The sequence below is a fragment of the Phycodurus eques genome, chromosome 7 (genome assembly GCF_024500275.1).
Source record: "Phycodurus eques isolate BA_2022a chromosome 7, UOR_Pequ_1.1, whole genome shotgun sequence".
Lineage (NCBI taxonomy): Eukaryota > Metazoa > Chordata > Actinopteri > Syngnathiformes > Syngnathidae > Phycodurus > Phycodurus eques.
In genome coordinates, this window is record NC_084531.1 from 23,308,208 (window position 1) to 23,452,386 (window position 144,179).

At 40.5% G+C, this 144,179-nt stretch overlaps 5 protein-coding genes and 1 non-coding gene across 15 annotated transcripts in view; 1 reads left to right on the forward strand and 5 right to left on the reverse strand.

Annotated features, from left to right (window-relative positions):
- Nucleotides 1–1,188: 1,188 nt before the first annotated feature.
- LOC133404895 (NACHT and WD repeat domain-containing protein 2-like) lies at nt 1,189–11,969 on the reverse strand. Of its 3 annotated transcripts, none has more exons than XM_061681383.1 (10): nt 11,658–11,768; nt 11,493–11,581; nt 11,083–11,190; nt 10,587–10,772; nt 10,394–10,499; nt 10,192–10,301; nt 6,713–7,072; nt 6,493–6,594; nt 5,270–5,984; nt 1,189–5,192 (listed from the first exon to the last, which is right to left on the reverse strand). In XM_061681383.1, the coding sequence occupies exons 1-10, from the start codon at nt 11,728–11,730 to the stop codon at nt 2,146–2,148; spliced, it is 4,896 nt and encodes a 1,631-aa protein (XP_061537367.1). In that variant the 5' UTR covers nt 11,731–11,768; the 3' UTR covers nt 1,189–2,145. The 3 variants fall into 3 exon arrangements, with proteins under 3 accessions (XP_061537367.1, XP_061537366.1, XP_061537368.1); XM_061681382.1 differs by having other exon boundaries at nt 10,394–10,502; XM_061681384.1 differs by lacking the exon at nt 11,083–11,190 and having other exon boundaries at nt 10,394–10,502; nt 11,658–11,969.
- A 4,095-nt stretch (nt 11,970–16,064) lies between these two features.
- LOC133404896 (F-BAR and double SH3 domains protein 2-like) lies at nt 16,065–65,968 on the reverse strand. Of its 6 annotated transcripts, none has more exons than XM_061681387.1 (22): nt 65,688–65,968; nt 60,651–60,748; nt 53,737–53,782; nt 47,151–47,230; nt 46,637–46,781; nt 44,311–44,444; nt 42,725–42,779; nt 42,424–42,552; nt 39,034–39,156; nt 37,161–37,256; nt 36,346–36,420; nt 34,042–34,158; nt 33,077–33,181; nt 27,389–27,478; nt 27,161–27,223; nt 22,205–22,339; nt 21,071–21,154; nt 20,760–20,937; nt 19,702–19,922; nt 17,643–17,835; nt 17,454–17,549; nt 16,065–16,402 (listed from the first exon to the last, which is right to left on the reverse strand). In XM_061681387.1, the coding sequence occupies exons 1-22, from the start codon at nt 65,706–65,708 to the stop codon at nt 16,074–16,076; spliced, it is 2,613 nt and encodes an 870-aa protein (XP_061537371.1). In that variant the 5' UTR covers nt 65,709–65,968; the 3' UTR covers nt 16,065–16,073. The 6 variants fall into 6 exon arrangements, with proteins under 6 accessions (XP_061537371.1, XP_061537369.1, XP_061537373.1 ...); XM_061681385.1 differs by having other exon boundaries at nt 34,027–34,158; XM_061681391.1 differs by having other exon boundaries at nt 16,227–16,402; nt 17,458–17,549.
- A 4,916-nt stretch (nt 65,969–70,884) lies between these two features.
- On the forward strand, nt 70,885–73,075 carry LOC133405352 (P2Y purinoceptor 2-like). Its single transcript, XM_061682223.1, has 4 exons — nt 70,885–71,206; nt 72,246–72,414; nt 72,499–72,826; nt 72,905–73,075. The coding sequence occupies exons 1-4, from the start codon at nt 70,885–70,887 to the stop codon at nt 73,073–73,075; spliced, it is 990 nt and encodes a 329-aa protein (XP_061538207.1).
- A 1,952-nt stretch (nt 73,076–75,027) lies between these two features.
- Nucleotides 75,028–87,397, reverse strand: relt (RELT TNF receptor). The gene is given in 11 exon segments (XM_061682224.1): nt 75,028–76,298; nt 76,473–76,601; nt 77,254–77,637; nt 79,049–79,127; nt 79,373–79,438; nt 86,508–86,762; nt 86,889–86,944; nt 87,145–87,179; nt 87,181–87,261; nt 87,263–87,334; nt 87,380–87,397. Coding segments are annotated over 11 exon segments (1,179 nt in total). The 3' UTR covers nt 75,028–76,294.
- Nucleotides 87,398–96,766: 9,369 nt separating this feature from the next.
- The window catches only part of LOC133404802 (rho guanine nucleotide exchange factor 17-like), a 60,533-nt gene continuing 13,120 nt past the window's right edge, over nt 96,767–144,179 (reverse strand). The window contains exons 2-25 of one of the 3 annotated variants that reach the window (XR_009768869.1): nt 117,775–117,852; nt 113,189–113,371; nt 111,104–111,220; nt 110,529–110,621; nt 110,270–110,446; nt 109,814–109,864; nt 109,525–109,634; nt 108,195–108,280; nt 107,944–108,062; nt 107,279–107,486; nt 107,106–107,179; nt 106,923–107,006; nt 106,704–106,807; nt 106,463–106,572; nt 105,876–105,995; nt 104,373–104,640; nt 104,201–104,287; nt 104,035–104,102; nt 103,302–103,450; nt 103,044–103,218; nt 100,965–101,060; nt 100,614–100,796; nt 99,427–99,943; nt 96,767–99,339 (exon numbers count right to left, since the gene is read on the reverse strand). Coding sequence is in view for 2 of the 3 variants with exons in the window: in XM_061681119.1 (XP_061537103.1) it covers nt 99,735–99,943; nt 100,614–100,796; nt 100,965–101,060; nt 103,044–103,218; nt 103,302–103,450; nt 104,035–104,102; nt 104,201–104,287; nt 104,373–104,640; nt 105,876–105,995; nt 106,463–106,572; nt 106,704–106,807; nt 106,923–107,006; nt 107,106–107,179; nt 107,279–107,486; nt 107,944–108,062; nt 108,195–108,280; nt 109,525–109,634; nt 109,814–109,864; nt 110,270–110,446; nt 110,529–110,621; nt 111,104–111,220; nt 113,189–113,371; nt 117,775–117,852 (2,949 nt within the window). In the remaining variant the exon portion in view is untranslated. Of the gene's footprint in view, nt 99,944–100,613; nt 100,797–100,964; nt 101,061–103,043; nt 103,219–103,301; nt 103,451–104,034; nt 104,103–104,200; nt 104,288–104,372; nt 104,641–105,875; nt 105,996–106,462; nt 106,573–106,703; nt 106,808–106,922; nt 107,007–107,105; nt 107,180–107,278; nt 107,487–107,943; nt 108,063–108,194; nt 108,281–109,524; nt 109,635–109,813; nt 109,865–110,269; nt 110,447–110,528; nt 110,622–111,103; nt 111,221–113,188; nt 113,372–117,774; nt 117,853–144,179 lie in introns of all 3 variants that reach the window. The other 2 variants (XM_061681120.1, XM_061681119.1) reach the window with 2 other exon arrangements.
- On the reverse strand, nt 111,537–111,609 carry trnam-cau (transfer RNA methionine (anticodon CAU)). The gene has a single exon. It is a non-coding gene; the product is annotated as a tRNA-Met (tRNA).

Consider the following 144,179-nt stretch of genomic DNA (forward strand, 5'->3'; position numbering starts at 1 on the left):
AAACAAAAGGTGATGTACCACAGTGGTAAACATGACCCTGTCCCAGCTTTTTGGGAACGTGTTGCAGCCATAAAATTCTAAGTTAATGATTATTTGCTAAAAACAATCAAGTTTATCAGTTTGAACATTAAACATCTTGTCTTTGAAATGTATTCAATTAAATATAGGTTGAACATGATTTGCAAATCATTGTATTCTGTATTTATTTATGTTTAACACAATGTCCCAACTTCATTGGAATTGGGGTTCTACTTTGTGCAACAGACTCCGTTTTTAAATGACAACAAAATGAAAAAGAACAAAAAAAAAAATTAAATAAAATAACAGCTACATTTTTGGACTGACTTGCATGAAGAAGCTCTTTGTCTTAGTTTTATTTCAATACTCATCGGGCTCCTTTCAGCTCTTAACAGTCGAACTTTGATTTTGATCTTGAACATATGTCAGAGTATTGCCACAGCATTAGGAGCACATTCACATCCATCAATTTTCTACGTCGCTTTGCACTGTTGGAGCCTAATAAATTAACGCGGCACGTTTTTCTTTTTCTTTGGCTTTTTGCAACTTCTGAAACAAGGTCCATTCTCATCAAGTGGTGTCAAGACAGAAACGAGAGAAGAGAACATACTTTATTTCCCCCCCACTGCTGCAACATAAACAAAATTATGTTCCTCTCTATTGTTTCCACTTTTTTCCCTCTCTTTTAGCTATTTAATTGATAATAAAAGCCCACCCTTGAACAATGATTTCCAGGGTCCCATTATTTTGCATTGGCTACACATAATTCACATTGATTTATGTTATGTATTAATGACAAGATTTTAGTCGGGTGTTTTGTGTGGCTTAGCAATAACATCCAATCATTGTTCATTCTACTGCCTCGTTCTTTTCAGTGCATTCTCCTGATTCAGAAACTGCTGCCCGCCACGTGTGGTTTGCATTTCCCCCCTTTTTCGTAACAACCCAACCTTGTCTGCACTTGTATGAGTGCCGTTCAAGTTCATCAATGTACAGTTGTGCCTTGAGATATGAGTTTAATTTATTCAGTGATCACAATTTTATCTCAAAACACTTGCATCCCAAATTAATGTTCAATATTTTCCCCCATTGAAGTGAATGGAAATGCAATTAATCTGTTCCAGCCCCCTCAAAAAAAAAAACACCAAAAAAAATAAAAAACACCCGAACTTTTTTAAAAGTAAAACTTTAAGTACAATTGCACTCAACATTATTGTACTGTATAGAAACACACAATTACGGCTTTAGGTCGTTTAAATTCTAAAAACGCTTAGGAAAGGTGCCTCAAAGCAACCTTTAAGCCACCTCGAGGAAAGGTTACTCCTGAACACTCTTTTCAAAAGCAAAGGAGATACACCGTATAACACACAATCCTTTATGGTAGCAATATTTTAAGCAACAGACCACCGAAGAAGTTCACAGACTACGCAAAGACACTCAAGAGTTCCATGCGAGAGACTTTAAAATTAATCATACAAAAATATATATTTTAATAAGAACAGAAAAGCAAATATAAATAAACATGCATCAAGAAGAGTCTTATAGAAAAGCAATGTGAACATAAAAAAATTGCTTAAAGAAAGTAAGACTAACCTTACAATCCATACAGAAAAAAACAGCTGTAAACACAAAATATCATAAAATACAGAAACGTGCGAGAGATAAATCTTTGAGCGAAAGAGAGAAAGGACAGAAAAAAGAAAATAAAGCAAGCTAGAAACTTTACATCATCAATACTCGCCGTCACGTGATGACAACGGTTAGGAAAAGTGGAGTTAAGTTCATTTGAAACAGAGCGGTCCTTTCCTACAATAACTTTTCATCTCTCCTTGAACCGATGACGTATTCCAACAAAGGTTAAGGAAATGTGGCATAAAGTTGAGGAGATTGAACTTGCCAAAGAGGCCCTGTACCTCCTGTATTGTCCTTCCTTGTTGTGCTTTTGGCAGTTGGAAAACCAGCTTTGCTGCCACCAACTGAAATTGTCCTTCCATTGCAAGGAAGCAAATGTGAATCGATGGTTGCTGGATATCGTGCAGTGCGTCTGCCGCCAAGCCCATCTGGTTCTGAAGCTCGCTCGTATCCTGAAAAACTCAAGGCGCACCTGTTCTATGTAACACATAGTCGCTAAGGCCATGTAATGTTGGGTGTTTTTAGGGGAAACCACCTCAGTGGTCCTGCATTCCAACAGCAGCCCCTTAACTGACCACCCAAGTTTTTGACGCATCTGCCTGCATCCTCCCCACCTATCAAGGGCCCTGAAATAGAATACACACCTACCGACCCATCTCGAAAACCCACAAACACACATTGCTGTCCATGTACAAGAAGCGTCAATGGATCCTTACACAGAAACACCCGGCCAATTTTCTCTCCATCAGAAAGTTGCACCACGGTGAGGGTGGGATGTGCATGCTGGGAACAGGTACATCTTTGGCGCTCCTGGCTTGTTCGCTGTGATATGTAAGCCATGTAACGTCCCGTTTCATCCAAGCAGGCTTTCATTACAGAACCCCCAGCTTTAAATGAACACAGTCTGACCCGAGATACATCCAAGAGGGTGATCGCTTCATTATCAATAGACAACAATGCAAAGCTTCCATTTGACGTCATCTGAAAGTTCTGCGGTTGACAATATAATGTCCCCGGCAGCTGAAAGTGCCTGCACACCGTCTCATCGGACATCTTCCAGGTGTAGATGCCTCCCGAGGCAACCATCACGACCACAAAATCGGTGTGCTGTGAAAGTGTGTGGAAAGCAACAACATCTTCGGAGCTTTTCGCCCTGGAGAAGCTTCTGCTGATAGTGCCCGACCACAAGCTGGCAGCCAGCAGGTCTCCGCCATGGAGGCCAATGAGAAAGGTGCTCTCAGGCGACACCTGTGCATCACAAAGGTACAGGTGAATACCACATACAACACCCCCGTGTGCCATTTTCCATACCCGAGACAGCCCTTGCTCACAAATGCTCACACCAAACTTACAATTGGGCGTAATAAGAACATCCGTAGCTCTGCTCCCACCTATACGTAAACTATTCTGCCCTGTTTCTGTTTGCCAAATGTAAATATCTTCACCGGAGAGTGTCACAAGGGTCAGGTCATCCTTACTAAGACGTATCTTCTTCACAGGATTATCATGCAGAAAGTTGGCATGTGGAAGACCTGTTTGGAAGCTCCAACTCCACACCGTGTCCGTCCCATCTGCTGTGTAGAACCACTGTCCTGTTTGTTCCACCGTCACATCTTTCACCCCGCATTCCATTTTTGGAGCTTCGCCAGCAATATAAACCATCTCGGCATCCCACGCAAGAAGGCAGCCATTGTCCGTGACACACACAATATGTGAGGTGGTTTTGAGGAGTGTATGAGGCAGGTTGTTGGCATTTAAAGAGAGGACACACTGTGCTGTGCTAAGCCTCCAAACCAACACCAGAGGCGAGTCCTCTAGTAAAGCCACTAAATGGTGTCCATCTTGGGAAAACACCACTTGAGCGAAGGCTTGACCCTGCGGAGCCCAGAAGTAGTCAGACTTCTCCCACTCACACGTATCCCACACTGTGACCTGCTTACAGTGACATACCAAAAAACTGCTGAATTCATACAAGTAATCAGTATTGAGCATGTCGTTAAACTCGCTTCCAGCAGAGGCTTCTTTAACAAATCTTGGTGTTTGTGTTTTGGCAGGAACTTTCCATAGTTTCAGAGCTCCCGACCTTGCAACGCACGCCATCTCCTCTTTATCCTTACAGAGGATTATCGACACAATTGCACAGCGGTTTGAGTTTGAACAGGAGCAAAGGAGGCTGCAGCTGTCTATGTCAAATATAGAAACGGTGCCTTCTTCCTGGCCACAATAAATGTGGGAGCCTAAAGAACTGAACGCCACACAGGTTACGTAGCTCGGACACTTCAAATTTGTCACACTTGTGTTGGAGGCATCGAACAGTCCCACAATGCTGTCCTGCTTCCACCATACACATAACTGTCGATCAAATGCCACAAAGCCCTCAAACATGTTCGGTGTGTGTGAGGCTTTGACCTCCACAAAGATTTCTGGAGCTGTAACATCGCACAAGAACAGTTTGTTGCATAAGGTGGCAAATAACATGAATCGGTGGCTGCTTTTCACTCCTGCAAACTTGATTTCTCCCTGCTCACAGTTCGGCGAAAGTCGCACCATACCAAAGTCCGAGCCGTTCCACAGCCACGCTGAGCCATCACGCATAATCTCTGTGATCGTCCCACAGCGTGTCCCTGCAGCGGTCACAGTGAGCTGAGTTGGTCCGCCGTCACGCTGGAGATGCCGAAGCAGGGGGACAGTGTCGGGAGACGGAGGAAGCAATACTGCCAGTCCGCAGCCTCTTATCCCTCTCTCCCATCTGATCTCGTCGACATAAAATCTGAGCGCAGGAAAGACCTCCAAATATGGGAGGAGGCTTGCCTCCATTAATGTGGGCAGCTCTATAGGGGAGCTCTGCAGGAAACACGACGAGGACGCCAATATGCTCGCCAGGAGTGAGCATTCCCTTAGATTGTCCCAAGATCCCTGCTCTTGCCTCAACATGGCCACAAGATCCCTTAGGAGGCCAGCCTTCACCAAAACATGATGGAACCTCCATGACGTCAACACCTTCCATCTTAACTCTAAACTGTTGCTTTCTTGTAAGTGATACATCAGCTCCACAGCTTTTCTCGCATTCACAGCATCTATGAGGGGCGGCCGCTCTTCCACGTATGCACTCGTTTGCGCGCTGCCTTCGTCTAGGCATGACGTTTCAAGGCATGCATTCCATCTACTAATGAAATAATCGGCCATCTCTGAATGAATTTTTCTCCTGGCCTCACGTGTGTCTAAATAGGTCTTTGCCACGACAAGTCGAAAATGTCGGCTGACCCAGGTAAAAACTTGACACCCTGTGACAGTCCTTCTGATGAGAAAGCCCTTCAGTTCGAGAAGCAGTCGCTCTACATCCACTTGCGTGATCTGATTGGCGTGGGCTCTGGACAGGAGATCTGCAAGTTCTGCCTCTGTGAGTCCTACACTGGATATGGCGAGGTAAGAGAGGGCATGAGCAACCACAGGGGAAGAATATTTGTGCTCCAAGTGATCCAGCAGGGCAGCAACGGATGAGTGGACCCCGTCAGGGAGATGTGACTCTGATACCTCTGAATCTAACAGGAGACAAAAATCAACAGTTTTGACTAGATGTGAGGAAAACACATCACAAGTCTGTGTTAGTGTAGTGTACCTGAGCACCAGAATGACGTGTGACAGTGAAGTAAGCGGACGTAGAGGGTGAAACAACAGGAAGTCAGCGCTTGGTTCAGCAGTGCCAGTTGTCCCGAAGTCACTCTTCTCCTGGAGTTGCTCAGCAGTGACATGAGCACCTTCAGACATTGCTTCCTGTCTGCAGAACCCAGCAGTACATGCACATAACCCAACTGCTTCTTAACTCCCTCTGAAACAAAGCCAGGTGCACTGCACTCTGGGTAATGTAGTTTGATGACCTGCATGAGATGCGTGTGTTTGGAGGAGATACCGAGAATGATTTTGACTCCGGGAGGAAGAGGGGAGGGCAGGCTTTCGATAATTTGCACGGCGAAATTACGCCCCATTTGATCCACCCCATCCAGGATCAGAACTAAAGGCTTTTTGGAAGACGGCAGCAAGGAGAGGAGGAAGCAAAGATATTCTTTCACTTCATACAGGCTGATGTCAGGTTTTTTGATGGCTCTAAACACAGTCCTTGGGTTAAGGTGAGCGACGCTAGATTCAGCGTTTCTCAGCTCAGTGACACCTCGGCGATGGCCAGCGTTGAGGTCTTGTGAAGACGAAGAGCGGTCGTAACTCCTGAGGATTTGATAACACAAGCTGGACAGCAGGCGCTCTGCGGAAGGGAGGTGCGGCAAGTCGGTAAAAAAGGTGATCACAGCAGGATCGGTGTCACGCAGCCAGGACCTCATCTACGGATAGAGAATTTAAAACGTTTTATTGCTGATGGTGTCATCACACATTCAACTCATTTCAACATGAACTCCAATACAGTATGAGGTTGAAATGATACAGTACACAGTCACACTAAAGTGGTTCCTATTGATTAGTCTATGGGTATCTTATACCATTATGTACATGCATAATGGCTAGTAGAAGCTCATAATGTAATAACAGACCATAAAATACTAAATTTGCCCTTTTTAAAATGTAATAGGCCCATAACATCATTTAATATTACTGCTGGCAACAGCAACCTGCTATTAAAGTATATTTCGGGTATATATATATATATATATATATATATATATATTAGGATGTGAATCCTACATTACCCAAGTAATCCTTCCCTCCATTTGTTGCCATCAGAAAGACACATGCGTAAGGGCACATGCCTTTCAAATTAGTACTGTAACAACACTGTTCACAGATATTAATTTGAATTTGTAGTGCTAATAGTACTAGAGCGTATTCATTTACCTGGTGAGCACAGTGAGCCAGCAGCACTCTTTTCCCTGCACAAGGACCTCCCGTCAGCACGAGTGGACGCCGCTGGTCGCTCTGCTGTACGTAGGCTCGGATCTACGGAGAGTGAACTTCTGTTAAGCCGATGTCATTTTCAGCTTCATTAGAATGTCCAGGTTGTGACATTAACACCAGATCCAATCTATAGAGATCGCTATTCAAAATGATGTCTGACCTCTTCCATTTCTGGCCTCGTGATGACGTAAAACCCTGACAGTATGGCGCACAGCTCCTCCTGTTGGACTTGCTCCCGTGCCAAAGCATCACTGAGGTAACCGCTTCCAATTTGTCCAGACTCTGCAATGTTGTCAGTCAACCTCACCAGGTCAGAATACACCTGATGGCAGAGCAAGTCTGCATACGCCCGCCTCCGCGCTGTGGTGTAACCACGGCGACGGTCACAATTTGTAGCGGTGGTGTAGGCTTCAAGCTGGGAGGAGTCGATGAGGCCTTTCAGGAAGTTGTCAATCAGATCTGAGAGTAAATCTGCCTCACTGGATGATGATCTTACTCGGGCAGAGTTTGGAACAGTGCCCTGGAAGTAAAGTGAGGATGTGACAGCACGTATCAAAAGCACAAACATAAGGGCACTGCAAGATGGTTTTAGCAAGAAATCTACACACAATTCGAGTTGATTTGTAACCATTTTTTCAGCCAAAACAACAGACAAAGCATTGACCACATTAGCTCAGTAGTGAGCCATCAGGGTCAGCAAGGCCTTCTCTGTAAAGACTATTAAAAAAAACAACACTGACCTACGTTTACATCCTAAATTCTAATATTTGTTTTATGAAATTGTATTGATTTATTCCCAATAGTCTATTCTCTTCATTCCGTACAGTTTCCGTTGGCTGCACTGCTTAAAGTACGTGTGTGGGGAGGATACATTATTATTATTATTATTATTTTTTTGTCCAATCAGGTTTAAGCCTCTATGTGCTGCCATGTCAATCAAATCTGCCCCGGCCGGAACTTCAGAATCAGTAGTGCTGGTCGATGTAATTTAAACTATATTAGCAATGGGACTGTGTCTTTAACCGACCAGATTTCAAATTCGTCCTCACTGGGCCAACGGGGGCGAGCCAGCTGGCCCTCGATGTCAACAATTTTGTCCTCTCTTTCATTGGTCAGAGCTTAACTTTCACTAGCAAACATGTCTGTAGCATTATGCACACATTTAATACATTAAATCATGAGCAATCTCTGGTGTTTTTGTTTTGATCTTGTTTTTAGATATTGATTTTAAACAGTTCCAGATGATGTACGTTGCACAGTTGTGTGATGTTGTATTGTGGTTTTGTATAGTATTGATGGTTCCTAAATGCGATAGTGATGGATTAAGTCGAATAAATCTCCACTGATGAACAACCCCAATTGTAAACAGAATACAATGATTTGCAAATCATGTTCAACCTATATTTAATTGAATACACTACAAAGACAAGACATTTAATGTTCAAACTGATAAACTTTATTGTTTTTAGCAAATAATCATTAACTTATAATTTTATTGCTGCAACACGTCCCAAAAAAGCTGTGACAGGGTCATGTTTAACACCTTGTTACATCACCTTTTCTTTTAACAACATTCATTAAACATTTGGGAACTGAGGACACTAATTGTTGAAGCTTTGTAGGTGGAATTATTTCCCATTCTGGCTTGATGTACAGCTTCAGCTGTTCAACAGTGCGGGTTCGTTGTTATTTTATGCTTCATAATGCGCCACACATTTTCAATGGGAGACAGGTCTGGACTGCAGGCAGGCCAGTCTAGTACCCGCACTCTTTTACTACGAAGCCACGCTGTTGTAACACGTGCAGAATGTGGTTTGAAAATTGGAGGTAACTCACTGACTAGTTTGTTAGTTTTGACCGTTGTTTGCGCATCTGCGGTTACCTTTTAGCAGCGTTGTTTGCGCATGTGCGTGACCTAAGTATCAGAAAAATTCAGATATCATCGATGATATATGTATATCAATCAAGCAACAGGATAGATGATAGGCTGATGTCTTTTTTTTTTATTTTTTTTTTTTATGTCACACGATGTCATGCGATCTACCAATACTACCTTCGCGGTCGACTGGTTGATCGCGATCGACCCATTGAGCACCCCTGCTTTACACGTTGATGTCGATTTTTGATGCAGTGCCTCCTGAGGGATCAAAGGTCACAGGCATTCAATGTTGGTTTTCGGCCTTGCCGCTTACATGCAGTGATTTCTCCAGATTCTCTGAACCTTTTGATAATATTATGGACCGTAGATGATGAAATCCCTAAATTCCTTGCAATTATACATTGAAGAACATTGTGCTTAAACTGTTCGACTATTTTCTCATACATTTGTTCACAAAGAGGTGAACCTCGCCCCATCTTTGCTTGCTTGACTGAGCAATTGAGGGAAGCCCCTTTTATTCCCAATCATGGCACCCACCTGTTCCCAATTAGACTGTTCACCTGTGGGATGGGCGGCACGGTGGATTGATTGGTTAGAGCGTCTGCCTCACAGTTCTGAGGACCGGGGTTCAATCCGCGGCTCCGCCTGTGTGGAGTTTGCATGTTCTCCCCATGCCTGCGTGGGTTTTCTCCGGGCACTCCGGTTTCCTCCCACATCCCAAAATCTTGCATGGTAGGTTAATTGAAGACTCTAAATTGCCCGTAGGTGTGAATGTGAGTGCGGATGGTTGTTTGTTTGTATGTGCCCTGCGATTGGCTGGCAACCAGTTCAGGGTGTACCCCGCCTCCTGCCCGATGATAGATGGGATAGGCTCCAGCATTCCCGCGACCCTTGTGAGGATAGGCGGCTCAGAAAATGGATAGATGGATGGACCTGTGGGATGTTTAGGTATAACAGGTATTTGATGAGCATTCCTCAACTTTCTCAGTCTTTTTTGCCACCTGACCCAGATTCTTTGGAACATGTTGCAGCAATAAAATTCGAAGTTAATGATTATTTGCTAAAAACAATCAAGTTCATCAGTTCGAACATTAAATATCTTGTCTTTGTAGTGTATTCAATTAAATATAGGTTGAACATGATGTGCAAATCATTTTATTCTGTTTTTATTTATGTTTAACACAAGGTCCTAACTTCATTGGAATTGGAGTTGCAATCTGCAGTGATGCAGAACTACACTGCATCATACTGAGACCTGTTTCTAATATTGTGGTTCCCGATTAAACTACATGAGAAGGGCACAATATTAAAAACACCTCTGAGAATGCTTCAGTACACGATAAAACACCACCACATAATACACATAGTGTATTATTAATTTAATGCATGCATATCGCAGATCTGTTTGTCTGTCCAAAGTGAGCATGATTAACTGCGTGAAGGTTAAAAACTAACAAACAAAAAAAAGGTTAGTCTTTTTTTTAACTTCTTTTTTCTTATTAGGATGTGAAGGTGTACCAAATGTTGTGGTTGTGGAATGTGCAGTGAAGCCCAAACTCATGCATTTCCTGGCCCAAATTGGTATCAAGAACGGGTATAAATCATTTTGGACATGGAATACCAATTACTTTTTAATATGATATCACTTTATGTACAGCCTTCCCAGTCTCTGTGTTTAACTGTTGGGTAGCAGAGCAGTAACTAGGAGTCACCTCTTCCTCCGTGTGAACGTTTAATTGAAAGGAGTTCATCCCTCTCACCTCTTGTTCCACCTTCAGATTGGTGACCTTGTGGACGTAAGCAAGGCAGCGTCTGACGGCGTCATGACGAGGACAGTTGTTCAGGCCAAACCGTAGATCGCCATCAAGGACTAGCCAGAAATAGCATTGAAAAACATATGATTAACGTTAAAATGCAAGCTTGATGTGCAGATTAGACCAGGCCTACACACGGCTAGTTCACCTGATCTGTTGAACGTGAGGCCTTTCGCTTCGGTCAGAAGGTTCTTGTGCACACACAGACTCACAGCAGCCTCAAACATCTTCACCAAATCCTCCATGTGATTCTCCTGCTGTGAACCAATTAAGTCAATTAACATTGTATTGTGAGGCAAAATTATAATAATGCCGATTAGGCCATTCTTTTTTGGGGCAACCTGAGGCAGGCACGAGGCTCTCAAGCAGAACGTCGGCGGAACGGTGTTCTCATCTCTGTGGTAAACTCTCTCCAGCTCTTTGGTGCTGAGGCCTGCTTGTTGGATCTGCTGCAGCAGCAAGTGGAAGTGGGACACCTCCACCTGGGCAGGAAGACTGGCCCTGCCGTATTCAGGTCCTATCAAAGCCTTGCAGCAGCAGCACCGTGTGGACACAGAGGGAAAAACATTCGGTTTTAACAAGGTCAGAAATACTGTAATTTAAAAAGGTGGAATAGACTAGAAGAGATTTGAATGGATTAGAAAGCCTTTGTAGTCATTGTATGGCGCAGACACAACGAAATTAGGACGAGCGGGCGGGCGGACGGACAGACAGACGGACACAGACAGACAGATAGACAGACAGATAGACAGATCGACCGACCGACCGTCCGACCGATCGATCGATCGATAGATAGATAGATGAAAAGTATGGCATGAACACTGCTGATTTATTTACCAGTAAAAAGGGCCCAGCAGAGCTCTCTCTGCAATTTTTTATCAGCTCGTTTCTGGTGTTTTCATCCGGCCAGCGGCTGGGATTAATGGACTCATGTGGGTCGATCACCTGTACATAGACACACACCCTTGCTGCTAAACCAACAGTGAGTTTGTACATGTGGTCACATTGTGCCTCCCAACAGTCTAATTACATCTACTGCTGAATCAGAGATTGACAATGCTGGTGGCACACAGACACACACATGCACACAGCTGTTTTATCGTGCAGGTATAAATGTGGCCCAGATGAATGAAATGACTTAATAATATAATAATATTATTAAGTCATTATAATGCCCAGTTTTGATCGACACTGTTAGACTGGTTCTGACTGAATGTTTTATCATTGAGTAAGAAGTGTGTATTCACCCTGAAGTCCACTCCCAGCTTGTGTCTGCAATGCTCTCTTAGTTTGGGGAACACAACCTCTCTCAGAGCTCTCCGCTCTACCACGCTGTCTGTAACATGGCATCATTACACATAAAAGTCACAAATGAATACAGCCAATGAAAACCAGAGACTTTCTGAACATACCTGTAGGGTTAGAGCACAGATAAAGTTTCACACATGTCGATCTGAGGCGGCAATTGGAAGCAGCTTGGTCCATATGTTGTTTTCAATTCAATGTCAACTAAGTAGGAACGATATTGTCTAATTGTTTCAGTTGTCTCACTGGGCTGGTCTTTCTCTTTTCCCTCCATCGGCACTCTGATTCAGGAAATTCCACCCTTGGTTATATAGAGAGACTCCGATCACACCCACTTCTTGCGCCTGGTACACAGCAGGCACACATTTGATAATTATACACAATTGTAGTGGACATTTCTACAACAGGTGCACACACACACAGACAAACACAAGAAGGCAAACATGGGTGGACAACAGTAGAGTGCAACAATGCGGTTTTTTTCCCCCAATATTCTTTTATTAATTAACATTTTTACACAATAAATACAAACTTTGCTTTTTGTACAGCCAGTAATCATATGCACAAAGACATCTGCACCTGTTCCCATTATTTGTCACCATGGCAACAGTCCGACTAGAGAGAAGGCCAGCAGTTCTACAACTTAGCTAATAATTAAAAGGAAGTGTGCAGCTGATCCAAACTTGCGGATTTAAAAAAAATAATAATAATTTAAATCTACAAAAATGTAATAATTAAACACTGCGGCAAAACAAAAGGGGGATTTTGTAGTGGAAACTGCAAATAAAATCATTTCACAAGAAACTAATTGAGACTTTATGAAAAGAGCTTCTGAGGGACGCTGCTGTAAACAATAAACTTCAAAACAAGTTTGAACATTATACAGGGTAATAAATTCAGATCTCAGAGAGATCAAGCAGAGGCTGCCATTCTTGTTTCCTTGACCACAGCATTTTTGTGATACAGATATCTTCTAACAGCAGGGGAGGCTAGGTTTTGGATCCAATGTTGTATAATTCCAATGTAATATAATTCCAATGTGTATAAAACCATTACTAATCATGATAGATGCTGCATAACATGTTATGTTAAAAAAAAGGTATTTAGCTATCCTATTTGTGATGGTAGCACATTTTACCAACATTTGTCCCCTCCCACTTCTTAACTGTATCAATACTATAGTTGTGTTCATTATAAAGACACAAACACTGACATTTCGATTAAATACTCACTGTTTGTCATATTTCTCCTAATGTCTCAGCACTGAAAAATTATGAATTTGTCGACAGTGTTCTTGCTAGCATTTTGAGATGTTTGTCAACAACACTCAAAAATAAAAAGAAACAGAAAATCTTCACACTGTGGTCATTTTGGTCATCATTTTTCTTTTGAAAAAAACCAAAAGTAAATTAGTTCCACGCAGGCATCAGGACTTTTTTGAAAGACTAAATTCACAAAAAAAATAAAATCTGTTAATTGTTATCATCAATTAATTAGTTGTTTAAGTGATTGTTAAGCCTGTCTCTAATTTCAACACAAATTAATATTAAGTGTTAGTTAAACACCCAAATATGAAATTAAATTCTCCAAATACAATTGTGTGGAACTGTTATACAAAACAAATATCAATTTAAGCCGATACTTGAATCCTTTGATTGTACAGAAGTAGTGAGACATTCTAACAGTGATTTCCTCTCTGTTAGAAACAATCACAATGGTGTAAAAAACAAACAAACACACACACACACAAATGAAAACACCCTCACTGGAAACATCCTTGCAGTATACATCCTCTCATTTTTATAAGTTAAGCAAAACACCAATTTACAATGTCCCTAATACCTCAGTCTCTTTAGAATACATTGAAATGAAAATAGCAGTCACACTGAAACAAAGGAGCCACTATAGATTCAGAGTGAAGAGAGTATCTGACACCAGCATCAGCTCTTCAGGTGGAGATGCTGCTACTTTGCAGTGGATGTAGAAATAAATAAAAAGTGCTACGCTGCCATTTGGCAAGGAGTTTAAAGGCTTGAAGGGTATTTAATTAAGGGGTCTGGAGTGAGGAAAACAAAACAATTGAACTTGGCGCCCTTTGAATGTCATTTGCATTTGTCCATTCAGTGTTTCTCTTCTATTTTAGCCAGCACTGATCGAAGACAGCAAGAAATTGTACCAAGAATGATGAATATGGTGCTTGATGCAAACACACAGATTGTCAGGTAAAGAACCAATGCAGTGTGAAAGGAGCCATGGGGCCAAATGTGATAGAATGAATCATCCTGATGAATCCGCTGATCCATAATCAAGCAGTCCCCACAACCCCCCAAAAACACAGTAAATCTCTATGCCAGAAACACTGTCTGTCCGTATAATTCCCATGACAAAAAATTCAACACCAATTATTTCTGTGCTTTTAACCTCAATTAACTTTCAACCAATTGGTGACGCTAAGAGAAGATACAGCGTGTGTATGTTTTTATTATGACATAACTGCATAGGGTATGCGTATGTGATTACAATGACAGCCACAGAGTCGCACTCACTGCCAACGAACAGTACAGACATTAGAGTAAAGTTAGATGGGAAGAAAGACGGAACAGACGGAGAAAGAGTTGGAGGGAAGAGCAGAAGGGAGGATCCAGCCTCTCCTTTTCTCTTTTTTCCCTTCCTCATCTCCTTTCTGGCCTCCTTCCAGGCCTTCTTTCCTACTTTATTTACAATGCGCTTTCAGAATAACATCGTCCGCTCATTTAGCCGAGTACTGTAATATGAAACGCTGCGCATAACATTCCTATAACAACAGTAATGTACTGTACTAAAACATGAAATACGTACTGGAGGATGATGAGAATATATAAATGGCAAACGGTGGATGTCCTTTGCTTATTCTCATTATGCTTACTTTTTGTGAAGCATCACTAAAAGTACTAAATGACTTGGGAGAATACTTTACATTTTCCACCAATCAACTGATGAAAGGAAATTTTACCTTGTTATGGGCTAAGAATTTCTCATTCCATATGCAATCATTTTTTAAAACTGTATTTTTTGTTTGTTTGTTTTTACAGCGGAACATTGGCATTTGAAGGTTATACATTTTTCAGGAAAAAAAGTTGCCTTTATGCTTGAATGTTGTTTTATTGTACAACCCCAATTCCAATGAAGTTGGGACGTTGTGTTAAACATAAATAAAAACAGAATACAATAATTTGCAAATCATGTTCAACCTATATTTAATTGAATATGATGAATGAAGACAAGATATTTAATGTTCAAACTGATAAACTTGATAAACTTGTTTTTAGCAAATAAAACACGACAACGGAGACCCCGGACTGTTGTACAGCTGAAGCTGTACATCAAGCAAGAATGGGAAAGAATTCCACCTACAAAGCTTCAACAATTAGTGTCCTCAATTCCCAAACGTTTATTGAATGTTGTTAAAAGAAAAGGTGATGTAACACAGTGGGAAACATGACCCTGTCCCAGCTTTTTTGGAACGTGTTGCAGTCATAAAATTCTAAGTTAATGATTATTTGCTAAAAACAATCAAGTTTATCACTTTGAACATTAAATATCTTGTCTTTGTAGTGTATTCAATTAAATATAGGTTGAACATGATTTGCAAATCATTGTATTATGTTTTTATTTATGTTTAACACAACGTCCCAACTTCATTAGAATTGGGGTTGTACTTAACATTATGCAAGACGTTTTCCTTGGCCTTTTGTGATGGCAAAGAGGAAATGTTATTTACTGCAATGTAGGAACACAACACACATGTCTCTGTCCTTGCTGCTCAATACAAGATGACCAAAGGCACAATAAGTCGGTGTCAATCATGAGAGAACCAAATATACGCTAGCTGTTTTATCATATTGTGAAGAGACTCATGTCCCTCTCCATGTTAAAACTTAGAAAAAAAAAAAGTGTTTTAACATACAGCGACTAACTTCCTTTTATGTGTGTATGATACGTGTGTGACTGCCTTCAGCAAGCCTCCCTCTGCTCTTCCATGTATGGCACGCTCCTCCACCCCACATTGATCGGTTACACGGGGACAGCGAGCCGGGGAAAAGCCAGCTTCTGTGGGCATTTGGAAAGCGGCCAGTGGCTCCATATGTGACACGGGCTGGAATAATGAACTCTGGCCAGGTTTGCAACCCAATAACCTAAACTGACTTGATCATGTTAATGAAATGTTGGAGCTCATACTTATTGCATTGAGAGATTGATGGTAATGTACAAATTATTTTCTATCAACTCTCCAAACACGATTATTTATGTGTCATAATAATACAGCAGTTTCGCAGCTAAAAAATAAAAATAAAATAAAAATAAAAATAGAAGCAAGCTTAACAAGGTCAGAAAAACACTTCTTTCCTCTGCAAACATTCTTCCGTGTCCTCCTCTTCAGTGTGCTCTGGGTCTCTGCCCAATGAGGTGAGGTTTTAAGGCAAGAATGGAAGGAGGTGAGAGGGCACACTGCACTTCATTAGGAAGCAAAATACCGAGAATATTTAAGTGGACACCCTGCCTCCAGCGCCCTCCTCTCTTCCCTCTTCCACAACTTGAGGATAACAGAGAATGAGGGATAGCTCGAGTGGGGGACAGGCTTGCTCGATGGGTTCGATGTGGTTTGGTTCCGTTTTCATCAGTTTATTTAAGCTCAGAGCCGTGCCAGTTGGATATAGGCTGCCATCAGTTAATCGTGTTATGGAGTGTGCGTCTAACCACGTTCCATCTTGTGTGTCGGTCACACCAGCGTGATCTCCACCTCCTCTGCCTTGTCGCTCTTCCCGTGTTGTCGGCGAGACTGCTGTTTGGGTGGTGGAGGAGCAGCACGCACCTAAAGGACAAACAGAGAATGTATGATTGAGCTTGTTAGCAGAACATTTCTTCTGAGGTCATACAATGTTGAGTTTCATCCGAATTTTCATCCGAATTTCATCCGAATTTTCTGGAAATATACGTTGGACATGAGGTCCTGTGAGACTTTCGCATTTCATCCCTCCATTAAAGAGAGAAAAATGAACAATAGTGCAGTTTTTATGACTCATATTACTAATATCAACACTTTTTTAATCACCCTTAACACCCAGTCATAAAACAAGAAGAATATACACATGCTGGCAAAATTGTTAGTATCCCTCCATTAAAGAGAGAAAAATACACAATAGTCACTGAAACTATTTGAATATGACAAAAAAGAAAATACTGAATATAAACCAACTATTTAACGCCACTGTAAAATGTCGAGGGGGCTAACTTATGTTATGGGGCTGCAGTGCTGTATCTGGGCCTGGGCATCTTGAATTTGTGCAGGGTACAATTAACTCTCTATCAAGGCATTCTGGAGTCAAATGTGCTGCTCAGTGTCAAAAAGCTTGGTCTCAAACATAGGTCTGGTATTTCAACAGGACAAAGGGCCAAAAGTTAAAAACACAAAAAATGGCTAAGAACACAACATTGGACAGTGGCCTTCTATGAGTCCCGTTCTAAATTCTGTGTGGAAGGAGTTGAAACATGCAGTTTGATGAACGCCTGAGACAGCTAGTTTACAGTTTGCTCACAAGGGAGTGGATCAAAAGACCATCATATTTTGTATTATTATTATTTTTAATAATTCAAAAATAATAATAAAAATTAATCAAAGGCTCAGTACACATTTTATAGTGAAGTTTTTATCACAAATATTATTAATATCAACACACACATTCACAGAGAACGAACGGATGGATGGACAGGTTTCTAAGAAAGCTACAGTTTGACAGTGGAACTGATTTTTTTCTGCCTTCATCATTTCCTTTGGAAAAAAAACTGTTTCAAAAGCATCACAGAACGTATTGTGGTCAACCTTGGAGTGTCCACTCTTAAGTTGTTTTTCCTACTGTGCATACTAACAGGTCGTAGTTTTCCTGGACCTCCTTCAGGGGGGAATCGAGACAGCTGTGTTTGAAACCCAGGTGACACTGGACTCCTGCCAGAATTTTGATCTATGGAGAAGACAAAAAAGGTTACATTAAAGGCCCATGATGAATGTTATGATATTACTTTACTGCAGGAAAAGTGTCGCTTGTGTTGCTTACTGGTGGTGGTTAATGGTGCCTTGTGTGACGAGGCGGGCAGTGGAAGCTTGTGATCCCCGTTGAGTGCAACAGAGGGTGAGCGTGGGAGAGACGGTGGGGTAGAGCTCTCCGGGCTGGTGAAAGGGCTTATGGGAGGTTGGTCATACAGCGGAAGAGGTGGAAGAGATGATGGCAGCTTCGCAGAGGGAGAAATCTATGGGAGGAAATCAGTATTGCTACAATAATGAATTACTACATATCACATTTGAATTGTTTACTATACAAGTTATATGGACTTTTTTCTGAACCTTTCGTCACTATGCTTACTATTGTATAACCACTAAATGGAAACAACATTCGGTACACATGTACTAATGAATGAGATCAAAGATGTTCATAAAAAAAAATGCCTCTACACTTAAAGCGTTAGTTTTTTTTATTATTGTAATTGTATATTTTCAATGCATAATAAGTTTTTTTTAAATATATTTTGCAGTGCCGTTCTACAGTCGTGCTCACCATTATTGGCACCCAAGGTGTTTAAGTACTAAATGTGGACTATCTCTTGAAGAAAAAGAATCAAATCCCATTTTTTCTATAGAGAACTTGTGTAGGATACAAAAGAGCAAATTATATTTTATGGACAGATGAAACAAAAATAGAGCTTTTTAGCAATGCACACAAACAGTATGTTTACAGACGGCACAATGAAGCCTTTAAGGAAAAGAACACCCAACCAACAGTCAAGCATGGTGGAGGATCCATAACGGTGTGGGGCTGCTTTCTAACATCTGGTACTGGAGGCCTTGACTGTATCACAGGTATCATGAAATGAGAAAATTATCAAGAGATTTTAGAGTGACATGTCTTACCCAGTGCAAGAACTTGGTTTGAGGCGAAGATCATGGGTCCTCCAGCAAGACAAAGACCCAAAGCACACATCCAAAAGCACACAGGAATAGATGTAAAGGAAAAAATTGACTGTTTTAAAATGGCCAGCAATGAGTCCTGATCTCAATTCAATTGAAAATCGTTGGGGGAGCTGAAATCTGCCATTGAGGAAAAGAACCCTGCAAATGCTCAAGAACCTGAACAAATTGCAAAGGAAGAGTGGGAGAAAATACCAGTTGAGAAGTGCAAAAAGCTTATAGATACAAGATACAAGAAACGCTTGGAGGCTGTCATCGCTGCCAAAGGGCGTGCAACCAAATATTAATGAGGGGTGCCAATATTGCTGCACATGCTGTTTTCTGTTATGTTTTTTTTCCTTTGAAATTACAATATCTCAATTTATTTTATTAATATATTAATATTACTTTGGACCGGCAACTAAAAGCTCATGATGATGTAAGGTTGGTATATTTCAATTTATTTCTGAAGATATTATACAGGTTATGTAAAAAATGAAGGGGTGGCAATAATGGTGAGCACGACTGTATGTATACTAACTACAGACGCTATCTGGTGTTTCAATCAAAAGTGATGATTACTGCCTTTGTGAAATCAAGGTTTTCTGTACCGTTCTTCTGTTGGATCCTATTAGAATGAGCGGGTATATAGTACGAATTTGGTGAGCATATACAAACACATTTCCATGACTTAAAAGGTCTTTAAACTTGTTGTGTGTTATGTCTACAGGCATGTGGGAGGGGAGAGGCTGTATCCTTCCTGTCGCTCTAATGGGGCAGTGCCACAGATAAGAGTTCCCAAGATGTGATTGCAGTGCCAGTTTTCTTTCCATCAGTGGACTGCAAGAGCATGGCTGCTCGAATACAGTGTTCGTGATTGTCTTGCTGACAGAAAGAACAAACATTTCTGATGAAAGCGGAGCAGCACAGTGGGATAAGCTGCTAAAAAGTGATAAACCACCTTCAGTGATGCAGAAATGAAGCAAGTGTGTGATGTTTTAAATGCACAATTACTGCATATGACATTCCGTATATGCCAACTTGACATGCTTTAGAATAAAATACGATGGAAAGCCTTATAGTTGTGATTGTCATGTACTGTACGTAAATAATGCAGAAAGCCTCAATAGCATAGCATTACAAACACAAACCATCTGCAGGCATTACTCTACCTGTATGTCATTGGTCCCTCCCACTCCGGTCTCTCCATTCTCTGTCAGGTCTTCCACCAAAACAGAGGGGAAGACGCCCACCCTTCCGTTAAGCTCCCCTTCCCAGAAACCATCATCTGTCTGAGTATCACGGCTTAAAAGGCGAATGACTGCTCCCTCCGAGAAGGAGAGTTCCTCCTCTGCCTGGCCTTCGTAATCATAAAGTGCTCGTACATACACCACTGTGGGGAGAATAATGGACATTAATTAGACACACATTAGGAAAAACTGTTCTTGTTACAGCATGTGCTGCTTCTTGCAACAATTATTCTTGATATGGTTTGTGTTTCCACTGTGGACTATGCAAGCAAGTTGTCTAAGGTTAGAAGGGTGCCTTCTTTTGACAGCATGTTTCAGATCCTTCCACAGATGTTCAATATAATTTAGATCAGGGCTCATAGAAGGCCACTACAGAATAGTCCATTGTATTGCTATTAGCTATTCTTTTTAGATGTGTGTTTTTGGTCATCATCCTGTAGGATCACAAATGACCTACGACTGAGACCAAGTTTTCTGGCATAAGGCACCAAATTTCTCTCCAGAATCCATTGAAAGGGTTGAGATTTCATTGTACCTGGCACAGATTCAAAATACCATTGTCACAAGAACATTGTCTCAAAAGAATTGTATCATGTTAATATGCATTTCAGAAAACTCTAGTCTCATCAGTTTCCAGTTATTTCAGTGGTGATTGTGTTCACTGGCATCCTGTCTCGCTGCTATGATGTCACGCAGCTATTGCCATATTACTTACACACCATGGTGGAAACACAGGCCTGGTCTGGCTATACTGATATAAACCACAGAGTACAAAACCTGAATACAGTTAACTCCCGTTTATTGCAAGGAATTAGTTCCAGACCCACCCGTAGTTTGTTGGTGGAAGTAGGTGAACTGTGACATAGATGGGGAACACTATATGCCTTATATGTCTTCTTTGTTGGTTGCATGAAATTAATGGTAATTCAGGAAAAACTCATCTTAAAGTAAACAAAAAACATTTCTTTATCAAGGCTTACTATGAGCATCCCCGTTGATACAGCCAGAGTGCAACTCTGGCTCGGTTGAATTGGAAGAAGTGTGTGATCGAGCGTCCAGTGTTGCCAGTGACTGAAGCATGCTCAGCAGACTGTTGGACGAGGGAAACTGGAGGTATTTCTCAGGAACGTAACCCACTTGACCTGTCTTATTGCGAGCCTGTAGTGGACAAATGAGAAATTCATACTCAGCAGGTCTGCACTACCCAAACACCTGAAGAGATAGCATCTTGTTTGTCGTTACTGCAAGCTTGACGCTCATCTGTGTGACCGTAGAATGTGTGCGCACACACCTTGACCCAGTCCTCCATGTCCCCATCCTCAATGACCTCCAACATCTCCTGTTCATCAATGGTTAACTCATCAGGCTGAGAAGCCTGGCAAAAAGGGAGAAATGAAAATCGTTTAGTACAGCAGGAGAGCTAATGTGGGATGCCAACAAAAAAAAGGGATGTAATCTACTAAACTATATGCGGAATGTCAGGTAACTAAACAACAGGTTAGCGGTGTTGAAGATGTGATGGTTTTAACACACACTTGCTAAAATGTCGTTTTCTTCATGGCTGGTGTCTTTGGACAAAAGTTAAATATATGTACAGTGTTTCCTTGCTATATCTCTGTTCACATGTTGTGGATGCATGTATTGCAGATTTTTTTTCATATTCATATTGTACATAATTTGCCATATTGCAGGATTTTGAGTGTACCCTGTAATATTTTTGGGGGGTAAAATAAAACCAAAACAATTAAAACTGTAAAAAACAAAATAAAACTTTGTTAAAAGACATTACAAGGAATAAAATGTACATAGTGCACAGTAGTACTGTTCAGTACTGTATGTTTGAGTTTAAAAGGTGTTTCAGAGTATAGAAAGTGTTTATAAAAGTATTGTAGAGGTTAATACGAGTGTGGGGAAGATGAGCCTGGGGAGTGTCAAACAACTAAAATATGTATTATTAGTAATAATAATAAAAATAAATAATAACGATAATATCGATAATAATAATAATAATAATAATAATAATAAAGAAAATGTGGTAGATTTCTTCTACTGCGGGAGTGGTCCAGAAACTAACCACCGCAATTAATGAGGAATTACTGTATAGCATTTATTTATACAAAGACGGTAGTATGTAAACACAAATGAAGCCTAAACATCGGTTAATCGTCTTTGCTAGCTCTTGAAGACATCTTGTGCAAAACAAAAGACACTTTAGACGTTTAAAGTTCCTACGGTTGCTTTGTTCCTGTCTCCTGTCATTGGGCGTTGGTTGTGCATAACCCCAATTTTAAAAACACTGTGATTGTGTTTTGAGCTACACAGAAATCAGCTTAGCAACATAGAATTTTTTGTTTTATCAACATGGTCACCGAAGGAAATGTTTGAGTTTTTGTAGCACTGTGTTTTTGCGTGTATTGTTTTATACCTTGTACGAGAAGAGGACTTTGCAGGTCAGTGGGTAATTGCGAAGGGTTCCTGAAGGGCTGGAGCTGCTGTCGTCGAAAACCTCCATATTCTCTTCACACTCGTCACCGTTTTCACGCTCAAGGTCAACTGTACCCTATTACGAACAAATATACACGTCCCAAAACAAGTCAAAAACCTTTAAGATGTCATTCTCTCTCTTTACCCTCAAAAATGTTTCTGCTGTTGCTTCCTGTGAGGTGGTATAATAACTTTCATACACAGGTGGAGACACGAGCTAGCCCCTCCTTTTTTGTTGCATAAACCTTTGACTGGCTTCTGTGAAGGTCGTGATCTTGCTGGCAGAAGGAGCCGCCACATAGCACGCTGACCTGTCCACAATAATGTTTGTGTGCATGTGCATAGTGCATTTACCTTTGTGTGTATGTACTGTGTGTGCGCGTGTACGTGCGTGTGTGTGTATGTTTCGCCATTCCTAAGCCATTGTGTTCAGTCATCAGATTTCTGTTGAAAAACGAAACATTACACCTTTATGTCTGCATTTAAATGCGGATAGAACACATTTAACTCGGACAAAACGAATATTTTGAGGTCTTTTTTTTCTTATATTAAAAAAAAAAATCCTTTAGCGTTAAAATTTAAAACATTGAATGTTTTATTATTTTCATTTAATGTTGCTATTATTATGTTTTTAGTAACTTGCAAACATTTCATATCCGCATGTTATGCTCATGGTATAGCAATAGGTTCCCCAATTAAAGATAAATGATGAATAAATCAATGATGTTCAGGAACAAATTTGCTCTTCTATTGTTAAACAGACCTATTTTGAACTAGTTCTTAACAGTTGTCTGTAATTTGTAAAAGTGGGTCCGATGCAATGCTTCCCATGACACCACTTGAATATTATCTCTGGACACAATAACAGGCTGCCTGTAACAATAGTTTACTCTTTTCCATTCTATTTGGTGAGGGAATACTTTTTTTGGTTTATACTACCACTAAAAAAAATTATATTGTGTATCTCCAGTGGATTAGAAAGTGAACACACCTCCATTAAAATGGAAGATTTTCTGATGTTAAAAAAATTAGACCACAATAAATCTGTTTGGGAAAAAAGTACAATAAGCCTGTTGTGTAAAAGTGCCACGTTAAAACTAATATTTAGTTGAAGCGCCATTAACTTTAATTACAGCATTCAATGTTTTGGTATAGGAAAATCTGTTTTGCAGATGTTGACCTGGTAATATTTGCCCATTCTTCCTTGCCCCATATCTGTCAGATTTATTTTCCTTCATTTTTGATGAGTTAGATGTATGCTTGGGGTCATTTTCAAGATGAAAGGCAAAGAGCTACTCAGCTCCAACTTTCTAGCAGTCTGTTGCCACACGGGCCAAGAGCAGTGACAATGCTCTAGTCAAGATGTTTGTTATTATCAGTGATACAGTGCAGTGAAAAAGTATTGGCTCCCTTTTAAAATGATTTTATTTTTTGCATAGTTTCTCCACTTTAATGTTTAAGATAATCAAACAAATGTCAATATCAGACAAGTTAACCCAAATGAATTTAAAACGCTGTTTTTAAATGGTGATTTCATTTATTAAAGAAAAAAAATATTTTAAGTTACCTGGCCGGTCCTGGCACTGTGTGAAAAAGTAAGTACCCCCCTGTTCAATTATGAATTAATTGTGTAAATAGTGCGCATTATACATAGGTATAGGAGAAAACGAAAAATACTTTCCCATTTTATAAATGTATGCCGCCATCTAGAGGTTATGAAAGACCTGTACACTTTCGTTCCAATATGCCACCGCCCCCTAGAGGTTATGAAAAAGGTGTAGCCTTCCCTTTCGTTCCGATATGACCGGAGTACATATGACTGCATATATGTACAATTGTGCTCATAGGTTTACATACCCAGGCAGAATTTGTGATATATATATATATATATATATATATATATATATATATATATATATATATATATATTTATATATATTTTTTTTAATACGACTGATGACTGAACAACAGCCATCATTAATTTATATATGGTTATATTTTGTTTAATGATAATGCTTTTCTGATATGCTTTAAGTATTATGTGGTCAAGTAAAGTACTTAACCAGAATAATACTTTGAAAAAACTAACAAAATACAGATAATACTTCATGTTTTGATTATATGGGTAGAAGCAAAATCATGCATTGTAAAAATACATACGTTGAAGGGTATTCCAGAATTATTAGGTCAATTTTGGGGGTGGGTATCATACATGGGTGCGCATTATAGAAATTAAAAAGAAATTACGATAAGCATCTTTTAAAGAGACACACTTTGTGTGTATGTGTGCACGTGACACACTGCCTTGATTCTATTGGCCCGTTGCACCACGCTCGTTATGAACAAGGAGACACCACAGCCCTCGCCTACGCTCAGTGCAAGTTTAGAGACACTGTATTTCTAAATAAGTCTGCAAAGCCTAATAAAAAGCTGCCTCGCTGAATGGCGTCATCAACAAGTCGAGAGAACGTCAGACAAATTAGCAATTGTGACACAATCAAAAGACTTAACTTGAAACACTTAACAAGTGTCAATGCTTTTGTGACAGGCAAGCTTGTGATCATAAATCAATAGCGTCATTTGTAGATGAGCGGAGTCAGGCACGTGACATATACCACCAACTCTGTAGCTGCATGGACGGTCATTATAGCCTCAAGACACAGGTTAAACTAATAAATAACGATGTAAATGTATTGTTTACCATGTGCTCAGAACAATCCCCCATGCTAATTATACGCCCTTCCACCGAATTGGTGCTATTTGCATCACCAAGACATAAAATGTAGAAATGCACCATGAAAATATTATCAAGCATCCTTCACACTGATCTGTAATTTGCTTAGTGTCAACATTCTATTAGCATAAATGTCATGAGGCTATATTTCAACCAGTTATTACCTTTAGGGGGGGGGCCATTACTTTTTCACAGAAGGCTAGGTAAATTTGAATTATTTTTTTTTTCCCTTAACAAAGAAAATCACTATTTCAATACACCATTTTATGTTCACTTGGGTTATATTTCTCTTTAAGCATCCAGGACATGCAGGAAATTAAATGTGAATCCTTGTTGATACAATTTGCACCTTATCCATCTAATTCCTTCCCTTCTCTCACCTTAACATCCAAATTTACCTTCTCATTATCACTGCACCTTTACTCCCTTGCCACTCTAATCCCTCCACACTTGCTCTCAGTCTCTTAGTACTGCAACTGTCATCAGCCATTCCAAGGTTTTCTCCCCATCCTTCCACTGAGAATCACTCTGGTGTTTGTGATATGTACTGCAGTGTCATGTGAGCAGAATGACAACATCTCCATTTCAATGTCTGAACACAAACAGACAGGCATTGTTCATTTTGTTCAATGACTGAAGGATAAATCGATAACTAAATAAATGTTCTTTACTTGCTGATTGTGAAGAGATTTTTATCTTGTGAAATTCGCTATGGAATTTCATTTTTCTGAGTTGCTTGAGGACTATTTGTTTTTGTTTTATAGGCTGGCTGGTCTGACTGATAATTAGCCTGCGTGGCAATTAATCAATTATTTTACGCTTTGCATCATTCAGAAGGTGATTTGTCAGGAGAGCTATTCTGGCTGGGTAATTTATAATGAAGTCATGAAAAATGAAAACCACTGGTTGCTCATCAGTGCCTTGAGAGTCTGCATTCTGAACATTTCAACACAAAGTGAAATGAAAGGTTTCTGCTGGTGCTACAGACATTAGGAACACCTAATGAACAGTCTTTCTACATTATTAGAACTATGGAAGGTCTTGATTAGAAGGTGTGTAACTCTTGCAGCATGTATAATGGAACCTCTGCAGTCAAATGCACGTTCTGAGAAGATTGATGACTGATTTGTTGGCATTTTTAAGCATGTTTTCTAATATTATTATATTGAAGTACATAACGAAAATAATCTATTCTACGGTTAAACTGCTGCAATAATAAAACTGTTATTAACATTGTTAAAGATAACTGACATAGAGTCACCAGACATGTTAACCACCATGAACACTAAAATGTAAAAAGAATAATACAGTCAGTTCTAAATTGATGACCAAGGCATTATGTGGCACATTGGCGATGTGACCGGTGATCTCACGTGTGTCATTTTTTACATTCTTACTTCTTACAGTATAGAAAAAGAAAGCAAACACTATAAGACATTAAAATGCCTTAATTTTAAATGTGAATTATTATTTGTCGATATGTGCCCTGCAGGCGGCACGGTGGACGACTGGTTAGAGCGTCAGCCTCACAGTTCTGAGGACTCGGGTTCAATCCCCAGCCCCACCTGTGTGGAGTTTGCATGTTCTCCCCGTGTCTGCGTGGGTTTTCTCCGGGCACTCCGGTTTCCTCCCACATCCCAAAAACATGCATTAATTGGAGACTCTAAATTGCCCGTAGGTGTGACTGTGAGTGCGAATGGTTGTTTGTTTGTATGTGCCCTGCGATTGTCTGGCAACCTAGTTCAGGGTGTACCCTGCCTCCTGCCCGATGACAGCTGGGATTGGCTCCAGTACGCCCGCGACCCTAGTGAGGAGAAGCGGCTCAGAAAATGGATGGATGTGCCCTGCAATTGGCTGGCGACCCAAAGTCAGCTGGGATAGGCCCCAACACATCCGTGACCGTAATGCAGAAAAGCGGTGTAGAAAATGAACGGATGGCCCTCAGCCGCTTCTCTATTTGCCATAATGATATAGACATACAGTTCTGTGGTGATGATGTTCAAAACTTTCCTGAAGGTTTGAGGTTTGTGCATGTACTTATTAGTCGTTTGTACACAATTTCTGCCTTTTAAAAACAAAAAAAACAAAAAATCAGCTTTAAAGACAAGTGAACATGCTATTTTGACAAATAGAGCAGCGACACAGAGTGAGGCGTTGTCTCACCGACAGTGAGGGATCGTGGGAAGTGTAGTTGGCCCAGCGCTCATTCTCCAGCTGCTCCATCACCTACATGCACAGAAAGAGTGAGACGCTTTACACTCAAACTAAAAACGCTCATCGGGGAAAATAGCATTCATGCAGGCATGCATTTCCGCACACCCACATCACACACACAGAATGAAAGAATCATGTATGCACATACAGTACATACAGTATCCTAACATCCAGTACCTGGTTCATGGCACTCTTCAGCCAGGTGTCCACAGGAACGCCCACTTGCCGCAGGAGGTCCAACCGAGCTTCTGCTTTTAACTTCATCATCTTTGAGGAAAGAAAGGTCAGGATTGTTACGCATCCAACATGTTACCAGAGGTGGGTAGGAACGTGCTACATTCACTCCGTTACATTTACTCACGAAACATTTTGGATAAATTGTACTTGTAATTGTACTCAGAATAGTTTTAGGGAAGCTTTTACTGGAGTATTTATGTTCAGAAGAAATGGTACTTTTACTCCATTACAATAATATACAGGGTGATTGAAAAGTAACTCCCTATTTTAAAATACTTAGAATTTATTCATATGTTGCAATATTTTTCTCAATTATTTTGTGTATGTTCCATGATGTACGGGAATTAAATCTATGTTCTTGTTTTCTTTTCAGATCGATTATTTTGTTTAAAATTCCAAACCAAATTTTCCAACCAAACCAAAAAACATTCCACCATCCTTGTGAATTCAGTTAATGCGGTTCCCAGACAGTTTGAGAAACTGGTGGCTAATGCTGGCGTCCATATAACATTTTAAATAAAACTCCATGTGTTAAATCAATTGTAGAAGTTATCATTTATTTGCTTATCTTGCATTAGTATTATGGACGATTTTGATGGTTGCTTGCTGACCGTGAGGCAGGAAGATGTCTAACCTTCAAGAAGATGACTCAGCAGGAATTATGAGAGAGAAGGGTGTCTTGACCAAGGACGTGGACGGGGACGTGGCAGGTGTTGGTCTCATGTCGTCACCTTGAAACCCTCCCCTTAGTGTGTTGTGTCTTGTAGCTTAGTATGTTATGTCTTGTAAAACCTCCCTATTTCAAATAAATACAGGAGCGACGGGAGAGATTGTTTAGAGCGTGATGAGAGGCTGTAATCTGAACAATCTCCCATACGCCCTCCTCATGAGCAAAAGAAACCAGCGTCACTTTCTTCTCATGTTCATTTCTTAGAAGAATTATCGTTCTGATACCATATCAATAATTGGACTTTCATTTGCTCCATTCCACTGTGATTACTGCAGTGATGTTTGTCTCGAGTTCACCAATCAAACAACACAAGAAAGTCAAATTTCTGCACACAAAGTGTTCTATTGGGCTTCGCAGGCCAATCATAGTGAATCGTGACAGCCGCGTGCGACTCATGGTTTGCATTACAGACTACGAAAAACAACCGCTTTAACATGCAGTGTTGTTTTGTCATTGCCCAAACGTAAATATTTCAACCTTGCGGATGTTTTTGCTGTTGTTTTATGGCTACAAGTAACTGTCAAACATGCATCTTCTGGGGTAGGTTCTGTTCTCTCTCTCTCTCTCTCTCTATCTCTCTCTCTCTCTCTCTCTCTCTCTCTCTCTCGCTCTCTCATATAAACATAGTGCTTCTATAAGGCCCTATGCATGTGTTGTTGTTTTTTCCACTTAAAAATTGAAATGGTGTTAGGTGTGTGGACTGCCATTGATCATGAATTTGAATATGATCTGTTACTTCTGAACACAGCCACAGGCAAGTTATAAGAGGGAGTGCAACCAGATTGATTTATTTTATTTAAACTTTTTTTAACCAGGTAAAAGACCAGTTAAAACCAAATATCTCTTTTGCAAAGGTAACCTGGCCAAGAAGGCTGCAAGTTAAACGTCAAGTTTAACTTGCAGCACATTCAGTCACATTCAAGATTATTTCAGTTGTTTATTGTCACCTCCCCTTTCAAGAAGATAAGATTCTAGGTCACATTAGTGGTGGAAAAAGTTTGAATATGATTTATCTTGGTCAAAATTCTTTACATCACAGAGACCTGGCATTTGAACAGGGCTGTGTATACTTTTTTTTATCCACTGCAGCCTTGTTCCTGTTTTTGTAATCTGCCTGGTGAGCCTATTGTTGTCATGGTCTGTGTTTTGGTTTGGGCTGTGTTTAGTTTTGTTCCATGTTTTCCTGTGTTCCATGTTTGTCATGTGCTCATTTGGTTGTTGTGTCCACCTGTTCTCGTCTATCTTGTGTCGACCAATCAGCTCTCTCCAGCAACTCGTGTCTTGTCCAGGTGTTCCCCGTTGTCTCTTCAATCTGTTTGCATTTAGTTTTCAGTTCTTGTCGGTTCATTGTTGTTGTCTTTGCATTATGTCATTGTCAGGTGTCCCTATCTGTACTACGTCCTACTCAGCAGTGATAGTTTGTTTCCAGTGTATTTAAGTGTTTCTTTGTTACTTTGGTTTGGTTGTGGGACTTTGTTCAGTTTTGCTTTATCCACGTTCCTTGTTGGCCGTTTTTGAAGATTAAATATTATTTTTTTGAGACTCCCGCACTCCTGCCTTGCCTCCCTGCTTCCCTGCACTTGGGTCCTCCATGTTCTTGCCTTGTGTTCCTCGCCTTCGCCCAAACCCCAAACGTGACAGTTGTGCTGTTTAAAAAGTAGAAACAATATAGTATAAGACCATTTCTTCCAACTGAATTTGCCTCAGGTTCTTATTTTACAAATATTTTACTTTATAAAAATTGTATTTTGTTATGTTTTAGATTAAGTGATATTGTTCAGGAATATTTCAATGTGCAGACTTATATTTTATTTAGTTATTTTTTTATTTGACATTCATGCTCTGACGTACAGAAAAGAATACAGAGATTACTCACAAGTTATTCAGTACTTGAACAGTTTATTCACTGAGTACTTTCTTACTCATACTCAAGTATTTATTTGGAGGACTACTTTTTACTTTTACTTGAGTCATAGTAACAGTACTGTAATATTTGGCTACTCTACCCATGTTACTGGTGATAAAAAGTGATCTGCTGAAACATACATTTTAGTTTCCGTTATAAAGTAGAAGTTATTAATTGATGACATGTAACGACAGAACATTGTATGCAAATTTGGGGAAAAACATGTTTTTTTATCTGCCACTGATCAACTACATACTGTATATTGATATACAGTATACAGTGTGAACTTTGGATATTGCAAATAAATGTTTGAAGAAGGGTCTGAAGGAGTTTGAGGATGATCAGTTGAACATTGTGCTGTGCATCTCTGTCATGGATGAGAAAGGTCTTATTGTAATGACAAAGGCAAATCTATTGTGTTGATTACACGCTAATGTTTGTTTTCTATAACTACAATATTATCTGCAAGGACTCTAAGTGATGGTCTTGGGAAAAAAAAGTTCAGAAACAAATGAAACAAATTACAGCTATGTGGGGTAGCTGTCTGAAATTAACAGACCTATTTATGTGTTATTAGTTTCGTTGTTGTTTGCTATTCAAAGTTCAGCTCTATCCAAAACTGTGAACTTGTAAACAGCCATAGTCAAACTCTCCATGGGGATAAAGCACTAAAACCAGACGGCTCACTTTTATTTCCATACTTACTTTTAATGAGGTGCCAGCTCTGTGAGGACTGGATATGTGCGCTCTTCTTTACTAATGAGACAACATGATGAAGCTACACAAAGTAGGAAATCCCTGTCTGCCTGCCTCTCTTGCTGAACTCTCTCTCTCATTCAACTCTCATCCTCTTGTCATCTACTCTGTATTTTTATTGCTGTCCTCTTTCATTACCTGCTCCTTCAGTTTGTCTCTCGTGCTGACACAGCACATTGATTGCTGATGGATCAGAGTGTGTCTGTCTGACCGCATACAAACACTGACAGCTCTTCAGCTCTGCTTAATAAACACAGTGGCCCCTCAAGTGCTCTTTGTCACTTTATGTAAGCAGAGATCAAATGCTACAGAAAAACATGTTCTTCATCTTACTTTTGGGCATTAAATATGATGCAAAATATGCAATATTGAAATACATTACAGGGACAAAAGTATTAAAACATACCTCTAAACCAATTTATTGACTATCAGTTAAGGGTCAATGTCTGCTTCTTTTTCTTGATATTTAATTCTTTAACATGAGGACTTTATCATGATTGTGCCCCAGTTCAAAAACCAAGTTCCATAATGGCATTGTTGTGGAAGTTTGGTGTGGAAGAACTGGCCTGGCCCACACATCTCCCTGAATAAAATATGTAAGTAAGTAACACATACATATTTTCCTACAGGTGCCCAACCATAAACGTAGACATGGCTGGCATTGCTTAAGTCTTACATTCACTTTACAATTGGTAATGATCTAATATGGACAATAACAGATATTAAATCTGTTATGACTGGAAAAAGAAAGAAATGCACTTATTTTAAACAGTAGCCTTGGATGTTTGTCATTTATTTCCTAAGATGTTAAAGAATTACTAGCCAAAACAAAACGTGGTGCATTTCAAAAGCATTACATTCCAAATGATAATGATGCCTGTTTTAGGTAGAAAAGTAGCATCTTAGCTTGCCCCATAATGTAGAGCATCAAGCATAATGTGTGAACGCTGCTTTCATTGTTCCTCTTCTCACATTTTCATATTCGTAGTTTTTACCACCCATCCTACAAAGGGGATTGGAATATTTAAAGGTGGGTCCAAAGAAATGTGCTATCAGTATGTGCATATTGCTATAGTCAAACCTGGATTCATGCATGTTGTACTGCTTTAATTTCCTTTATAATGCTCAGATAAGAGCTCTAAAATGCAGCCATTTCATTCAATATGCATAAGCTTGGTCAAGTTAGTGCTACCCTGGAAGAGCAAAGGATAGTGAAGAGACAATGTAAGCAAGAGACACTGTGAAAAGGGATGTGATTACACATCTTATTCTTGCACCACCGGTATTTGGCCCGTGCGTGTTGCATGTTATTAATAGTGAATTCGGGAAGTGGGAAATAGACGCATTTGCGTAAAACTGCCAGCAGAGGGTGTCAGACATGTGAAAGCTAGCCGGCAAGGAAAATACAGTCATGAGCTCAGCAAAGTGATAATGCATCAAGGGTAAAAGACAGTTGAGTTTAGCCTTTTCTAAAACGCATTATGCTGCTTTTTACAGGTCAAGGAACCGTATCTGGTAACTTCAACGTGATTAGTAATGGACTTCACATTCTTCACTAAAAGGCAATTGGAGCATTTTCTCCAAGCCAATCAACAAGGAAATCCATCCATCCATTTTCTGAGCCGCTTATCCTCACAAGGGTCACGGGAGTGCTGGAGCCAATCCCAGCTATCATCGGGCAGGAGGCGGGGTACACCCTGAACTGGTTGCCAGCCAATCGCAGGGCACATACAAACAAACAACCATTTGTACTCATATTCACACCTACGGGCAATGTAGAGTCTTCAATTAACCTACCATGCAGGTTTTTGGGATGTGGGAGGAAACCGGAGTGCCCGGAGAAAACCCACGCAGGCACAGACAACAACAACAAAAAAGTTAACGATAAGAAGTGTATATATTTTTTGGGTATATAATTTAAGAACATATGTATATGTTGTTGATTATTGAAATATTTGAGGGAAAATTATGAGTCTTGTCCAACAACATTGTTGTTTGAGTATATTCAAAAAGTAAACCACTTTCATAATTTAGCAGATGCGATCATTCATTATCCTTTTTTTGGTTTAAATTATGTTGTATCCAATTTCTGACTCCAGAACACCTTTGTTCTGCAGGTCCTTTCCCTCGATGTAACTACAACAGCTGTATAAATGTTGTAACATCATGTGGGGCTAATGTTGGTCTGAAGGGGTGGGGGGGGGGGGGGGGGGGGGGTGGAATAAAAGTCACAAACCTCAGCTTTGCGTATGTTTTCTTTGGATTCTTCTATCTTCATCTCCAGATCTGCTCTGCTCTGTTCAATGGGGGGCAGGCCGTGACTCTCACACTCCTCCAGTGACTGAACAAACACACACAAAAACACACACTGGAAGTCAATAGAGGAATTTCATGTTCATGTAATCATGTGTATTTCATGTACAGTTAAGCCAATAATTATTTATACCCTAGGGATAAAGTGAATTTGTATTTGTTGAAAGGGTATCCTTGGGTTGAAATTGACAAGAAAGTGGCCAAAGACTGCACTGTAAGTTGTATTAGGAATCAATGCGTCCACTGGTCCATCCATCCATTTTCTATACCACTTGTACAATATGGTTGCGGGTGCAGTGAAGCCTATCTCATCTGACTTTTGGTGGGAGCCGGGATACACCCTGGACTTTTTTTTTAACTCATTCACTGCCAGCATTCCCAGTTCACATGGATATTTGACATCTAAAGCCATCAATGGCAGTGAATGTGTCATGTTTTTTGTAATGTGGAAAGAAGCCAGAGTGCATGGAGGAAATCTTGACCCAAGACTCAAACACTGAACCTACAGTATGTGAGGCAGACGTGTTAACCTCTCATTCATCATGCTGTCCTGTATTACAAATATTTCTGAAAATATTGGGCGTTTTTATTTTTTTACATTATTCAAATCCCTGACAATTTTGAGTCAACAATATTTTGCACAATACTAAAAGACGATAACTTTTAGTGTAACTAGAACATTCAAATTAAAATAAAGATTATGAATAACTTGGGTGATGCAACATTTTATAAAATTTGGGTGATGCAACATTTTATTTAAAAAAATTCCACTTCTGTCATTTCAGACTAAAAACCAAAATACAATTCACACAAAGTAAACTGTAGATATACAGTATTACAACAATGTGTTTATAATTTATATGCACAAGGTACATTTTGGTGTCTCACTCTCTTGTAGTGTATGATATTCTTGTGTTCTCTGGCTACTCGTGTCGCCCATTTCCTGGCCTCCTTGTTCAGACTGTGCTCCTCTGTGGTCCCCATCTCTGACTCCAGCTGACGACTCTAATAAAACAAACACACACAAGCATGCAAGCATGAGTAAACACACAGGCAAACATACACAAATGCAGAACAGAACTGAAAGAAAAGAACGTTGAAACTGGATTTATAACAGGCAGATGCTGTTCATGTACTGTAGCTAAGGAGAGTAAGAAAGAAACTTTTCTTCTGTCTGCTCTAATAAATTGGGGATGTGCTGCAAAGCTGCTGGTTATTCTCTCGCTATCAAAACCACATGTGAACAACACAGTGTTTATGTGTGCATTTTTTGTGTGTACTACCACTTGAGAGGAACATGGTGTGTGGTGCACATCATTCTTCAGTAATGCAGGAAATCATCCAGTATGTTTGGAAAATACAGATTTCATTTGTCTGTAAGTATCAAAATACCACACCTTGATTCAGTATTGGGACTGCTAAAATAAAAAGCTATGTTTTATATGCTAATAATTAACATCCTCTTGTGCATCAAGGTAACTCCATGATAAAAATGGGGATCCTACTTCTTCTTCATCATCGTGTTATTTACATCTCTGGTAAATTACAAGCCTTAAACAACATGAATTACATGCGTCACCGACTAAGCAAATGCATAGCTTTCCAATGGTTAATTATGATAGTAATTCACATGTTTTAGCTGGAAACAAGTTATATAACCCCAAGTGATGCAGTATGTAGCAGCTTCTTTCACAACCACGTAAGAAAGTTTACCCCATCTTCATGGAATAGATGTTGCTTAATGAAACTGCTAAAATTGGCAACGCATGGCCAGAACCAGTAAAGCCTGGCTTGTTGTATCTGTGGCTGAAAATTACCCGAACATGTTTTTGGAAAGCAAACGCACACAGAGAAAATCCATCCATGGGGAGAACATGTGTGAAGTTTACACAGAAAGGCACCCAAGTAATAAGAGAGTTGGATGAGGTGGTACAGCTATAGTATCACACTAAGCACTTACTATAAAAGCCTCTTTGTGTTATCATCTGGACTTTGTTAAGTTAGTCAACAACAGTGCTGGGTTACATCAGCTGACCAGCTGAATATTCTAAAAAAGAAGGTTTTTCCACTAATAGATGTTATCTTCCTTAGTGGCACAGGCATATCTGAAGATGACAATTCCGGGATTTATGGGGTTCTGATTTAGAAGGGTTATTCAGGAAGCATGAGAAATCAGAGTTCAGATCTTAACTGCATTAAGAAATCCTTTGCATCTACATCAGCCATGAATTTTTTTTTACAATGCATTATTTAACTGATCAAAATAAGACCAAAACAACAGTGTACCGGAATAAAAAGGTCCAGTAAAATAATAACAGCAATTTTTATTTTTATTTTTTTTTGGTGGGAGTGCCCATGTAGTTTGTAAAATTTCACACATAAATGTGTCAACATAAGACATTTATTTTGACAAGGATGGGCGAGATGTTACACAACAACAACTCGCTGCTGATCCACAAATGTGAGACCAGAAGCATGCAAAAGACATACTGTAAGTGCATAATTACAGTTTACCATTTACCATTCATGTTTATTAATACTGGTCTGCTTAAGGTGTGAAACCAGGTGTATTACATCATAGGAAACTTAAGAGCTTAATCACACTGCAATAAGTAGAAAACTAGAGGTTTTAAAGCTAATTAGCATGGAGCAGTTTGGGTTGTGCAATACTTTATGAGGCATCCTAACAGCTTTTGCATGCGGGCAAGCCATTAAAACATTTTGGGGATTATTTGAAAATGTCATGCAGATCAGCATGGGGCAGGCCATACTACTCAGTAAAGCACTTTTTTTTTTTCTTAATAGTTAGTCATTACAATGGAATGGGGAGCCTTTAGGAATAATGATGACACTCAGAAAACATTCAAAATAGTATCTTAAATCCATGTGTCCATCCATATGTCCATGTATGTGTGTGTGTGTGTGTGTGTGTGTGTGTGTGTGTGTGTGCGTGTGTGTGTGTGTGTTTGTTTGTGTCTGCGTGTATATAAATATATGTATATAAATGCATTAGTGAATCCTGTAGTATGATTACAGGGAAGTACGGTACAATGATGTTCACATACACGTCATATGCATAAAATGCCACAATGATCAGTGATGGGATCATGGGAGCAGACACAAAGGGCTTAGAAATGATGATCCATGGGTTCTTGTTGCAATAAAGACAGGAATGCTAATAGTTATGGCTACCTGTGCCAGGGTCATTCTCATGGCACTGACGGGTGAAGGCTCAATGTCCACCAACTGCGGCACCGAGCTCAGAGTCTGGCACATGCAGCCAAGAGCAGCATCACAAACAGACAAACACAAGGAGTAGTTAGTGGGAAAATTGTTCAGGGAAAAGTGTTATCAGTGGTTAAGTAGTATCAGGAAGACAAAGGAAAGGAATAGCTCATTTTGTATAGAGAGCTAAGATGTTAGAATAAAGCTTTCGAGAAAAATGTCAAGAAAATACAAATTGAATGAAAGAAATATATAGAGTGGAAAAGCACATAACAGATTAAAAACATGTTAAGAAGGATAGCTAGCTACAATACTGTGAGTTCAGGTGTCAAGTTTCCACAGCAGCATTATTCTGACAACTTGGATCTATTGACAACAACATGAGTACAGTTAAATTACCAAGGCTTTATTTGCAAATATAAAAACAATTGTCACTACTAAGAGAATGTCAATTCATGAACAAGGTGTCACAAGAAAAGCAGATCTTTCCAAAGAATATGAGATCACCCTAAAAAAACATGTACCTACATTTTATTGATCCAACTGAGATTAAAATTAAATGACAAGTCGCATTGAATGCCGCATAAGATGTACAATGAAAGAAAACGGCACATGTGGTTAAATAACATATTTTCGACTTGGTGAAGGATGTGTACATGTGTGAATCTGTGTCAGTAAAATGGATTTGATGGAAGAAGAAAAAAAGTGGCTTGCTGTGTCAACATGATCATACTTTATAGTAGCGAGCAAATTAGGACAACGTTGCATTCACCAGCTCTCACCTTGTCACACTCGCTTGGCTGGAACTGGAAGTCGTGTGCTTTGTGGAAAACTGGGTTCTCTTGCATGAACAACTGCTGGTTGAACTCTTGTATTATCTGAGGAAGAGACACGTACACCTTGCTTTACACCACTTCACAGTGAGGATAGCCAAGATAGACTATGAAGGAGCACAATAAGCATTATCAACAACAGCAACTTATATTAAATATATTTTTTTAGGAAAGTTTAAGTGAAGCAAAAACTATTTACAGTATCTAATGAGCTTATAGTATCCCTAATGATAAAGACAGTAGAGGTCATCACCTTCCTTAGAGAAAGACATAGACAGACTTAAATCGAAATTATTTTCTGTTTTATCTGGTTAGGAGGTTTGTGTCACATGATGCAGGTGACAGACTTAAATATGTATTCATTGTGCAAGCAAGATGAGCTATGAGGATGAGCTGTGTGCACGTTTGGCTGCATGAGACATGAGCGTGGGACTTACAGTATGTGACGTGTGACAATCATATCAATGTTTTGACTGACGCAAAGTTGATATACTGTAAGTGAGAGTTCACTCAGATGACTTAGTGGTTCCCATACGCAGTTGTAATAACAACACCCATTATCAATATTTTGCATTATTTTGTAGAGGAAGACACGACAATGGAAATTGAATCACGCCCTTATTGGTACAAAATCATCGTCATTGGAGGCTCACCATTGCAAGAATGTATTCAGATTCAGATTACTTTATTAATCCCAGAAGGGCATGTAGTTGTAACTCGCAGTACCGTCAATTAATTCATCAATTCATCAACTCGTCAATTCAAGTGTGTGAGGCCGCAGAAGCTCAACTGTAAGGACTGCAGCGAGATGCATCTAAGAATCAATTACAGTACCGATATTATAAAGAGAGGAGAAAAACGTACGTGTTACAGGGGTGCTTGGGAGATGACGTTTTGAGCTGTCCATTCAAGGGTTGCTTGAGGTATGTTTACATACTTTTAATAAGATACGGCTCGCGAGCAGGCAACAAAACGTTATGTAGCCTAGTAAGTTAGTGCTAGCACTTATGTTAGGACCTAAACGTGCCGGTATTCTGTCGAATCATGATCGAAAGCTTCGGTAAACATTGGTTTGTGCGGGTGAATAAATTTTGACAACGGTGACCAAGTATGTTGACAGCAATGAGCGGGTCTTCAATACGCAATACTATTGGTTGACGTCAACGTGCGCTGTCGGAGAGTTGCCGTTTATATGTCACACTAAACGGAAGATATCCAGAAAAAATAAAACATGCTAGACTTTTCATTTTGACTATCGTAGGGCCAAATCGTTGGTCGTGGATTATGTCACACAAAAAGAAGTTTTGTCATTCCCGACAAAATATGTCGGCCTCGATCTGGGAAATTAACCACAATAGCTAATCGGGCCAATATCGTGGCTAAAATCCTTTAGTCTGGTCTAGACATTAGGTGTCAAGTGCACTCTAGCATGGCATGGCTTGCCTCGTGTGAGTATGCCCTTATTCTAGTTTTACATAGAAGAATTAGCATCACGGGGATGCAAAATACATCTGAATGAAGGACACTAATGTAACAAAACTCCTCAAAGTATCTTTAAGAGGTAAGTGAAGTATTGTTCACTGCCGTTACTTTTGAATCAATAAAAGAAGTGTGTGACATTGGGGCTTTCTAGAATATTATAGGTGTTTTTGAATTGCACTTAAACACAGTAAACACATCCAGTGTATTAGTTTTGTGTTGATTACACCTCTGTGCTTCTGTGTTCGTCCATTATAGTTCATAGCAGTCTTGATTTCCTCCAGAGGATTCCACCAAAATGTGGATGTTAAATGTCAGTGAAAGAGGGCTGCATCTTACTCACCCTGGTGGATTTGTCCAACAGGAACTGGAAGGTGTTGTGTGTCGCTTGTGAGGCTTCGAGCTCAGTGCGACACAATGCTATCAAGTAGTCTTTCACATGCTCATAGATCCTGCCATCCAAGGCCTGGAGGACAGAAGAAATAACAGCAAGGATGGATTTGTTGTAGTGTATTCTCATATTCCTTAAAACGTAAATTATCCTAAAATAATAATAAATTATCATAATTCAGGCACGTACATGTTAGGGGTTTACACAAAGAGCTAATGTAGTGCAGACATTACTCCAAAACACATCAGACAGAGAAGTAGAAGATATACAGTACAAATGAATGAAAAGGAAAAGTGAGGATTTCGGTAGATGTAACATGTAATAGTGAAAGCAAGCTTATATAAACAGAAAATGTGTATGTGTGCGTGCATGTGTTGTATTGGATTGATTTCTCACAGCTGCAGGAGGTGAATGGGTTCACAACAATACAACACTGAGACACACACACACATTCTCAAATACTCAGACATAAATAATGCCAATGTTTGTGCGTATGATCACACACAATACAATAAAAAGGAAATGTAAAGGAAGTTATGTCATTAAGGGTGGGCTGACTTCATTCTAAACGTTTCCTTATTTTGATGCTAATCTCCTTCTCCCTCTTTCTTCTCTTCCCACGTTTTTTTTTTTGTATTAATCCATTTGCAGTGATCGCTGAAATGAAATGAGTCAACTTCCAGGAAAAGACCTGTATCATAGCCAGTGGGTTGCTGTATTTTCTTATGTGTGTGCTTGGGCTGAATGAATGCATGTGCAATAAACACAGTCCAGAGAAGCAGAAGAAGAGAGACTGTGAAGTGACTTTCGTGTGTGTTTGTGTCTAACAGATGAATCTGATAACACATCGGGACAGAAAATGTTTATGGAGTGAACTTACAAGCACGGGAGAGAAATAACTAGCAGATTGGTTTCCTCTGGCACTGTCCCCCATTCGCTCGTATTGTGTAGACGTTCTTTTATTTGTGTATGTGCACAACCCCCTGCAGCCTTCTGTCACTCAGAGCTGCTGATTTATTTTTCAGGACTGCCTTATAGTGTAGATGCTCATGGGCACCTCAGGCTTGAGTGAGGGAGGAGGGAGCGACACAGAGATAACGATATGAATCAAACAGAGGGGTAAAAGTAAGATCCTACTCACGGAAAGATTTGAAGAGGACAGAAACATCAGGTTTTAGGGGCACAGAACTCATTTTTTTAAATCATATTAGAGTTGTAAATTTTTTAGGGGCTCCAGAAAAGGTCTAAATGCATTGGTTTAATGCCTAACGTACTGTTACTGTCCACAGTCTTTAATTTTTCAAGTCGGTACTTGGATATCGGGGTTGGTATTCTTCACAGAAAACCGGTCATTATAGTCATTACAAATAAGTTCACAGAAAACCGGTCATTACAGTCATTACAAATAAGTTGTATTACAATAACGCGGCGATGACAAATCTTCTCCAACAATGAGCCACCAGCAGTGGTTAACATCGCCCGGATACGTAAGAGCTCAGCTCATTTGCCCATCAGCTACTAGAAATAGTACCTGATCATACCTTGTATAGTACCTGCTTTTGCCAATGGACCTTTTTTTTATTTAGTAATGAACGTGTACGTATCTCCGCAAATTGGAGTTATTTGACAAACACTCAACACACAAATCGCAAGGCTAGTTCTCAAAAGTGTTTAACGTAATTTATCAGTATCTGATTCCTGGACTAAACCAAATATTTTGCAGTGAAACGATGAGTGATGAAGCAGCTCTAATTATGACCCATCTTAACGTGTTTGAAATAATAATCTGCTTCCAAAGACTTCTGATTCCTCCTTTACAGTAAAGTACCCTTTACTGTAAATTAAGATTTCATACCTGTCCATCATTTTAACCGAAATTGCTCAATTTTGATCCAAGCAAATCAAAAACACACAGAAGTCTCTTCTCCACAGACAGTGACAGGAAATGTGACTTTTTTTTTCTCAGATTGAGTTGATTTCTAATTCAAAACTCTCTCTGAGCTCATAATTTCCTGGAAATTCCCTCAGGACATGAGCCATGACTGAAACTCTTAAACCTTGAAAGAACATGTCATTGCAGTAATACTTCAGCTCCCTTGAATATATTATAAACTAGCGATGCACGACAACAATTTTTTCCACCAATACTGATAACCGATAACTTGCAGCTTCTCCAAACCGACAGCAATACCGATATCATTTTTTTATGGTTTATATCAAGGGTCTTTAACAATTTCGACACCAAGGACCCCCCCAAACTGATGGAAAGGTGGAGCGGGGACCCCCTACTTATGTATATTGTATAGACTTTGTGTCAATACAATATACGCTGTTTTCATGTTAAACTGGTCCTATAATAGGGCACCATTTTATTGTCACAATACACAAGTACAATGCCATGTATAAATGTACCTTGTTACTGTCCAATCAATAAAGGTTATTCAAATAATACAGAGGTTCAAATATATATATATATTTTGTCTTCATTTTAAACAATATAAGAACGGGCAATCATTCATATTAATGTGTATTTAAATTAAACATTTAAATTTGTGGCTGGGCGAAAAGTGTCGGGGACGGGGGGGAGCGTTGGTGCCAAGCGATAAGCCGTCCGACGCTCATCATAAGTGGATGCGCGGTCGCGTTGGTCCTGCTGAAGAAGGCTGTTGTGTGTTTTGATCTTAGTTCCATTTGCCGATGATCAAATTTTTTGTGCAGTCAGCGAACGCTGCAGAGGAAGATGGATAGGAGCGGCGCTATTTAAGGGTTACCTTTTAGCTTAGTTGTTAGCCTGCCTCGGTAACCACGTTACCGTCTCCAAATAAGCCACCTCCGCATGCTCCTCTATCGGCTTACGATGCTACGCGAGTCTGGTGCTTCATAGGCCACTAGGTCTTGGCGACCACTGAGCTCCAAGGGTACTATGCTCACAAGTGTTTCAGTTAGAAACTCAAAGTCACTGGATGATTGAAAATTTCAGCAAGTCCTGACGATCATATGCTAATTTACAGTACTTTGGATATTGACTAATTCTGGTGTCGTAGGTTAAAATATCCATGACTGTCACAAGCCAATCCAACAGTAGATGCAAGCGACCAGCGCACCACTGAATGAGAAGGCTCTTGTTATAGTTACCGGTGCATTTTTTCTTCCATATTGGACCCATCGGTGTGAGGTCATTTGTTCACAATATCAGCTAATAAATATCAGTCCCGATACCTATCGTGCATCTCTATTATAAACATAAATTACAAATGAAATTAAACATGAAGTCCATGGACTTGAGGAAATTAAGTCTTTAGCGGATTCCCTCAGACATATTTCAATCATTTTGACAAATACCTGTATGCTGTGGAGCAGGTCTGTGTGGTAGTAACGGTCATGGTGAGCATTGGCGGCAGCTAGTGTTAACAAATAGTCATTTCTGGCCTGTGTTGCCTTCGAGTTGCAGTCACTTCTCTTTGCTTTCAACTGAAAAGACAATGACAGACAACAGTTCAACTTCCTCTTTAATCTCCGAGTGGGGCTCATCCGAGATGCAAACTGAAACAGCTTTAAATGTTGCAAAGATTTTTTAACATTAACCTACCACATTAGAAGACAAACACACAGTACTATATGGTTGACTTAAAAACCCTCTTACCTTTACACTCGCTTTTTGCAAGCTAATTCTTGACTGGAAAAGAGCCAGTTTAGACCTAAAACGAGAGAGCAACAAACAAGAAACAATACATTCATTTTAACCCAAAATAGCAATTAAAAATGTGCTTTCCAACTGAATTCAAACTACTACAAGAACATATTGCTTAAGGTATGTTAATATTCACTGAATCTGAATGTGAATCCTAGTCACATTTTAATAGGTATACCTGACATAATCTAGTGAAAATCAATACAACAGCTGTGAAAATTCAACTTGACAATGATGATAATGCTCAGTTTTGAGTGACACTGTTGGAAAGTTATATAGAGTTGCATTCAAAATTATAATTTTGCAAATGTGCAAACTTGAACTAGACTGCCTTAATAATAATGGTTGCCTAAGATATTAATTGTGTTATAGGTAACCTAAAATCTAGTTTGCAATGTGGGTTCATACATTTTGAGTGAAACTGTATGATGTCGTTTAAAAATACTACTACTAATAATAATAATGTGTATTATTGTGGTAGAGAACAGATCTTAGAGGCTTTAGCTACATCAGAGTGGAATTAAAAAATATTAGAAACATTGTTAGAAAAAATGCAGGTCTATGAACTACCAACTACAATTAACAATTAACATTTCCATACAGCTATTGTATTTGAGCAGTTGTCTACTCAGTGTACAGTATAGTAATCAAATCTTTAGAAGAACGCATCTGATCTCCCCCAGAATTCTGTCAAACCTCTGATTCATATTGAAAATTAATCTTAAGGATGCAGGTGCTTGACAGCAATAATTCTCCGCCTGACGCAGCCATCATAATTCAGCCATTGTGGCATTCTGATAACAGGATGTGTGCTGACTCTGTGGGTTTTATGTTCCTTAATGCTGTATGTGTCCAATTTGCAACACCAAAATGTGCACAACATTCTCTCAGAAATGCAAACATGTCTGCGTGTATTCCTATATCAAATGAGGTAATGTGTGGTAAAGTATGGACAGAATAACCTTTAATTTGTTCAACAATGGGGATTTGGGTTTTCATAGCAGTAATTAGATAGCAGCAGTACACAGGAAGAATACATAAAAAGAAAAAAAAACGTTTTTAAAAAATTATGTACAGTATATATTTACAATGTACCGTATGGTAATGAGTCAAACAATACTGCTACTCTAAGTGCACCCTTAAGCCTGTTTGTTTGTCCTTGCGCTAAGCCGCTGGGCACTCTTTTTCTCGATTGAAATAAAATGGCTTGGCGGAGGAGTAGCTATAACTTTCTATTGAGTGGCAGTCAATAGGAAAGAGCTGAATGGTCAATCAATGCAGTCTACACAATATGGCACTGCAACTCGCCACATAAACCTGGCAGTAGCTCATTTCACTTCAGTTAGAAATTGAAAAATAACCTCAAACCAGAATACACTTAGGCTTACTGCTGTTAGGTGGCTTCCATTTATTAACTGGTAATAAAACTCCATTTATTAACTTGTTGTTTTGTGTTTGCCCTTAGCTGTTAAGAAGAATGATGGCATGAAGTTCGCACAAATCTAAAGTATTTCCATCCCTAAATTGCACACACTTACTTGGCTTCTATATCCGCCTTTTCTCGTACCGCGTGGGCAACCTGCTCACAGTCGTAGTATTTTTTCTTGGCTTTCGCCAATTCCTTCACAGACTCCTGCAGCTCTGCCTGAATGCCACTTAACTGATCTATGATCTTTGTCAGGGGAGAAGAAACATATGGAAGAAGTAAGCAAAACAGCTTTTGGACATACTGTAAATCACATGTGAAAAGTGTGCCACGACGAAAGTATGTCCTCATGTAGTGGCCCCTTCCTGCGGTGTTCCTTAAAGTTCAGTCTTAAAGCCTATTCTGTTTGCACACTACATGAAATGTCATAAGCAAATTTGAAGGTATCTCATACCTCATGTATGCAGATGACTTCCAGATTTAGTATTACCGGTAATTGATGCCCCCCTTAGCTCCTAAAGTTGCCAACTGTTTAGGATCCATCCATCCATCCATTTTCTGAGCCGCTTATCCTCACTAGGGTCGCGGGCATGCTGGAGCCTATCCCAGCTGTCATCGGGCAGGAGGCGGGGTACACCCTGAACTGGTTGCCAGCCAATCGCAGGGCACATACAGACAGACAACCATTCGCACTCACAGTCATGCCTACGGGCAATTTAGAGTCTCCAATTAATGCATGTTTTTTGGGATGTGGGAGGAAACCGGAGTGCCCGGAGAAAACCCACACAGGCACGGGTAGAACATGCAAACTCCACACAGTCGGGGCCGGGGATTGAACCCGGGTCCTCAGAACTGTGAGGCTGACGCTCTAACCAGTCGGTCACCGTGCCGCCCTGTTTACGATCACTTTTTAAAAATACGCACTGCAGCTGAAGACATTTTGGGGTCATATTCGATCAGGCAATGCATTTTGATAAACATGTTGGAAATCTAACCTAATCCTGCTTGTTTCACTTCATAAGTATTACGAAACTTAGGTCCATATTATGTAATTCGGAACTAGAAATCATAATTCTGGCTTTTGTCTCCTTATTGCAATTCTCTCTTCACCAGTCTCAACAAAACCTCATTAAATCATCTCCAATTAGTTCAGAATGTCGCAACTAGGCTTTTGTCTAGCTCCCATAGGTTTAGCCACATTACTCCCCTTTCGTCATCCTTGCATTGGGTCCCTGTCATTTTAGGATTCAGTACATAATTTTGACAGTCACTTACTGAAACTTCAAGGGTCAGGCTCCTCTATACTTGGTGAGTCGATGGACTGTCATTAATAATGAGTCATTATGAAGGTAAATACAGCCACTACAGTAAGTTTTTCTTTATTTGAGGTGGTTGTTGTTGTTTTTTTTTTTTTTCTTTGTCCTTTTCGGCTGTTAGGACAAGCAGAATGGAAGGTCTGTATCCCTTTTATGCCGGAACAGTTTTACTGTGTCACAGTGGAGTTTTTAAGCTTCTGCTGTGGTTTCTTAGTATTATCATTGAAATTTATTGAGAATCAGAGTCAAGCAGAACTAAGTTTCTAGAGGGCAGAGCGAAACGAAGACAAAAGACAAAGCACTAATTGTAAACAGGACGAGAAAAGTAAGTCATTACATTATTTACAACAATGAAACATTAAATATGAGTGTTGCATGGGGCTGTAGTGCTATACCCTGTGAGGGAAGGACAGGACAAGCTAGAACAGAATAAGGACAGGAGAAGAAGCATGCAGGACAGGGGTTGTGAACCCGGTTGTACAACTGAAGTGTGGTGGGATTGACTATGTAAATTATAAAAGTCTATAGGACGAGAGTATGAGTGAGGGGATACACAAGCAATTCACATATTCATGAGTTATTTGTCACAATAAGTGAGTGGCCCGAGACCCAGTGAAAGGGTCCCAGGGGTGTGTGCCTGCGGACACATGCAAGTGAATTGACACCATTTTACATGCACAAAGACTGACAGAAGTGTCCTGTAATTGCTGTGCCCGCACCGCGGAGGCTGAGGACCCCACCCAATCAATCGAGGGGCGGGATTGGGCCCAGGGGTCCACCAGAGAGCAGCCCATTGGACGGGACACGTCCCACACCGAGGGACCCAGGGCAGTCCGCCGGCCCCACCGAGGCGCCCCGACAACTGGCCGCTCGGTGGGGGTCGCGGGGACCCAATGCCAGCCCCCCTGCCAACCACCTGCCACCCCCCGCGACCTCCCAACCGCCCCACATCATCTTCTCTATTAGCGGTTTGGGTGAAAATGACTTATTTTTAAACAAAAAGTTGTGGATTATAGCTTTAAGAGCAGAAGCCATTAGTTAAGGAAAATCTGTACGTTGCAGAGAATAAAGACAAGATAACTATTCATGAAACGACACAAGTGTCTCTCTCTGTATACTCACCTTTTTTAGTTGCTGCTCCTTGTAGAGTCTGACCGTCTTTGCAGGATCTGAAACTTGACTCTTGTAGTCGTCACACACATTGAGTCTGGACTGGCTCACCTGCACTGTACCCTCTAAGTAGGACCGCCACACTGCATACACATTCCTGGTCGGACAGGACAAACACAGTGGAACAATGCACAGTTACTGACATAATTACTGTATAAATGTATCATATAAATGTTTAAGTTATCATGTAATTACATTTAATGCACCACTCTAGGGCAGAGGAAGTAGAATATAAGATGATGCATGATTCTTTTTCATTAACCTTGGTGCTGCTGTATTTGCTCAAATCCGCTCCAGAGCATTAATTAAAATTCCTTAAATCATCACGTTTCAGTGTCTTTTTATTAAACAAAGAATAGTTACGCAGACTACACAGACGGTGCTTGGATTTTGTTTGCCACAGGTGCAATCTGCACATATGCAGTACATTAAGTTACTTTGTAATTGAATGGACACACACACAGACCTGTAGTCTGTTCTCTGGTCATCAGGATTGATTCCAGGCCAGTCTCTCTTTAGGTATTGGCTGGCTAACTTCTGCAGAGCCTAAGAAGACAAGTATAGAATATAATATTATTTCATAAAATACATTATTGCTATACACAATACAGTTTACCGTTTTGAACTGAATTTACCAACACCAAAGTATAAGTTTTTTTTTAAAATACAATGTCTCATTTCCCTGTGTGATTAAATCTGCACAAAGTTGGATGGCGACCCCATTGAAGCAAGCCCATTTATTGTGTACTGATCTACTTTGTCAGTAATTGTAATACATTTCAATCAAACAATCATCATCTTAACATTTTCACCCTGTCAAGATTGTTCCTATAACAATGACTGGGCATGCCATATGTATCAATTAAGGCACAGTTATCTTGTAGGTACAGTAAGCGCCCCAGTCAGAATCTAGAGGGCTGCAGGAGTGTGTAGCCTATATCCACTGCAGTGGGTCACTGTGTCACTAGTAACAACTCTCCCACACACCCACTTCCCTTTGTATACAGAGTATCTGTGACGATGAATGTGCGCCACACAAGGAAGCTGAACACAATGATATACCCTGTTACATTACTCAAATAATTATCATATACTGTACTGTGCTTCAAGTGAATTTCCTATTCTCATTTGTAGTCAATGCTCCTCTTTTTTTTCCGTCTCTACTGAGTCTATAGTCACACATATTTCACTCATCTAACATTTGCTAACAGCATCATAATACCTTTGTAAATCTTCACCATTGCCTTAATGTTTATTATTCATCATCAGTCTTTTTTTTCCAGTAACACACCTTCCACCATCTTCTTCTCACTGCTTTCATTACCTGACAACCTACTGTAGAGTTCAAGTTACCATTGCAGCCCATATATGGCCTTCCTGTGTAGTCATGCTAAGGTGGAAGTATTTATTTTAGCATACGAATGCACTTCACGGTGTGCACAAACGCACACACACACATACATACACACATACACTCACACACATCCTGTTTTTGTGTTTAGAAAGACTGTGTGCTCAAACATCAGGATTTCCCAAGACCAGAATGTATTTTTTACACATTTTCAATTTTTTTTTTCATTTTCCGTAAGTCCAAGCAACTTTAGATCCACAAACCTTCATGTAAGAAAATGGAACAAGTTATGTAGACCAAGTGTTTTTTTTTTTAAATTAACTTCATTAAAGTCCTAACAATATCTTTAATTCAACAACTCATGTGACAGTCACCCTTACGTTACCATCCATCCCATCCATCCATTTTCTGAGCCGCTTCTCCTCACAAGTGTCACGGGCGTGCTGGAGCCCATTCCAGCTAACATCGGGCAGGAGGCGGGGCACACTCCGAACTGGTTGCCAGCCAATCGCAGGGCACATACAAACAAACAACCATTCACACTCACATTCCCACCTACGGGCAATTTACAGTCGTCAATTAACCGAGCATGCATGTTTTTGGGATGTGGGAGGAAACCGGAATGCCCGGAGAAAACCCACGAAGGCACAGGGAGAACATGCAAACTCCACACAGTCGGGGCCGGGGATTGAACCCCGGTCCTCAGAACTGTGAGGCAGACGCTCTAACCAGTCGTCCACCGTGCCGCCCTTACGTTACCTACAGTATTTATTTAGTCTTGTTTATCCGCTGACTTGTTTTTTTGGGGGGTTTTTCCGTCACTTTGAATTTTCTTTGGAATTTTTCCTGAGGCACTTCATGGCCATGCCAAGACAAGCCTTCATGCTGTGCGGATTTGACGGATTTCCACTGGACCTGCAGCCAAGTTGCTGGCCATAATGTGCAACCGACAACAGCCAATCCGCGATGACCCAATGAAAGTGCCAATTGCAAGGCTCAAATGTATAGTGTGTGCAGCAGAATTCAGTTTCATTTCAATTTACTTTCTTTGTCTAGGGCACTATCACCATCAGGTTGAACCAGACACCCTACGTGACCAGCGAGGCGCTTTGAACAATCATTTTGCACAGTTTGAGGCAGTGACCAAAACCCAGGTAAGGAGGTTCAGGCCCTGAGGTTTGAGGTCGCTGACGTCTGGCGGACCCTCCAGAGCGTCAACATCTGGAAAGCAGCAATTCCTGACCACATTCATGGACAACCGCTAAAGGAATGTGCTGACCAACTGGCCCAGGCACTAACGGACATTTCTAACACCTCAATAGATCACGCCATTGTTCCAACATGTGTTAAGATACTGTAGCTACTATAATCCCAGTGCCGAAAAAGCTCACCATCACAAGCCTCAACGATTATCAACTAGGAGCACTGGCTCCTATCAAGATGAAGTGCTTTGAGAAGCTGGTTAAGGACCGCGTCACCTCCAGACTTCCCCCTTCATTTGATGCCCTTCAGTTTGCGATCTGCCCCACAGGCGATGCCTTCTCATCCATCGTCCACCTGAGCCTGCCTCATCTGGAGCAGAATAAAACTTACGTGCGAATGCTGTTTGTGGACTTGAAATCAGCATTACATACGATCATACTCCAGCACCTAGTGTGCAAACTACCCGCCTTGGGTGTCAGCACCCCCTGACCAACTAACTAACTGTAAAGGCCTCTTTATACTGTCGCGGTCGCACGGCTGACAACGTCCCGCATTGCATCATGTGACCGACAAATTGGCCTCTGCGTCGCTTGACGCCCACACGGCAAAAATTGTTCCTGCGCGTAGAATGCCGCGGAGATCATCTCTAGTGATTGGTCCGTTTTAGTCACATGCTGTGATGAATCAGCGTTCCTCCCAGTTCCACATGGCACCTATGCCGCCGCTTTCTCGATCGATTTTGCAGCATAATTAAACGTATCATCTGGTCATCTAGGTCCATTTGTTCTAGCAGACACTGTTCCATGGTTGCCATAGGTGTTGCTTTATTCCTTGTTCCGGAAAGGAAAGGAAAAACGTCTACCGCAAATGGCCACAAAATGCAGAGGAAACTCCACCCTTTGGCGTCCCAGCCAATACCAGCGGTAGCGACACCCCCGACTTGGAGGAGAACTGCAGCACACTTACAAAACAGCGCACGTGGGTTGCACTCGAGTATAAAGGCAAACTGCGTGCGGGATAGCCACAGTGACGTCAGCACGATCGCCGTCCGCGCGAGTATAAAGAAGCCTTAAGATTCCGTACGAAGAGACCTCAGCATGTGAGAGTGGGGAAGAACACGTCAAACATATACTCCCAGAGTATCCGTGTCCTGAGCTCACTACTACTCACCTTGATGACCCATGACTGTCAAGTCAGATCCAGTAGAAACCACATCTTTAAGTACATGGAGAAGACAACAGCAGTGGGTTAAAAACGTTCATACAGACACCATTACCCGGTCTGAAACACCAGTAGACACGACCTTAAGCATAAATTTGTAATGGAACAATCAGCCAGGGCAGCACACTGTATGGAATAAACACCACGTGTTTGTATGGTACAACCTTTCTCAACATCCTCTTGAATCAATATACTTGATTTCCTCTCCATTCTCGACTTGTCTGCACTCCTCTATGCCAAAGCCATCTGCCTTTTATGTGAAAAGAAACACGGTGACTGGCGGGCTATCAGGGAACAAGCGTGTGAGTCCACCGACGTAACAGCCACACAGCATGCTGGCCTTTTTGGGCAGTACAGTGAAGAATGACCCCAGCCTAAAACTATGCCAGCAATGTTGATTGTGGGAGGTCAATACAGGACAAACAACTCTCTCTCTCTCTCTCTCTCTCTCTCCCTCTCCCTCCCTCTCCCTCTCTCTCTCTCTCTCTCCCTCTCTCTCTCTCTCTCTCTCACTCACTCACACACACACACACACAAATGCACACAAGCACTGCTCTGTCATTGGTTAAATCAGTATCACACGGTTTATGGGCACCGTGTTGTTATCCAGCATCTCAATTTCCCTCATAGGCGGGCAGTTAACTACGGTGGCTTTACCCAGTTTTTGCCATTTTGTGAGTGGATTCTTCTCCAAATGGTTTGTTCCGCCTATCCCAGACGAAGCATACAGATGCATCGTTTCCTGAAAACCCCATAAAGACTACATATATTTAAAAAGTGAAGCTGTTTCTTTTTGATAAATAATAGCTAGTCACTGTCAAATATTGCTCAGGTTCAATTGTTTTAGATTGTTCCATTTTCCACACCACTTATTCTCACTAGGGTCACGGGCGTGCTAAAGCATATTCCAGCCATCTTTGGGTGAAAGGCGGGGTATACCCTGAACCGGTCGCCAGCCAATCACAGGACACATACAGTATAAACAAACAACCATACACACTCACATTCAGACTAACGGACAATTTAGAGTCTTCAATTAACCTACCGTGCATGTTTTTGGGATGTGGGAGGAAGCCGGAGAACCCAGAGAAAACCCACCCAGGCACGGCGAGAACATGCAAACTCCACACAGGCGAGGCCGGGTTTGAACTCGGGTTATCTGAACTGTGAGGCAGATGTGCTAACCAGTCGACCACCGTGCCGCCCTGTTTTAGATTGTTCTAGAATAGAATAGAATAGAATAATTCTTTATTGTCCACCGAGGTGGAAAACTTTCTTTGGCTCACCAACAAAGAAGACAGACAGCACTAAAATAGAGATATTGACTCGTACTGGACATACTTCCGTGATGGCTGTGATGATGTGTCAATAAAGTTTATTCAAACCATGTACAGCACAAGAAAACTGTATGAAAAGCCATGTATTAAATAAATAATTGGATTTTGGATTAGCATGATGCAACTAGGCGGCAGGGTGACCGACTGGTTAGCACATCCGCCACACAGTTCTGAGGACCGGGGTTCAAATCCCGCCCCCGCCTGTGTGGACTTTGCATGTTCTCCCTGTGCCTGTGTGGGTTTTCTCCGGGTACTCCGGTTTCCGCCCACATCCCAAAAACATGCATGGTAGGTTGATTGAATATTCTAAATTGCCCTTAGGTGTGAAAGTAAGTGTGAATGGTTGTTTGTTTATATGTGCCCTGCGATTGGCTGGCGTCCAGATCGGGTGTACCACACCTCTCGCCCGAAGATAGCAGGGATAGGCTCCAGCACCCCCGTGACCCTAGTGAGGATAAGTGGAACGGAAGATGAATGAATGAATGAATGAATGATGCACCTAACGGGAACTGAAGTTTTTGTTTATAAACATTAGTAGGGTTAAGATGACAGTTCCTGAAAGCGATCATAAGGCGCATGCTGGTACTACAGTATATACTGTAAGGTGGGTAACAAGATGGTGCCCACACACATAGTCGGAGAGACCTTATTTATATGTAACTTTGTTCCTCGCCTCATCCATCCAAGGTCAATTTTCTGTGTGAAACTGATTGTGCCTATTTGTTCCTTACGACTTGCACCCAATTAATCTAGCTCCCCTTTCCCTCTCACTTTCTCCCATCTCTCTGACTCCATCTGTCTCACAGGCCTGCTAATCGGATGAATTATGTCTGTGTTGAGTGTAATTTGTATGTGTTAACAGGCGTAGGCCAACTAGCCGAACACCGTGTACAAACAGTGATGAGAGGCAAAGGGGAAACATGGCATCAGTAAATTGTTATACAAAAACATTTGGGTGCAAGTGAGCATTAAAAAAATTAAAAATTAAAAAAATAATTTCCTATTCATCACCTGCTTTAAAAGACAGGGTGTGTGCCTGTGTTTATCACACAAACAGGCACATACAAAATTAAGGAGGCAATACAGTGAATCTCCTAGGGGCTTGTTGCTAGGCAACCACTATTTCTAAGGTTATAAAGACAGTGCCGAGGGAGAAAGGAGTGAGAAAAAAATCAAGGCAAAGAGGTCGAGAGGAGTAGACACACTGACCCTGTTCTGAAACCAAAGGTGCTGAGCACAATAAACATCCATTTTCTATATAGCTTGTTCTATTCTGGGAATGTGTACGTTGATTTAAGGTAAAAGGCAGAGTGCAACCGTGAGTTAGCTGTGTGGTGAACAATATACAGTAGTTAGATGATACAGTATATTAGCTCTCCCATTTTGGCTCTCTGTAAAATGGTCAGCAGGTACAGCCTACAGGTACTATTTTTAGCAGCATCTCAGTTGAGGCCACCCTTTAAATTAATGTGTAATCTCTGCTGTCATCGGTTGCATGTCCTTCTACAAGACCACATGTATGAAATAACACTGTGTAAACAAATTGGTGGTCCTGTTGTGATAAACTGCCAAACACCGGCAGTGAGAGAGTATGTTGAACTATTATTCACGTCTATGAAACGCTCTCACACCATACGCTAACATCTTGTATGATGTCATCCATGACGACAGTCCATCTTTTTTAAGTTGCAAAGAGATCCACAAAAAAGTCAAAGGAACATGCACAGTTAATCCTTTGTCTCTGTCTGAACTAAAGTCTCAGATTATTTGTTGACGTTTGCGCAGGCATTTTATTTATTTTTTTTACACTTTTTTAGTTGGTCTGGGGGCTGAGATAACAGCCTTTTACAGTACGTGTTTTCCCCTCCATCAATAACCTTGAGATTTTCCCTGACAAATTGTATTTAGATTCCTTCCGTGCAGTAAAACAGAAAACATACCTGTGCATAATCCCTCTCAAGCTGTCCCTTCTTCAGACTGTAGCTCCTGTAAATAAACAAAATTAAAAAATCAGCACACGTTGGTCAACATAGTCATTAAAATAGTAACCATAACATACAAAGTGTATGTATTTCAAACCATGTATTTTATATTTCATTCTTCTAGCTATTTACTAGCTGACTTTGGGTGAGAGGCAGGGTACACTCTGGACTGGAAGGCACAGAAAAACTGAAAAACTATTCATACACATACACAGAAACACACTCATGTGCACGCACATAATTACACACACACACACACACACACACACACAATCACACTGATGGGAAATTTAGCATATTCAATTAAGCTATGATGCTTGTTTTTGTAATGTGGGAGGAAGCCAGAGTACCTGGAGAAAACCTATGCAAACACGCAAAATATTTCAACTTGGTTCAGAGTTGAGATTCAAACCCAGAGATCATAGCCAGGCCATACATTCCAACATATATTGTATTGCATTCGAGATAAAATTTAAAATTGCTCAAAGTATGAAAGTGGATCGGCACGGAGGACGATTGGTTAGAGCGTCTGCCTCACAGTTCTGAGGACCGGATTTCAATACCCGGCCCCGCCTGTGTGGAGTTTGCATTTTCCCCCCGTGCCTGCATGGGTTTTCTCTGGGCACTCCGGTTTCCTCCCACATCCCAAAAACGTGCATGGTAGGTTAATTGAAGTCTCTAAATGGCCCCTAGGTGTGAATGTGAGTGCGAATGGTTGTTTGTTTATGTGTGCCCTACGATTGGCTGGCAACCAGTTCAGGGTGTACCCCGCCTCCTGCCCGATGATAGCATGCCCGCGACCCTTGTGAAGATAAGTGGCTCAGATAATGGATGGATGGATGAAAGTTTATATAATAGGGCTACATGATATTTTGTTTGAGCATCGTCATCACGATGTAGGTGTGCGCAATAGTCACATCGCAGAGTCTCCTACGATGTTGGCGTACTGTAATATACAGTGAATCAACTGTAATATTAAAGGTGACCAGCAGAGGGACCTGTTTGGACATGCGCAAAAGATTAAAAGATCGTACACTTGCTGCATTTCCTATTTCTCTCTTCAAAATAAAATTAGGCAGGCATGCTGCAGCTGCGTGAGTGTGTAAGGTGTGTTCAGGGATTCTGTTCTAATACAGTACATAATTTAAAAGATTTATTTGTAGAACAGTTATTATTTGTATCAGAATGCTTCAGTTAAAGGTCCCGTATTTTGGCTATTTAGACTTCCATGGAGTGATTCTCTAACATGGACTTAGTATAAAAGTGTCAATTTCATTTAAAAAAAAAAAAAAAAAAAAAACACCTTGGTTTTGTCATACGTGTCCAGAAAAGGCTCCTCTGACAGCTACTTCTGTTTGACCCAGTTTTGTATCCACTTTGTCCATATTTGGCTGAGACTGCCACCTTTTCTCTGATTGTTGCCTCCGTGTAGAAGACCCACTTGTGAGAGCATGCGTGTTTGTATGTTGACAGCGCTGGCTTGGGAGTGGAGAGGTAGACGGAAATCTTCGGTTGTGACAAAGATAAGCTTGAGAAATTCAAACGACCTGATTTCAGGCCTCTCGATATAAAAACGGCTGAAAGCTGCAGCTGGCTACTAGTTTGGACTGAAAGGGTGGCAATGTGGTGAAATGAAATGCCAGTTCAAAATTTTTAATTATGAACTATGAACTGAACTATTTCATTTTTGGAACGATGAACTGAACTTTGAACTAGCTTAGAAATTGAACTTTCCCAATGCTGAGCCTGTATTATTTCACACTGCAATATATATCACAGGTTTAAAAAAATTGTAACGTAATTTTTTTCCAATATCGCGCAGCCCTAACATGTAATAAGGATTTTTTTTATTTTTGAATTGCTTCTCTACTAATAGTTGTGTTTCTGGAGTGCATGCCCACCCATCAATAGTGAAATTAGACAACAAAGTTAGTTGCATACAATATGTCCAAAACTAACAGAAACATATTTTGTTTCCCAGTTTTTTCAAATTCCAAAGTGTTTTGGAATTTGTAATGTACCAGTAAAATGTAAAATTGCTGATTTTAATCTGCTTGAACATCTTTTCCTTTTAATGTGAATTTCAGTGTTCAGTAATGTGTGTGTGTGTGTGTGTGTGTGTGTGTGTGTGTGTGTGTGTGTGTGTGTGTGTACTAAGGCAGATATAAGAGTATTGAGGATTTAGGAGTTGGATTGAGGACACCAAGTTGACTGCCTTGTCCACAAACTCGTCGTCATGCTCGCTCTCTCTTTTTCTCTCTTTCTTTTATCCCCCTCTTAAGACTCCTCCACCTAAAATGGTCTCCCACAGGATTAAACAGCCTTTCATTCCAGATATCTTTCAATCGATCTGTCTGTCTTTCCGTTTTTTCTTTCACTTCACCTTCATGACGCGCCTGTGTGTGTGTTTATACGTGTGGGTGTGTTGCGTGTGTGTGTGTGTTCTGTGATGATTAAATCCAGCCTTTGGATTAATTAGGGTAAATAACCTCAGAGCAGCTTTTTGGATTTGAGAGTCAAAATCCATCGTAGGCTTTACGGCATGCATGTGTTTGATTACGTTTCACTGGTGTGATGTTTGAAGGTCAGCTCCAACCAGGTAGGTCTCTCATGGATATATGAAATTAATTCAGACTGCTTGGCTGTAGCGGCACGGTGACCGACTGGTTAGAGCGACTGCCTCACAGTTCTGAGGACTGGGGTTCAAATCCCGGCCCCGCCTGTGTGGATTTTGCATGTTCTCCCCGTGCCTGCGTGGGTTTTCTCCGGGCACTCCGGTTTCCTCCCACATCCCAAAAACATGCATGGTCGGTTAATTGAAGTCTCTAAATTGCCCCTAGGTGTGAATGTGAGCGCGAATGGTTGTTTGTTTGTTTATGTGTGTCCTGCGATTGGCTGGCAACCAGTTCAGGGTGTACCCCGCCTCCTGCCCGATGATAGCTGGGATAGGCTCCTGCACTCCACCGACCCTTGTGAGGATAAGCGGCTCAGAAAATGGATGGATGGATGCTTGGCTGTTTGAAGACGTCACTGCAGTTACATAGGGTCCTAGGCACTGCTCTTACTGAACCTTTAGTATTTCTCAGTAGGCGAGTACCCCAGCAGCAGAAATTAAATACCATGTTGTTGAACTCTTATAGCACATTTATCCCCTCCCTTATGGCAAATTTCTTCTAATCGCCAGGCGCCATCATCTTTACAGAGCTGACATAGCATCTGTAAAGTTGAGGTTTATCAAGGTGTTTAAATAGAAAGTTTCATTGTATGCACCAGGGTGCACTCCAGAGCAAAAGCTGCAAAAATAAAAATGCAAAAATGTAACAAAAACAAAACAAAACATTTAATATTAATATTATTTTTAAATAGCGCTGAATGTCTACAAAGTTTATCTTCAACTTTACAAGCGCTGATACTTAAAAATAAAAAAACAATATTAATATTATTATTAAATAGCACTGAATGTCTACGAGGTTTATCCTCAATTTTACCAGTGCTAATACTACGATGGGCAAGACAGGTCTCAACAATCATAATAATCCATAAAATAACAACATTAATCCACAACATAGCGGCATTTAAGCACACCGGAAGTGCGCTCCCACTCCTTCTGACTGTATAATTCGTCCAGGTTACTGGAGATTCATATTGTGCACGTTTTTGCACGTGCAAAACCTTAGTAAATCAGGCCCGCAGTAGTTAAATTAAAGTGCGCATGGCGAACAAATCGAAACATTCAAAATAAGATGGAGCGCGACATGAAAGTGGAGCGATAGTCACTTGCTGAGAGAAAAACAGCAGATGCTCATACTGTAGCTGTAGGGCTTGTTTCTCCGCCTTCCAAATGAAATCCAGTCTCCCCAATCATTGTATCACCATGATGCTTTTGTTTTGACAATTCAAGACAATAGAATTGTTACCTTTTCACCAACGATATCAAAGCTCATTTTGCTATTTTTTAGGATTGGAAATTCACATCCATACCTCAGTGACTGCAAGAACAGTTATTGTACTGGCATGGATATTACTATTACTATAATTTTCCTTGTCAGAAAGCTAGGAAGCCCATCTATCCATTTTTTGTACTTTTTGTACATTTTTGCCCACCTGAAAACTGTAGTGCAACTTCCCAGTGGCATTTACAGTATACTGTAAGCCTGCTGCAGGGTCGGGGAGTCATTCTAAGTTGTCACGCTTCAAATGTGGCTTCATGATTTATTTCATGCTGTACTTTCTTTGACATTGAGCACAATAGCAAATAATGGGCAGAAATTTCTGAGTGGGGTGACATTTTAATGAAGAAGGGGAAAAAAACTGTTCTTAAAAAGGATTAAATTCCTATTCGCAAATGTACAATTCACAGGGACACTTATCGCTGCTCTAAAATGTAGCTGCTTGACCCTGCAAGAAATGGATCAAAATCTTGCCTCCTCGACATTGGTGTAAAGCAGCGATTCCAGGCCATGGCCTGTGGCACACGAGAGGAGTGCTGTGAAAGATCATCAGGGCTCCCAGGAGAAATGATCCAATTTCTTTTTATTTGTCCTAAACTTATTTATTAATTACAAATATATCTTTTTTTCATCCATCTATGGCAGTGAGTTATGGTGACAGGAGGAACAAATAGATGCTTTTCCATTAGATGGCAGAGGTTTGAATAAGCCTGCGTATACACCTGTTGTTATTGACAAAACAGAATAAGTCATGGCTTCCTACGAATTCAGCTTTATGTTCAATTAAAGAGGCCCATATTTCACAATGTCAGTTTGTGACACAAAATGAGATTATTATTTTACTATTCCTAATTTGTGTGACATTTTTGTTTGTTGGTTTACCGTGAAAATTTTCTTCTGTAAAACAGGCGCCTTGACCCATAGGGGTTGAGAACCACTGATGTAAAAAGAAAAATGCAATGATATTCAAAAGGGGAAACTGAAAGGAGCACTGTAATGGTCACTTTATTTTTCATTTCTCTGAAAAAAATGTATATCGGGTACATTATTGTATTCAGCAAAAATAAATTATTGTTATTATAATATTTGTTAGAATGTTTGATTAATCAGCTTTAGCCCACATAGGAGCACTCACATAAGTGTATATGTATGTATATGTAGGAAGTAAATTTTTTTCTCGTGAATATTTTGATCATTCTCTGAGGAAGACATTAGTGACCTTTTTTTTTTTTTTACTGCTTAATCATTATTAATGCTTCTGAATGTCGCTGTTGCCCATAATCTCGACTGATAAAGGTGACATTCAAATGAATGGTAATTTGTTGTTTTCAGTCTTGCCTTGGTCGTGGTCACCTTAAATCAGTACTACGAAATTAATTAATATGAAATTCGTCTGAGGTGGTTGTACTATTTGTAATTCAAGCAAAATACCGGGGCATATACACCTCTAAAGTGAAAGATCACTTAGGTTTGAACCGCTGCTGCTCAGCTTTTCAGCCAAAATCTCATCAAATCCGACATCTGCTCGGCAAGCATTTATTGGAGTCAGCAAGAATTTACTCCAAGCACGTTTGGCTTTTTCTTGGATTTTTGTGTAAAGGTGCTTCAACAATACAAATCACCTTCACATTGCTCCTTTGTCATTTATCTTTAAATTTACAAATGAGATTTTACTTGTTCAAATATTGACCTGTCCACTAAATAGTTTTAATCCTGGAAGATAATATTTCTATTATTTATATAGCTATCTATTTTCGATACCGCTTGTCCTCATTAGGGTTGCCGGTGAGTTGGAGCCTTTCCCAGCTGACTATGGGGAAGAGGCGGGCTACACCTTGTCCTGGTTGCAAGCCAATCGCAGGGCTTTTCAAAATCCAAACAAACAAACAAACAAACAAACAATGTGCCAAAACAGATTGTGTTCAACCTCAAATGTTCCACTGTACTCTATTCTTATGTCAGGGTGTCAGTTCAGTGTACTGTTGTAGTACTGGTACTCGACCTGTTCAATTTAGCTTGCTATGATGCAGTTTGGATTAATCTAGTCTGGATTGTTTCTATCATGGGCCATGGAAGCAATAGCTCCGTCCAGTATGTAAATAATGTAACAACAGAGCCGTGTGACACATTGTAACCCGCTAATTAACAAAGAAGAAAAATGCAGCAGAGTAAACAAGGACAATGGTGGATTTCCAGCATTTTGTGTTGTTATTCGTATTAGGCGGCTAATTAACTAGAATAACATGACACGCTTTTGTGTTGTCACACAGAAGTGGCGATTCTCAGACAAATTTTACTACCCTTGACGATATTCTTCTTTTTCATTGTCGTTGGGAAATGGATATCTTTAGGGCTAATTCAGACAGAGCATCTTTGTTTTTATGTTTACAATCATGATGTTTTTACTGGCACCCAAATATGCTGCATAACACATTTACAAATTCCATGTGTGTCTATCTTTAGTGTGAGTGAAACAATGTGAGAAAGTGAGCAAAAGAAAAGAAATGCAAGCAAGAGAGAGAAGAGCACGAGATGATTAGATTGGGCTGTCATAAATTATCGATATTTCATCCACAGACAAAATAAGAGCGTGTGAAGGAAAAGAAGCTTTATCCCCTTGCCAAATAACAAACAAAAAAAGAAATAAGACAGTCCAGAGAAGATTGTCAGAGCAATTGTGACAAAATGAAACGAAAGACAAGGGGGTGGATGACACGAGGGACTTAGCATGAATGAAAAAAAAGAAGAAAGGCATTCAGAGAACAGGAAGAGGGCAGCAGGAAATTCCTTCATTTTCCTGACCCTTTGTCCTTTATAAGAAAAAAAAACATTCTCAAGGCTGATGATGGCAGACATGACGATGAGATTAAATCATCTGGCAGTTTTTCTACACTAGGGAATGGATGAGAAGACTGTTCATACCTCATGTCTTCCAGCAGGTCACATTCAGTCTGATTTTTAAAGTGCAGTCTTGTCAACTGGTCTGTGTGCGTGTTCTTCAGCTCTTGTGTCACTTTAACCTGGGGGGAACAAAAATGCACATGAACAAGGCAGTTCATTTCATATGCTTGACACTGCTACACTACCATTGCCTTCTGGTTAACACGTCAATCAGTTGCAAAAATGTCAAGAATGTAATACAAGGCCACATATCATTTGCAGTGTGGAAATCCGGGTTTAAAATTAAGATTTGTTTTTTGTAAGTCGTCCTCCATTTGACTATGCTGTTTCATCCATCCATCCATTTTCTGGACAGCTTATCCTCACCAGGGTCACGGGCGTACTGGAGCCTAACCCAGCTATCTTCGGGCGAGAGGCGGGGTACACCCTGAACTGGGCGCCAAGCCAATCACAGGGCTATGTTGTTTCAGCAGCTATATTTTTTTAAATATATAATTTCCCTCTCAATGTTCTGAATTCCTGCTTCCATTTTCCCAGTGGCGTATTGAAGAGATTTATGCTGCCTGGAGGAGTTGTGCCATACCAGAGATCGATGTGGGTGTAGCTCAACTTCCCATAGCTGATGTCATGTTATTCTTTAGACCACCGCTGTCGAAGTCAAGACCCAAGGCCCTCTACGTCAAGCGAAAGAGAAAGCATGCCATATTTTTTTCCTTGACTTCTGTTCAAAACTAACCATTAACCTAACAATCAAATGCAAGGTCAATTATGTAATCCAATGGTGTTATTATTAGGGCTCCCATTAACAAGTGCAAATGCCTGGGACTCAAGCCACACGCCTAGTCCATACACAAAGACAGCAGACGCATGCAGACTTTTTTTATTTGGCCGGATTTTTAGCAACAAAAGTTAAAAAGAAGATATTGGACAGCTCTCGAGACAAAACAAGCATAAACTTTTGTACAAAGCACATATCATGCACGTTCGGGTTAGTGAGGGACCTGGCTTTGGTCAGCGAAGCGAGTTGGGGGGTACGGGGGGAGTGAAGGGCTACATACAAATCTTGAAAGCAGTTTGAAACCTACAAACTCTACCTTTAACAATCAGTTATTTTCTCAGTTTTTGAGACACTGAGGGGAATTGTTTGTATGCAGCAGATGCTGAGCTAAAAAATATATGTATACACGTAAACACACACACACACACACACACACACTTGTCAATGCCCAGGGAGTCACCGTGAAGGTCATTGTGTATTGTCTGGTGAATTCCACTAGCTATTCACTGCATTAACAGCAGGCACAATCGTGACTCTTCTGGACAAAACAAGCAAACACGCAAATACACTGGCATGTGCACTCTCTATCTATCTATTTCACACACACACACACACACACACACACTACAGAGACTGTCTCTCATCTACTGTGTCTTATGATAAGGAGGGCGAGGTTCATTACTTTATCGGGACAAAAGCGACTTGATGTCTCCCTCTATCATTCATTGTAAAGCACAGGAAGCAATGGAGAAGAGGAAGGGCGAGAGGTGACAGAGACAGAGTGGGGAAGAGCGGCTGAAGGTGGACTGGTCATAAAAGCTTAGTTGGGAAGAAGATGGCAGGTGAGCAAGGGACAATAAGGAGGGATGGAGGGAGGGCTGGAGGGAGGGAGGGAGAGAGACACAGACAAACAGACAGATAGAATATTGCAGCAAATAAGAGATGAGCAAGATGAAAGTTGAAATAACTGAAAACCAGAAGAGTATAACTTTAAGCAATATTACAATATTAGTCATTCGAACTGCTCTAAGTGCTAGAAGACTGCATCTTTTTGCACAATTGTCAAAAAAATAAAATAATGTACCGGCATTACCAGATAACTAGCAGCCCTTTACTGCTCAGTGACTGTTTTTTTTTTGTCAATGTCTTTATGTCTCCAAAGTGTTCTCTGTCAATTGACTGTCTATTGTCGTACTAGAGCGGCTCCAACTACCGGAGACAAATTCCTTATGTGTTTTTTGGACATACTTGGTAAATAAAGAAGATTCTGATTCTGATTCTGAAAAAGAGCAAGGTCTCGAAAGTCATGCAACAGGAAAAGTGCAACTGGTATTGAACGAGTGGAACCTCTCAGGTCAAACACAATCCATTCCGTGATGCTGGTCGACCCCTTGCTTCTTTGAATTAGACACAATTATCGCCAAATTAAATCATGAAAATGGAAAGAATCTTTTATTTTCAAACTGTCCTTCTGTCATAAGACCTTTATCAACTGTAGAGGGCCCTTGTTTTCAACCGCAGGAAAAACTCTTAACTGTCATACAATTTAGAAGTTAAAATATTGCAGTTGTTCAGCCATAAAAAAATAAAACACTACATTTTTACTTAATTGACAAAAGCAATTCTTAACTGTCATACAACTGCAAGAATAAGTTAACCATCATTACAAAACGCTTGAATTTAAATCAACTTTGATAACAACTGTCAATGCTGACACTTGGGCAGGAGTTGTTAACATGGAGTTCGCTGGCATCAGGTCGCCCCCAAGTACCACATGAGTAGGCTATGGGACTGTTCTAAAAATAGCTCGCCAGTGCTTTCCTACTGAGTGTAATTTCCAAGGAATGTTGTAAAAATGATCATTTGAAAATGTAATGTGTGCAGAGATATATAGAAATGAAGTGTACTTAGATTTATAGAAATAAAGGGTTGTATATTGATATCTGTTTCTTACCTAGTAAAGTCATTGCTGATAATTATTTTGAGAAATTATTAACATGGTCGGTGTCTTCACATAGAACCGGTAAATCGAGAGCTTCGCCTTTCGGCCGGGCCCCATGGGTGCAGGCCCGGCCACCAGGCGCACGACTTCGAGCCCCACCTCCAGGCCTGGCTCCAGAGGGGGGCCCCGGTGACCCGCGTCCGGGCAAGGGAAAACGTCTTCCTGAATTATTTGTCATCATAGGGGTTTTTGGAGCTGTGCTTTGTCTGGTCCCTCACCTAGGACCTGTTTGCCATGGGTGACCCTGCCTGGGTCATAAAACCCCAGGCAGCTTAGCTCCTAGGATCATTGGGACACACAAACCCCTCCAACACGATAAGGTGACAGCTCAAGGAGGGGTCTTTTTGAATGTGTCACAAAAAAAAAAAAGTCCAAGAATAAGCAAAACAGAGACACATACACAATTCATTCGTAAAGGCTCTCTGCCAAACCGAGCAATATTTGCTGATGACTCACAGCAACTCCAAAGTTTTGTGTGATGATTAGGAGCATATTTTTTTCCTGAAAAATGTCGACACATTCGGAATTGTACAACCTTGTTCAATTATGTGTCTTGTTTAATCAGTCACATTTGTGAAACGTTTTCAAGTGTTTCAAATTTCAATTGAAAGCTAGGGTGTGACATACAGTTTTTACATACATACGGATCTGAAACAGGATGCAAAGCATGAAGACCAATTCGAAACTCACAGTCATCTCATATATAGCCCTTATTACAGTAACACATGTTGACATACGGCTGTATTCCATGTCTCAGGAGATTTTCTTCCAAGTGAAGAAGTGTTACATAAAATGACACATATTCTTTTCCCACTATATGTGTGACCTGTGATTGACTGTCAGGTGGGATAGCAACCCTGAACAGGATAAGCAGTATTAGAGAAGTGTATATTTTTTAAATACGATATGTCTCGTGCCTAATTAACTATTAGTCCATCTATCCATTTTCTACACCGCTTCTATACGGGTGAAATGGCGCCTATGATGAGGCCTTGTACATCCTGGACTGGTCACCAGCATTCCGCAGGGCACAAGCAATCATCTTTGATCAAAATATGCAAATGATGCATTCTTACTGTGTAAACATATGTGCTGAGACATCAACAAGACACTTAAGCAGCTTCGTGGATCCTACTGGGAGCCAAAGTACGGTAGTAGTTTCCAACAGACTGATGCAGGGGTGTAATGAATATGTCAGCCACATTCACAGGTTATGCCATAGTCGACAAAATATTATCCTTCAACCAAATCATTTGCACACATATGACAAAGGTTATGACTACATGAAAAATGAAGCGGGCAATCGATATTGTGATCAGGTATTGTGATCATCAGCCTCCATGGTGATGTGTTTCACAGACGTGACATGGCACGTTCAGGGAAGATAGGAAGCCACAGCACAAGTGGCACATGGGGAATATGTGGTAATTAAGAGGAAACTGTGCACTGGTTCACACCAAGGTAATTGCCTCTCATGCAGCTATTTCAGGACAACACACACACACACACACACACACACTACCAATCATAAAAGGGACTTAGCAGTGTTCTCAGAAGCCCTTTCTGAATCAATACAGCAGTGTAGTGCGTGTGTGTGTGTGTGTGTGTGTGTGTGTGTGTGTGTGTGTGTGTGTGTGTGTGTGTGTGTGTGTGTGTGTGTGTGTGTGTGTGTGTGACCCTGGACAGACTGAAGGTCTACCCCTCAAGACAACAAGCATCATAATCTCACACAAGCATATTGAGCCAGTGCTTTCCAGTATACAGTAGCTGGGCACATAACACACAGATGGCAACATAGCTAGCTAGCATATGTGCTTGCTAACGCCACGAAAAAAAGGGACATCCATATGAAGGCTATTCATGATATTTGATATTGTCACATTGCGTGTGAGGGGGGGCGTAGGAATAATGTGTCACATGTGTGTGTATAGTAGCGTGGCTTGTTGTTGTGTATAAAGGCGATGTGTGAACCAACGTAGCGTTTTGTCATCTTGACGGCTGGACAGATGTCATCATCATCATCGTCACCATCATCAACATCATGTCATTATGGTTAATATTAAGAGCGATAACACGCCGCTGGTAAAAGCAAGCAAAAATTGCCCTTTCTGTGTTGTCTCTGCCTTTTCGAACAAGACGCTTTGTGTGCGGTTATCTGGACTATTAATCATGTTACTACTGTACATTGTTTCCCATTCGTCATTGTCTCAGTCAGGCTAAAAAAAAAAAAAAAAAAAAACAAGAAAAGCATCAATAACGGGCAGTGGAAATCACTCACCTTCCTCGGCGGCGGCTGCATTTTGGAGTATTGACATGAATGGTATTTCCCCTGTGAAATGTATTGTAATCCAAAAAAAAACCAAATCGGATGATATTTCTTCCTGCAACGACCATAAAAAAATAAAAATAATAAAATGACAGTAGTCCAAGCGACAGGGAGGAAAGACGGGGAGTTAGATTTGTACTCCGGCGGCCATGATTGATGGCAAACGGGCTGGTTTATACGAAGCAGAAAGTGAAGCTGCGAGGAGAGCGTGTAAGCACTTTTGTGTTGCTTGCTGCCACTGCTGGATGACTGGAGAGAGTACAGTAGTGTACTGAGCTGATCTGAGCTGGGGAGGGGGGCGGAAAAGCAGAGGGGAGGAAAGGTTGATAATAACGGGGAACCCCATCGGATGCCAAGAGCAATGGCTCCCCCGAGTGGCGACGCATAGTAGCGCATCCGGTGTCGGTAAAGGGGAATAACAGGCGCAAAAGAGAAACCTTTTTTCCTGACTACTAATTTCCTGCCTTTCACCTTATGTCTCCACAACACGTAGGCAACATTTCACCGTGTTCAGTGAGGTTATTTGTGCATTCTCGTCGTCAAGGAGGACATCCTGCTCGTGACAGCTCGCTTGAGTGTGCCGCAGAGGCTCGGCTGCATGGCAACAAGGCACCGCAGTCGAGCGCAGAAACATCGATGAGGCACTTTTCAGGTTGCACGTTTGCTTTGGTTTGACGCATTCAGACTGCTAAAATAATATATATAAAATGTATAATTTGCATATATATATATATATATATATATATATATATATATATATATATATAGAATAGAAGAAGATATATAGAATTTATTTGATATCCTTGATATCCTTGACAGTATCCATCTTAAGATCAATGTACTCGTATGGTCTTTGTCCTTAGTAGGGTAACTTTGGCATACTAGTAGGACAAAAGAAATATACTAGTTAATATCAAGTGCGTCACTTGTAGTACGTAGTTTGAGCATTTATTCGATTAACCTTGATATCCAGCTCAAAGACTGTGTACCATGTACTAGTACGCACTTTGTCCTCACTAGTAGGACTACTAGTAGGACAGCTAAATGTTATTATTAGTTAAGGAAAACTCAGATTCAGAAAACTGTCGTGACAGAAAATCTTCTTTGACATGACTTAACACACAAACTATGCACGAGTTGACAACTACGTGCCCCTGGTGACATAATAAAAACAATTTACCATCTGGCGCTTCACTAGTAGCACTGTTCGAACATTTATTCAAAACTATATTAGTATGCCCTATGGAGTTTTTCTTTACTAGGAAGACAATTACTTTATGTTACTAGTAAGTCAAAACTTCCCTAGTTGACAACTGCATGCTACTTGTGATTTAAAAAATTAGTAAACATCTAGTGCTAGTTGGAGCGATATGCTTGCGCGATAGCCGTGTAGTAATATGCACCTTGTCCTCACTAGTAACTAGCCAGGACAACAGCATGTTACTATTGAGGCAAAACTACTATTGGGTATATTGATTCTACTCGTTGGGTCCAACAGCACACTGGTGTGTCGTGTGTGGCACATGCCTACTAGTGTTACTAGTGCAACACAGTAGTTTACAAGTATGATTTAATTGCATGCTAGTAGGCCAAAAGTGTCACTACTAAAGAAAAAAAAAACTTAAAATATATTGTAGTCGTGCTACTAATGCTCCCCAGGCATTCTTCTATAGGGTGTAGAATTGTTTTACTTGTGAGGACAAAGTACTACAGTACGTGGACCTTAACCCTGCGATGCGTGACTAATGAGATTCCTATAAGTAGCTGTCCACTGTAGTGACCGCATGCATCTATTTATTCCGTTGAAAGGGGACATATTTTGCCAAACCAACTTTTTCTGGTATTTGGGATGTAATATTGTCTGTGTGGTGTCTCAGTAAACATGTCAAATATGAATTAAAATTGTCCACGCGTTGCTGAGCTCCAGATGTTTTTCTGCCGAGAGGCCTGAAATCAGGTCATTCGATTTTCTCGAGCTGATCTACGTCACTAGGAAAAGATCTCCGCCTTCCTTTTCTGCTCCCTCGCCAGCGCTGTAAACATAACAAACACATGTGCTCTCACAAGTGGGTTTTCTACACGCAGGCAACCAATCAGAGGAAAGGGGGCGGTCTTAGCCAAATATGGACAAAGCGGATACAAAACTGGGTCAAACAGAAGTAGCTGTCAGAGGGCCCTTTTCTGTATGACAAAACCAAGGTGTTTTTTTAAAAATGAAATTGTCACTTTTGTTGTAAGTCCATGTTAGAGACTCACTCTATCGAGGTCTAAATAGCCAAAATAGGGGACCTTTAAATGATGGATAGATTTTATACATACTTTTAAATTTTTATTTTATGAATTAATTGCTTCATTAATTATAAATCAATTATTATAAACAATTGCATTTAAAATGAGAGTGAATTGATATTTTATTATTCGAATAAACAATTTCACTTACACATTTTAACTTAACCTCATTTACAAATGACATGGCCCATCGTGTGGCCCTTGTATGCAAACGTTTGCTCATCCCTTGTTTAAAACCATTGTGAGGATTTCTTTTCCATTTTATTTTTTGAATGTTTTGTTCATTTTCATGTAATATGTGTCGTATTTACTAAAAAACTAACTGTGGCAGTGATGGCACAATCCCAAATATACAGTAATTATACATAATTCACTATTTGTGTGTGTGTGTGCGTGTGTGTGTGTGTGTCTTTTTGCCAGTGATATTATGAATAGTGCAATATTACCATTCATCACACACATTTTGATCAGAAGTCCCATATATGAAACAAACCATCATTCCAAAGGCCTCTACATTTTGGCCATTGTCTAGAAAATATAAACGTAAATGGTTTTAAAAAAGAATTTGACAGAGATATTCTACACGTAAAACTGATCATATTTTTGCGTCTTTCGGCTTGTCCCAACAAGGCTTGCAATGGTAAGTTGTTCACATGATTTGGCTCCAACTACCGGAGACAAATTCCTAGTGTGTTTTTTGGACATACTTGGCAAATAAAGATGATTCTGATTCTGATTTGGCAGAGTTTTAAAGTGCCCTCCTCCTGACAACCCACTATATATATATATATATATATATATATATATATATATATATATATATATATTATACTGTTGTTATATATATATATATATATATATATATATTCTTCTTTTTTTGTCTGGACTTGAGACTGGCAGTGGATGGATACTGTGACACTGTCTACTGTGCATGCAAGGCAGCAGCATGTATCACTACACTACCAAACCCTGATCACATAAATGCATTCAAAAAAACATTTGTGCAAATATATGTTAATTTATGTCTCCATGGCCAAGGTTAAGGGGCTTTTAATCATTAATACACATTGTTTCAGAAGCAGGTAAGCTATTAAATGCACTTTCTCACCTTCCCTCTCTCAGTATCATGCACAATTTTTCAGTGTTGTGGGGGAAATGGCTGCGAGTCATTGGTTGGGGTTCTGCAATGATGTTTTTGTCTGTACATTTTTATGATTTCACTTGCATTCGTTCAGCTGTGGTCAGGTAAGAAAAGTGCAATGAAGAAACTCATAGATGTAAATCTACACAATTTTTCTTGTATGGTTGAAATGTTCCCTTGAATATGCTTTATATATGAATATGCTCCTATCCTCCTATGCTTTAACATAAGACTAATATTTTGTATTCTGTATTACCATTTTTTTTGGCTTGAATAAAGCAAAATAAGAGTGACCTGCTGTGGCCATCCTCCATATGAATAACAGCCTGAGGGTCTCTGCACATGCAGGTCCTAGCTCGACCGGCTCCAACTCAATTTAGCTATACATTGGCAAAAAAAAAAAAAAAAAAACTAGCTACACAGAGACCTGGAACTTTCAGAGAACTGCAGGAGAATCTGTCAGGTATGTTGCGTCTTAAACGGAATTGCCATTTGTTGTGTTTAAGGAAGAGGAGGGAAGACCAAAAAGATGTGCAAAGAGGTGATGTTTTGAATAAATGTGAAAGGAATGTCACGAGAAGGTTTAGGTTTTTACGTGAGTAAAACTTAAGAGAATGGGACGAGAATGCATAATGGGCTCAAAAGAAGTTGTAGTAGATTCTGTGTCTGCATGAGTTACTAGAGGTCTAAGATGCGTTTTTCGGTTTAGATAGGTAGATAGTGTTGAGTTGAGTGTCAAATGTTCGCATCACTGTTGTTATGTTTGCCCTCAGGCAACCAGTTATAATGGCGAAACCACAGAAATGTTTACTTGCCAGGGGTGTAACGGTATGCCAAAAATCACAGCTCGGTACGTACATTCGTTTTAAGGTCCTGGATCGGTTCACTTATGGTACATTTTGGAACAAAATGCAAAACAAACTGCTTATATTTTGTGTGAAAAAGGGACAGATTGAATGATTTTAAAAAAGCTACATCTAAATATTTTCTCTTGAGGAAAGTGTAACATTGAATAGTTTATCTTCTTGTTTGGAAATTAACAATGTCGACAAGTGCAATGGTAACAGTTTGAACAGTGTGAATTATGATTCTTTAAAAATAACAGTCGCATTTTTTATTGCGTTGGCTCAGTCCGAAGTGCCTGGGAGAGGCTGTTTTAAGGCCCTTGGAAATTGCTTTTGTTCTGCACTTTCATGTTGCACTGATACACATTCGCCTGATGTCTTTTTAACTGAGTTACATTGAAAGTTGGATGTACTGTCCTGCCAAATGCATAGCACGAGCCATGCTGTGCTGTTGATGGAATAAGTGTATGGGCTAGAGCGTGACGCAGTTATCTTTCTTGTCTCTTACCTAATTTGCTGTTTGGGAACCCTAATTATCACCCCTGTATTTATTATGTTTGTTGTGGCTAGTTTTGAATAGAAGTCAAAGAGCGAAATGGGGCACGCTTTCACGGGCCACATTAAATGACGTAGAGGGTTGGATTCGGCCAGCGGGCCTTGGGTTTGCCACCCTTCGACTGATGCACCCATCCCCAAAGTGTGTGTTTCGAATATTTTACCTTAAATAAGGTTAGCAAAATGTTAGAGAGAGAGCTCAAATGTAGTGCAGCTCTACCTATGCATGCCTTGTACACATAGCCGCCTAATATTGTCTCTAAAAACCTCTTTAGTAACTATTTAAGTTGTCTGTTTTCTTATAGGTGGACCAGTCAACATGAACAATACCGAACCAGGCAATGTCAGCAACTTCTACTGTCATTTTCAAGAAGATTTTAAATACATTCTACTTCCCGTCAGCTACTCCCTGGTGCTCGTGTTCGGCCTGGCACTGAATTCCACGGCGCTATACACGATTGTGTTCCGCACAAAACGCTGGAATCCCTCCACTATCTACATGATCAACCTGACAATGTGTGACACGTTCTACATCCTCACACTGCCCTTCCTCATCTACTACTACGCAGATAAAAATGACTGGCCCTTCGGTGAACCTCTCTGCAAGCTCATACGCTTCCTGTTTTATACCAACTTATATGGTGCGGTTCTTAGATAATACTTTACATAGTACAGTGGGGCCTTGAGATAGGAGTTTCATTCCTTCCGAACACTTATACTCACTTCATCGTTCACCACTGAAATAAATGGAAATGCAATGAATCCGTTCCATCTCTCTCTCTCTCTCTCTCTCTCTCTCTCTCTCTCTCCCTCTCTCTCTCCTCACTAGGGTCGCGGGCGTGCTGGAGCCTATCCCAGCTATCATAAACAATTCATTTTGTTAGTCGGCGGCACGGTGGTCGACTGGTTAGAGCGTCAGCCTCCCAGTTCTGAGGACCGGGGTTCAATCCCCGGCCCCGCCTGTGTGGGGTTTGCATGTTCTCCCCGTGCCTGCGTGGGTTTTCTCCGGGCACTCCGGTTTCCTCCCACATCCCAAAAACATGCATTAATTGGAGACTCTAAATTGCCCGTAGGCATGACTGTGAGTGCGAATGGTTGTTTGTTTGTATGTGCCCAGCGATTGGCTGGCAACCAGTTCAGGGTGTACCCCGCCTCCTTCCCGATGACAGCTGGGATAGGCTCCAGCACGCCCGCGACCCTAGTGAGGAGAAGCGGCTCAGAAAATGGATGGATGGATGGATGTAATGAACTAATAAAATAGAATGTAAAGAATTTCAACCGTTTTCGCAACATTTAATTTCAACTGAGATTGTGCTGCTCCTTCTGGTTTGGGTGCCTTGGCCACCTGGGGGCAGTATGTTAAAGACAGGGACATACGAACAAGGGATTCACAAGATCATTCTCTGTGTTTGTATAATGTCGCCAAAATGTTACCGCTCTCTTGAAATGTGTTTGTTTTATTTAGGTAGTTTCGTTTGAGGTGACCTGATTCTTTTTAAACCTGGTTGTTTTGTCACCAGAGGTTAACATTGTACTGGTCTATGAACATGCATAACTACATAATTAGTTTTAATACAGCCCCTATATTGGACACCCCCATGTTTATATCGGTGTATTTAATTGAGTGGTTGGTGAGTGTACTGTCCAGTGTAACTGTGACAATTTGAATGTTTTTTCCAGGTTCTATTCTATTCCTGTGCTGTATCAGCCTGCATCGTTTTGTTGGTATCTGCTACCCAGTCCGCTCTTTGAAGTGGATCAGTGCTCGTCGGGCCAAACTGGTGTCTGTGGCAGTTTGGGCCTGTGTGTTATTCTGTCAGGCACCTATTCTTTACTTCTCAAGAATAAGGTCAGGACAATCCAATCTCATTCTCTCCACATTTGTCATATATAGCACAATGATAATCATGTAATCTTCTATGTCCTTGGTCAGGGATGTGGCCACAGATAGGATTTGTTACGACACAACCAGCCCAGAGTTCTTTGACGACTTTCTGGTGTACAGCTCAGCCGTGTCGGTGTTCATGTTTGCCCTGCCCTTCATGGTGGTGATGGTGTGCTATGGCCTAATGGTGCGGAAACTTCTGGAACCTGGATGGGGCGGTGAGGGAGGGGGCCAAGGAGCACTCCGCACCAAGCAGAAATCAGTGAAGATGATCATCATCGTGCTGGCAACGTTCATACTTTGTTTCCTCCCGTTCCACCTCACCAGGAGCCTGTATTATTGTTTCAGATACCTGAGACAGGTCAATCCTGCACAGGTGAGGACAACATGCACTTCTCCAACATTTTATCAAATGTTTAAGTTTAATAGTGAAATTGTTTTGTTTTTTTTGCAGGTCAACTGTAACTTGGTTGAGGCATCCAGTATTGCCTACAAGGTGACCCGTCCATTTGTTAGTGCCAACAGTTGCATGGATCCTATCCTTTACTTCTTAGCTGGACAGGACGTCCGCACTAGTCTCACCAGTAAGAGAAGGTTCCAAAGACGAAAAGATGAGAGAGAATGATTGCTAGCAGAAGGAATGAAGCCAAACACAATCCATTCCGACATTGACATCAGTTTTGTTCAGACACATAGTCACATAGGACAAATGGAAATAGAGCTAATCTGTATAGTGTGAACATGTTAACAGGAAATGTATTAAGTAACATTTTGACACTCAACTAATGTAAAATACAATTAACCACTGTATAAAGAAACTTTTTGAAGGGAGCATCATTTAAGGTGACTCAACTTCATGGATCATGCATTTTAGCATTAAAGTTATGCCACTACATTTCAATCTGATTCAAGTCTGGATTTTAACTTGTCCACTCCAAAACCTTAATTTTGTTTTTTAAGCCCATTCAAAAGTTGACTTGCTGGTGTGTTTTGGATCGTTATCCTGCTGCAAAATCCAAGTGCGCTTCAGTTTAAGATCACAAACTGGCTGAACATTCTCCTTCAGGATTTTCTGTTAAAAGAGCAGAATTCACGGTTCCATTATTGAAGCTGTCCAGGTCCTGAAGGAGCTAAGCAGCCCAAGACCATCACACCACATTTGACTGTTGGTATGTTTTTCTGAAATGCTGTGCGACATTTTCGCCAGATGTAACAAGACACACAGCTTCCAAAAAGCTCAACTTTCATCTTGTCAGTCCATATAATAATTCTCTCCAAGTCTTGGGAATCAGTTTTTTTGTTTTTTGTTTTTTTTTCCAAAAGAAAGACATGCCTTATGTTCTTTTTAGTCAACAGTGGTTTTTGCCTTGGAACTCTGCCATGGATGCCATTTTTGCCGAGGCTCTTCCTTATTGTACGTGTCATGAACACTGACCTGAACTGAGGCAAGGGAGACCTGCAGTTATCAAGTTATCTGCACGTTATCCTGAGTTTCTTTGTGGCCTCCTGGGTGAGTCATTGTTGTGCTCTTGGGCTAAACTTTGGAGGCCGGCCACTCCTGGGAAGGTTCACCACTTCCATATTTTCTCCATGTGAGGATAAAGGCTCTCCCTATGGTTTGCTGGAATCCTAAAGCTTTAGTAAAGGCGTTTGTAACTCTTTCCAAACTGATAGATAATTTAATTTCTTGACTGTTTTTGAATTTGTTTCGATCGTGTCATTTTAGTGCAGCTTTTTTCGATCTTTTGTCTGACTTGATTTTGTCAGGACAGATTCTGTTTAAAGTGATTCCTTGATTGAACAGGTCTGGAGGTAGACTGTGAGCAGTGAAAATTAACCACAAATTGTGATTAGCCACACAGCGCCAGTTAACTTTGAAGTTTTTTCCCTAAATAAATGAAATAACTTAAAAATAGAATTTTAAGTTCATTTGGGTTACATTTGTCTGATATTTACAATTTGTTTGATGGGGAAACTATGCAAAACTATAAGAATTTGAGCAGAGAGCCAATACTTTTACAGCACTGTATTTTTTATATTTACAAAAAATATATATATTGTAAATTGATTTATTTAAGGATTTTAATCATAATCAAGCAATTTATGAAAATACATTGTTAAAATGAAAATATTTATTTCTTGACAATAAACCAATGAATATATTTAAATTGACCAATTTTAGGGGGGGGGGGGGCAGCTGAATAAAGACAGTTAAATCAGATGAGGGTTGAGAATACTCCTGCTTTACATGTGATGGCCAAGTAGGCAAGACCCAGGATGGTTATTTTTGTATTAATATATAATCTCTCGGAATTCATGGCTGATTTTTTTTGTCATAACTTCTGCCAAACAAATTCAAATTCACATTATATTCTTGAAAAATTGTCACGAACTGTTGAAATTATAAATTTACCGCTAGATGGCGATACTGCACGACCATGAAAACTACTGGTTTCAAACTCCCAAATGACTCGAGTAATGTACAGTATTTGTAATATCTTTGCTACATTCGTACATTAGTATCCTCGGTAAGACCTCTATCAACCCTCTTATTATAAAAAAAGACAAAAAGGCATTTAAAATTTCCTTTTTATTTCAACAGTAAAACATTTTAGAAATGACATTGAGATAATTTTTTGTAAATCCAGCAAACAGATTGATTACATCAAAGAATGACTGATGAAAAGGTATCGTCGTCATATCATCTTTTACATATGTTGTCATATTCTTTATAACAATGTGAAAATAGTATTAAATGTGCTATAAATACAATGTAGCAAACCTTAAAATTTAGGAAAATGTCACATAAAACCACTAAATCATCAGCAACCGCATTTTATAAATACATAGTCTGAGTTCTTTTGAAGAACTGGAAAATAAGTTAGGTGTGGAAATAAGTTAACGAGCCATTTTCTTTGCAAATAATTGTACATAGTTTAACGTCAAGTGTGAGTTCGTTTAGTTTTTTTGAATGACTTGATCAAGTAACTGAAAGATTGTTGCAGTTTTGTCTTGATTTGATTTGACATTTTTGCATGAGCAGTTGTTAGACGTATGAAATGAGTAAAATAAATACTTGCTGTCTTCCATGCTGTAGTAAAATGTACATTTTCTTTTTTTAAACTTTTTTTGTACCAAGACTGGATTGTGTGAGTACTTTTTTTATTTTCTCACCCTTCACTCCTGCAGTGCCTCATAAAAACTGTGGATACTTTCTATTCAAGTCCTCCTTTTAAACAAACATCCAGTTTACACAGAAGGAACAGAGACTGTATTAATGACCTTGAATACATTTTTTTTCTTTCAATCCTCCCCCACTGGTATTGTAGTATAGTTTGAACCTGTCGTATGAGCATCGTGATGAAAACCTCTCTTGATATTTTTGGATCAAGTTGCACATTAACTGGTTGGTTGAATGTTTACCTCACTTTATACACACACACCAGTTTTTTTTCTTTTCTCTATATGTTGACCCTTCTTTACACAAGGAAGAAAGACTAGTCTATTGCGTAATCAAGAGAGTTAGTTTACCTGAGAATGTATCTTTTGTTATGAAAGTTCAAACACTGGAGCCTATTCTTCTCACCTGCCCTTAAAAGTGCAAAAGCAATGACAGCTGCTAATCCAATATAGTATAAACCTCTGTGTTCCAACTAGGTGGACATCCACATTTTATCTTTGGATTAGCTTTGATGCTGTTCATTCTTTGATGTTTCATTTTGCTCATCATGAAACACTCTCGCAGTAGGATTGTAACCCCTAGGATCGATGTTGGTGTCACGCTGCAAACCTGCCGTAGTGGTCATCCTTGTCAGAGGTAGTGTTACCATGCAAACGTCTCCGGTCACCTGAAACAGTTTGTATCATTATGTTGAGGTTTGAGCATATTTTTCAAACATGATTTGTCCAAGCCTGGGCCTTGATGAAACTTTAGACATGTAAAATACTCATCAGCTGTATTCTTCATTGGCCAGAGCTGACAAACATTTTGTGCAGACAAAGACGACAATCTGTAGTCGTACCTCATGAGGCCTGCTAATGAAGTTGATGAAAACTGAATCCCACCAAAAAGGGACTTGCGTTGCTCCTGGGATGGTGCCTTTGTTTCCTCTATGACTGGTTTGTATTCAGGGATCTGAGCCACTTGAAATCTGTTGAAAAAGAAATATATTAAGTTCGTCTCATCAGACACTTCCGGCTCTATTTTCGTGACTGCCGCAAATCCAGCCCTGCACTTGGCAAAATTCTGCGACGGGGCGGGCTAGACCGGGTTTTGTTAATTTTGTGGACTAGGTGTACCGCCAGCGCATTTCGAAGTGGGATGTCTGGATGTTGACACAGCCGACTTCAATCCTGTGCAAACGAAGCGGCTTCTTTCATTCCCTCTAAAAGCGGCGCAACAGTCTCACATGGAGACGTCTCTAGATGCGGAAGAGGACGCAGCGATCTGTGCGTGACTGGAACATTGAATGTTAGCGGGTACCCTTATTAAACACAGAATGAGTTGGTGAAAACTGCTGGTGACTTAAATGCGAGTCAGCGGACCTCATATATATATAAATCCCCTACAACGATAATTGCTGCAAAGTCAATATTATGCTTTATTGTAATAACTATTGCTTTTCTGGTTAACTTCCCTTTCTAACTGGACAGATGAACATGAAGATGAGTGTGTGTGCGCCACGCAATTGTCATTCAAAGGAAAAGTACGCATCCGTGTTAAAACTGAACCCGGGTCTTGCAAACTCTCGTTTATGCTGAGCAATGATTAGATATGTATTGTGTGGCAGCAACAAATCTCACCTTCCCACAGAGAGAAATTTCAGCCCCCCATCTGTCCATTCCTTTGCCTCAATGCCCTCCACAGTCTCCTGCACCATATTTGGCACCATAGCTTGTGTACACTGAGTGTTAACGCATATTCCTGACGTCAGGGGACCCCTCTTCTGCTCGGTGGACGTTTTCAGTGTGGGAACGATAAGGGTCAGTGGGGGCTTAAGGGGATTTTTAAGGGAATCCAGAGGGGGTATGAGTATGGCAGGCCATTTCTTCTGGGCACATCGGGAGCAACAGTAGCCATGCTTTGGTGCTAAGCCAGAGAGGCCAGAGATGGTGTGCAGGTGCGACTGATGGGGGCAAAGTCTGGGCAGGGAGCAAAATGAAGACAGTGGAGACTGCATCGGGAACCTTAGGGGAGAAAACGGGAGAGGATGAGGATGATTTATACAGCGGAACCTTTTTTTTTTTTTTTTTTTTTTTTTTTTTTTTTTATTAAATAATGCCTTGTCTTGACCATAATGTATATTAGTGGGCATCTACCATTTATGGTATTGTCTATGTACAGTATATTGACTGCAAAAGTTGATTACCAAAACAATCAAGTTCCATGCAGTAAGCAAGTTGGCTCAAATGATGAAACTCCTCATTATTATGGGTCATACTAATAACTTAATTCATTACAGCTAAAGTGATTGTTTTTAAAAGTGTATCAATGTCAAGTTATAAAATATTGCTACAATGTACCACCCAATTTTAAAACCCAACAGCAACTCTTCACTTTAAAATATTGAAAAAGTAACTCCTGGGTTGGATCACAGACAAAAATCTGGGACTCATGACTTATCTGTATAACACTGAAACCAACATTTAAAAAAAAAAATTTCAATTTAGATCCTGAAACACTTTTGCTTAAAATTTAGCTTTTTATCTTCTTTATTTCAGTAATATCTGCATGAACAGCTCTTTTCCAAAACATGATGAATCTATTTTGATAATTCAGAGAAAAATGACATTTACTCAGACCTGCACATTTATAAACATTGTTTGTAAATAAACAATTCATTTTGTTTTGTCGGCGGCACGGTAGTCGACTGGTTAGAGCGTCAGCCTCACAGTTCTGAGGACTCGGGTTCAATCCCTGGCCCCGCCTGTGTGGCGTTTGCATGTTCTCCCCGTGCCTGCGTGGGATTTCTCCAGGCACTCCGGTTTCCTCCCACATCCCAAAAACATGCATTAATTGGAGACTCTAAATTTCCCGCAGGTGTGACTGTGAGTGCGAATCGTTGTTTGTTTGTATGTGCCCTGCGATTGGCTGGCAACCAGTTCAAGGTGTACCCCGCCTCCTGCCCGATGACAGCTGGGATAGGCTCCAGCATGCCCGCGACCCGAGTGAGGAGAAACGGCTCAGAAAATGGATGGATGGATTTTGTTAGTCTGTCTGAACATGTTCAACAAGTCACTGGAGTCTTCGCACAATGGCTTTTCTAAGATTTGTCTTTGCATCTTGTATTGGAAAAGAGCTCGTCATACGTGTATATTGTCTACTCACAAAATTTGTTCAAGATCAGCCATACGAGTAGGACTACTGTACATATTATTGTTGTCTAGATCCCTGCAAGCCAAATACAGTGTGTGGGCTTGTCTGTTTATGACTATCCCACAAAAACAAAACAAAAAAAATCAATCTTTGTGGACATTTTAGTGGACGACAAATTTGAAGGACATACTATTTTTTCCCAAATTTGTATCTTTGTGCTTTATCATGGACAGCACGACTAAATGCATGTGTGTGCGTGCATGCGTGCGTGCGTGGACATACTTGATTGATGAGACTTTGCTTTGGGCCATCTGTTTGAGCTCATACTCTTGCAGTAGTTCTTCTAAAGCAGCAGCATTTTCTGAAAAACAACAAATTTAAATTATATTGTTATGTGTAATTATGTCTGATTTCACTGAAAATTCTATATTAAAAGTAAAAGCTTTCTATAGTGAGATAATTTAATGTTTTGTTTGAGAAATAAACTGCAAGTGCAGTGATGTGAAAAAAAAAATTGTGGGCTGATTGAATTTACTCAACTAATCCTATTCATGTATAAGAGGTGAAGACAAGACTAAAGTAAGACTACGAAAGAAAAACACTCACCTTGTTTCTCAGTAATCAGGCGGACAAGAACACTGATAGTGTCTTCATTCAGGTCGTCGTTATTACCTTGAACAAGAGATAGAGTTTAATAAATACTTTATATATCTAGATCTCTGGTATTTTCTAAACTATTATATCAAACAGTCACACAGACTATTCTTTGAACAGGAATTCCCATTTAAATGTTCACATATTCAATGTTGGCAATGTGCTTTTTGTTGCTGCAAATTAAAATAATGCACATATACGGTATTTGACTGAAATTTCCAAGTTTGATTCTTTGTGGGGAAAATAAAGTTTCATAGTCTGTGACACAGCTATATTTGAAAAAGTATGCCCAATCAACCAGAGATGTGCCCATAATAATCTCCTTCATTCATAACTCATACAAATGGCAGCTACAGTTTAAGGTCCCGTTCACAGTGTGTGTCACTGCTGGGTTACTGTGCCACAGCACATGATGGGACTGATAAGGGTGGCTCCATGGCAACCCCCTGACCATCCCATAAAACCAGCAAAGCAGCTGAGCGTGATATCAGTGAAGGGTGGAAAATACTTTGATCAGCAATCTGTTTTAGCAGAGGGCTACAAATAAATATTGTGGGTTCATGGCCTTTTAGGGGAATTTGATTTTATATTTACCCTTCAAATTAGAGAAAGTCTTCAGATACAATATATAAAAGGACAAATGTGGCTTCATGTATTGTGCAGTGCATAAGGGCACTGCACAATACTGAGTATTAGAGAATGAAAATGCATATGACCGCGAGAACTCATTTGTGTGTTCTTCTGTCTTTTCAGGCCACGGTCTATCAGTGAATGTTTGTGTCTTATAAGGCCACCTGTGTGTCGTTTAGTTACATTTGTTGGCGGGTTCATTCTGGTATTTACGCCGATCATCGAGCTATTACTAGGGAGCGCCGAGTGATGACGTCAAATAAAATGGACAAAACAACGTAAATGTGTATTATTATTGGAAACTAACATTGTAGCATAGGATGGTTGCTGCTAACAACTACAGATTACCACCGGGCTTCCACGAAGGGAACTCCGACGAGAAGTGGAAAAATGAAGTAGAACTGTGAACACGTGACAGACTTGGACAAGAAAAAACAAGGATTAGCGCTAGCGTTGTGGGACACGACGTTAAAGACGAGCAGCTGGCTCTAACTACGTGCAGAACACACACTTTGCTGACATGAAATCAGCGCTCAAACGTGTGTTTGGCGAGAAGAGGGAGCAAAAAGCCAGAGCAATAATGTGAGTCAAGACGCCATTTACTACACAGCAACAAATGCAGCCCGGGGTGGCCAGGCACCAGGTCCACTCGCAGGTACCTACCCACAGGATAAATGAGCAAGACGAACAAAGTGTGGAATTTGTCAAAGCACATACCACTGGGTAAAAAGCCTATCCTCAAAAGAAGGAAAATTCAAAAATGACAAGTGAAAATCAGTACAGTGAACAAACTGATGAGTGTAAACATTACACAGTTTTCCAAGGAATCAGACTGAACTATTCAAGGTTGACACTTTAGGGTCCGTTGTAATAGACACAGGCTGCACAAGTACAGTATGTGGAGAAAAATGGCTGGATAACTATGTGCATGGACTAGATGAGAGTGAAAAGCAGAACGTGACAAGTGAGGAGAGCAGCAAGCCTTTCAAATTCAGAGATGAAAAAGTCGATTCCAGCAAAGGTGGGAACAACAAAATGCTGCATTGGAACACAAGTGGTTACAGCAGACATTCCCGTACTACTAAGTGAAGCTTCCCTAAGGAGAGCAGGGGACGTGCTAGACTTGGAGAAGGATACCGCCATCATGTGGAAACAAGTTAGCTTTAGAAGTCACTTCCTCAGGAAACTACTGGGAAAATATATCAATAAATAATCCCCATGTGATGCATATGACAACATAGTGCTGCGAGCTATTACAGAAAATATGACTGAAGAACAAAACCACAAAGCTTTGCTGAAACTTCACAAGCAGTTCGGCCATGCTTCGGTTGATAAACTCAAGAAACTGCTAATGAATGCTGGACATGTTCATGTTGAGAACACTACTATTTTAGAAGAGAGAGTGGGCAAATGTGAAATATGTCTCAAGCACAGCAAGCCTAAATCCAAACCTGCTGTTGGTCTGCCCATGGCTTCACGATACAACACGACTATAGGGGTGGGTTTACATGATCTAGAACCAAATGTGTGGTACCTTCACATTATTGATCATTTCACCTGTTTCAGCACCGGTAGCATTGTCACCTCCAAGAAGCCAAGTGTGATAGTGAAACACTTCTTTCATTCCTGGATTAGTGTCCATGGCCCAACGGACCAACTTTTCAGTGATAACGGTGGGGAATTTAATAACAGTGAAATCAGAGACATGGCTAAGAATTTCAATATTGAGATAAAGACCACTACTGGCTACAGTCCATGGAGTAATGGTTTGCTTGAGCGCCATAACCAAAGACTCACGGAAATACTGGGTAACAGTTCTGGATTGGGCACTCGTGGCAAAGAACACAATGCAAAATGTACATGGCTTCAGTCCGTACCAGTTGTTTTTGGGACAAAAATCCCAATTTTCCTTCAGTTATTGTTGACAAGCTACCTGCCTTGGAAGGCACCACTATCAGTGCCTTGGTGGGACAACATATGAGCATTACCCAACGCAAGGAAAGCATTCACTGAGGCCGAACGCTCAGAAAGAATAAGGAGAGCTCTCAGGAAGCCCTGGAATTGTGATAAGGCCAGATGGAGTAGTGATATTTGTACATCATGGGTTCACCACTCAAGGATAAGAAAGTCTGATCCTGAACCCAGTGAAGTAGCAGGTGCTATAGATCCTTTGCAATCTGAGGAGAATGACAATGCTGAAGATACTAATATTCACGAAGTTAACGATGCTGACAATGAGGATTATCATCGGGATGATCTACACCCACTGGTTTTAAGAGGAGGCTCCATAACACTGAAAACAGGACAAATAATTATCGGGACAAAGACACTGGTGTTTTTTTTATACAGCTATAAAGTGATAGGGCGAGCTGGAAAGGCTACCAGACAATACTAGAACCGGTATAACCTACAGTACTCAGAACCTGATAACATAGCAGGTACCAAAAGGTTAGCTGATCTGAGTCAGGTGGCAAATCTTCATGGGATAGTGACAAAGTATGTTCTGAAATGCATGATAACAATGTGTTGGTCATGGATGTTTTTTATTTGACATTGCAAAATGTGATGAAATTAGTAACTGGGGGTGTTTGAAGAGGTAAAAGGCATTGGTCAAAAACAGGTGTCCACCAGGTGGGGGTGTACACTAAAGTTAACACCTGATAGACTAGTACCCAAAGCACGTCTAGTGGTTCGGAGTATAACAGTGCAGATCTTCCAAAAGAATCCCCTACTTGCTCATCATAGTCCCACAAGTTACTTATGTTAGTTATATATCAGAGACAGTGGATGCTGCACTCCATGGACATTAAGTCAGCTTTTGTTCAGGGTCCAGTGTGCAGGGTGCTGTCTCGGGACATTTACCTATGGTCTAGCTGATGCTTCCCTCGACTGGTACAATAAAGTCAAATCCACACTGCTGAATACAGGGGCCACAATGTCTCAAGTAGATCCTGCTGTTTTTTACTGGTTGGATGGACACTGCTGTGTAATTGGCATCTTCGCTTGTCATGTGGATGACTTCATCTGGAGTGCCTCACACATTTTTGCCACAATAATCATTCAAAACTGCTTTGAGGACGTGAGGAGAATGATTGCTTTCATTATATGGGAATGGACTTTGCCACTGTGAAAGCAGTGGAGGAGATGCAACAGAATGCATCCATACAGACTCTTCATCCTAATGTCATGGACCCAGCAAGACCTTTGGAGTGTCATTCTCCTTTCACAGACTGGGAGACTGACAAGCTGAGGTCAAAGATATATCAGCTGTTGTGGGTGGCCAGACAAAGCAGGCCAGATATCATGTTCGACACATGCAATCTTGCATCCGCTTTAAAACACGCCACTGTGCAAACATTGCATGAAACAAAGTACTAAACTAATTTAGGAGATGATTATTCCTTGAAGCTTGTTTTCAGTGATGCCTCAATGGGAAACCTACCTGACGGTGGAACACAAGGTGAACATCTCTTTGTGGTGATGGGTGAGGAAGGGAAATTCACACCTGTCTAATGGCAATTGAAGAGGATCAGGAGAGTGGTTCGGTGTACTCTGGCAGGAGAAACACTCTTGCTGATGGAATTGCTAATGTCATGTCTGTTTTCCCTCTACTGAACTCACAAGGGGAAAAGTCACGGAAGATAGCTCACCAGTGATGTGTGTTACAACTACTCCCTTGTGCCTTGTCATGAAGTCAACCAAATCTATAACAGAGAAATGACTAAGACTAGAAATAAGTGGCATTAAAGAACTAATCCAAAGCATAAGGATCCAACATGTCCTCTGGTCAGCTACAAAAGAACAGCTGGTAGATTGTCTGACAAATAAAAGGAGTTTCTTCCCTAGTGCTTCTGAAAGTGTTGAGGGATGGAAAGTGGAGCTTAAAGAATGACTACTAAAGAAAGAAACAAATGACCGCTAAAATTGTTAAGGTTTGTAACAAACCAAAGGTTACTTACTTACAGAATGTTATGTTTCAAAAGGAATGCACACTGAATGCTAACCTTCATTTGTGAGTATTTATTTTTTAAGACAGTGGAGATTGTCTGAGTGTGTACTTTTGTGGCAGGCCACATGCATCAGATGGTGTACTTGTGTCGCGTAAGGCCACATGTTCCTCACTCAAAGTGTGACTAAGTGGTGTTAGGCCACAACGGCAGTTTATGTTGCTATATGAGAACAATAGTGTCAATTTCACAGCATTGAGCTAATTCTATTCACACCTGTGGCTGACCACACATCATGCGTTTAAAAGTCCTGAGTTTTTCCCATTCCAATATACAGTGGAACTCTCACTTAATTCTTTTTTACTTCTTCTTCTACTTCTCTACAAGTCACAGTTAACCCAGCATGGGATGTGGGTTCTGCCAAACCGAGCTTGCCCCAGCTGTAAATCCTCTCCATGGGCCTTCCTCACTAACTGGAGCTACAATATGACGTGCTGGAGTCAGAACTGTACGTACAGGACAAGATAACAAGGAGGAAATGTACACAATGTGACAATGATAGTTGTATAATCATGACAAAAGAGAGAAGGAAGAGGCAAAACAAAGGTAGTTTGAACCTATATTTATAGACACTATTTCACAGACCCTAGCTCCTCTCTCAAAGCTCCCACAACAATGCAAAATAGAGCAGCACAGTAGAAGAGAAGGATTCAAAAAGGAGATGAAAGAGGAGACATAAACCATGATGTGAGCACCTAACTGAATTATTGATCCGGCTGGGAAAGGAGACGAGGGAAGTATGGAGTGTCATGGTCACATAAGAGGGTGTGTTGTTGAATGGAGTGCAGAAGGATAGAGAAAAGAGATGTGAATAGGGATTTTTCACAACAAGGTTCTCACATGTATGTTTTGGTCCTTGCATGCATTGAAGAGTTTTAGCTACTTGCTTGCACTTCTAAAGCTTGATGACTTACAGTACATGGCAGTCAAGATAAATTATTTCCCTTTCAAGCAGTGGCGAGGCCAGGCCTATTTTTCCTTGCCTTAGCCAGCCTTATGAATTCATCGTAAAATTTGGAAAAAGTCCTAATTTACTTTTTTTTGGGAAGGGGGGGGGGGGGGGACTGGCGACACGGTGGGCGACTGGTTAGAGCGTCAGCCTCACAGTTCTGAGGACTGGGGTTCAATCCCCGGCCCCGCCTGTGTGGAGTTTGCATGTTCTCCCCGTGCCTGCGTGGGGTTGCTCCGGGCACTCCAGTTTCCTCCCACATCCCAAAAACATGCATAGTAGGCTAATTGACGATTCTAAATTGCCCGTAGGTGTGAATGTGAGTGTGAATGGTTGTTTGTATGTGTCCTGCGATTGGCTGGCAACCAGTTCAGGGTGTACCCCGCCTCCTGCCTGATGATAGTTGGGATAGGCTACAGCACTCCCGCGACCCTTGTGAGGATAAGCGGCTCAGAAAATGGATGGATGGATGAAGGGAAAAATACTTTTCTCTGGTGATAGCACACGCTTTGGCATTGACAAAAGAGTAAACCTTGTTTAAAAAAAAAAACGGTTGGTAAATGAGCAAGTTATGACTTAATTTCAATGCCCATGCATTCCCTTTGAAGGGAACATCAAGCTACCCAACATGGCCGCCACATAGGGATGTCGGTTAGCCAGGCTGCTACAGTGCGTTGGTGTATTGTCTTCATATCTATGGTCTGAACCGCTACACACATTTCCAGCTGTGTTAACGCCAATGACCAGGTAATGCTTTATCTACAACCCTGACACAATCTATGAAATGACAGTTGACCACACGGCGATGCTTCAATGCCCGCTCTTGACTAGCTCCATGTTACGTGTCACCACTGACTCGGCAGGGGCTTGTAAAGCTGACATGCCCTGCAAAAATTCAAAATCTTACCAAGAATATTTTATTTCTAGTCAAAACTAATTAAAATTAGCCACATCACATTAAAAAAATAAACAGCCAGTGGAGTATTGGAGTATAACGGCCAGTATTGGGACTTTCTGTCCATTCTACTCACATCATTCCCTCATGCCCTCAGTCTATCCTCCCCCCCTGTTTCTCCCATCCACAGTCCCTCTGAAAAATCCAGTACCATCTGACCTCCTCACCTCTTTTTATTCACTTATTTGTTTATGAAAGTTATTTCCCTTCTGACTCCCTGGCGATTTGATGGGAATATTTTTTTCGCTGCTTTTCAAATAGGAAAACCATAACTGTGCGCTTGGAAAAATGGAGCAGACATGACCTGTGATGAATGGGCCTGGAAAAGGTCAAAGTTCAAAACATACGCCATGTAGGTTTGCAACAAAGTCAAATGGCTAATATAACTAACCAGCGGTTGTGCAGAGACACACTTCTGGGTTAGGTTTAAAAAGGAGTCTTCCCCCAAAAAATTACCACATGGATTTAGAAACTTGGAATTTAATTGAATAGTCCCATTCCGCACCTTTCAGCCTTTTGGTCAATGTCTGTCCAGTCATCTCTCACCTTCTCTCTGAGGTATATCAGCCTCTGCATCAACCCCATCCTTCTTGGCATTGCAGCGGCATCCTTTCTTCTTCAAGAAGTTGCAAATCACGATACCCAGCAGGCCCACAACACAGAAGACAGGCACTAAAGCGAACACCACATAATCGGTTGTCTTCTCCTCAGCGCTGCGTACAACTGTGTCATTGACTGGCCCTTCAGCACCAATTCCCAAGCCTTGCCCCACTGTGCGCACGCTTCTGATGTGTACGGTCACTGGGGTGGAGGGGTGGGTTGGGGATTTTAAACACAAAAGATTTAAACTGTCTCAAATTAGTCCTTTGAGACATATAAATAAAGAGTTTGGGAGTTCAATACAACAGTAAGAAAAAGCATTCTTACTCTTCACACAGGAGTTTTTGATTGAAGCACTTCCTACTCCGGCTTTGGAGTAAAATCTGTAAAAAGAAAAAATAGGACAGATCATAATTGACGGGATGAAGACAAAGTACAGTAAAAAAGCTATTTTTTTCATATTTTGTGTTTTCAATTTAACAAAAGAGTACAATTTAAAGGTTCCGCAGAAGCCTATTGTTACAATACCAAGTGAATGCACACAGACAACAAATAGAGATGCATGTAGACTTAGGGTCATTACCCAGGCAGATAGTCTCCACACACAGCATCAAGAGTAAGCAGTGCCAGAGGTTACAAGTTTTCGCCCACGAAGCTTGCAGGAGGAGTGTGGACGACACAGTTCAGAGTCTAACGAGTCTACAGGAAAAGGTTCCTGTCTGGCATGATCGACACTGCACTTCCTCTGCCCGACTCCGGATCTGCCCACAAGGCTGGTGAGACAGAAAACAGCAAATATTAAGTCCACACAAGCATACCTCAGTCTGGAAAAACATATACTGTGTATTTGAGCGCTACAAAGTGCCTCCGATGTTTAGCAGTTATGCATCATAGGGAAAGAGCTGTTTAGGAATCAATTTCAGGGAACTCTCTCCTTATTATACAGTCACATCCCCACTGGCACTGCACTGCTGCAGTGCCCAGTGAGAGGCAAAGGTGGTTCCTCATCTTCTTCAATGTATTCTTGTATGTACATATGATCTTTACAAGAAATATGATCTTTACAAGAAAATTTGACAAAATATGTTCAGTGTAGGGCCACAAGGACACAGGCACATAGTCCTATAATATGCAGGAATTTGTCCAGTTCAATGTGGGCTCATGAGGAAGAACACAGATCTTTAGGGTACTTAAGGTATATATTAATAAAAGCAATAAATACTGTTTAAAGTTTGTTTTTACTCGACTTTACACCGATTTTATCGGGCTGATCGGTATCGGCCGATATTAAGCATTTTATGCTGATCGGCTTATCGGCTTTAATGTCATAATTTGACGATCCGATCTATGACGTCATTGATTGGCTCCGCAAAAGACATTTACTCCGCGTCGTCACTTGCACAGTATATTTTAATCCAAAAGCTAGTTTATTTTTTACCCTTGTCGCGTGTCTTTTGACGTAGTACTGTAAATATCTGACAGCCAATGAAGTTATTTATTTATTTTTTTTAACTAAAAACAAAAATAAAAAAATAAAAACATGTCAGTGGTGTGGAACACACAACACGTCTGAGACAGACAACACCGAATGCCCAGATCAGACTACAAGCCAAATTTGCTCTTTCGCGATTGCACTGTCAAGACTACTGCAATAAAATCTTGTATTCTGATACCACCACGTCCCATTTTTTACGATCATTGGGCTTTATCCTGTCAACTTAAATGTGACCGGATACACTCGTTACCGTGGCGACGACAACAAGAGCGGAGCAGTGATCAGTTATCGTTTTTTTAAACTAGCTGATCGGCCCCAAAAATCCTGATCGTGAAAAGCCTAGTTTTTACCAGTAATTGTGTAATAATAATAATAATAATAATAATGCATTAAACTTATATTGTGCTTTTCATACTCAATACGTTTTACAATTGCACACATTATTCATTCACTCAACAGTCACATCCTATTGTAAATGAAAATGCTTGATATTCCATCAGTGGGTGCTGAAAAACATCTGACAGACGGTTATTTACATTAAAGTTACGATGCAAGTCAAGACAGGTCAGACAGCTTGCAAGAAAAATATGCCTCACTTGTCCCTACTGACGCATACCATAATAAGCAGAGTCAACTATGAGTGACTTCATGATGATACTAATGTGTATCAGCATCCTGAAAAAATGAAAGAATTACAGCTGATGCCAGACAGCTTCACTTCACATTCAAATTCCCCCGAGTTCATATATGCTTTGCTGGACTCAACAAAATTATGCAAGTGGCAGTACTGAACCTCAATGGCCATAATGGGGATGTGAAATCGCACCACGCATTATGACAGGAAAAAGAGGAAAGGTTAGTGAAACCCAAAATGGCTGAGGGAAGCAAAAATTAAAAAAACAGTAAGAGGGAACAGCACTCACCCCTGACTTACAGATGACACAGTTGCTGGGAAAAACACTGAGGACGTTGCATATGCTGCCACAAATGGTCAGGAGCCAAACTGGACATAAATTATCTTAACGCTCGCTGTGGTGAGACTAAAACGGAGACCCACGTGCATTGCTGAGTGGAAATATCACTGCACCTGCTTGCACTTTATACTGTCATTCTGACCTCCGACACACCCCTTGAGACATGACCCCTCAATAACAGTTTACGCGCGCGCACACACACACACACACACATTTGGGATACACCACTATAATAGAAATTGATGTTTCAGCGAGGTCCTGGTGGAACTGACAGCCTTGTGAAGTATATTTAAAGTCATCAAGAAGACAATAATAACAGAAACGAAACCCGGACCCCTTTTGCTGTCCTGTTCCATTTGTGGCAATAGCAACCTGGAATATTTAATCTGTGACGTATTTTGGTGCAGTTTCAGACCAAATGACTCAATACTTCAATTTACTGATAATGGTTGAACTCTCCAAAATGTGTTGTGTCTGGCGCAACCAGATTCTCTTCCAATACTAAAATATAAGTTTGTTTCAGGGGTGTCAAAGTACTTTTTGTCACAGGCCACATTGTGTGGTTAAGGTTCTCCTCAGACATTACGGATAGGTTTGTTCAACTATTGTTCAAGTTACTGTAAAAAAGGGGTTTAGGAATAAAACAAAATGCTTTAGCAATATCTAAACATTTATTACATATAACAATTTGAAGTTTGAGTACAGATTTTAGCAATAATCATGGATGCCGACGCACATGGATTGCTTTCAGGGGCCAGATAAAATGATGTGGCATGCTGGATCTGGCCCCCGGGCCTTGAGTTTGACACCTGTGCTTTAGTTTATACAGTGCATCTAGCTCGTCTTTGTACGCACTTGTATTGTTAGAAAACTTGTGTTCTTCTCCTATTATCAGGTGATGGGCTGTGGATGGATAGATGTTTAGGCCTCATCAAAGGACAACAGGTCGACAGGGAGACTAGGAATGGCACATTAACACTGCTAAGAATATCGCAGCTTGCACAACAAACATTACCAACAACTCTCCATGACACCACATTCAAAACACCTGAAAAGGCACAAGTGGTTTTGGCTAAACTGCAGAACAGTAATTATCTAAAACCCTGTGTGCTATTGTTTTTCACAGAATAGTCAGCTTCTTGGCTTATATATAACAACATGCAGTAATGTGGTAACACGCTGGCACTGATTTTCACTGCTGTCATGCTGCAGCTCAGTAATTATTCTGACAACATTAATTTGTTAAGGGCTCGATGCTACTCTTAACAAGCTCAGTCCTTATATTAATTTCTGTGTGAGTTTTAAATACACAATAATTAATTACACTCGGGAGAGTATTGCTGCAATATGCACTGGAAGAAATGCAGTGCTTGCTTAAAATAGTGACACCTGATGTCGTGACTGTCGCGATGTGCTTCGAACATGTCATTATTAGTTAGGTGCCAAATTATGGACATGGTGTTTTGTCTCTTAACCACAGTGCTAAACATCATTGAGATCAATTTCCAGTCTGAACGAGTATTTATAAGCTGATGTTTATGATTAGGATTTGCCATGGATAATTCCAATTTTCTTCAATCATGCAAATAAACAATCAGTGAAAAATAGTGAAACTACGTATTTGCGCAGTTTACACCAGCAAACCATTTCTTGTGTCCGTTTCAAACAGCACATTTCTTACATGACTCCTTTATGTCCATCAGGTCCTCCACCATTTTACTGTTTCTGACCTTGGGTTTGCTGGCATGACATCAGTTGTCAAGTTTTCCAGTGGAATAGTACACCAACACACACCGGTCTCCTGCACACCATCAGAACACAGTTGATCAAGTTGGAACGCAAAGAGGTCAAACTGAATGACCCGACTGGAGCGAGAGAAAGAGGAGATGACAGCAGCTTCAGAAGAGTGCACTTGCAGCTCAGAGTGTAATGTACCAATCCCTCCTATTAGTTTGTAGTTTAACTAGACTTTTAAAAAAAGTAAATGGAATCAAGGATCTTCTGGTTTGCACAAACAGTGATTCATGTCTAAACACAGCATAGTTGTGTTTATTAGGTAAAGGCCTGTGCGATGTCAGGGTAAGGGCAGCATGAGTGCATTCATGTTAAAGAAATAGCTAAGACGTTTTTTATTTTTAAGAAAATATACACCGTTTAGGTAATTATCACGCTAGTAATGGGAAACTAAGATTACAGTTTACAGCCCAATCACTAAGCTAAAGAAGTGAAAGCCTGACTCATTTTTTCCATCATTACTCTTATGGGAGAGCTTAAAGAAAGCCTTATTTTGATTTACAGATTGTAAAAGTGGGTAATGAAAATAAAATGAGAGAATTTCAGTCCCTTGGCAAGAAGGCAAACATGTTTTCAAAAGGGTGCTCGACTTGATTGAACTCTTTGGCCCTTTACTTCTGCACAGGACAAACATGAAGGCCAGCTCAAGTTTTTGACAAAACATTATAACAGGTACTTAAAACCAAAACAATGTAACACAGGTCGTATTACTTTCATTGTACACCAATGTATTACTACTCTCACAAATTGCTCTTGACTTAGACGTCAAGATATTAGTACACTCCATGCATATGAAACACCCTAGAAATATGTGTAAACAATTCAAGCAGATTTTAGTAGTTTCAGTTGTCCCTTTTGCTGTAGACCAATACTACTATAGTTCAAATTAATACACATTAAAATTTGAATCCAAGTAAAGTGGTTGGGTTGGATTGAATAATTGTAAGGAAGAAAAAAAAATGCAGCAGACAAGGACTTCAATTTCATGCTTTGCTGGCCTCATTGTCATTGCTCAGCAGTTGTTTTGTAACAGGCTCATGTCTCTATCACCGCTAGCATGAGGGACTGAGTGTATCTTTTGCAATAATACATGACACACACACGCACACACAGACATGCATAATCAGTCACTTGTGCCTTGTAACAAAGAAACTGACCCAGACTGCCGTTGTGCTGTGGCACGAGCAAGTTTAGCTGGCAGACGATTAACACTTTCACATTTGGCTTTCCTTGTGCATTCATTAATCAGCCAATCTGTCGTTGGCAAATACTTGATATGAAACCAATGGAAATTAATTAATTTGAAGAAATTTTCTAGTATACTGTATTTTAACTTTTGGGGTCTTCAGACTATATGTGGTAGCTTCAAGTTACTAGATACATGTATGGTACAAATTTTCAAAAGTTCATTATTTACCGTATTTTCATGACCATAGGGCGCACCGTATTAAAAGGCACAGTTTCAGTTACGGGGTCTATTTCTGTGTTTTCTGTGTTTAACACCGACATAAGACGCACCGTATTATTGGGCGCAGGCATGGTAAAACATACGCTAGCTTTAAACATACGGTAGCATGCATGCACGCTAAAACAATGTAAACAATGTTTTTAAAAAGGAAGTGGGAGCAAAACTGAGTTCGGATGTACTTTATTGAAGTATTTAACAATGTACTCACATTATTTTTTTATCAATCCTCATCCACAAATCCATCACAGTCCTCATCTTCTGTATCCGAAATGAACAGCTGGGCAAGTTCTCCAACAAGCATGCCGGGTTCCCTCTCGTCATTGTCAGAGTCAGTCTCGTTCAGCAATGCTGCCTGCTTTCGCGAAAGCTCGGACAACAGTCAAAGCAGATACCTTAGCCCAAGCATCCACAATCCATTCACATATGGTGGCATAACTCGCCCGGCGTTGCCTCCCTGTCTTAGTAAAGCGGTGTTTGCCATCTGTCATCCATGGCTCCCACGCCGCTCACTTTGAACGCCCTGTTTACACGGATGTACAGCGGTTCGTCAAGCCTCCCAGATTGATGGCAACCCCCGAGTTATTGCACTTAGTCGAATGGTGACTGTCGAGACGTTTCTCCCGGCTGTTCTTTGCTCATTAATCCATTGCTCGAGTTGGTCTTCCAACTCAGGCCACCTCGCCTTGTTTCGAAACTCAGCTTTGTCGTCTTGACTTGACGAAGCTCGTTTTCCTGCTTCCTCCACTTGCGAACCATGGATCCGTTGATCTTGAATTCTCTCGCGGCTGCTCGATTCCCATGTTCCTCCGCGTAACTGATAGCTTGCAGTTTAAACTGTGCTTTGTAAGCGTGTCTCTTCGTAGGTTCCATTTTCGGGGGCCCTTAGCCAAACTGATGTTGTTTTGCACAATACACACCCCGGAATTGCTCCCTGTCAGTCACGTGGTAATAAATAATGAATTATTTATTTAGCCACGTCTTTTTTTTTTTAACCCTCAGCCACGTCTGCTTTTCCTCTGTGTTAGCAGCGTGTCGGCAGGAAATGCTTAAAAAAAAAAAAAAAGGGCTAGCGGAGCGCTCATCACACAACATTTATAGATGTTGGAACTCGGTGCACACATAAGGCGCGCCGCATTATAAGGCGCCGCTTCCATTTTGGAGAAAATGTAAGACTTTTAAGTGTGCCTTATGGTCGTGAAAATACAGTAGTTTTGCATGTCAGTGGGTGATATTTTATGATCCTCTGTGACATTTTGTTTTCCCTCTGTAATCATCCATTGTGCGATCAATCTAAGGCTGGATTTAGACATCGTTTATGTGATATAAAATAACCAGGCCTCCTCCATGTTTCACAATAGGTAATAGGAGCGTCACAATTAATCGATTAATCAACAACTAATCGGCCATCAAATTAATGGTCAACTATTTTGATAATTGATTCATCGTTTAGAGCGGATGTTTAACGTAAAATTGTCCAAATCCTCTGATCTCAGCCTCTCAACAAAAAAATATTCTTTGATTTTTGTAGTCCTTTATGAAAGATGGAGTCTTGTACGGCAACAGACAGTCAATTTACAGAACACTTTGGAGACAGAAAGACATTGACAAAAAAAAAAACAGTCACTGAGCAGTAAAGGGTTGCTAGTTAACTGGTAATGCCGGTACATTTTTTTTGACAATTGTGCAAAAAGATGCAGAGTCGTCTAGCACTTAAGAGCAGTTCGAATGACTAATATTGCAATAGTCCGGTGCAATGACGATTGTGCAAAGGGCGCTGAGACTTCAAGGAGTGCATAAGGTTTAAAGTGATAATTCGAAGGTGAATCACACCGCTGGGAGTGACATCATTACGTCGGGTACCAGTTACAACTGACAACGTATAACATTTGGAACACAAACAGCTCTCATCACTGTTGGAACACGACAAGCCAACATTTGCTGAGGGCTACGTGAACGCACCACGGCGACAAGCTAACTGAAACGAACGAACAAACACTATTTTTTGCTAAACTTTAGCTGGAAATAGATGCCGCTTTAGTGGGAGCTTATCAAATGACAAAGAATAGCAGTCCCATCTTAAAACTTCTTTCCAAGGATTAAAAGCAAGTAAACATACGTTTTCCATGCGTGTAATTAATGTGGTGTAAGGGGTAAATAAAAACCCAACACGACGAATAAACTGAGCTCTCAAGATGGCAGCGTACAAAAACACGGCGGCAAACTTACCGGTTTCGGTGAATAAAAGTTGTTGAAATTTAGAGTTCCGACACGAACATTTCCACGTAGGTTGAACAAGGATGAAAGGCACTTGCGCCGGTTATGGTCCTCCCTCTTTCTCCCTGTTTTGTATAAAGTGAACACGAGCTGAGCCCATGTCACAGTAAAGAGGTGACGACCCTGACGTGCGTGAGCGTGGAAGGCATCGCAGCCACGACGTCGGACAACTGCGACACACAGCCTTTGTGCAAATGAGGGAGGGGGGGGGGGGGGGTGGTATGTCTTCCTTCATACGTTGGTCAAAGAAATTGAGAACAAAACAGATTTACAATTTTTATGTTGACCAGATTTGTGTGATTCGATCCACTGCCAAAAGAGACGAATTTTTTATTGTTTTAATTTTAAATTGGAATTTTCTCGTTTTAAAGATGATTTATTTGTTTTAAAATATGATTGCGTAACTGTGTAATGTGCCATTAAGGAATCGACAACTAAGCGATTATCAATCAACTATTTTGATAACTGTCATCATTTAGAGGCCTTGTTTCACTCAAAATTGTCCAAATCCTCGGAATTTCAGCCTCTCAGCAGTAAATATTCTCTGATTTTTCAGATAGTAAATTATAAAATGACATTTGCTAACATCTGCTTTTACAGTAATTTGGAAAAAAGAAAAAGATTTGCATTTTCCTAATCGACAGATTACATGACTCGATTATTAAAACAATCTTTAGTTGCAGCCCTGAAGGAAAAGTAGAGATGTCTCATTATGATGCAGTGATGTTCATCACCAAACGGGATAAAGATTGCAAGAGTCCAAGACAGACAAGGACCCTTCAAAATAGGATCTGGCAGGAACCCAAATCCCACAACATTAAACATTTTCATAAGCCTAAATGCAGTTATACTTTGTAAATATTCTCTTTTAAGGTCATGTCTTTTGCTATTGGGAAGTTGCCCTGTGCATTGTTGAGCGTTTAAGCAAAAATCCCTTGATGATTAAGGGAGCCTAAACTTTAAATGCCTTACATTATTCCTGCATCATCATACATAATTTAGATCTGTTGGTAAAGTATTTATTTATGCTTCACTATAGATTGTCTTTGTGTAATAATAGAGTTTATCTTTCTTAATTATTCAGCGCTTACTACTGGAATAGCTTTATTTAGAATGTCGCCGTATTCACTCATTTGACTTGTTGTTGAATGAATGTTCCCCGACACCTGTGCATGTCTGTGTGTTTTAATCTTGTTAGTTTGCACAGGTCTAGTGGTTGTAAGTAGCCTATATATTATTATGTGACTTCTATAGCTACATTTAATATCCAGACAGACCAGCTGAATGATACAACAGCAATCTATTGATGCAACTAAATGGAATTCAGTCTTTCACTGTGTACATATTTGCTTTACCTACAATGGAAAATGGTATGACATAACCTGTACTTGTGTTGCTAATTAAAACTTGTTTGAAGGTCATACACGTTATTTATTTGATTTGATTATTTATTTATTTTTTTACACATTGCATTTACAGTGTTTTAATGATTTGTTTGTAACCAGGGCGTAAATGGAAACGAGAGCTATCTCTCAACTGGCCCTCCCTGAATAAATAAAGGTTTAAATGAAATGAAATCTGACCTCCAGTTTATGTCGCTCCAAAATTAAATAAATATGTATAAGTACTGTGTGGCTCCGATAAGGAAAAAGTTCCCTGGCTGTAAAAAGCTGGTAAACCTGTTCCTTTTTCACACAACACATTTTCAAGACGATGGGGGCATCTGAAAGACGTACTTACAATGGGACAAAGAAAGCTGCAACATATTTCTTTAAGCTACATACATTTTTGCTGTTCCCCCCCCCCCCCCAATTCGATAAATTGCTTGTAAATTACAGAAGGACATTAGGTTTTCTTCTCTGTTCAGAGCACTCTGCAAAACCTTTGTGAAAGGTACTGGCAAGGGCCAAGGGAAAAATAAGTGTTTTGGTTTGATTTTTTTTTTTCACCTCCAGGGAAATTTTTGAATTTTTGTTCTTTCATTTCTTTGTAAATAAAACATGAATCATCGTGCAAAAATTCATGTATATCCAGGAGGTGCAATAGGTATCAATCCTTTCCAGTTGTATGTATGATATGATGAAGGGAAAAGGTACTTTGCCACAGACACAAGGTACAGAAACATTTTAAGTCATTTGTTTTTAAATTATTTCACTTAATTCAGTCATACTTTGGTTGCCCAAAAAGACTCACAAAGTGGCACCAGTGAATGTATTTAATTACAAGTATGAACCAACAATGACAAAACAAGAACAGGTAAACACAGGAAGTGACATCTGACAACTACAAGGTGTCAAGCAGTTGCACCTGCAGCGATTGTTCACTCCTTGCAGACATCAATCACATTGAAAACACAATTAAGAGTGAAACTGGCCACCAGCAACAACACAAATGGCACACATCTTTTGTTTGGTCACATTAGAGGCCATCTAGTCTTCTTTTTGGAAAGATGATGGGTATAATTTAAATGTGGTGCTGGCAGGCATGCTGTAAAGAGGGGGGGGGGGGGGGGGGGGGAAACTAAAAATTCAAACAAAAAGCTTTACACAAATATATAAAAATATGCCATTAGATTCATATCGACAATTGAAGACCTCGGGTGCATTATTTACAGAAAAAAGGCCATTTATACTAATATTTACAACAATAAAGACTGCCCACATCAGGCATGAGGAGATAAATACAAGCTAAATGACTTTCAAGGGATTCATGGACCGGATTAACCCCCCTTTTTTTTTTTTTTTTTTTTTTTTTTTTTTTTTTTAAGTATCGTGGAGGTCAATAAAGACATGGACTTGAACTATTTTAGGAATTCATTGGAACGACCCAAAACAATTTTTTTAAAGTGGCCAACTCACAGTAAAATTGTAAAACACTGCAATGATGCACAGACTGCACACAGTTGCTGCAAGAATGTTGTCTTTTTTTTTTGTTTTTTTGCATACACACAAAAACAGCAGGATGCTCCTCTGGACCCTACAGCCAGCATGAGTATACTGTACAGCATTTTCACTGAAGGTGGCACTTGTAATACACTTTATCATCAAACAACACTCAATGATAACCTTTAACCACTTGGGATTTTCAGAAATCATCTTATTAAGCTTATGTCTCAACGTTAGAGCAAAGAATTTCTTTAAGCTTATGTTAGTATGGACAAAAGCTTTTTTATTCGGTGTTGATCAAAACTAAATATTATTATCTACATAAAGGCTGAATTTATATAATTGAAACAGCATTTTTCTGTTCAGATTGTGCAGGTTAACAATGTTATGGCTGGTCAGTTTATATACTGTAATTTAGTGAACATCTGATACAATCCTCAAAAAAATCTTTTTTTTTTTTCCCCAAAATGAGCTTTTCCCCTATTCAAATATCTCATGTGGTCTACCACATAATGATCGCAAAGGAACCTAAAGTATGGGAAGAAAATTGCAGTCAGAAAACATAAAAAAACATTTCGAAAACGCTAAGGCAGCTGCTCTTCGTCAGGCAAGGCCAATAGCTCGTTAACTACGAAGCAGATATCACAATGGCCAGTTTAATCCACTTACGTATTAGCTCAGTGGGACAGTTCACCTAATGTTGATGCACGGGATGAAGAGCCCAGATGGCTGATGCTGCGCTTTCTTGGCTTGGAGCGATCCAAAACGATCAGCGCTAAACCTCAAATCCTGAGGCTACGGTGTGTGCGTGTGTGTGTGTGTGTGTGTGTGTGTGTGGAAAGACACATTCACCTGTCCTTCACTTCCACTGACATCTGTGTGTGTGCGTGTAAATGTGTCAAATGGCTTAACTTCTAGCCTTCTGAAGGCACGTGCAGGCGCTTAAGCACTTGTCCTTCTGACCTACTCGGTATATACAGTAGCACACAAAAGACTAAAATTGTAGCAGGTGAAAAGTAATCACATTTATGCTACACACAACAAAACAATAAACAAATAATATATTTATGCTTTTGCAATTTCTTTTTCTTGCAAAGTTAGCAGATATATATTTGCAATTGTACCCTTAACATGTTCAGATTGGTCAAGTGTGTGGAAACATGGCATTAAGTTTTGTCGTGTTTGAAAACAAATGAAATCTTAAATTTTGCTGAGGCTTCTGTTATTCCCTGTACTGTGTGTGTACTTGAACTCAATCCGCATGCCCCGGAATTGACACTGTGACCTCCTTGTACCTCAACTCACAAAGAAAAGGTGAAAGCTACATCTTCTATAAATTAAGTGCTAGCCAGAAGAAGTTGAAGTCAAAACCATAAATACTGTACATAACTATCTTCATCTGCTACTTGTTATAGCAACTTGAAAAGCCCCTGCTAAAGAAGTGAGCTATCTATGTGCCGACTTATCTTCCTGGCAGATGATAGTGTCAAAATAAATCTTCCAATCATTCAAACTAAGCCATAGAAAGAAGGCTTTGGCATAGTCGTGGTAATGCACTTTTTGCCTGTAAAGACACATTACTTCTTTTTGGTGTTGTCTTTAAACATTGAACAGATTATGATTATTTGTGGAAAACACACACATATGTACATCCAAGAATAAATGACTAGTAAATCAGGTAATTGGAGGTGATGGATTTAAAGTATGCACAAAAAGTGGTAACACACCATCCGGACATATCACACCTCGTGAATGCGCTCGGATCCTACCCTTCAAAATGTTCTTTAAACATTGGATTCTGGCTGTCGGCTGATGATATGATGGCATCAATCTGAGCTCAGGGGCCAATCAGGTTTTAGGACGCTTACTTCAATGCTGAACCTCTCTGCTAATCATCGCAGGGTACACATAGACAAACAATCATTCACACTCAGATGTACACCTATGGACAATTTTGAGTCGTCACTTAACCTACCTCTGCCTCTTCTGTCTCTTTTAGACTTCTGTTTCATGACTGTTTTATATGCCATACTGGGGAGAGAAAAAAAATGCCACTTAATGTTGTGCAGCCCATCCTTGAATAAACAGACCACAAAACTAGATTTGAAGTGAACCTAATCACGTCTGCTGTATGTCTAAGTGGGATGTCATATCAATACTGCAAAAAGAGACTGATGGAGCCGAGCAGAGAACTAAAACAACACCAACATACACATGGCTTGAAGCACATGTATGCAGCAAGAGGGAGTTTGGGTCTTTAAGTCCAGACTGGGCTTGATCGTTTCAGACCCTCCATAGCAAAAGATGGTTGGTGCTGTCATCCCGTCCAATAGTCTCACTGCTATTGTTCAGTCTGAAGTCCTCATAGCCATCACCGCCCGATATGACAAGTTGATTGGTTTTTGGAGGCAGGTGGGTGGATGATCGGCGGCGAGCGGAATCGTGCCTTTGAAGGTTTCCATCAACGATGGTGCCACCCTGTGACTGTTTGCCTTGGAAAATGAAATATCAACAAAACATTTTCTCAAGAGTTAAAACTTTCATTGTATTTAGTTTTCAACAAATAGATAACACAAAGACAATTTCCAGGCCTTAACGCTTTCATCGTGTTTAGTTTTAAACAAGTCGATAACGTGCTAAGAATTTTAATGCCGTGTACCTTTGATTCTGGTCAGCTGGAGACAATCACATAACAAAAAGATAATTTGTGGGCCTTTGTTGGAGACATAGTCAAACTTTTTCCCATTGAAGCTTGGATTTGTGTTGTAATGTTGAACATATATGCCTGGAACCTTTGATTCTGATCAGTAGATACTTATTGTGCCTTCAACCAATGATTGTGTTTCGCTGTAGACAATGGACTCTAAGTACCCGGCCTCCTCGTTTTTAAAAAGAAAAAACTTTTCATGTCATTTCGACCTCTGAAAGTACAAGCACTGAACTATTGAATATACCTAATACAGAACACCAGATTATCACGCATCTATGGGAAGAGGTTATTTTCCAGTCATATGGCATCCCAGTAGCTTGTCATGTGATCTGACCTTTTTCAGAAATGTTTAATAGGTTGCATAATAGGTATATAAGGTCCTTTAAATAATGCAAAAGTAATTATCGGCATTTGAACTTTTTACCGTTTTCAGTTGTCACAATTATATATACCTGTGGAGTCCAATGTTGGAGGAGGGAAGTTCATCCCCAAACCTTCCGGTAGCTCGACTGATGTCAGGAATCGAACATGGCCTGTGTGACCGTGGACAGAGCCCATTGGAACTAGAGGGGTTTTCACCACACATGCACTTGTTCCAGAACACACTGCTGGGATTGCCAAAGTGAGGACCACCCCTGCAAATAAAAATTAACTACAGTAATAAACAAATGATACCAACAGTTTAAATGCTTTTGTCAGTCTTTTCGAACCTCACTGTATCGATATATTGTCTGCGCTTGTCTCAATGCTGATCATTTCAATTCAAACATCCTTAGGAATTAAAATGACGTTATGATGTGTACCTGCACTGGTGCCGATCCACAACAGATCCTTACAGGCCAGCAGTGCTGTGATTCTCAGGCAAGCGGCTTTGTGCTGTCTGATGATTGCATCTGCACCTGAATGATAAGAAACATTATCAAGGGAATGGGAGCCGCAACTAACGATCATTTTAATAATCGATTAATCTGTTGATTATTTTTTCAATGAATCAGATGAAAAAAAAAACTTTTTAAAGTTTCCATCCATTCATGCAAAAATAGGACATTATTTCAAATCGGGGGAAAGAATGCACAAACATGATTATTATTCAGTTATTGGTTTGGTCCTCAACAGCTATCAGAAAAATATTGATAATTGATTTCCAAAGTAAAATATGTTTGCAAATGTCTTATTTTGATGAAGCACAAAGATAATCAGTCGGCTTTATAATCTTTTCCTTTCGGCTTGTCCCGCTAGGGGTCGCCACACTGCGTCATCCTCTTCCATGTAAGCTATCTCCTGCATCCTCCTCTCTAACACCAACTGCCCTCATGTCTTCCCTCACGACATCCATCAACCTTCTCTTTGTACTTCCTCGAGCTCTCTTGCCTGGCAGCTCTATCCTCATCATCCTTCTACCAATATACTCACTCTCCCTCCTCTGGATGTGTCCAAACCATTCAAGTCTGCTCTCGCTAACTTTGTTTCCAAAACATCTAACCTTAGCTGTCCCTCTAATGAGCTCATTTCTAATTTTATCCAACCTGGTCACTCCTAGAGCGAACCCTCAACATCTTCATTTCCGCCACCTCCAGCTCTGCTTCCTGTTGTCTCTTCAGTGCCACTGTCTTGTACATCATGGCTGGCTTCACCACTGTTTTATAAACTTTGTCCTTCATCCTAGCAGAGAGTCTTCTGTCACATAACACACCTGATACCTTCTTCCACCCGTTCCAACCTGCTTGGACCCGTTTCTTCACTTCCTGACCACACTCACTATTGCTCTGGACTGTTGACCCCAAGTATTTAAAGTCCTCCACCCTCGCTATCTCTTCTCCCTGTAGCCTCACTCTTCCCCCACCACCCCTCTCATTCATGCACATATGCCTTACTTCAGCTAACCTTCATTTCTCTCCTTTCCAGTGCATCCCTCCACCTTTCTAACGGTTCCTCCACATGCTCCCTGCTTTCACTGCAGATCATAATGTCATCTGTGAAAATCATGGCCCACAGGGATTCCAGTCTAACCTCATGTGTCAGCCTATCCATCACCACTGCAAACAGGAAGGGGCTCAGGGCTGATCCCTGATGCAGTCCCACCTTTACCTTTAACTTCTCTGTCACACCTACAGCACACCTCACCACTGTTCTGCTGCCCTCATACATGTCCTGTACTATTCTAACATACTTCTCTGCCACTCAAGACTTCTGCATGCAGTGCCACAGTTCGTCTCTTGGTACTCTGTCATAGGCTTTCTCTAGCTGTACAAAGACACAATGTAGCTCCTTCTGCCTTTCTGGACACACAATACATCAACCTTTCTCCTAATCATCATTTCAACCAACTCCCGAACGTTTCCTGTCACTGTCCCAACATTCAAAGTCCCCACATTCAGTTCTAGACTCTGTTATTTCCTCTTCTCTTTCTTCTGAAGAACCCGCTTTCCACCTCTCCTTCGTCTTCGACCCACAGTAGCTGAATTTCCACCGGCGCCCTGCAGGTTAATGGCGCCGGTGGCGGACGTTGTTAACCCAGGCCACGACTGATCCGGTATGAAATTCTTTGGATGAACGCTCATATTTGTTTGGCAAAGTTTTAAGCCAGATTCCCTTCCTGACGTAACCCTCTCGGGCTTTGGACCGGCCTATAGTTTGCACTGGCTTGTGCCCTCCATAGGGCTGCATTAGTCGGCTTTATAATAATCATAATTATTAATATTTACTGTTTTATTATTACAACAAATATAATTAATAGTATTTACTGTTGAGCGGGTGAAATTTCGAGGATTTGGACAATTTTAAGTTAAACAATGTCTATAAACGATTAATCAATCATCAAAAATCATGATAGATTAATTTGATAATGGATTAATCGTTGCACCTCTACTTTACGAGTTTACCTGCAAGCATCTTGTGAACAGCTGGCGCCACATCGACCTCCGTCAGGCTCTCCCATGTTTGAGCGTGGTACAGCTTAACATGCGCACTGCCCTGCAGGGCCAACCACACACCCTGCCCGTACGCCACCATGCACGTCACGCATCGGCTGCTATCGGTTCCCACCTGGAAGCAATGCTGGGATAGCGAGAGGGACACGTTGTACATCAATCCTCCCTGATTCTTTCTCTGAATCTCATCACTATCCATCTCAAGCTTACCTCCTGCACCAGTGTAGTTGAGTTCAGGATTAAGATTCTGTTCTGGGAGCCGCACCACAATTTTCCTCCGACTGGAACCATTTTGGTGACGGGGCTGCTAGGAGTGCCTAGAACTAATGTCTGAGAAGACTGAGAGTCCCAGAAACTACCTGCAAATTAGAAAGTGACAGTGATCTAACCTCTTCTCTGTGACATAATAAGAGCACATAAGAACACATCACTTCAATTTTAGTTGCTCTAGACAGGCCTCCTGTAACACTTTCTTTAAGGCCGTTCTCCTCACACATAAGGCCTTTAATGGGTAAGAACCAGGGTAAATTTCCAACTACATTTTTTGTTTCATACCCGCAAGGTTGGTTTTATTGGATGTTTCAAACACTAGATTACAGCTATTCTCAATTACACCTCAGAACTGTGAAACACATTACCAGCAGAGGGTAACAAGCTCATATTGATATATTGTACACATATTTTTTCTTTCACTGTATTTTTTAATTATAAGTTTATATTAGAATATCGAAATAAAATACAACTAATAGACTGATATATAGTAAATCACTTTGCATATGGTCTTTATATTATCTTTTAACATGATTTTAAAGTTTTAAAATGTTTATTGTAAAGCACAGTTAAAATTTTGTGATACAAGTATAATAAGAAAAACAACAACTATGAACATTATTGTTATTATTATTCATAATATCCACACATTATGTCTACAGTGTCAGGTTACCTGCTTCTCTCTGATAGACGATCACCTCACCATTAGCCAATGACACAAACACTTTGTTGTCCAAATAGCTACAGAAAAGAAAAGAGGAGGAATATAGAAAAATAAATGTGAGTGATTTACTTTTGCAAATGTAATGTATACAAAAATTGAGTAGTGACACACTTACAATATACACAAGATGGAAGCCGCGTGCTGCATCTTCATGCTGTTTTTGCGGTTGCGGATGTTATCTGAGGACTGGTACACGTGGATACTGCCAGGAGAAAAGGGATTATAGAATATGAGGTGACAAAATTGGTGTTAATCAAAGTATTTGTGGCCATTAATCAACCACACACCATCCATCTTCTGTGCCAAGCCACACAGAGCTCTGGTAGGCTTCTGGGTCAATACTGAGCAAGTCTTCCAGACTGGCTCTGGTGAAGGAACCCCGTGAGGAGCGGCGCATGGCGCGGCCATCCATGGGACTCTCCGTGTTGGCTCGACCTCCTCCGCCCACTGCCAACATCCTCGGAGCCGAATATGAGCTCGTCACTGAGAAGTCCTGTTCCTCCTCACTGCTGGTGGTCTCCGTAGCCAAGTCTTTGGAGCACGGAGCCTCTTCATCTTTAGGAGTTGAGGATGAACGTTATATAGAGTTGTCAGTGATTCGGAACCAATGTGCCCTCCTGGCACATTAGTGTGTCATGAGAAATTGTCACGTGTGCCACAGAACATTATCCAATTTCACCAACAACAAATAATGTATTGTGCATCGATATATCCAAGCGATGTCTCGTACTGGCAGAAAAATTAAATGCTCTTCTACTAGATAGCAGAAGGTTTAATTTAAGGTTTTGTTTTTGTATTGTTTGTGGAGCCTTGAGAAAGGAATACACATATAGAGGAGTGACAATAAAAAGCATACCATACAAAAAAACTAGATTTCCCACTGAGTAAGTACATTTGTGAGTAAATTTAGAGAGATCACAGAATCTACTTTTTGTTACAGCTTAGTTTGGTGGTGCGCTGTGAGATGTTTGTGTTGTAAAACATGTGCCTCTTCCTAATAGTTGGGGAACGCTGTCTTAATATTTGAAATCCACTACTTTATAATTTCAGTCAGGCCTTAAACTGCACTCCTCAAACAAATTTGATGTAGAAGAACTTGACCTGACCTTGTTATGGCAAAATGACAAAATATAGTCTATAACTCTTTTATTGCATTATCTAATAGTTTATTGACTTCAATAGTCCTTTGTGCAATAGTCCTTTGTTTTTGTGTGGCCTTTCCAAATGTACTTAGTCGCTTTAATTGTTTAATGTAACGTGGTAACTAGGACAGCATGCGACAGCAATGCAATGACGTAAATAACCTGAGTTGTTTTAGAAAACAATTTTTCCATTTTCACTGATGAGTGCACTTCCTTTCTCTCATTCTGTCTTCAACATCCCTTTTCTCTCAAGGACAAGATAACTCTGTGAATCGGTAGAGACGGATAGAGACATGGCCACCAGTAACCAGTCTTGACTCTCTCTCTCTCTCTCTTTACAAAGATATTATTAAAACTACAAAAGACAAGCTTGTTTCCTGATTTAATTTCCAGAACAACCCCAACCCCATCAAACATACTGTATTTAGAATGAACTAGAAAAAGAGCCCAAACATTATCTGTGACATCTGACCTCACAAATGTTCTTGTCGGTCATGTGGGAATAAAATGTAAATCTTTCCCAGTAGAGATAAACTATTATGTTACAGCTACGATACCATATTTATTACATTTTCACTTCCCGTCAGTGTAATGGCCAGGTGTTTTGTCTACATAGTGTATGTTTCCCATGAGTGTGGTTTAACTTACTGCCATAGCTGGAGGATATGGTGGAGTGGCTGGCTTGACTCTGTAGAGTGGATGAAGGGCTTGGTGAATCCTCGTCATCTGTGTCATCACTGTCAAAAGGGACCAGCTCAGCACCTGGTCCTGGAGGAAACGAGCAGATCAGACACTTGCTATGATCATCGATTAATCACTTCTCAAACGTCCCTCCAGGAATTGGAAAAATTCACACAAATTCACTGCTCAAGCTTTCGATTGCATCCAATAACCGCAACTTTTCCCCGAAATGGAGCAATCATCGGTGCTTTATGCGTTTTCCATTATTCATTGCAGTGCCCTGCGCAAATGTAAATTAATGTGCTGCCAATTTCAGACTGCGACTGGAAGGTCTCATCCCCCCCACCAAAAATTCAACTTAAAACTGTGCAGAACAGTTTCCTGTTGTCCTACACAAGATCTATAATCTGAGCAGGAAGCCGAGTTAGATTAAACAGGTATGGTTTGTAATAACAAGTTTAATCACTAAGCCATAGAGGCATGCTCCCTTATTGCTATGACATAAAGGAAGAAATATAATAGAAACGTTTCAGTGAACCCATTTTTCGACTTACCTGTAGGTTGCTCGGTCAGTTCCAGAGAGGAATGTGAGATGGAAATATGCAACTGTTGTTGAGTGTGGTCAGGTGTTGTTGGCGGAAGGGCAGGTTCGGGTCCACGCTCCCTGTGATATAAAAAGAAACGTATATGATGTCCAAAATAAAGTGGCGAGCAAGTAAGCCGGGCAATAATAATAATAATGCAAAGTGTTTGTGTGTGTGTGTGTGTGTGTGCCCTTGCATGTTGACTACTGACCTCCCCTTCAGTCCAGGTACAGCAGCAATACAGATGATCCTGGCTGAGCAGACAGCAATACAGGCCTCCACTGTGGGCTCATCTTTGATGTTCAGCAGACAAACCTAATGAGGAAACATCACAACACTGTCAAGATCCAAGCAGAGCAGATGAAATAAGCTATATATGCAATGCAAAAAAAAAAACAGGTTCAGAGTAGTGTCATCTTATGCTTCTTACCTGTCCGACATATCCATCACTGTTACACACCCACACTTCACAGCCATTGTCAGGGCAGGTGTGACTCGGAGACGCACATGAAAACTAGGTACAAACCAAAAATACGGTGCAATAATAGGCATGACTTGTGCAGAAATGATTTTGACCATGATTTAAACAGTAACTAATTTGTTCCACATTCACCTGCATTCCACTGCGTGTCTTCATAATGGGAATAGCCTTTAAGAATTCTGGGTCCCACTGATCCTTAATCATAGCTAAACAATCAAGACAAATCACAATGAAGGACAATTATTTTTCCACCTGCTGTGCTACATCTCGCTCATGAAAAAAATGACACGCTTTGTCTCACTGACCCAGCTTCTTTTTTGCTTCCTCAAACGCCTGTTCGAAGTTGGAGCGAATGTCGGGTGACGTGAACTCGAAGACAAAGCTACTCTCTGCTGACACGGTGATGAACTCCAGCTTGGTGGGCAGAAAGGTCGTACTGAAGGCCAAAGACTGCTTTTCTGACAGCTCCCTGTGCACAGTGGCCATCAGATCCTTGATCACCTCATCTAGGGACTAAAGTGGGAGATAAGAAGAGATAAGAAAAAGGATGTATTAAAAAAAAAAATAGGATAATGAGTGAAAGGCCGCACGGTGAACAACTAGTTAGCACATTTGCCTCACAGTTCTGAGGACTCGGGTTCAAATCCGGCCTCACCGGCCCCTATGGAGTTTGCATGTTCTCCCCGTGCCTGCGTGGTTTTTCTCCGGGAAGTTTCCTCCCACATTCCAACAACACGCGTGGTAGGTTAACTGAAGACTCTAAATCCTCCGTAGGTGTGAATGTGAGTGTGAATGGTTGTTTGTTTATATGTGCCCTGCGATTGGCTGGCGACCAGTTCAGCGTGTACCCCGCCTCTCGCCCGGAGTGAGCTGAGATCGATGCCAGCACCCCCGCGACCTAGTGAGGATAAGCGGTACGGAAAATGGATGGATGGATGAAAGTGTGCGTGTGCATGCATGTACAAAGTACCTGGTGTGGCAAGCTGAGGGTCTCCGACAATTTGCTGATCTGACCCAGCGTGCTCAAATCCTCATCCAGTCGACTGATTGTTTTCTGGACGTTTTCCTTGTTTGTAGTCTGAGTAGAACCTGATAGGGCAGAGCAAAAAAAAAAAAAAAAATAATAATAATAATAAAAGAAATAAAAATGTAAGTGACATGGTTGTTTTGTAGTTTCATTTTTTTATAATAAATCTTGAAGTCAAGTGTCAAGTGTCTTACTTTTTACCACTTCCACATCCTCCAGAGGAAGCTTCCACAGAAACTTGTACTTGCTGGATGTATCGATTACACTCGTGGCAGAGTATCTGAAAGACAAACCAGCAACGCAAAAGACACGTCAAGAGTTATAGCTGCAGACAAAAATCGATACCAAACATCTAAATCATCATAAATCATACTGTATTTCCTTAAGTAGAGGTATAAAGAGTACAACAGGCATCATTTAAATTCTTTATGGGGGGATACATGAATGTATTTTATAATAATACTGCATTATAATATATATTATTACATATAAACGGCGGACGACTGGTTAGAGCGTCAGTCTCACAGTTCTGAGGACCGGGGTTCAATCCCCGGCCTCGCCTGTGTGGAGTTTGCATGTTCTCCCCGTGCTTGCGTGGGTTTTCTCCAGGCACTCTGATTTCCTCCCACATCCCAAAAACATGCATGAATTGGAGACTCTAAAATTGCCCGTAGGTGTGAATGTGAGTGCGAATGGTTGTTTGTTTGTATGTGCCCTGCGATTGGCTGGCAACCAGTTCAGGGTGTACCCCGCCTCCTGCCCGATGATAGCTGGGATAGGCTCCAGCACGCCCGCGACCCTTGTGAGGAGAAGCGGCTCAGAAAACGGATGGATTGATTACATATAAACAAAAACAAACAAATAAAGTCCTAAATTAAAAAAAAAGAAACATCTTTAGAGCACAATCCAAATTAAGGTTTATGCAACAATCGCCCTACATTAACAGCATTGCTAATTAATTAATTTTTATGCTTCTGTAATGATTAACACACCAGTATGTGGAACATTTTTAAAAGAAATTAAATATTAAACGCTACTTTATTATTCTTATCCATGAATTTTCAAATGTTACTGTTTTTTGAAGTATGGTATATATTAAGTAGTATAGTAAATATACTATTTGAGGAAATGCAGTACAGACAAATTTGCAAAATCGCTATAGTGGTGAATAAAATAACTGAACACTAGAGGGCACAGTCTGCCCTTGTCTGAACGTGTGTTAGCGTGCAAAAATAAAAAATAAAACGTTTTCAAAAAAAGCATTTTTTTTGGGGGGGGGGGTGGATAAGATAAATAAAGGCATCATCCAATTTTTATTTAATTTTTTTACTGCAATTTTTTTACACTGTGAGAAATGTTCATCTTTTGAACCAATTTCTCAGTGAATAATGCAAGCTCTTAATTTTTAATATTCAAAATTAACGTTTCTATTAAGGTGTTGATCCAAATTAGGATTGTACGGCCTAAGAGGAAGTTGGTTTTCCGCCATACGATATAGTGGCGTGTATGCATTTGAACTCGTACAGGCTCATGGAGCTGCGTCTCAGTGATCCAGACTTCCTTTTGAGTGTAGTGCAGATGATCAGATCACTGAAGAGAAAGAGGGAACGGTCCTTCTTCCCACCAACCGTCTTCTGTAGGAATAATGAAACAAACTTGCATGAAAATGTTAAGCTTTGCAAAATTTTGCCAGATGAGACATTTTGCTGAATCCCTTGTTCCATTCCATCACTCGTGTTATGTTGTAGTATTCTTCCCAGAAAAAAATCTGTGAATGATGACACATACATCATCAGTTTAAGACAATTCTTACCGCTTCCATAACCATCTCCTGCCTGATAAACTTCCTCTGGGGATTCAAAATCTAAAAGAAAAAAAACATAGAAACTTATTGATTAAATGTGTCACGTTGTCCCATTCCATTGGGGTGGAAACCGCTATGGAAAGTTTCTTTTTAAACACACCATTATCTGTTCTAAAAATCTTTATAATATTATTGAATGTAAATGCATGGTTTTAGAAGACTGCAATATACATACATGATTTTGTTAAATGCATTCTACTACAGTGACGGATGACAATGACTGTGTACTTGTGCTAAGTAGTAGGGAAGTTGGTAAATTACAGTTTAATCAACCCATAAATCCAAGCCTTTGACTCCAAAAAAAATGTCTTTTGGTCAAAGTTTAAGGAGATAACATTATGCCCTATACTGAAAGACTGACAAATAAACGTTAGAATTATATTAAGTTAAGAAAAAATATCTCACATGTTCAACTCCCTCTATATGCGCCTCAATTTCCTGGATGACCCTGGCCTCCCTCTCCGCCTCCTCAGCAGAGCGACGTCCTTTATTAATCTTCTCTGCCAGCCGCTTGATGTCCCTTTGGGCGTCCAACAGGAAGGAGTGGTCCGGGTGGTCATCTGGGGTGTGCTTCAGAAGGTCCTACACACATTATCCAGAACATAATTAGCTAAACAGACAATATAATTACATGCCGTAGGAATTATCTCATGAGCGAATTCACCTTGACCAGAAGCTCATATCGAGGGATCCTCTGGACCGGCTTGATCATCAGGTCACCCAGGGCCTGCTTCTCTTTGTTCTCGCGCATATTTTGCTTAAGAAATTGAAACAGAAGGGACATGAGGAAACACATTGTGGCAGAGGCGTAACATCTTTACATTCACTGCCATTGACGGCTATTGAAGTCAAATATCCATTTTAACTTGGAGGGCTGCCATGAATGAGATTTATTAAAAGGTTTGCTTTGCCTGACATTTGTGCTTGTGGTATGCTGAGAGAAAACACGCTAATGTTTTTGTCTATCTTAAATGAACATTCGTATAAAACCCGGTCTAGTTGAAAACAACCTTTACTTACACTAACAGCTACAAAAATACATAATTGAGACATCTGCAATTACTGAGCAAGAACTTGCCACCATGTACAACATAAAGAATAGAGGATCACTTTATCCGATTAACAGGAGAGGCTTTTGGCAGAAAAATGTATAATAATAGTAATAATAATAATAATAATAGTAATAACATAAAAATAATAATAATAAAGTTTCTCTCTGGCTTTCAACTATTCACTCACCTCCAGAAACTTGTGAAAAGCCGGCTTTGCCTCCTTCGCAATCCTCACAGCATCTTTGGCGTTCAGAAAGTTGTCAATGTAGGCTGAGTACATATTAGCCAGAGTCTCTTTGGAGAACTGGGGGAAAGAAAAAGAGGATACCAAGGCTTGTGAAAACATTTGAAAATGCAGAAAATAACATACACGTGTACACAAAAACATGACTCATTTGTGTTGCCTGTTGTAGACTACGAGAAAATGATGGATTTGGGGGAAAAAACGGTTTGGGAGAATTTTCTAAAACAAGTTCCCTGTTGTGCTTTCCATTTTGTCATTCTAAAAGTGGCAAGACCTTCTCTCCGTACACATTAACAGAATACACGAAGCACCCTGACCTGTTTTCTCTCCGCAAGGGGGGGAGGGCGAGAGAGAGAGAATAATAATAAAAAACACCTGCCCCGTGTGAGGCTCGAACTCACGACCTTCAGATTATGAGACTGACAGGCTGCCTACTGCGCCAACGAGGCCTGCATAGCAATAGTGTTCATTCATTAAATGCCTAAATTAGAGGCGTAATTTACAGGGGCAACATGTTCCTCTCACTTTCAGAGAGCTGTTTCTGTTAGCCAGAAAAAAAAAGACAATGAACGCTGCAGAAACAGACAAAAACTCTAGTAACATTCACATTATCCCAACTATTTATGGAATTAGTTTTTTTAACTTCAATAAAACTGAATTTTAAAAACGCTATGGCTTCTGGGTATATCTCTGCTAGGGATTTTGACGATGGCGTCATTGCTGATGTCATAGTCACGGCGGCTCGCCCGCCTATAACAGCAGCATTGGTTGATAGTACTGTAAATGACACTTGGTTGGCCCAATCACATCCCTTAGATGTTTTGACCACAATTAAGATTAGTTTTTTCCCCCTCGGCCTCCAAATGCACTGTGCAGTGACGATATTCTGTGAAATAACTGGTTATGACCTCTTTGTATTAAAAAGCCTCTAGGCCAGTGCTTTTCAAATATTTCATCCCAATACCACCTCAAAAATAAGTACGTAACTTCATAATGACCAACATTAAAATGTAGTAGCTCGTCATTCATAAAAAATGAGGTGGAGGTTTTATTTCCTAAATTTTTTTTTTTAATATTATGCACCGTCGGAACATTAACATTTTGGTTAAATATAGAAAATTAAAAAAAACTGTACTTACTGATTCAAATCAAATGTACTGCACATAAAGGTAAATAAAAATTTTACCTAAATAAAGGTTTAAAAAAACATTTCTGGATGATTAAATACAAATGTAAAATAATGAAAAGTTAAATGCAACTGAATTGTACTGAACAAAAGTACTAAAATGTATTTTAAAAAAACAAAATCAAAACCGCTGTAAAAACATGCAATTTGAACCTCTCCAGTACCACTCGAGGGAGCCGCACCAAACCACACGTTGAGAACCACCGCTCAATGCTGTTGTTTTATAGATACAGTATGTTGGCCATGTGACCCTCATAGTACAATAATTATTGCATTTAAAATTGTGGAGTCGCCCCGTCGACAAACCGTCAGCGACAGTGCTTGATGGCGTTCACTCATCTGCACCCCTCCGTCGATGAATCGTTACTGGTCTAAAAGGTGTTTTTTAATAAGTTTAAATGTGTTTTAAGCATGTGGGAGTGGCAAAACTGTACAGCTATAACCTACGTACAGTATATGGTCTCTCTATATCACCGATTTTCACCTATCAAGGGTGAGTCTCGAACGCAACCCCTGCGTTGAATGGAGGGGGTCACTGTAGACAAACAACCATTCACATTCACAGCTGTAGGCGATTACTACATTTATATAATCTAAGAACTATGTTTTTGGGGATGTGGGAGGAAGGCAGAAGACTGCGGTGAGCAAACACGGGAGAAAATGCAAACGCCACGCAGGAGGCCCTGAGCAGAGATTCAAACCCAGAAACTCTTGACTGTTAGGCAGATGTGCTAACCGCTACCAGCGCTTCGGTGACAACAGGCTAATAACAAACGCTATGTAAAAAAAAATACATTAAAAAAAACATCTGGTGCAAACATACAAGAGCCATTTGTACTCACTGATTGGATGAGGAGGTGTCCAACAGTCTGCCTGTCGTGCCACTGGTTGACGCAGCCATCTACCTGTTCCAGGAAGTGCTCATGGTGCTCCAGGATCTCAGGGATTTGGTAGAACATCTCGTCGACCAGCAGCGGGTCCACGATGGAGCCTCCGTCGGGCTGTTTGAGAGGACGCATGTAGCCCTGCAAGGGAAGAAGCGCAACCGTTTAAAAGGTGATCGCTGTAGCTGTGCAACACAAAGTATGTGAGGAAAGACAGATTACAGCAAGATCAAATTTTACACAGGACATTTTCAAAACGTCGCACACGTCATGGTTAATATATCACTTCAGTCGGGCTTCTAAAGTCGAAATAAAATGACTTCTGTGATGTTGGTGGAGGTTTTGAATTTTTTAATTTACACTCTATAACTGTCCTACAGGTAAAAAGTGGAGTTAACCCCTGTACAAAACTAAAAGGAAATAAATGTATATTTAGTCTTTAACGACACCATGAAGTTTGTTGGTAAGATTCTCGAGCCCAAAATTACTTTGTCCATGCAACTGATTAATTGTATTGATTTTAATGTACTGAGAAGTGAGGAACTTTCAAGTTACATGTTCTCTTGTATGGTTGTGATCACGTTTGGTGTGTTCAAGAACATAAAACACATTACATAAATAGCTCTCTGACAACGTCAATTAAAATACTATACATCACTATCATGTATATATATATATATATATATATATATATATTAAAGTACTATACATCACATATCATGTATATATGTATATATATATATGTATATATATATATATATATATGTATATTCCCCCCCCCCCCCCGTACAGCCTTCGTACTGAATCATGCTTGATTGAGATTGTGCAGGAGAGGCAGCCGGTGAGTCTCCACTCGGTGGATCCTAATGTTAAAAAACTGTCCACAAAAGCCAACCCAAATACTACCAACGTATTGGATTTTTTTCCAGCATCGCTCATTACAAAACTGAACATTCATACAAGGAAATGACAAACACAGGATCAAATGACAAGAAAATGTCATTGGAGCTCTGCTGGAAAGAGAAACGGTGCAGAAAATGGAGTGAGAAATACACTTGAAAGTAATCCGCTCGCTCCTTTCCTCTTTGTGTGTATTCAGTCTCTTTATCTTTGATGCACCTACGTGGCTCTTAGGGGGGGCTGGGATGGAAGTTCACATAGTACCTTTAATTTATATTTCATCAAACAAGCCTACGCACTAGCATGGCACACAGTGAGGGCACACTGGTGACCTACTTTTAAACACAGCATTACGTAACACTCGCTCAGTATTGAGACATTTAAAGCTCAATAAGACTTGAAAATGATCTTGTCCAAAAAAAAGGTAGTTGTCCACTGTTCCCCACTAATCTTCACTGTATTGCCACTTGCGCGCACTCAGTTTGCAAACTTACATCTATTTGAGTTTGCACTAGCTGCAATGCTATGAGAATTTGGTTTGGTGTATATTTTTGTTTTCAATTCAGATATTATGGACTGATTTGTCTTGAGAATAAATCCTTGCTTGTCTGTAACTTTTTTTCATAAGGGGAGGCGGGGGGGTTCGGCTGAGCCGAGAGGTTTGGTTAAGTGGGTGATGCACCCCAGTGATTAATTGAAACACACCGTCTATTAGAGCGGAGGCAACTATTTGACGAAATATGATAACATTACTGATTCAAATGATGAGTTCAAGCACAGCACAACTGGGGAAGACAAGGCGGGAGGTAGAAAAGTCATTTTTCAATTTCCTTTATTAAGTTGCATGCAGTGTGTTACATAAGAGAGCCTAGGAGCTCAAATTGATCATTTGATCACTCGGGGAAGCTTCCGGCTATGATGGAGTGTTTCTCCCTTTATTCAGATAGAGGCGCTCATTTGTACTCCTTTAAAAAGAAGAAATAGTTACATGATTTTGTTGTTTGTTTCAGCAAATAATTTTTAAATGGCTAGTTTGTTCAGCTTCTTCTATTAGTCTTACTTTGAGATCCATCCATCCATTTTCTGAGCCGCTTCTTCTCACTAGGGTCGCGGGCGTGCTGGAGCCTATCCCAGCTATCATCGGGCAGGAGGCGGAGTACACCCTGAACTGGTTGCCAGCCAATCGCAGGGCACATAGAAACAAACAACCATTCGCACTCACAGTCATGCCTACGGGCAATTTAGAGTCTCCAATTAATGCATGTTTTTGGGATGTGGGAGGAAACCGGAGTGCCCGGAGAAAACCCACGCAGGCACGGGGAGAACATGCATACTCCACACAGGCGGGACCGGGGATTGAACCCGGGTCCTCAGAACTGTGAGGCTGACCAGTCGGCCACCGTGCCGCCCTTACTTTGAGATTTCACATTAAATTCTATATTTATCACTTTATGTTAATATACCCAGTCAATGATCGATAAATTTAAAAAAGCGTGTGGATATCTTTGGGGTTGCATGACTTCAGATTATTATTATTATTATTTTTTTAAAGTCGACACTATGTGATGAAAGCCAAGTCGACGTCAAAACTTGTCGCTGATGACGTCAGTGATCTTTTTTTCGGTACTGTAATTTAGAAGAAGAAGAAAGAAAAAAAAAATCACAGGAGGCTTTGTAATAATCTATATTCACTGACAATGAAATGATCATCCACCGAATTTACGCATTAGAGCAGAAGAGTATTGACGTGGGCTGGGTGAAGGCTTGCCCACTGTCTCGTTATAGTATTTCCATCCAGAGGGGAAAAAAAAAATCCTCTCAGTGTGTGTTCGCCGCTGGGACAGCCAGGTAATGTTTTTACAACCTGGGCAAATCTGTTCTCATTTTGGGGCCACCACAGCAGCGGGTTCTGCATGATGGTTCGGTTCGCAAATAATCGCAGACCTCTTCGTGTGCGATGGAATAATTCGCCGGTCTCCTTGCACTCTGATAGCGTGGGCCGGATTTTTACTCAAAATCCTCAAACCCGGCTTTTTTACCCCCTTACTGGTTCTCCCTCACTTACCAAAGCTCCACATTCAGAAATAGAAGTCAATTTAAATGAATGAAGGTGATTCAGCACACTCATCTGTCGCTGCAAGCGGCTCTGCCTCCTCCCTAAGTCAAACAAATATGATTAACGACTAGTCGACATCATGCTCTGGACAGCATTGTAAAGGAATAAAGTGGACTTGTCTGTCCTACAGGTGATCTGACCACAGTCAGATTAATATTCCACCTCTCTGTTTTTCTCTATTTTACCATTTTACCATTTAATCTGCTACAGTTGTAAAAATCGGAATAATATCAATTTAATAGAATTCTAAGCCTCTAAATGTACATATATGTATATGTTCACACAGATCTTAAAAAAGACTCCCAGTCTGAGCTTGCAGTCTCAGACGAGCACGTCCTCCTTCAGGGGTCTACAGCTTCAGTTTGCGGTCACTGTGGTAACACTTTCCCTGGGTCGCCATGGGAACACAGCAGGATTTTATCCCTTCGATGCCACACATAATCATACAAGCACGCAGTCGGCCCCATAGGAACAAGTACAGCAATGTGAGAGTCCACGTGGGATGTGCATGAACGCATATACATGTAAATAGGCTTCTTAGAAAGGATCGCATAATGTAGAGTGATTCTGCAGGGTGATCACAGGTGACGTGTGCACTGAAGTGTTCGTTTGTGTTTTTGTATTTGTGAGAGGGACAGAATTGAAGCAGCGGTGTCAGGTAAATGTTAATTAGTTGCAGGAGAGTAGCTGTGGAGGTCAGAGAGGAATGTGATCGTGTGTAAAGACGACAACATCAATTTTGGTGTCATGTTATGTATGATTCATTTCAGACCCATGTGTCCGTAAATGCTGTTGCAATTAGAGGTCACTCCTGACATCATTGTGTGTGTGTTAATAAAAGTTGATGTTCTTTTCATATGTTGGTTTCTTCAAGTATGAACTTCAGCTGGGAGGACTAAATATGCACAAAATCCTTAGACACAACGTTGAATCAGCCCATTAATGAACCAGGGATTGTTCCATTAAGGCATGGTTGGATATTTTTTTGTGAGGGGAAAACGTAGTGGTGTTGGAGCAAAGTAAAGGTTGTGACAGTTCAGCTCAGTGAGTATCTGAATTACTAAACGAGTCTATTCTTGCTTTTCCTCTAGTTTTAGTTTGTATTTTTACTGAGTGGTAATATAGGTTTTGTACATCGCAACCGGCAAAGTCCACTGTTAATTACGCAAACAACAGATCTTGACAAAGCAACTTTTCAGCAGACAAAATAAATAACAACTAGTTGTCAAAGTGCCCTTGAGCAAGCAAACACACGCCCCCAAGACTCAGTTCATCCACATGAGAGACATTGAAAGAGTTGGTATGAGACGACCTCATTGGCTTTCCACGCACGGGTGCCGATAATGCTGATGACAGTGAGACGTGATGAGGTTAGCGGATTAGCCTGATGGGGCGAATAGAAGTGGACATAATACTTTTGTTGCCTGCATTTTTTATTTATGTCCTCAGTGAAGTGCGCGTGCGTGTGTCGTAGTAAAAAAACACACAGAAGAAAAATAAATCTCCAGTTACGAGATTATGGCGTTACCTGAATGAGACTGCGTAGTGACTCCACATAGGATCTCTCCGTATCCAGCAGTGTCATCATCACATGTTTTCTCATGTCCTGAAAAGACAGTAGAAAGTCAGACATTTACTTACATTATAATAATTATTATTGTTATTATTGTGTCACAGATCTCTTCACAGCTTTTTTATAAAATGAAAAGGTTGACTAGGTAACACACTCACACCTCATTTCCGTTTTACTAATTGATGCACTGGTTTATCACGCTCACCTATGTTTTTCATCCATCCATCCATTTTCCCGAAAATTACTCCGATCAAAATGTTACGGAACAGTGACAAGAGAGCTCTAACATTCACAGAGTAACAAATACTCAACAGTCATAGTGTTCTACAGAAAGAATGTAAGTTTGTGTCATGGGTTTTTTATTATGTGCATCTCAAGGGACACTTCCAAAATATTCTGGGGACAAAAACAGTATGACACACACACACACACACACACACACACACACACACACACACACACAAGGCCCCCGAGCATCACTGAGGGTTATAAATAACTGAAAAATAAATTCCCAGATAGATGCATTCAGTGCCGGGATACCTTATGTGTGTGTGTGTGTGTGTGTGTGTGTGTGTGTGTGTGTGTCAGATGTCATTGAACAAGCGCATTTATTGCTTTTGGTAATACAACAAAATTCCCATTGGAAATGAGAAATTTCCCCATTGGGGAACTAAAAAAGGTTATCTGAATTGATCTTATCTTAATTGCAATGCAAGATGTTGCTTCTATGCATCTCTGTACTTGTGTCAATTAGACTGCAGGCACGCATGCATGAGCACACGCATACAAGGCAGCGAAATAATGCTCGGAATGCCACTTTGATTTTGGTAGCCACGGAGTAACCATGGTAATGCCAGCTAAGAGGTAGGCCTGACTCACACTCCAAAGACACCTCTGGAGATAAACTCAGGAGGACCATTACAGACAGGAAGGAAGGAAGATCTTTTTTTGTTGTTCAACATACTGTATATTAAACTATATACCATAAAGTCAGAATGCATTTCCATCCATTTTCCAAATCGCTTGTCCTTATTAGAGTTACGAATGAGCTGGAGCCTATCCCAGCTGACGATAAGGAGTGTTAATGTGTCTGCGACTTTGCTTGTGACTGGGATGGTGTCATCGTTGATTAGTATGCATGGATGAAAAGGTGTCACTTTTCCTTCTGTCCTATTCTATCAATAAGGATTTGCCATCTAAAGCTTAATGATGAACTTGAACTTCACTGATAAAGTGCGTGGCAGATGGATTTTCTTCTCTCCCGCGGACACGTTAACAGCAGTGTTGACGGGCGGTCAGGGTCGTATGCGTCAGGGATACGGCGAAGTGGCAGTGGATGGATAGATTCAGCTGTCGCTTGTTTGGCAAGGGAAAGAGAGATCAATGAGAAATGTCACGGACAGAAAAATGCGAGTGCCTCTGTGAGCTCTTGAAATGTTCCAGGCGTGAAGCTGATCCCTACAGGAAGTCTTTCCTCTACGATGAAACCACGTTAAACGACATATGAGGCAAGTCAACATAGACCAGAATGAGAGCAAAGACAGCCCAGAGTTCATGCATCATGTCCCCTGTGGCTCTTCTTGACATATTTTACACACATTTCATATAGCCAAGGCCTCGATGTTTGCTGAATGTGAATGAGTGATGCCATATTATGGCTATGCACTGTACGATGTTAATACATTGGTCTACCAACTCTGTATTTATGTTTCATTTATTTCAGAGGTATTATGTTGCTTTGCTGAGCATAAAGTACAAAAAGAGAAGAACATCCATTCCTTTTTAATGTCAATGTCACACCCCCATTTCCTTGTTGACCGCACCTCATAGCAACAGCCTGGCTGACATCCCCTTAGCCCAAAAAGAACCCATAGCCTTAATCATTCTGTGTCTTTATTCCTCCATAGATCTCGTCAATATAAAGCATTCCGCCTTTGTCTTATGCAATCAACATGTGGGTGTCTCCTTACTCACTAATAGCCATTTACAGGCCACAGGCTGCGGTAACCTACTTTTTAGTGATCAATAGCTATCAGACACACAATTGATCCAACACCTCATTTGTACCACCACCTTTATCATGAATTGCTCATTCCTACAATATGCCATCACCTAGCTCCTCGCATCTGTCACATGGGCACATTTTCTTAAAGTAAGCGAGATTAATATTTCTTCGCTAATCAGAACATACAGTGCTGAACATTAGAGTACATACCATTTCTAATTTGAAGCCAAAATAAAATACTTTGGGAAAGTGATTAACAAATTACAGTAATACAACATAATATACAGCAATATTAACATCAAGTCTCACTTTAAAAATACTGACTTTAAAACAACACTGTATAAACACTCTATAAAAATACACAAGACTGTAATTGCAACAATAACAACTACCGAGTTTTTTTTCTGTATTTGTGCTATAAACTACACAAAAAAAACTTGTCTTACTCACTGATGTTTTAAGGGACCAATTAAAACACGTATAAAATGTAAATGCTTGAATGAAACAGACCAGCACGATAATTCATGTGTAATATTTACGGTATGTATCTGGCGAAAATGATTAGTAAATCTCCCTGCTGTCACCAAGATTAACTTGAGTCCCTCACACATGCAAAGCACTTGTATGTGGATTAACCGGCTGTGTGTTTAGATTAGCAGAGGTTGTGTTATGTCTATGAAAGAGTTTAGTTTACACATGCGTATAATGCAACAGGCGCTCTCTCCAGCACAGTCTTTAAGGTTCACAATTCTTATGATATAAAAAAAATGCACAACAGATGGTATAACTAAAGCACTGCACTGGATGTGAGAGAATGAAGGTGGAAATGGGACGAGAGTGGACAAACGGACGGACAGGCGAGAGTCGACGTGTCAGTGATTATCAAGCGATTCACTAATTCCATTACAGCCTACAGAGACGAAATAGAAAACATCCCTAAGAGAAAGAGAGCTTGCGAACCAAGCAGCATATAAAGAAGAGCAACAATTAAAAAAAAATAATAATAATTATCATGACTGACTGGCTTGACGGAGTTCAATTTAAATCCACAAGAAGAAAAGTGAGTGTACCTCTCCATTGGAGTGGTGTCTTGCAGCACAATGCCCATTCAAATTCCTGTTATTCTTTCCCAAATGATCCAAAGTATCAGTTCTGTCCATTAGCTCCTCTCCTCCAGCATCCCTCTTTCCTCCGCCTCCCTCGTCCCCTAGATTCTCTCCGTTCATTTCCTCTAGAGCGATGCTGAACTGGGCTAGGGTTCGGACCATCTGCAGCATGCGAAACGGTGCGTTTGGCTCCCTCGCTTTGACACGAGGAACTACCTGAGATCACCTGCAGTCTTATTATCTGCGTTTCACTCGCATCGTCTGATTCGTCACGTCACAATCATCAATCAGCCGCTCATCTCGTTTCCACACACACACACACACACACACACACACACACACACACACACACACAAAAGATCCCAACCAGCACCCGTAGTATTTCCTGTCTTCTTCACATCTGGCAACACACACACACACTCAGAAGAAGTCAGTCTTTCATAAAAATCTTCAAGTCTTTAGGATGAGTCAAAGTGAGCACCTCGTCACACCGTCTATGTCACTGTGCACCACACACTCTCAGTAAAGGAGATGAAGCGCACTTCTTCATCTTCTACTGCATGGATGATGTAAGCAAGAGATGAGCACAGGTTGAGGCGTGTGCGCGTGTGTGTTTAACCGCCCTCCCCCTGGGTGTGTACAAAGAGAGGCAGCAGGCACAGCAGACGCAAGCAACGAGTGTCCAGCTCCATTCAGCTCAGCCAGACTGGACCAATCCAAATATAAATAATCGATGGAGGCATGTGATGAATGAGGAGAGGGAGACTGGTGGGAGACGTCCTCTCATCCTTCATCTCATTTGGTCTGTTAAGCTTATTAGTCTATTTTAGGGGGAAATAGTAGGTATTTAATTCAAAAACATTCTAATGCTGCCCAATGAGAGTCTCCTTTCCCTTAATGGATGGATGCAAGGATTAGGTCAAGAAGTATTTGGAAAGTGACAGAGATTTTATGATGTTGCCTTTACATACCACAGTAAATTTGAAACTGTGAATAAATTGAGACAAACTCGTCAATATTTCAGCATATGTATACTTTTTGTGATATTTGTTTAGTGGTGCGCCATGAGATTTTGCTAAATGTAAAATATGTGCCTTAGCTCAATAAAGGTTGGGAAATACTGTGTTCATTGAGCAGGTTTAATGCCTTGTCAATTAAAAAAAGGAAGAAAGAAAAAAAGTTGAGACCCGGTATTCATTTGCTCGCCTCACATACACCCACTGGCAAAGCTGTGCTTTGATTGGCTGAGGTTTGTCACATAGGAGAACATGCAATTTTCCTGTGTCTTTATTTCCTGTGCCTTTAGCCCTGGCTAAATGAGAAGCATTTCACACGCAAGAAAAATCTGATAATAGCTCAGAATCCATATTGCAAGGCATCTGGGTACAGATTCATACTAGAGCCTATTGAGGACTCTTGCATTGGGATGATGACCAATTTTCTGTATACCAATAAACCATGATAAAATATCTAATGCCAAGTAATTCTTATTTAAATTTTAATTATCGCTACTATTGCATTTAGCGGAGTGTGTTGTGCAAGCAAGCGAAAGAGTGACGGTCGTGGAGCTGTAAGTGAAGGGCATTGTATGTAAAAATCTGCATAAGATCTTATTACTGTTTGATTCTATCAGTAATAATGACAAATATAGTATTTTTGCAATATGATTCAAAACCAAAGGTGTAATTTGAACTCGAGGACAGAAATCCTTCTTGTTTTGTGCATGTAGTTTTTGCACATAGGATGAGCCATGTTTCTATTATTTAGTTTAAAAGTTTTAAAGCCCCATTTCATGTTTGCAGATGTAGTCACGGTCACGGGGACAAAGGTAAACACTATCAGGTTAAAAAAGCAGCCTTGAAAATAAATTACGCTTTGTAAAAGTTTAAACGGCTTTTGTCTTTTCAGGACTCAGTCAATAAAATAATGGTGATCGGGGGGCATTGGGCCTCTTTCTTTCCTGCAGAGTTCATATAGCAGTGGCAGGAAAGGTCACGAAAGGACATTTAAAGGTCAAGCTTGTGGCAGGAAATTGGACTTTAATCCTTGTTGCCATGGAAACAGATAGTTTTGAAGGTCTGCTGACAGAGATCAAACATTCTCAGTGGATAGACGCTCAGTCTTCCTTTCATTTGATTTGTATATGACATTTAATTGTTTGGAACCCTCAATCACAGGACACAGAGACGGACAACCGTTCACATTTACAATTCACCCCATCACTGAGTGTGAACTGAATCCACACGTCCTCCATGCAAGTCAGGTGTGTGGACTAATCACACAATTGAATTTTTGCTTGAGCGCCAGTGAGTATTTTATGGTAAAAATTAGTGATATATATTTGGACATAGAGTAAACAAACATATTGTCTTATGTTGCACAAACCTTCAGGCTTCAAACCACCTTCACGCATTATGTCACTGCACCAAGCGTACCTCACGTGACCTCAGTTCAGAGCGCATCAAATTATGCAAGTGCGTTTTTTTCTTTTCTTTTGGCTATTTCCTTGACCTTGGTTTTCTTCCCTACTTATTCCAAAAGAAGGGGTGCACAGGTGTCACAGGTGGTTTATAAATATGCCTATTAACAACAGTTAACTTCTTTTTACACTTGTGTGACAGTTAAGAATGTTTAAACGATGGGATGCAGGAGGTGCATCTACGATGAAAATTAACTTTCATTTTCATTAATGTTAAGACAGCTTGTTCAAGAGTGGTTCGTTGTCTTATATACAGGGATTTTTGATGTTTTGACTATTTGACTGGAATGCATTATTTTCATTTCAATTATTATTTACCATGGGAAATATCACTGTTGACTCAGATGGTAAAAAGGAAAAGCCTAACCTAGCATGTATCCATGACAACGTCACAGCACTCACATCCTCCGCATTTCCCATTTTTGCAGCTTAAGCAGTTGCAATGTAGGGATCTAAACAAAACAACAACAACAGAGTGAATTTGAATTTGGTGATTGCTTTCGTTTATTTTTGCTGGAAATCACACAAAAAGTTGTCGGTGATACTAAAAAAAATACTTATTTTTGCCATTTTCATTCTCTTGTACATTTTGACCCAAAAAAATATTTAGACTCTTTCTAGATATAGTCATGTCCTAAGTTGTACATGTTCTTGATTAGGATGCTATATAAAAGGCAAGAAATTACCTGGATTGTTTAGAATGCTGCAAAACATTTCCCCCAAATTGTCATGGATAAATAAATATGCTTGAGTAATCTCTAAGATCACTTTTTACAGTCCTTTGCCATGGAATTAGATCAGTAAATAGTACTAATGAAAACAAAAATCCAAACTCAAAATGTGAAATGAAAATGAAGTCATATTCGGTAGTAGATTTCAAAATATACAGTCAACACCATGCCAGTTAGTGCATATGTGGTGGATCCTAAGTGGGCTGAGCCTTTTGATCCAAACATGCATTTCCTCCCCACCCTACAAAGATATAAATGTGTTTATGTGGTTTAATTGCGACCTAGACGCATTGGCCTGCCCGCCCACCCACCGGCTATGTCAGCGACTACCGTCAAATGTTGCTAAACGACAACCAATGTGACAACACCACCCCTGCACCTCAAATATTAGTCAAGCTTGAGTCAGAGAAAATTAACATGGAGGACTGATGAAACCTGTCAGCACATCCACACAGCTTTGTGGTGTGTTTGAGAGTGTGTGTGCGTGTCTATGTTACTTGCACGATTTGTCAACGGGGGCTGGAAAGAAGTTTCAGAGGTAAAGCTGGGTTCGTCTGTGGGTGCCCACACAAGGATGAAAGGACGAGCATGTGTGCGTGAAACATTAGCCTCTGCTGCAGTGGATGCATGACTGACCAAATAGATCAAAACACACCTGTGCAGTTGTACCATGTCGTGTGTGAGTATGTGTGTGTTGTCCATCTGGAGTGTTTGACATTTTACATAGTCTGGGCACGCACACACACGCACACACACACACACACACACACACACACACACACACCGAAAGACAAGCTAAAGGAAGCATAACAAATGTGTGTGTGCGTGTTTGTGTGTGTTACTGCTATTGTGAAAGGATGCTGACAGGTAATGCTATTAACAACCTGGGAGGTCCAGCAAAAACACCTCTGCTGCATCTATATCTCTAAATATCTTTTGATAAAATTCTCTCTGTACTGGGTAAAATCAATAATCAAAATAGTAATATGTATACATTTTACAAATAAATGTCAAACAGTGACCTATTCTTTTTGTTTGTTAGGTTTGGTGTATTATACAGGTTCAAACCATTTTGTGAATGACACTACATTACTGTAACTGCCACGTGGACTGCCCACAAGGGGGCAGCAGCCATAATCAAGAAAAAGCTTATTTATGCTGCTTGTATGTTTCCAAAACAGTCTCAGGCGCAATCTCATTCAATATTCCATTCCCAAATGTAGACATGGAATGAATAATAAATAGAAAACATAGAAATTTAGAGGGTTTTTTGTTGTTGTTGTTGTTGCTTTGTTTCATGTGTCCATTAAATGTAGACGTGAATTAAACAAAAGAGCCGTGGTTGTTATTGAAACTGTTTGACATACACACACAGGTAACCAGATATCCTCATGCTCCAAAGGCTGGCTGGTGTGTCTATGGGCAAGAGATACATGTCCACTGAAAAGAGCCTTTGTCTTTGATAGGTTTGGACTCATACGCACTGGACACACATACTGTAATCCACACAAAAAGGCAAACAACGGTTCCTGAGGAAGAAGCATGTTGAACGGGACCGATTGACAAGATCACATTAAGGCTGCAGGAAATATACCGCACAAATCTAACTACAGTACAAGCAGTGTTCATTATATCTATATTATATATATATATTTTGAAATGATTCCTCATTTGGGTTGCACGTGAGCTGGAGTTTACCCGGGCCTGCAAATGGCAGGTTAAACCAAGGACTGGCTAAATAGTCTCTTTGACTTGTCTGATTGTACAATTGATTTAGTATGTGACATCAAACAATGTTGGTCGAAGAGTCGCAAAGAGTTTGTTTGAAAATTGAAATGTATTACAGTGTACCGTCACTATAGTGCGGTTCACCGTACACGGCCCTGCTGTATCGCGGATTTGTAAGCTATCTTTTTTCATGGGTTTTTACAGTACGATAGGCAAGTCCAAATTTAAAGTCACGATCCTTCAGTGTAGTACCGCGCTGTGCCACAACATGGCGGGCAGCATTGCGGTCTACTGGGTGAGACGCAGCTTGAAATGAACAGCAAGAAGAAGAGGCGGCGACGTTTCCCTACTGTGCTCCAGTTGTACTCATCATTCTCACAAATTGTCAAAATTTCGTTCGTGTATGCTCTTGTATGTGTTACTGCATTGTGTGTGTGAAAGTAGCATATGTTTGAATCTTTATAATTACCGTAACATCTATGCTAATTTATGTTAGCCAGTCTCTGGCGTTTCACATGTTAGCATTAAGCTAGTGCAGGAATGAAATGAAATGGTTAGGTTGAACATTTTGGTGTTTAAACATACAATGTTCATTCTCTTTTGTTTTATGTCAGTTTTACATCTTAAATAAACAGCTGGAAGCAAGCGTATTTTGCATCTTATTTGCAGAATAGTGCTAGCAAAAGCGTGAGAACAGGAGCTCATGAACACTTTAAAACGTCTGTTTTAATATATTTACATGTGTTTTAAATGTGTTTACAGCATGTCAGAGAGATAAAACTATTTTAGTTTTGTTTTTATGGTCTCCCCTCCCAAAATCGCAGATTTGCACCTATTGCGGGTGGGTCTGGAACCTCCCCCCCCCAAATAAACAGAGGTTATCTGTTACTGTTGTGACTTTCGACTGGTCGGGTCAGTCGCATGATTTGTTTGGCATAGTGTTATGCCAAATGCCCTTCCTGGCACAACCCACTAATTTTGTTTTGTTCCAACTTGGTATTGGGGCACTGGCCAGGATTCGAACCCGCACCGTCTGCATGAATGGCAGCAGCATGTACCACTACACAACCAGTGCAATAAGAGGTTCTCTGTAATGTCACTATGATTATATCAGAGACTGATTTATCATAATTTCAGAGACACCAGGAGGAGCCTTCCATCCTCTGTAAGAAGTCCTACTGCCAGCATGCAATCAATCTATCCCACAATGCACTGGGCTCCAGAGATAGCCATCACAGGCGAAGCCTTTAACCCCAATACCACTCCGGAAATACCTCCTCTTGGTCTCTTGTCTCTCCCACCCAGTATTTCTTTTCTAACTCTCCTTTCCAATTTTCGTTCTATAAGTCTTTCCTTCCTTATGCCTGGATCAGACTACAAGGCAAATTTTGTCTTTCACGATGGCACTATGTCAGACTACTGCTATAACATCTTGCTGTGTGTCGGTCAGAAAGTGGCAACACGACACGTCATTCATTACGATATCACCGTATTCCGTCTTTTACCATCACTGGGATTTATTTTGTCAAATCCAAAACTGTCGGGGAGGCGGGACCAGAAAACACAGCAACCGGACGTATCTGTTACCATAACAATAACCAACAATAAAAACCAATGGATTGCGGCAATGTATAACGTGTTTGGAAAAAAAAAAATTAAAAGGGGGGGGGGGGGGGGGGGGGAGAGGAAACGTGGTGTCGTCACTTGGTGCGCAAGAGATGACTTTTGGGCTGTTCATTCAAGGAGAGCTTGAAATATGTTTATGGAATTTTCATCCGGCTCACATAACTTCATGTAGCCAGCTAATGCTAACATTACTCAAATTTGCACGTAAACATGCTGCTGTTCTGTTGAATCTTGCTCTAAAACTTCAGAAAACATTGGCTTGTGTGCGTGAATAAATGTTGACAACAGGGACCAAGGGAGGCGATGCGCCGTGTCAATACGCAATCCTATTGGTCGAAGTCAATGCGTGCTGTCGGAGAGCTGTTGTTCATGTCACACTACACGGAAGATTTCCCAAGAAAAATCCAACATGCTAGATTTATCATTTTAGCATTGTAGGTCTATCGTCAAGCCAAATTGTTGGTCATGGATTATGTCACACGACAAGACGTTTTGTCATTCCCAACAAAATGCGTTGGGCCCAATCTGAGAACTTGGCCACGATAGCAAATCGGGCTAATAATAGGGCTAAAATCCTGTAGTCTGATCTAGGCATTAAGAAATAGTGAATTTTGTTGTGATGAAGAGAAAACTGGATTTCTCAAATGAAACACTCACTAACACCTGAAAGCGCTGTGAGATACAATTACCAGCCACAACATACAGTATTAACACATGCATCTTTTACAATCTTAAAATAACCAAATGATTAGAAACAGCTCCCAGTATGTTACAGTACCGTTCTATACTACCTTTAGCCACCACCACAATTATAAAAATATTGTTAACTCAATACTTGTCTGACAGTGTCAATCAAAACACAGCATGATATTGTTTGCAAGGGCTGAATTTTTTATATAGCTCTTGTACCGGCTCTAATTAGATCATGCGGGTGTATCGAACGATGTGGCATGTGTGTCACAGTAGAAATGGAATGAAAGCCTTAGATGTGTACAGAGCAATACAAAATGCAGACATCCAGGAGGACACAAAGCAGCTTGTCAATCTGTATGCTACACAGAAGGGGGAATATCGTGGGAGATTCAACCAGTTTCTTTGTTTCACCTTGTACTTCTCTATTACCCTTAACCAGCATCCCTCTTTCTCTCCATTTCCTCTCTGTATTCTTTTCTTAACATTCCTGACCCCCCTAAGGCCTTAAATCCATGTGTGTGTGTGTGTGTGTGTGTGTATGTGTCTGGTGTGGTTTCTTACAATAAACCCAGTATTGTATTATGGTTTGGTACACTCATGAAAACATGAGGTAGTTGGTTTATAATTGTTGATTATCAGATCGAGGTATCCAGTGAACAGAGAGTCATGTAGTTCGAGTCAAAGTCAAGTCAAGTTTCTTGGCTACCAAGTCAAAGTCAAGTCTTTATTATGTATTTGGCAAGCAAGTCGCGAGTCATAAAACTCGACAACGCAAATTGACTTGAGTCAAATCATTTGACTGGAGTGCCCCCTATCTCTGGTATATACTGTAAATTTGCGTTTGTTTAGAAATAGTTTTTTTTTGGGGGGGGGGGGGGGGCAGATCTGATTATATTAAGCAGAACGAAATCTGGAATTTAAAGATGATAATGCACATTTTAACAGTCTCAGGAGAGACAAGTGGGCTGTTTGTAGTTAGTCACAATAGTTTGTTATAAGATTTGGATGTACAGCAAGTCTTGGCCCTTTTGTGTTCCGCCATGACTGAACCCCAGCACACAAATGAAGGTCCATAAAGGCATGCTTGGATGAGTGTGGTGTGGAAGAACATGACTAGCCTCGACCTCAACCACATTAAACACTTTTATGATGAACAAGGGCAGAGTTGTCGAGCCGGCACGCCCTCAATTTTAGGTCCAAGAGACGTCTTTGAGAGGTGGCAAGACGGGAGATTTGAGCGGAAGAGAGAATAAGGAGCAAGACACTGAGTCCATGTTCTGCTATTGGTCAGTCGGTTGCTCTGTAACACTGGTTGCCACAGAAACGTGAATGGAGGACAAAGCATGAATGAGAAAGGAGAGGGGGAAAGAGAGAAAAAAAGAGAGGGGGTGAGAGAGCGACATTCAGACAAACAGACAGAGAAATTATAACACATATGATCATTTATACGGTACGCTTAAACAATCTGACTGCTGTGTTACATACGCACAAATAGAGTATACACTCAAATGGAGTTGTGTCATAAATCTCCCATAACAGCATCCAAAATGAATGTCCAAAGACATAATTCGTAAATGAGTTTTAAGACAAATGTGACTAACAGGAAGTAAGGGTATTATTTCTGGCGCACTATGAAGCTGTGATGTACAGTTTATACAAAAACTACTTGGTTATATTAGCTAGGCTTGTCACTGCATGATGCTAATACTATACTAAAAGTACAGTACCCAGTATTTGAATCATTGATATTGGATCCATTTAACCCTATACAATATGCAACAACTAACTCACTTCTGAATGAATGAAAGAATGAATGAATGAATGAACGAACGAACGAACAAACAAACAGCGGCTCTGCCGGTTGCAGCCGAGTATCTCAAAGTTGCCTCAGGTGCTTCAAGATATGATTACACAATCTCCCTGCAATTAGGTATTATGCCCATCTCCATTATTTTGTGTTTGTGACCTAATACTTTCTCTACCAATGAATGCACATCTGTCATGCTGCATCAATTACCCCTTTTATATACAGTGGTAACTTGACTTAATTTGAGTTAATTTGAGTTCATTTTCTCTGAAAAAGCTTGTAACTCAATTTCCTCGTATACCAAATCAGTTTTCACCATTGAAATGATTTGGATTTATTTTTTTTTTTTAAACATTTTAATTAAGTAAAATTGCACTGTACTGTATTAAAAAAACATAATAAAATTTAAAAAAATGTAAAGAAATAAACTGGTATTAAAGAGCGGAATTACTATATGCAGTGTAATATTCGTATGTTTGATGTGTGCCTTTCAGGGGCATGTCCTAGTGAATAAAGTAAGGTAATGGAGTCGATTAGTCTGTGTGAGCGTCTGGGTTCGAATTGGTGGCCTATAGCGGCTCCATGCGAGTGTTCATATTTTGCATTTGTGTGTTTGTTTTGTTCAATAAACAGCTACAAGGGCATTGATGACCGTTGCTCTCCTTGCCTACATGTGATGGCATCACAGTACATTAATTGCTCTGTTCTTTTCTTTTTTCTCCAAATCACTTGAGCCGAATCTCGTAATGCAAATTTTGCCTCATAACACAGGGGGGGGGGGGAAGATCGTAACACAAAGTTGAAAGCAGTAGTTGAGTCATAATTACAGTAAATATTTGTATGGAAAAACACTTCTAGCCATAAACATAAAGCAATCAAATTAGAAAAAAAAAAAAACAACAAGTACAGCAGTACCTAAGCATGAAACATCGTATGTCTGTACCGTCATAATCCGATAACCCTCTGTAATATCTTTAAATACAAAAAAAGAAACTTGTTATGGAAATATTCTAAAGACAACACTTGCCAAAGTCATTAAAAACAAGCACACAAGCGTTCATGAGCCCTTGTGCTGAAAGAGCAACACAAACACTGATGAAGATAACAGAGGAAGACCTCAGTGACGACCAATGCATTCCCAGTGGAAAACGACTACACTGAAAATAGGTTAACCTTCATCATCTCCCAAGCATGCGCGCGCGCACCCACACACACCTAAACACACACACAGGGACGCTCTGCCTCACTGATGCCAGATTCTCCCCGGAGAGTGGAACTAACCAGTAACTGCTCACATGAAACACTCAACATTCCACGACATATGCGTGCGCGCACGCACAAACACACAAATCAACACACAGCACAGGTGCCACGGGGGGTGTTTTTCAGCATCCTATAAACATTTACAAGTGCGCTGTCAAAATATTCACTCACAGTGTAACAGCGGACTTTGTGCCTCCTCGCGAACACAATATGCTGTCGAGCCAAATATTTGCCATTTGGATATGTAGCAACTAAATAAACTTGAGCCGCGCAAGGTCAATTGGGAATCAACATTAGTCTGACTATGTAATAGGGTTGCAAAACGCCAGTCATTTTCTACGTTGGACACTTTCCAGTGGTATAAAGTGATTTTTTTTAATTTTCAGAAATTAATATGAATAAACAGTAAATTTTCAAAATCTTAGGTTTGCATTGCAACATTGTGTAGCATTATCTTGGCTTCTGGGTTGTGTATATTTAATGTACTGTATTAAGGTTTAACATACAGATATCAGCCCAAAAGTACATCAGTACAGTGGACCCCCGCTATTCGCAGGGGGCAGGGACCAGGCCAGACCGTGAAGAGCAAAAATCTCTGGATAATTGAAACCCATCATATTTGCATTGGCTATTTTTATTTTTTTAACACAAACATTTCTTAAGTGGGGATAAACCACCAATAGCAATATTAAATTATCCATCCATCCATCTACTTTTCGTACAGACTATCATTAAATCTATTTTGCTTGTTGATCTCAAAAATTTGATTTGTATAATCCTAGTCCATCTCATTAATTATCATTAATCCTCATGCAATTTTCCCCAACTAAATATTTCCAAAATTCCTGAGCTTCCCATGGAAAATTTCTTGTAAATTACAGGAAAATTTTCAGCCCTTTCCCACCCCCTGGTTTAGTATTGTTGGTTTTCGACAAGATGCTTAAATTGCTAAACGCTGATATCAGCTGCAATGGTGCACAAAACAGCAGTTTATAACAAATAAGTCGGGCCAAAATATGTGACGTCACTACAGTCTCAGTGAGAAAATATTTTGAAATAAACACAATTTATCATGAGATAAGTCATGTGTGTCTTAAATTCAGATTAAAGCCATATTTTATTTTCTAATGGCCATACTCTGATGTGAGCTGTATGACCTAATACAAGCTATTCAAACAGGGACAGCAACCAAACATTTAGTTAATGTGTACCCATTAGTAAAGCCAGGGAGGAAAGAAAAGCTTTGTGCTGAAATAGTTCTTCAAAAAATGGGTCCGCGTCCTCTATACGGAGAGACAGTTTGGTCTAAAAGTGGGTGGGGGAGTGGTGGTGGGTTTTGACAGCATAATAAGACAACATACTAAAATGGAAAATGAGCAAAGAACAAAGAGATGCCAAAGAACTTTAGGAGGGCAAGAAAGTGGATAAAAGAAAGAGAGGAGACCCCCCCCCGCTTAAACCATGCACTCACTCTCGCCTTATATGGCAGAATTGCGTGTGTGTGTGTGTGTGTGTGTGTGTGTGTGTGTGTGTGTGTGTGTGTGTGTGTTGCTGTGGGCTCAGTCCCAGTGTTGCTTCAGGAGGGAGTGATTAGATCAGTGAATGCACGCCCACTAAACTCCTACTAAAGTCTCTGACTTGGTGAAACCAATCTACTGCATTCATTAACCAGGAAATAATACTCTGGAATTACCGGAAAACTCATTAATGAAGGAAGCTATTTTTAGCCTCCAGAAATGTTATACCCTCCATTGAATAATGATTACAATTTCTGGAATGCAAGATGATTAAAAAAAAAAAAAGCTCTGATAAATAATGTCAGAGATGAAGACAGATGAAAAGGAGAGGTGAAGAGGTAAAAAAAACAAAAAACACTTTTGGGGGGGGGGGGGGGGTGTTTCCACAAGAATCCTAATTCCTCAGAATGAAAAAAAGAAATCATCCAAAAATCCTTTCCTCTTTATTGCCCCTAATTCCCTCCCTTTTTTGCTGTGGTCTGTTTCCAGAATGTTCTGGCTCGAATCCAAATGACAGGAATGCAGGATTCCAGGTAGTCTACGCACACACTCACATTGGCACACACGCAACACAGATGGAGCCATCGAAACTTCTTGTACGATGGGAAATGTATTAATTAATCAGTGCGTAAATACTAATCTTATCGCTCATCCCAATGCTGCTCACAACCACAAGCTGCATGGTATCTACTGTCGATACTGTGCTGATGTGAGCGCTGCACAGTACCAGCTTGGCATGACTCTGTTTGGGCTGGACAGTTTTCCCTTTCAGAAGAGTACCATGAGAAGCTGCAAAAAACACGGCACAATTATCACGTCAATGGGAATAAGTCACCCCAACAAACAACAACAATAGAAAGGTTATGCCAAGATGCCGCCAATGGTCTCCTCGGTACTGTGCCAATTGGATTAGTATAATAGCAAGATTGCACATTTTATATTGGTGATGACTTTCTGTACTTTGTACGTTTGTGTATACGTCCTAAATGTATATCAGTTTATTTTTGAAAGGGGACAATGCAATTTCATAAAACACATGAAGTACACATGGTTAAAAAAGACAGAATTAGCCAGAAGGCTAGTTTTCATCTGTAGTCCCCTGGCCATGATGTAAAAAAGCAGTAAAATACATCTACAAGACAATATAATCCAGAATACATAATCAAACTATACTATTAAGAGAGAATAAAACCAAAATGTTTTTTATCATAACAAAAAAAAAACATAACATACTTGTCTTTTAGTGTTGGCAGCTATAGGTGTTAACTAGCCACATTTTCAGTTTTTTTGTGAAGGCCTTGTATGTTGTAAGCAGTTTAACCTCCTCAGGTACTGAGTTCCACTCACCAGCGCTCCTCACTGACCAGGCCGACTTACTGAAAGTGCTCCTGCGCAGAGGAATGAGACAGTCACCTCTGACAGAGCCTCGAGTGACACGCTCAGAGCTGTTTCTTTGGCTGATGAACTCAGCCAGAGGAGCTGGGGCCAAATCATGCAGTACTTTATAAATCAAATTTAAATCTGCAAATATGTGAAGACTGTCCCAGTTTAAAAGACTTTTTTTTTTTTTTATTGCACAGTGATGATAGTGCCTTGGTTTTTTTATCCATCACTTTAATTACTTGTTTGTAAAAAAACTTCCAATGGTTTTTTTTGCATTCTGACCAGCCTGGGAATCAACTGGTTATGTAATAGTTAAAGTGACTAAGAATCATTGAATGCAAGTACATTTTTGCGGCTTCAGTTGACATTTCATTTCGAATTGCACGAAAATTTGCGAGGTTTAATTTGATATTTTTACACAATTTGTCAATATGGGCTTTAAAGGAAAGCTGTGAATCTATTATTAACCCAAGATATTTGTATTGGCTGACAATTTGCATTTTTTCTCCATTAACAAGTATGTCGGGGTCAGGTGATACTCTATTTGTTTTTGTGAAATACATGCCTATAGTTTTAGAAACGTTTAGCTGTAGACAGCACTCCTGCAACCAAGTTGTGACACAGGACATTGTATTAGTGAGTTTAGCAGCAACAGTATCTTTGGAGCGACCATGAATCAAGAAAACCGTGTCATCTGCATACATTATGCACTCTGCTTCACAGCAAACAGTGGGCAAATCATTGATATAAAGACTAAATAAAAGGGGGCCTAATATTGATCCCTGAGGGACTCCAGAGGTTAGCCTAAGAGACTCTGATCTGCAGTTGTTAACTGATACAGATTGTGTTCGGTCATGCAGATATGATTCAATCCAGCTCACAGCTTTGCGAGAGAAGTTAAATTTTGAGAGCTTGATAAGAAGAACACAGTGATTTACTGTATTGAAAGCTTTCCTGAGGTCCAGTTAGTGTCATGTTTGCGAAAGTATAGTGACTCCAGCTACCTGGGACAAATTCCTTGTGTGTTTTAACATACTTGGACATTACAGATGATTCTAATTCTGAGGAATGATGGTCTCCAATATTTACTTATAAGATGACACATTTTATTCAGGAGGAGACTGAGGGCCAAAAGACAAAGGTCTGCTGCAGCCAAGTGGAGACTGTGGAATATAATACTTCACCATCCAGAGTGAAGGGACAGGGTAAACTAATGTTAGCTAAAGGGGCGAAGTAACCTAATATATACGCAAGTCTGAACACGTCGTAGTCGATTACTAACGTAATAGTAAAGTCATATTTACAATAAACACTATTTGTATGAGGCGGCACGGTGGACGACTGGTTAGAGCGTCAGCCTCACAGTTCTGAGGACCCGGGTTCAATCCCCGGCCCCGCCTGTGTGGAGTTTGCATGTTCTCCCCGTGCCTGCGTGGGTTTTCTCCGGGCACTCCGGTTTCCTCCCACATCCCAAAAACATGCATGAATTGGTGACTCTAAATTGCCCGTAGGCATGACTGTGAGTGCGAATGGTTGTTTGTTTGTATGTGCCCTGCGATTGGCTGGCAACCAATTCAGGGTGTACCCTGCCTCCTGCCCGATGACAGCTGGGATAGGCTCCAGCACGCCCGCGACCCTTGTGAGGAGAAGCGGCTCAGAAAATGGATGGATGGACTATTTGTATGATAACATTTCTAGGTCATAAATCTAAAACTAAGTACAGCAGTAACTTAGCCTGTCTTCTTGTGCTATGTCACAACGCAAACTAGTTCATCGCACAAAGTTCGTAAGTTCGAAACGGTATTTCGGGACTGTCGTAAACCGAGGACCCCACATCGTACATTGCCGTACCTGCTTTTGGCAACAGAAAAGGGGGACTTGCAAGGGGGTTGAGGGGTGACATTTAAGCTCAGCAACAACATCTCTCAGCACAAAAAAACATCCCCTCTTCCCTTATCTTGTCCTTTTCATTACCCTGCCACATGGAAGGAAAAGAAAAGTTTGTTTTTCTGGAGAAGACAACATTCCCAGGCCACTTCTATTCCTCTTTCTATTAATAGAGGTTCTGTAATGTACACAAACACACATGCACGCACACACACACACATACATACACACGCTTCTCTCCAACTTTATTTTGTAGTTCCCAACTGGGTGGGTGTACAGTAAGTCACATATGTGCAAGTCACAAGTAAGTCTCAAGTTTTAACCTTTATGTTTCAGGCAAGTTTCAAGCAAGCAAGTTACTGGTGCAAAAATTAAGCAAGTCAATTCCCCACTAAATTTCAAGCATTTCGAGTCAAGTCGTCACTTGGGTTAAGGAAATCTAAAGACAAGTCATCTTGCTCAGTCACAAGCATATAAAAGAAAATATAGTAAATACATAGTATAGTAACAAGTTACGTGACAGTAGCTGTTATAACGGTTTACCTAACTTGTTGATGCTAGAAATGTGATTAGTTGAGAAAGTCAAGGGTGTGCACAAGTGGAAAGAGAGCGGCGCACCTGTGGAAAGGGAAGACAGTGAGCAGGGACCAAACAGGCAAGTACTGTGTTGTTGTTTTTCAATCCACTTCTTACAGCTTTGATTTTATGTCAGAAACTGGCAGATTCCTGGATTGCCTGAAACACGGCCCCCAGCCCACGTCTGAAACGTACACAGAGAAAAAGCGCCCACCCCTCCCCCCTTACATGTTTGGGGTTACGCTATCATTAAGAAGATAAGAGGCTGGAACATGCTGTTGACTGCTGGCTTAATGCTTGTCGTTGTGATTGGCCAGAAAGGAAAGATTGATGAGAGGTTGAAAATTCAAAGTTACCTCGATAGTCACACTTTTCCAAAAGCCCCTGAGGACCTTGTCTAATTTAGCTGGGTATTATGTTACACAGTGCAAAATGACAATGATTAGGAACACAGTGTAGACATGCATGAACATCCATCCATCCATTTTCTTTTACCGCCGCTTATCCTCACCAGACAATCAAATGCAAAAGCACTCAAGACCGGCGACAAGGGTTAAAATGTGTTTTCTGACAAATCGTTACGTGAACAGCTACATTTTTAGTAATGGCCCCACAGGAGGTAAAGTTTTAAAAATGGGTACATATAGACATATGAGGCGGCACGGTGGACGACTGGTTAGAGCATCAGCCTCACAGTTCTGAGGACCCGTGTTCAATCCCCGGCCCCGTCTGTGTGGAGTTTGCATGTTCTCCCCGTGCCTGCGTGGGTTTTCTCCGGGCACTCCGGTTTCCTCCCACATCCCAAAAACATGCATTAATTGGAGACTCTAAATTGCCCGTAGGCATGACTGTGAGTGCGAATGGTTGTTTGTTCCTATGTGCCCTGCGATTGGCTGGCAACCAGTTCAGGGTGTACCCCGCCTCCTGCCCGATGATAGATGGGATGGGCTCCAGCACGCCCGCGACCCTAGTGAGGAGATGTGGCTCAGAAAATGGATGGATGGATGGATAGATATATGAGTATGTTATCAGTTTCAAGTTTTATTTTTAGTGAGGTTGTGGGGGTTTGCCTGCAGAGTGTGCAAGTGAGAATTTACTTCTTAAAGCTCCAAAGCATGAGGGTGATTTATTGTTCTTAATAGTTAGTTAGTTAAGCAAAAACTACACGATTCATTTGCATGAAATATTGTGTGAAGCTTGGACAGATACTAATGAAGTCAGCATATACAGTCATTTCATGGTTTGAGTCACTGAGTCAATGGCTTCAATGGGACAGCCCACCCCTAGAATTTGAATGGCACCACCCATTCATTTGTCATCCTCCCTGAACCAGGAAGAAACCCGCCAACTAACAAGTTGGACAAACAAACTTAGATAACACCCTGGTATTCTTTTTCATTTCACTTTTGTTAACAGCTGGGCCTTGGCAAATGTCTGCGCTCATGTGAGTGCCATTCTAGTTAAATAAAGCGTTTTCAACGTCTTTGCCATTTTACTATGAGCTAAGAAGCCGTTTGCCATTACATCATTAAACCTGCAGAAGCATGTGCCTCAACAAGGCATTTTATTGGTGTGAGCATCCATAATAGGGAGGCTAAATGCTTGGATAGTTTGGTCACAATCATTTGCTCAGGGGCCTAATTTTATTTAGGTCTTACCATGCTTTGCCAGGCGCATGCAAGGACTCAGACACGCGCGTGGACCAGGGAGTCTTTTATCGCTGAAGGGCTGTTCACTCTTTCAATGAAATCCAGATGTGGGCTCAGGGGGGAGGACAAAAATAGCAAGGGGTGAGGGGGGGGACAAAGAAACACAAAAGGAGCAGATGAGGTCAGAAGGAAAATGGGACATGAAGACAGAAAGACGTAAGGTGATGTAAGGTAGGCGATGAGCTCCCAGACAGACTGATGGGGTAAACAGAAGTTTGGCAAAGGCGCCAATTTACTGTATTTTGTTGTCCTTAACTTCCTCTGTTTTGCCTTGCTCAAACAGAAACACTAGACGCTGTGATGTCACCACATTCCGATAGTCACATACACACACACGCAAGCGCGCCCGCGCGCACACACACACACACACACACGTAGATACGCGTGGTTGTCACGGGTGACCAAAAGAACACATTAAGGTGGCCGCCATCTTTGGTGCCTAAAAAAGACTCACGCTTTATCCTAAAAAAACAAAAAACTATTTTTGCTCTGTGCATGTGTGTATGCCTCCCACAAACCACTTCCTGCCCTACCCTCCCGATGAAGACAATTATGGCTCTTGCGAGAAAGGATAGAAGGAGAAATGGCTCCTTAAAAGGCAGAGTCTGTGCAGTTTTCCCCCTCTGCACTCATTTTTAGAAGCTATAGCCAATCTGGCCTGCTTTACACATTTAAAGACAAACGTGTTTTATGTTCCAGGGACTACTGAATCTTTACGACAAATAGCCAAAACAATCACAAGCAAGTTGGCTTTAAAGCAAGCGTTACGAAACAAGTTTTCAGCAAAATCGACAAATATTTCGTTACTGTTCACTAGTGGTCTATAGTGTTTTAGAAGAAAATAAACAATGACACCTGGCTCTTAATTGGTAAAACTAAGGCGCTTGACTAAAAAAAATTACTATAAAAAACATTGGTAACGCAGAATTGTATAAGCACTACTTACAAAAGTAAGATTAGCATTCGTTCGGCTAACAGAACATGGGTCCCGCTGTACCTGGTTGGCCGATGACAGTGGGTACATCGACGCTAGACCACCACAAAGCCAAAGGATTAAAAAAAAATAATAATAATCAAAAGCTACGTCATAGAGTGAATCATTTGATGCCGTCTGAAATAAAGTCTGCTGGCTCATGTGTTAAAGTTCCTCTCTCAGTTCTTTCGTCATCATCACAACTTTCCTTTATAGGTCGTCTGGAACGTTTTTCCTTTGGTCTTGCATTTTGGAAAAAATTACTACCCAAAAGCAAAAGGGAAAATGAACATCCAAGGTTTATACATTGGCTTTTTAGTGTGCTAAAGTCTCAATAAAAAAAAAAAGGCAGTACAGAAGATTTGTCAGCCTCACATGATATCACACATAAAGACGGTTCAAACTCACTTCCAATGAACTTGAACTCCAGAAAGGGGGTTTTGTTTTTTGTTCCTTCGGCAGTGACACAACCCGAATTTTTTATGGTGGTGACACAACCCGAAGTTAGAAAGTGCCGTAGTCTTTTACTAACCTATGCTGACACATTTGTCAAGTCATAATATTAGTATATATTTATTATATTTAATGTATTTTCTAACCTGAAAATATAACATGAACAAATGAAAAACAGTTAGTACGGCAGTAAGTGAGTGTTCCTTCTTGCACCGCATACTATGTTTTTTTTTAAATGTATTCTTACACCACTGTGCAACAATGTAATTCATTGCATACCATTCATTACCTCGAAGAGTTGCACAGCACATCGAGACGGTCATAAACCGACGACACTGTACTTTATTTTACTGTCTGACGTATTTTTTAATTCCAACTTCTCTATCAACGGCAATGTTGTAAATCCTACAGACAACACTAATAGTATGTGATTCACGTGATACAACTAAAATCAAACTAACATATTGAGCAGACGTAGATAAATAGAAATACTTTGTATTCTTCTCACTGGTCACAGCAGTTAAGCGCAATCATAACTGCTCCGATAGCTTCATAAAATAACTGGCCGATGCACACGAAGGAAATTACTCTAAAAACAGCACCATAAGGATTATGAGACAAGTTTGTTTGAGACATTCATTTTGCGATTATAAAAAAATAAATAAACTCAATGTGAAGGATTTCATATGCAACCCACTGTTATTTGCTTCTATTTCTCTTGTGGTTGTTCAGTTGCGTTAGGACCCTAATCTCACCACATGCATGTTTTTTTAGATCCCTACATGGCTAAAATCCTGCTGCTTTTAATCTGACTGGATCAGCTCGCAACATTTGACGCTGGTCATACATGACTCAGGAATTGTGCACTCTACCGACATTCATTTGAATGCCATTTCCGTAGGAACAAGACACAGAACCCTAATAATTTATCCCCTCCTTTCATAATAACATTTCAAAACTGCACAATGCAAACGCCAGCTGGTGAATCAGATTTTATTCAGGGGGGGCTTGTTGAAAATAAGAAGCCCATTGAAGAGTGAAGAAGGACTACATTGTTTCAGCAAAGACTGACCCAATGGCACACACAACCCCCCCCACCCACACACACACCACATCAGAGCTGACATTGGGTGATGGGAGATTTCTTTGAGACCATCAAACATTGCTTTTGTGGGTACACACACACACAATCTGCAGACAATTTGCAGACATCATCATTAAACATCACTAAGCCAAGGAAATCATGCCCTGGGTTACATTTGCGATACCATTTCAGTTAAAGGACAGCACTTAAACACAAATGCACATATTTTTACATTATTTGCTTAGGTCAATGACCTTTGAGGCACACAAATGCTGGACACAACTTAACACACATGAATTAAAAAAAAACACATTGTTAAGAATTGTGTACCTCCTTGATAATCAAGAAAATATTTGTCATCATTTCACTCAGCGACCAATGTAAACTGACCTGGGACCTGTTTTAGCTCTAAGCTCCAAGCCAGGAAAACCCTGATTATACACTAGCTGCATTAACCTCATCACAGCTTAAAACACTTGTGCTGTAACATCAAGTAGTAACAACTGGCAACCTAATACACATGACAACTTTTGCTTCAAGGGCTTCACAAAAAAAAAAGGAAGGACGGAAAAAGTTAAAGGAGCGGGGGCAAAGGGAATACAGTCCATCATTTGAATTCACTGTTAAAACAAAGAAACGAGAAGAAGCTAAACCTCAGTTTCTCTCACTTTCAATCACACCAACACCATGCGTCCACACACATTTTTCTCTCTGTGAAGTTAAGGTCAGCATTCCTTCAGGCTGATTCACACTTCAATGAAGATTCATCCTTGAATCAAATGTTTTATCTAAGCAAGTAGAAGCCAGGAGGACGCAACCAACCAAAGCTCACTTGAGATGTAAAATGAAATGACTCCAACTTTTTGAAAGATTGCACCAAAACGACGCTAACAGGTTAACGTAATGACGGCCTCATCATTGAGCAGCCAAAATCAGCTGTACAGGAAGAACGTGAAACAATGCATTCACTCATGAATGTGCATCTGAGCTTTGAGGTGATGACTTGACACTGCATCACAGACACACGCACACAAACACGCCACCTGCCTGAGAGGCTGTTTCAAGCTTAGTTGTCTTCCAATCACTCTCCTCCTCTCCCTGCGCTTTTATCCGCGATCCCACCAGCCATTCCTGTACAGCACTGCGAGACTTCCAGCGTCTCCCGTTCCAGCTTTCGCGAGCGTTTCTCAACTGGCAGCTAGAGCATGATCCAAAGCGGCGCACTGATGCCATAGGACGGGCGATGGAGCGAGTGACAGGGAGAGTTGGAGGAAAGAATTGGAGAAAGAGAATGAAAGACGTAATTCTACTGTCATGTTTAAGTAGATGACAAAAGACAAGTGACAGAAATGAACTGAAGTATACAGTGTCTGTGTGTGTGGGGGGGGCACCCTCCAATGATGCTACAGTTGCACTATTGTGTGAATGACTTTGTGACGCAGTCAACACAATACATTTACATAAAATGATCATTATTAGTGTATCTGAACTAGCTAACTATGACTTTATCAATGTTTCTTGTGGTCTTCTAAAGTCAGACTGCTATTGTGATGTACACTATCAAGCTGCATAGTACACTTGAAAAAGTAAATTGAAATAGCATTGGAATCTGCCATTGTACAACCCCAATTCCAATGAAGTTGGGATGTTGTTAAACAAATAAAAACAGAATACAATGATTTGCAAATCATGTTCGACTTATATTTAATTGAATACACTACAAAGACAAGCTATTTAATGTTTAAACTGATCAACTTTATTGTTTTTAGCAAATAATCATTAACTTGGAATTTTATGGCTGCAACATGTTCCAAAAATGCTGGGACAGGGTCGTGTTTACCACTATGTTGCATCACCTTTTCTTTTAACAGCATCCAATAAACATTTGGGAACTGAGGACACAAATTGTTGAAGTTTTGTAAGTGGAATTCTTTCCCATTCTTGCTTGATGTACAGCTTCAGCTGTTCAACAGTCCGGGGTCTCCGTTGTCGTATTTTAAACTTCATAATGCGCTACACATTTTCCATGGGAGACAGGTCTGGACTGCAGGCAGGCCAGTCTAGTACCCGCACTCTTTTACTACGAAGACACGCTGTTGTAACACGTGCAGAATGTGGTTTGGCATTGTCTTGCTGAAATAAGCAGAGGCGTCCATGAAAAAGACGTTGCTTGGATGGCAGCATATGTTTCTCCAAAACATGTATGTACCTTTCAGTATTAATGGTGCCTTCATAAATGTGTAAGTTACCCATGCCATTGCCACTAACACAGCCCCATACCATCACAGATGCTGGCTTTTGAACTTTGCGTCCATAACAGTCTGGATGGTTCTTTTCCTCTTTGGCCCGGAGGACACGACGTCCACAATTTCCAAAAACAATTTGAAATGTGGACTTGTTGGACCACAGAACACTTTTCCACTTTGCATCAGTCCATCTTAGATGAGCTCGGGCCCAGAGAAGCCGGCGGCATTTCTGGGTGTTGTTGATAAATGCCTTTTGCTTTGCATAGTAGAGTTTCAAGTTGCACTTCCAGATGTAGCGCCGAACTGTATTTACTGACATTGGTTTTCTGAAGTGTTCCTGAGCCCATGTGGTGATATCCTTTACACATTGATGTCGGTTTTTGATGCAGTACCGCCTGAGGGATCGAAGGTCACGGGCATTCAATGTTGGTTTTCGGCCTTGCCGCTTACATGCAGTGATTTCTCCAGATTCTCTGAACCTTTTGACGTTAGTATGGACAGTAGATGATGTAATCCCTAAATTCCTTGCAATTGTACGTTGAGGAACATTGTCCTTAAACTGTTCGACCATTTTCTCACACATTTGTTCACAAGATGAACCTCGCCCCATCTTTGCTTGTGAATGACTGAGCAATTCAGGGACGCTCCTTTTATACCCAATCATGGCACCCACCTGTTCCCACTTAGCCTGTTCACCTGTGGGATGTTCCAAACAGGTGTTTGATGAGCATTCCTCAACTTTCTCTGTCTTTTTTGCCACCTGTCCCAGCTTTTTTGGAACGTATTGCAGCCATAAAATTCTAAGTTAATGATTATTTGCTAAAAACAATAAAGTTTATCAGTTTGAACATGAAATACATTGTCTTTGTAGTGTATTCAATTAAATATAGGTTGAACATGATTTGCAAATCATTGTATTCCGTTTGTATTTATGTTTAACACAACGTCCCAACTTCATTGGAATTGGGGTTGTATGTTTATTGAGAGGTGAGCGAGCCACAAGGGAAACATTTGAATTCAACAAATGAGCTTCTTCTACACAAGAATTTCTTGTGTATAATCCATCTGTATTTAATCTGCCTCTTCCAGGCTCG

Bases quoted from the DNA above. Each gene is read 5' to 3' on its own strand.
- LOC133404895 (XM_061681382.1), bottom strand. From the start codon at position 11,730: ATGGACCAAGCTGCTTCCAATTGCCGCCTCAGATCGACATGTGTGAAA. The intron at 10,773-11,082 runs GTAAATAAATCA...TGCTGCTGCAAG, and splicing joins CTGCTGGGCCCTTTTTACTG to GCTTTGATAGGACCTGAATA. The intron at 10,302-10,393 runs GTGAACTAGCCG...ATTTCTGGCTAG, and splicing joins CCTCACGTTCAACAGATCAG to TCCTTGATGGCGATCTACGG.
- LOC133404896 (XM_061681385.1), bottom strand. From the start codon at position 65,708: ATGCAGCCGCCGCCGAGGAAG. The intron at 27,479-33,076 runs GTTTGTGACTTT...CTTTCCTCAAAG, and splicing joins AAAACATACGCAAAGCTGAG to ATGATGAAGTTAAAAGCAGA. The intron at 17,836-19,701 runs GTAGAGTAATGC...TTCCTCCCATAG, and splicing joins GAGGGACCAATGACATACAG to ATTTCTCCCTCTGCGAAGCT.
- LOC133405352 (XM_061682223.1), top strand. From the start codon at position 70,885: ATGAACAATACCGAACCAGGCAATGTCAGCAACTTCTACTGTCATTTT. The intron at 72,415-72,498 runs GTCAGGACAATC...GTCCTTGGTCAG, and splicing joins CTTTACTTCTCAAGAATAAG to GGATGTGGCCACAGATAGGA. The intron at 72,827-72,904 runs GTGAGGACAACA...TTTTTTTTGCAG, and splicing joins GACAGGTCAATCCTGCACAG to GTCAACTGTAACTTGGTTGA.